Here is a 144,179-nt window from a genome sequence, read left to right as displayed (position 1 = left end):
CTTCACTTACTGCTCGTGCAGTGCTTGGAAAACAGTAAGAGGTAAATAACTGCTGCACTTTCCTGGGCATGCATGGGCTTTCTCAATCACCAGAATATCAGAGCTTTTCCTAACCCCCTGTACACTTTCAGTTCCCTAGATATTACCATTAAATTTTTGGCTGTGGTTTTGTTTGTTCACAGTTTATCTAAAACTAGTATTGTAACTTTAGGTAACTTCTATGTTAAACAATTGGAGCTAATTGTCTTCAATGCTGGAGGATATTGTTTTTCCTCCTAAGCTGAGCTCTGAGTCAGGTCAAACAGCCATAATGTCCTTGGGATGAGGCTTGTCCTGGGAACTCCATGCTGGGTCAAATAATAACAATAGACTGGAGAAGAGACTTCCAGTGAGTTCCCAAAAGGTATGTGTTGTCTGATGACTAAGAGGTTACAGTTTGGAATAGTCTTAAAATGCCACAAATCCCATAATTCTTATTGATGGTATTTTTTCTTGAATACACATTTTTGTTTGCTTAAATATTTTTTTTATTTTTTTTTAAATTCCAGAGTTCAATGTTTGTGAGATATATCTTGAAAAGATGCTGTACTCATAGATGGAAATCACAAATTTTTAGTTTCAAATGTATTTTCAGTCAACATTCTAGTCATTTATTTAAAAAAAAACTGACAAAATAGCTAGACTGGTGTGGCTCAGTAGTTGAACCTTGACCCATGCACCATGAGGTCTCTGATTCAATTCTGGGTCAGGGCACATGCCCAGTGGGGGGTATGCAGGAGACAGCCAATCTATGTTCTGTCTCATTTATGTTTCTATCTCTCTGTCTCTTTTCCTCTCTCTCTAAAATCAATAAAGAAAAGAAATTTATATATATATATATATATATATATATATATATATATATATATACATATACACACAAAATAATTCTAGAATTTATCTGGAAGTAAACCAAACTGCAACTTGAGACATTTAGACTGAAGGATAGATTTTTTTTTTTCTGTTTTTGCCACTGTATAACTGTTTCTAAACCATATCACTGTTTTTAAGTCATGCAAAACTTAAAATCTTATGATACTGAAACAGGAATATGTTTTCATGAATAGTCCCAATTTAAATTGAGCTCCACTTTGGTTAAAATAATCTAAATTACCCATATTTATAATAGATGATGTTTTCACTTTCTAATGTTTTATTTTTAAGATTCCTGAGATAAACAAATTAGAGATGGAAATATTTCACTAATGTACATTAGTAACTTTCCAATACCTTTTATCACTTAGTCACACATTGATACAAAGATTGCCTTGGCATGCAATATAAAAACAATGTTTTGGAATTAAATCTGACACCTCCTTCATTTATTACTTTCTTCACTGAATAAATATTGTTGTTACATTCCCAGTAATATATTGCATACTAAGGACACGGGATTGATCAAGATGAACAGGACTCCTACCCTCATGGAATTATTTTATTAGAAGGAAGACATAGATTAAACAAACTAAACATTCTGAGTGTAACACGGGGACAATCAGAATTGCCAACATCAATAGAACACTGAAAATATAACCTTGTTTGCTCTTAGAACTGAAGAAATATCTTCTGTAAGCATCACCGTATTTCCAGAGCAAAACAGGACTGAATATGTTATAAGGCTTAACTCTGTGCAGGGGGAGAATTTGTCACTTCCAGTTCCCTAACTTCCATGGTTCACTTAAAAGTTTGACCTCAGAAGACTTCTTTAGAAATGAGAGAAATAATTTTGATGAAAATCTAAAGAGACACTCTGTAAGTGATCTAATTCACATAAAGTCGCTTTATAAATATCAATATGGACAAAGATATTATCTTGAAAAAAAGTAAATAGCCTTGCATTTTCCTGAGAAAGATGAAGATGAACAGGGCTAACTTAATTATCCAAGTATTCCATACAGACTCCGGAGCTGGCAGATTGTCACAAGATGAAGCAGTGGAAAGTTATATACCCTCTATTTCTGTATACACAATGAACTGTTTCAAGAAATTTTGGTGTGTTATTAACTTACAGGACAAGAACTCAAAGAAAAAAAAGGTAAAATTTTCTTGAATTATATAGCACACTGGGAGGATTCTAGAAAAACACACACATATCATCTATCTGTCTACACATACACATACATATAAACATAAGATATATATATATGTATATAGATATATACACATATATATACACACATATATTTATGTTTGTGTGTGTATATCTATATACATATATATATCTTATGTTTATATGTATGTGTATGTGTAGACGGATAGATAACAGATACCTCTTTAATATACAAAAATAGATATAGGCACACACATCATGTTTTGGGGGCTTGTTTTTGCTGTCACCTTCCCAATAGATTATTGAGACTATCATTGTTTGTTTAAAATGCTATTGATTCTTTTAGGAGTTAGAAAATGATGGTCATTTGAGTGAGTTCTGTGCTATGGTATATGAACTCAGCAAAGCATATACATATAACTTTTTAAAATTTGGTTTTAGAACAAAATGGTAGGTGGAACTAGATCCATGTTGTACCGTGATCATGTAAATAACCTATTAAATGCATGCAACTCTTTTCTATGGCTCAATACGTGCAAATTTCTGACATCTAATGTATAGATAGAGTGACTTTGCCTTCCTTTTTTTTTCATATCTTAAGAAAATTTCTTGCTCCTCTATTGTGTTTATTGGACTGATTTATGCTTTGTTTTTTTTCATTTTTTTATTAATTTATTTTTGTTACAGATGTTTGTCCTTTTTTTCCCTCCCCATCCCCCCACCCTGTCCCCAGCTTTGTTGCACGTGTCCATTGGTTATGCGTACATGCATATAAGTTCAGTGGTTTATCTCTTCCCTCCCCCCACCATCCCCTCTTGTGAGGGTTGTCAGCTGTACCCTACTTCCACATCTCTGGGTCTACCCTATTCCTCAGACTGTTATTTTTTTTTAAGTAATGATATACTAGTAGTTATTTTTTGTGTGTGTGCATTATATTACATATACCTTCTCAGACTATTTTGGAGGATAAAATGTGGATAACATTTTTTATACAGAAATTAATAAAATATTTAGATTTATTTAATATGATGAAATGAATACAGCGGGTCCTCAGATCATGTTGTTTTGTTCAGTCATTTCATTATAACATTGATGACATGACATAGGAACTTAACTCTATTTTTGTATAAATTTGCCTATAGTACAATTGGTTTTGTTACACACTGTTTTGCTTAAAGTCACGGAACCTATCGAGGATGTTAAATGAGGTCTTAGTGCACATTAAAATCTATCTGGGTGGGGTATTCAGTATCTTTTCCATTTTTATAGCATGCCTGTACCAGGATGCAGTGAACATCCAGGATTCTAGATACTGTCCAGACTTGCTCAGCTACTTATTTGATGTTCCACACTGTTATTAGACAGCTTTATGGCTCAAAATCAGTAAAACTGGCATAAAGAAATAGCTACTTTCTAAAGTAGTTAATAAGAGTTAAGTGAATTGATACCTATCAGGCATTACAGTGTCTGTTACATGGTATGTAATCGATACCTGTTAGCTGGTATTATATTTCAAATAGCAGAGTGCCCCTTTTTCTATTAAATACACTATTTTTTTTTATTTGTTTTGTTTTTAATTTAAGTAGTTCTTTCACAAAAAAGTTTTGAGTTGATATTTCTAGTTTGGAAGGGATACATTTTTAAAAATGTACTTTCCACCCTGGATGGTGTAACTCAGTTGGTTGGCGCATGTCCGGTACATGGAAAAGTGGTGGATTCGATTCCAGGTCAGGGCACATGCCCAGGTTAGGTTTGATCCCTGGTTGAGGTGCATACCAGCAGCAACCAATGAATGTTTCTCTCATATCAATGTTTCCCTCTCTCTGTCTCTCCCTCTCTCTCCTTTCCTCTCTCTAAAAATCAATAAAAAAGCATATCCTCTGGTGAGGGAAAAAGGTTAAAAATGTACTTTCCAGGCATAGATAAATAACGGTGTCAAAGGGAGATACAATTAATCATATTCCTTAATTGCCTTTTTGGATAAACCTCTGGTACAACCCCAAACTCAATGCAATATTACCATTTTCATTTTCTCTTAGAATAAACTTTCCTTTATCCAGTTACTGCTTTCAATGTAGTTTCAGTCTCCAGCATTTTCTAGTTTCAATCAAAGAGGAATCGAAGAGTTGGCTTAGGGCTTGGAAGCTCTAATCCTATTTTACACATTTATCTGCTGAGAGCAATTCCTTCTGTCCTACCTGTTTCCTTCTGGTCAATAGGTTTGGTGTTACCTTAACCTTTAGTTAATATTCTTATTTAAACCCTTCTTCTATTTCTTATAATTTCCTGGAAAATTTATTTGTCTTCTGCAAGAAATCCATAGTTCTCTCTCTGAAAACATGTTTGTAAAAGTTTGGAAAAATGTAATACACAGTCCCATAAATCATATTTACACAATTTTTACCTTTTTATTATTTCTAGGACACACTTTTGGTTTGTTAATATGGAAATTCTCTTTCTTTCTTTCTTTCTTTCTTTCTTTCTTTCTTTCTTTCTTTCTTTCTTTCTTTCTTTCTTTCTTTCTTTCTTTCTTTCTTTCTACAACATCTATGTTTTATATGTGCCTTTACTTTGCAGTTTCCCTGTCAGGTTTAGTAGGTAAATGTGTTAACTAAATTTGTTGAATTACATTTTATTATTATACTAAAAGCAGAAAACATTAATATTTCAGAATTTTCATGTACATAGTACAGCACATTTTGAAACAAATATACAATATGACCACTGTTACACTTTAAAAATATTCTCTTGTGTTCCAAACACTTTAGATAAATTTTTACTATGAAAACACATTTTTTTTTTTTTTAATAAAAACAAAATAGCTGTCTGGTATGTCTCAGTGGACTGAACGTTGTTCCATGGCCTGAGAGGTCCCAGTTCAATTCCGGTTCATGCACATACCCCATTTGCAGGCTCAATCCCCAGGAGTAGCCCATCAATGTTTCTCTCTCACATGGATGTTTCTATCCCTCTCTCCCTTCCTCTCTCTCTAAAAAAAATCAATAAAAACATATTTTAAATAAATAAATAAAAACAAAATATAAAAATGTAGTTAGTTGCAAATAATTCAAATCGAAAGTGTATAATAACTACTGTTAACTCTGATAATATTGTTTTACATATGAAGTATTTTGATATATTTTAAACACCATTTATTATATGTCACACATAATAAATGTGGCAATATGTTAATATTATATAGATATTATTTTTAACATGTATATTCTATGATATATGCTGCTGTGAAGTTCCTTACACAATGAACAATATATATTCACTATTTCCATATTGTAAAATGTTCTTTGAGAAAATGATTTTATCATATTTTTGTTTTATATGTGGCTTAACCTTTTATCTATTGTGGGATATTTGAGTTGCTTGTGATATGACACTATTACAATGAGTGACATTGCAATGCATATTTTTACCCATAACTTTTCTAAAAGTAAACCTAGAGATCTAGACCATTGCATTAAATGGTAACATAATATAATTTTGAAGTGATAGCTATTTATTTGGATGTAGCACTATAGCTCATGCCTGAATGAAACTTAACTAACACACGCATTTTCTCAATAAAATATATTATAGCCCTCTTGCACTTAGAAACAAAGCACAGTGATTTAGCACAATATTGGGGAGCCATTTGAAGCAGCAAAATCACCAGCAAAATGCACAAAAATGTGACACTAAATATACTGAAAAAAGGATACTTTTTACAGCATGAGAGCTTAGACAAGAAGGCAGAGCATCATCTTGTCTGCCTCAGCTGGGAACCTGAGTAACAGGAAACTCGATTATTTTTGCTACTTAGTACATGTCTGAATAACTGTGAAAATGCATGAATATTTGAATCAATACATTCTAACTAGTAAGCAAATGGCAAATATGGAACCCATAAATAATGTGGATTGACTTGTAGATATCTTCCAGGAGAGAGTCAAGGGACGTGGAGAGATAGAGAACTTAATATCTAAATGTGGCATATCTACACCATGTTCAGAAAGAGTATAATCATCCTTACAGCAGAAAATATGGTCAAACGTTGTCCCAGAGGCAGAAGCTAAAAAATGCGCCAATATTTACCATTAGATCCCCTTTCTGACTTCCTCAAACAGGTAGACACTCCCAAAGTTTAGTTTTGTGTTTTTTATTGTCTTCACTACTGCTATTCCTATCCTCACCTTATCCTCACACATACTATGCACTAGAGTGTCTCCTCTCCTGCTTCTTGAAGTTCATGTGGCAAAGCTCAAGAAAACTTTGCCTACAGGTTCAGTACTCAGATTGAACCATGAATCTAGCCAATACCAACCCCTTTCTCTGCAAAACTTGTACATACTTGGAGTAAAAGCCCACTCACAACAAGCGTGCATGTATGGAAAAAGGCAACTAACCCCATTTTGCTGCACCTGATAACATCCACATTCTGATTAGGATCTTACTGAAATCTCTTGAATATAAATTCCTTGGAGGGAGTACTTTCAGGATATGAAGATGTTTAAGGCATCACACGTGTATGGACTGGACAAATTAGCTTCCAGAAAGTTGGCATAAGTGTACATTTCCACTGGCAGTCTCTGAGAATACCATTTTATTTCCTTGTATTCTCATTAAACCTTTTATTTTTAACTTTGCCATTTTGGTATATAACACTTGTTAAAATTCAATATTTCTTATAAAAGTGAAGTTGCATTTATTTTAAATTAGTTATTACATTTTAAAATCTTTTTTTTCCTGTGAGTTATTTCTTCTTTTCTTTTTTTTTTCTATTAGAATATGTAACTTATTTATAGATTTTTATGATCACATTGTTTATTGAGACTATTAAATTTGGTTTTCTTGTTTATGCCTCAGCCTGAATTGTACCTTCTCTAAATAGTTAATGAGTTGAAAATCATCCAATGTATGAATAAAGACAAACATGTAATTGATATAATACATCATCTCCAAATAAGAAACCATTTTAAATATAATTACATGTGTTCATCCCTCCCCAACCATACCCCAATTCTCTCCTCAAAAAAAAAAAAAAAGCCTTTAAATCAAACATTTATTATAGCATCAAGCAGAACACTATCCTGGTATTTACATAAAGTATAAAACATTGCTTATATGAAAATTAGAAAAGATATGGGAATCGAATTAAAGATTGATTTATTTCTTCCAGTGCTTTCAACATCTTTTGATTTCATTGGGGGTAGAAATTTGTTCTCAGACTGATTCCTGCAAGCTTTCCCTGCCACATCGCTACTAAGAAGATTTACCATTTAAAGACTCATCTTCACCCAATCTCTAAACCATATTAAACTGTTGCATTTGTAAACTTAACAGAGTCCCAAAATGAATTACTCTCCATTTACTGTGAGTGTGCTTACTGACCCATGCTCTGGCATTCCCTCAGCAGATCAGACTACTCTTCCCAAAGCCCTGCCGTGAACACCTCTTGGTACTTTGTTGTGTAGAAGTCCTATTGGTATTAAGATGATCCTATTTTGCTATTCCTGTCCTACCCGTGAAGATCATCTTCGGTCATGGTCTTCAAAACATTATTTTTTATTAACTGAAACCCAAACTAGCTCTTTTTCATTGAAATGATTTCACACATTTTTTTTAGCTTACTTGTAAAAATATTTTAAATATTCAAAATAGTGTTTCCAATATACTACCCAATTTACTTCTTGGCTTCATTATTATAGGAATTACTATTGTATTTGATATTTTATTCCTCTTATCTATTATCACTTTGAGAATATTGCTAATTAACATTTATCATTATGTATCAAATATCATTATAAATATAGGTACCTAGAGACTATTTTTGCTTACACTTCTGCATAGTTTGCTCTGAACTACCTTCTCATAAATGTTTTATAGCAAACATCAATGGAAGACATAACATTCAAATCTGGAGCAGATTTGCCTAATAACCAGGAAAATAAGATAGATCCCTCTATGACAATTTGGTCACGTTTGCTAGTAGTCCACATATAAGATTAGGATTTGCTAATCCAAGTTTTCTTTTCTATAATACAGTCTACTGAATGTGTAGGGCAATTTCACATAACAATGAGAACTGGGGGTTCAAGGAACCGGCAAAATGATGTTACTGTGGTTATCGCTGTTGCGGTTAGTAATAAACAGTCCCTTGTCTCTCCAAGATTCTCATGTCTTCTGCCAACATATATGAAACTGAAAAGATATTTGTTATCTTGCAAGTATTGTAAAATCTCAGGCTTTTCACAGTTACCCAAAACAAGTTGTATATAGGATTGCCAGATTCTTCAAAATAATGATACTCTAGCCCTGGCCGGTTTGGCTGAGCAATTAGAGCTTCCGCCTGCTAAGGGCATGTTCCTCAGTTGCAGTTTGTCCCCGGCCCTGGTTGGGTTGTGTGGGTGGCAATCACTCGATGTGTCCCTTTCACGTTGATGTTTCTCTCTCTCTCTTCCTCTCTCTCCCTCCCTCTCTACCTGAACAAAAAATGAAAAAATGTCCTCTGGTGAGGATAAAAAAATAAAATAAAAATGAAAAATAATGATACTCTATATTTGTAGCTTGTTTTTGTATAGATAATTTCATTTAATGTTCACAACTCTGAAATATAAAACATTAGAAGTATTAACTAGCTAATAGAGGGACTTAGTTAACCTCACTGAAATTTAATTTCTTTGTAGAAATGATGAGATTCCTACCTCATGAGATCTTTGGTCCTTGGGCTGATGCTCTAACCACTAAGCAAAACCAACCAGGGCTACCTCATGAGATCTATATGCAAATTTAAATAATTGACGAATATAAAGTGCTTAATGGAATAGCTGCAATAGGGCTGTTCCCGCATGTGTCTGTAAAATCTCATTGCCCTTCCATTGATTCTGAGATCAACTAAATAAGATCTATTTCTTATTAAAGTAGTTTTCCTTGGTGGGGTTCTATATTGTGCCTTCATTTCTCAAACAATTTATATATGCTATTGATGTATAACTTATAACTCAATAGTATGCTTTACATGTAGCTTTTAAAGACTCTCTGTAGATGGTAAGCGCTTTCTGAGCAGTCTGAAACACATGCATTCTATTTATCTAGCAGAATATCTAATAGAATCCAGTCCATGCTGAAGATTAACATCTAATAAGATAACTTTAAAAGCTTAATGTATTCTAAAACCAGGACATATTGGGTCAATAAATAAATAATTGTGGACTTACTTATTTTAGGATGATTGATAGCTCAATTTCTTAAATTGATTTTAGAGGGAGGAAGGGAGAGAAAACATCGATATGAGAGAGAAACTTTGATTGGATTGCCTTCCCTATCTGTCCTGACCAGGGATAGAACCAACAACCTTGGTATGTTCCCTAAACAGGAATCAAACCTGTAACTCTTTGGTTCATGGGAAAACCCTCCAACCGAGTCACACTACCAGGGTCATACGCAATTTTTGTAATTGTTTTGTGTTGTCTCATTTCATCATTTTAGGGGAAAAACTGAATATTTATATCTAGAAATGTACAATGAATGTTAACTTAAATTAGGAAGAATTTCCCAAAATAGTTGTTTTTGTGATATATATGGTAGGAAAAAAGTCCTCATACCTGGGCAGCTTTCCAGTGGCACATGATTGTCTTTCAGAAATATGATACCATAGAACAGTAAATTAGTATCTATGAGCCCAAAGAGTTTTTTATGTTATAATATAAATACTATGAATAGTAATTATAAGTATTGCAATATTCCTGCAAACTGCTGAAATCTTTATCAAATTTGATTTATGTTTCCATTTACTTGTCTGAATCCTACAGTTTTATTTAAGATAATTTTGTTTACAACTGGCCAAAATATTCAAAGTAATTTTATAACTCAAGAACACATGTGTATTTACACAATATGCAAATGCAGGTAATTTAGTTATTCTGAATTGTGTAAATTTCCAGACTATGCCAAATAATATTAACCATAAAATAGAGAACTACTAATTGTATTGTCTTTATGCCCAAAATGTAAAATATAGGTACACTTACACAAGGGTAAAACACATAGTTTAATGAACCTGCCAGCAGAAAGATGTGAAATTTGTCTATCAAAAATAAGTAGGTGTCTAAAAAGTGTAACAGACTTTAATCATTTAAGACTTTTTTTGGGTAGAATTGTCTTGAAACTAAATTGATATAAAATTAATCTTTTGTTTAAGAAGACATATCAAATATTTTTGAAGAAAGGGTATCTTCCTTTTTTGAAATGATAAAAGCTATCAAAATCAGAATGAAGTTCATAATATAATTGGAATAAAGAATATTAAGTAATAATTTTCATAACATACACCAAGTTAATAAAATTTTTTCCAACTTTTTCAAAAATTGCAAAACAGTTTAGATGTTCAATTTAACATTATGTACTGTGTAAACAAACTAAAATGTTAGAAATAAATGATAAACTAACACTATTATGAAATGATCATTTTATCTGTAATAGAATAAACTATTGGTATCTATAAAATTATAGAGAAAATTTGACTTGTATTTGTCTGCTTGATTCCATTTTTCATAATTTGCACATAGTAATATTTGGAAAGAAAAATTTAATCCATATAATACTTAAATAGCACAAATCGTCATGGAATTATTATTTTGCATAAATATCTAATATTAATTTTCAGGATAATTACTATGCAAATATGTGGCACCTTTTAACTGATAGTTCTGATGTGTCACTACCAGACAATAAATGTTTCTTTATGGCTTGTTTCTTATTTAACAAAGAAAATTTACATTTTTAAAGAAAACAAATCACAATTAATTGTAAAATGTGCAACAGATGGTGGGACTTATAATCATTCTATCAGACTAATAGTATACTCTCTGCAGTTTGGAATTTGCTTTTCCCAAAAGATGATGCTGGGTTGAAGCCATATTGACAGCTGGTACATTCCTAATGTAGTTAGCTTGATATACCTCATCTATTAAATCCTGTACATTTTCCAAAATAACAGATGACAAGTGCAATTGACCACCTGGGAAAAGGCAATTTCAATAGAAAGGGAAAATTGATCTTCTCTTTTGGTGATTTTAGAGTTGGTTGCTGCTTTTTTCTGTTTTTGGTAAAATTTTAACCACCAGCATATTACTTGCTTTCCAGAAAGACACATTTTTGAACAAGATAATCATTAACAGTGATCTATGGACAGTTATTAGGTGTTTTACTTATCATAATTTTCAAAATAGAAACATGTTTTGTAGCATGTAAGTTCAAATGGGCATTTACAATATGTTTTGCAAATGGTACATTGAAATATCAATTAGATAATAATTTATAATATAAAAATGTCTCAAACAATTGCATGGCATATCATCACTTGTATAAATTTGATTAATTATTGCAGAAAGTAAGCTATTTTTTGTAATAAAACATATGTCTGATGCTTTCAGATTGAATAAAACGTATTCTAAAGTTTCTTTGGCTTTAGTAAGACAGAGCTAATAGAAACTTAAGAAAATACAATAAAATAATAGGCTATAATGATACATACAGCATATATTATTAAACTATGACTTTAACGTGGTCTTATCACTGAGGATTGCATATTTCTTTGATAAGAACTCTGTTACTATACAACTATTTATAGGAATCTCACATATTGGGGAATTTGTAAAATGTCAGCGCTTAGCACAACATTATTAGATAAGAAAATAGTTTTGTTTCTAACATGGCAATATTATTCTTTCTCAAATTTTTCAAAAGTAAGAAAAATGCATTTTAATCTTAAATAAATTTAAGTTTTAACAATACAAATACATTCAAACAATAGGATACTTTAAACAATAATCATTAACATTTGATATATGCTAAAAGCAATTCATTTTAAAATATGTAAAATAAAAGATTTTGAGAGGGATGAAACATTTGCTTAACTAAACAATAATATTGTTATGGGAATATTTAAATATGAGACTAATCATACATTTCTTTTTGAGATTTATGTCAGTTATAATTTATCAGCATTTAGTACTTAAATCATAATAAATATTAAAGGAAAAGGCAATAAAAACTTCTTTAAACCATCTGATAGATGCTTATAGTCAGCAGAACAATCAATTTATTCATGTAGAAATATATTTACTGTCCAAGTTTTTAAATCAATTGTATATATGAATAAAAATGTGACTATAACCCCAGATATAGTGTACAATCTTTAATCCTTCCAATGAGGCACTTTCTTTAATGTTTACATTTTATTTAATTGTAATATCAAGTTTATTTTATGCTGTTTTAAACCTAATTTTTATTTTAAGTTTAAACTATTTCAAGCTTAAGCGTAAAATAATTTTTCTCATCTCTATAATGAAATTTATTTTAATGAAAATAGTATCATATAAATAATGCATAATCATCATTATATATTATAATTTAATATATAATTTGGAATATAACTAAATGAATTTATATAAAATTTACAACTATTACCTGTGCATTGAAACTCAGTGTACATCACAATATAATGTGTAAAGTAGTATCTGTGAAATTGTAAAATGATGAAAGTAAAATAATTGCAATACGTACACAATGAATAATAAAATAGTAAACAAATAGAAAAAATGCATTGTACTGCATCTAAGAATACTTGCAGTTATCTTAAGCGAATTATTGTGAAATTTTCATAAACTTGTTATTCCACCTAAACTTCTATAGGAATGAGAAAGTAGGACTTTGAAATGAAATAATATCATTTCAGGTAGTGGGTGAGAGATATCACTGTTATTGACAAATGGCTGTGTTTACACTTAGAATTTGAATATTGTGTCACTTGAATGTCTGGACTATTTGTAGCATTCTGATATGGAGATGTATGACTACTAAAGCCTATGTTCCTCACTAATTATAACAAATACCCATGCATTATACAAAAATAATAACTACTAAAGAATTTTGAAGATAAAACAGTTCAGTTGTAGAATGGAGTGAAAACATGGAGAAATGACCTATAAGGCATGTGTTTCTCACTTGTTTGCTCTCTTCTCTGGAGGGTTTGCCCTGAGCTGTGGGAAAGAGCCTGTGGCAAAACAACAGAAATCCATATGTCTGGCTAGAGGAACCAGGAAGAAAGGTGCTAATGGGCAGGTAAAGGGGGACAGGGGAAGACACAAATAGGAAAGAGTGCATGTGCCGGACCCAATACAGGTCAGTAAAGGCAGTGCAACCTGAGCTGATACTTAAACTGTCCCATGGGCTGAGAGGTCCTGGTTCCATTCCGGGTCAGGGCACATGCCGGGGTGGTGGGCTCCATCCCCAGTAGGGGGCGTGCAGGAAGCCGCCGATTGATCTCTCTCTCTCACATGGATGTTTCTATCTCTCCCTTCCTCTCTCTCTAAAAAATCAATAAAATTAAAAAAAGAAAAAAGAAAAACATATTTAAAGTGTCCCAAGTATCAGATGGCCTCTGAGTGGCAAACAAGGGTAACTGATAAAAGAGAATAAATGTGGCCATACCCCGAACTGAATTATAACACTGTGTACATTCACATGTAAATACTCACACACAAACACACTTGTAGAATAATGGAGTTATGGAAAGCGCTATACCCAAAGTCCTAATAAATATCATATACAAGGAGAAGCTAAAGTGAAACCTGGTGTAGGATTTCAGGAAAACTAAGAGGAGACTTGTTCTAAAATCAATACTCTGTTTTTTCTCATGATGTATCTTAGCTGTGGAATGGGAAACAAAAAGCATTATTCCAATTTCAAATTCTGTTTGCTTATTTGTCTTGCATTTAGTTGTGTAGTTTACATTTTCCTCGTCACTGCTGGATTTCAGATATGCTATAAGAAGTATAATATTGTCTAACACCCTACTAATATTTAAGGTAAAGCTTTTCTTTCACATGCTTTCCAAAGAGACTATATATTCGTGACCCTAACTACTTATATATTTTTATATACAGTATAGACAGATCTATGCAAATGTAAAACCTTCCAGATATATTACTCTCTTTTATATAAATGTATTCCACAAGGGCTCTCTGAGTGTTCCCACTGAAAATAAATAAATAAATCTGCTACCTTCACCATAGGAATAGAGCATGTTAAATTTTTGCATAAAGTGATATTTCCCTGTCTGAGTTTTGGTCTGAAAGAAACTTTTTCTATCATAAGAACTTTACTTGAAGTTTACTTTATGCCTCCCTGAGTCTCCCTGAGTCTCATGTTCCTGGAGTCCTGTATTTGAGGTAACTCTGCCAACCAATGTCTTTGGTGGAATTTCACCTCTGAAAGTGTTTAATTATCATTTGCAATTAAATGAAAAACATATACATGGTTAATAAATTAAATAATATCCACTAGTGGGATCCAACAATTAATTTACATTTTCTTGGCAATTAGTTTTTAGGTATTGTTATTTTGAATTTTCTGAGTTTGGGATGTTCAGAATTGTTAAAGATACGAGAAATAATTCAATCTTGTGAAGAAATTAAAAGCTCTGCAATTCCTTCATCTGCTGCCTATATTATAATAACTTAATGTTAATAACACCATTCTCAGAATTCAGTAAGGTTGTTTCTAAATATTCTTTCTCCCTTCCCCACAAAGAACGAAACTATATAGTCATTTTAGACACAAAATGCACTCATATAATCTGGATTCAATCTATTTTATCATTTGCTTCTTATTTGCATAGATATTATAGTTATAATTTTATTATTTTATTTTGTTGTTCCCACATAGTCATTGTTTTATTCTCTTTGACATTTTATCATATTCATTAGCCAAAAACTTATCATTTGAAAATAAAACAAAATATAGCATGGCACAGATCTTATAACAGTTTCCACAATATTACTTTATTCTTTTACTGTATTCATTCATTTGTTTTAGGTTTTGAATTATTTTTAGAGTAATTAAATATACAAATGAGCTTCCAAACATTATTTAAGTATTTGTCAATAATATTTTGTGCTTGTTGCCAAATTAGAAAAGCCACTAAAGTATATTTGGGCAAGCCAGAAATATAATAATAAATAAAAACTGAGGTCCACAGGTATTATCCATCATTTAAACTATTTTATTTAATACACTCTAAAGATTTAAATCAAACCATTTTTATGAAAAATAATTATTGGAAACATTAATTACATGAGTGATTTTCATGTGATTCTAGAACTTGGACCTCTAGTCCTCTAATGACTGGAAATGCGGCACTCGTTAGTATATTAAAAGTTTGTTTTTAATTCTCTACTTACAGGTTTATATAGAGAGAATAGTATCTTCCATTATTTACTGGTGCACAAATTGAGTAAACCCAAGTTCAATTGCCCTACCTAAGATCATTGTGAGACCCATTGACATAAACAGTTCAAGAATTATTTTATTCAATTTCATTTATTTTTTGACAAGTGTAAGCAGCTTTTAATTTACTAAACATTCCTCCTGAGATGCACAAGTGGTTTTATTTTATTTTTACATCACTATTTATCCTCATTATGCCCTCTTCCTCCCCCACCCACCCCCGGCAATCACCACACTGTTGTCCATGTCCATGAGTTCTCTCTCTTTTTTTTCTTTTTTGCTCAATCCCTCCTCCACCTGCCTGCTCTCTCTGCGTCTGTCTCTATGTTGCTTGTTAGTTCAGTTTGTTCATTAAACTCCACATATGAATAGAATCATATATTACTTGTCTTTCTCTGACTGGCTCATTTCACATAGCATACAAAATGAAATACTACCCTGCTGTAAAAAGGAAGGAAATGTTACCCTTTGTGACAGCATGGATGAACCTGAAGAATGATTTAAAATCACATGCCTGTGCTTTTCCATGGTATTCTGAATTTTTAGTGAGGTATCTATGTATGGGATTTTTCAATCATCATTTCTTGTTACTTTCTCAAAAATAAGAACTTGAGTTTGAAAACTCAAAAAGCTCTCCTCAGATCTGGCACAATTTCCTGTATTATTTTTCTAATAAAAGATGGGAAGATAAGGACCAGCAGGAATGGGACTTGGGTCGGGAAGTGGGAGAAAGAAGGTTCCTTCTATTGGTGGATAAAGCATGCCATGGGAAAGATACATAGATCTCTTCTTCTTTCATGGATGTTGCTATGGCTATTTTAGCAAACAGACTGTAGTGTTCTAGTTTACAACGGTGAGTCTTCAATATTATCTTACCTTATCCATAATGCGATCAAGAGCTAACTTACATTTGAACTCCATACCAGATGCTATCGATATGAAACAATACAAAACACAGTTCCTACCCTCAAAGTATTTGTAGCTTAGTTGTGAAAATCATGCTTTGCAAAATACAATTCAAGATAATATATGTTGTGTACTAAGAGATTGATAGAAGGTTTGGAAAAAAGGGAACATTAGAAATAAAATGTGATGTGTATAGAGGGATTTATAAATATATCATTTGGTTAGAATTAAAGATTCACATAAGGATAACAGAAGCTCTGTTCTGCAGTCAGTGACAATCCACTTAAGGTCTTGTGTGCTCTACAAGCCATGATGGGGTAAATATATCAACAGATTTATAGAGACAAAGCCGATTCAGCAATGCCCATCTACAACTATGTCAACATTACAGGAAAAAAAAAAAAGGATTTAAAAAGTATTTCTAGTATAATGCAGTGAAAAAATAATTCCTAACTACACAATAATTTGTTTACATACAATCAATAATTCCACACTTTAATGGTTGCAACTTGCATAGAGATTTACCAGTATTATATGCTTTACTTGGTATTTTGTTAAAGTTCTATAATTGATTGTTCATTTCAAACTATCTAATCTTCTTTCACACTAAAAAAATGGAAATAGAAAACAATTAAGGCACATTTGCAAGTTCCAAGATGATAGACAGCTAAAAGCTATAAAGATAGACCTCCACCCTTGTCATTCATTGGTGATGTTAGCCTTTATCAGAAGTATTAGGCTTTTCTGGAGCACGTGATAATATAATTTTTTTCTCTTCTTTCATGGATTTGAAAAGAGTGTTCCATGTAATATAGTCATAAATAATGATGTTTTAGTATGTAATTTTGTAGCTATATTCAGGGCCCTAATTTTGCTCACAGTCAATGAAATGGCATGTTATCTGAGTGGTTAAAAAAAAAAGCAATACATAAAATTAAAAGACACATTAAACAGAAACAAGACAATTTCACCATTTTCCTGATTATTGTGTAATATCCAAGTTGAATATCCTGGTAGACGAACATATAGTAGTTGACTTTAAATGCTACAAAAGAGCCCTGGCTGCTTTGGCTCAGCGGTTAGAGCGTCGGCCTGTGGACCAAAGAGGCCTGGGTTCGGTTCCCGCTAAGGGCACGTACCTTGGTTGCAGTTTGTCCCCGGCCCTGGTTGGTCGTGTGGGTGGCAGCCACTCGATGTGTCCCTTTCACGTCGATGTTTCTCTCTCTCTCTTCATCTCTCTCCCTCTCACTCTACCTGAACAAAAAAAAAAATGGAAAAATGCCCTCGGATGAGAAAATAAATAAATAAATAAATAAATAAATAAATAAATAAATGCTACAAAAGAAAAAAATTAAAAGACTAATAGAAATAACTAAATATAAGATCATAAATATAAGATCATAGTTTTGCTAGTGAAACATCAAGTTACTGTTAGGGATATGAAGACTCTAATGTTAACGTGGAAGAGGTTTGAATGCATTTTAAAAATTAAATATTACATTCCACTCCAAAGAAAATAAAAAAAAATAAATTTCAGTTGGTTGCATAGATATATGGGGTTGTTTGTTTGTTTGTTTTTGTTTTTTACAGAAAATTTGTCTTTGCAAAGATCTCAGACAATGAAGACAACCTCACAAGTATATACAAAAATAGATGTTTTGACAGTTGTTAGCTACATGTGCAGTGGCTTCTGGAAGAGGAATATTTAGCTCTGCCTTACTATTTTACAGTATAGACAAAGTAAAGTAAAATATAGCTGATAAAAATAGAGAATAGGGTTACTACTAAACATACAAGAGATGTTATCACACAGTATACATTTTTTATTATATATAACAGAATAGGATTTTATTTTTCATGTTTGAATTCATTAACTATTATTCATTTTCTTTAAGGGATTAATGTAAAATAATAAAAATTGTAATAACTGCATATAACTTTTATTATTATAACAAATGAATATATGAAAAATATACTTTAGGTAAAAACAAATAAATAAGACAATAGTTGAAGTTTATATTTAAATACCTATTTAATATTTATCTCAGTTATAGAGTAGGGAATCTTTTTTTTTTTTTTTTATCCTCACCCGAGGACATTTTTCCACTTTTTGTTCATATAGAGTAGGAGGGAGAGAGAGGAAAAGAGAGAGAGAGAGAGAAACATTGATATGAAAGGGACACATTGAGTGGCTGCACCCGCACAACCAACCAGGGCCGGGGACAAACTGCAACTGAGGTACATGCCCTTAGCGGGAACCAAACCGGGTCTCTCTGGACCGCAGGCCGACGCTTTAACCACTGAGCCAAACTGGCCAGAGATAGAGTAAGAAATCTTTACTAGCATCAGTTTATGCTAAAATAACTAAAGTTATTTTACATAAAATTAAATAAGTTAAATAATTTATTATGTGTAAGATGAACACAAGTCCAGATCCTTGAATCAATAGTTTTATATTTTCAATAGAGCTCCTAAAATCTTCCCAGACTTCATGGTTCCCGACATAATTATTTCCTTTCCAGACCACAATTATAGAATCCTATTACTAAATATCAACATTTCTGACAAATTCTTTACTTTTATAATTTAAAAGAATTTAAATACAAGAAGATGCACAAAAAAATATACAGACAAAACATCCCCAGCATCCAGGGATGATGGTGCCCCTTCCCAGACATGTCTCCACTTCACCAGAACATAGTGCAGAAGTCCAGGAAAGCTTTAGGAAAATCATCGTGATTCCGAGTAAACAACCACCAACAAACCTGAGGTTGAGTATTAATGGAAAGAAAAATTGTTCCACCTGAATTAAATGTTTATTTTTAGAGATAATAATGGGAAAATAAGCAGAGTTGGATTAGATTTAGATAACTCAAAAATTCATGCAGAAGTATTCAGTTTTTATGCAATTGAACTCAAGTATGTTGTGATCCTTCAAGCAATAACATCCTTGAAAAGTTTTATTCTCTAATCATATTAAAACATGTATAATTGCCAATTACTTTAAAGTCAATCTTCTTAAATATCAACCATTCTACCTTTTATCAAGTGTAGGAGTAACATATGTACTAGGAAGGTATACAAAAGATGTTGAATCTCAAAATATAACCTTACTAAATTACTAGACAAATATTATTTCAAACCATATTGTGTATCAATGTAGTAAAGCAAGGGACAGCTTCATCTAATATAGATATGGTCAGTATTAGACCTTGAGTTTGCTTCAGGTATCTGAAGCAAATCTTTTGTTGTTGTTGCTGTTGCTGTTGTTTTTGTTGCCGCTGTTCTGTTTGTGGGTACTGACTTTTGTTTGTTTTAAAAAAATTTTTTTCGGTAGAAAGTGAAATTGCAAAACGAGGCTGTGAAGGCAAGAAGAAGGGGTAGATGGGCAGAGCTCTGCAGAGTGCAGGACTGTCTTCTAGAGCACAGGCATGTATCCAAGGAGATACAGGTGTCATGGGTCATAAAAGAGCAGTATGCATTAAAAAAGTGGTAGCTAAAAAGCTATATGGGAGAGTGAGTCATCATAATACAAATCTTGCCCTTTCATTCTCAACTTCGTGTCTTGATATGTACGAAATCTTTTTCACTGCTTATTATTTTATGCCTATGCATATAGAAGAGCTGAAAAAATCATAGAGTAATCATAAATGCATAGTATTTTAACCACTCAAGTTCTTTGATTTCTCTATTGTATCCGTGCATATGTTTTTAAAATCATCATTAGATCTTACAGTACAGCCATTGTATTAAAGATTGAGGATAAACCTTTCTTTATATATCCTTTTTTCTAATTAATTATTTTATTTCTTTTTATTACACATGCCCCTCTTTTTTCTCCCACTGACACCTCCTCTCCACTTCTGCCCCACCCTCTGCCTTAATTGCATTGTTGTCTGTGTCCATTGGTTATACATATATGCATATACATTTTTGGGGTTATTTCTTCCCAGTCCCCCAACCTCCTTCTCTCTGAAGTTTGTCAGTCTATTCCCTACTTTCTTGTCTCTGGATCTATTTTGTTCATCAGCTTATTTTGTTCATTATATTCCACAAATAAGTGAGATCATGTAATACTTGTCTTTCTCTGGCTGGCTTAAAAAAGAACAAGTCAGGAATTAAAAAAAAAAATGTATGTACTGAAATGAAGAATGCATTATAGGACATCAATGGTAAAGTAGATGAAGCAGAGAATCAAATCAGAAATTTAGAAGATAAGAAATCAAAAATCACCCAATCAGAACAGCAAGAGAAAAAATAATCCAAAAAAATGAGGACAGCATAAGGAACCTCTGGGACAACTTCAAACATACCAACATTTGTATCATGGGGCTGTCAGAAGAGATGAGAGAAAGCAAGAAATTGAAAACCTATGTGAATAAATAATGATGGAAAACTTCCTTAACCTGGTGATGGAAATAAACGTACAAGTCCAGGAAGTACAGGGAGTCCCAAACAAGATGAACTCAAAGAGGCTTGTACCACAAAATATCATAATTGAAATGCAAAAGTTTTAAGACAAGGAGGGAATCTTAAAAGCAGCAAGAGAAAAGCAGTTAGTTACCAACAAGGGACCTCCCATGAGACTGTCAGCTGATTTATCAACAGAAACTTTGCAGGCCAGAAGAGATTGGCAAGAAATATTCAAAGTGATAAAAAGTAAGGTCCTACAGCCAAGATTATTCTATCCAGCAAAGCTATCTTTTAGACTCAAAAGCAGATAGATACAAAGCTTCCTAGATAAGAAAATGCTATAGGAGTTCACCACCAATAAAACAGTATTACAGGAAATATTAAAGGGTCTTCTTTAAGATGCAAGAGGGTTTGTGGGGTTGGGTGAAAAAGCTGAAGGAACTAAGAAGTACAAACTAGTAGTGACAATACAGTCATGGGGATGTAAAGTACAGCACAGGCGATATAGTCAATGATATTGAATAACTAAGTATGGTGTCAGAGGAGTACTAGATTTATCATGGTGGTTACTTTGTAAGTTATATAAACATCTAATCATGGGATAGTATGCCTGAAACTAATATAGTATTGTATGTCAACTATAATTGAAAAATAAATTATTTAAAGTAAAAAAAAGATAAGAAAAAGAAAAAAAAACGCCTGGCTGGTATGACTCAGTGGTTGAGCATTGACCCATGCACCAAGAGGTTACCAGTTCGATTAACGGTCAGGGCACCTGCCCAGGTTGTGGGCCTGATCTCCAGTGGGGGGCATGCAGGAGGCGGCCAATCGATGTTCTCTCTCATTGATGTTTCTATCTCTCTCTCCCTAAAAATCAATAAAGAAAAAAAAATTAAAAACAAAAAAAACCTGTTAGAATCAAATGTGAATGCTAAAAAAAAAACAGTAATAGAACTGAATAAAATACCTTTGATGGGCTAATTTATAGACTATACAGAGTCAAGGAAATAATTAATAAACATAAAAATAAGTCAGTAGTGATTACACAAATAGAGTGCAGAAAGAAAGGGGAAAAAAAAAAAAAAACGAATAAAGGAAGAAAGAAAGAAAAACACATACAACAGCTGTGACCAATATCAAACCATGCCAGGCTACATAACTGGAATCCCAGAAGAGAAAGAATAAATGGAGAAAAGACATAGTTGAAAAAATGATAGCTGAGAAATAATAAAAATTAATGACAGGCAGAATACCACAGATCCAAGAATCTCAAAGAAACAAAGCATAATAAACACCAAATCCCAAGACCAACAAAGAAAAGAAAACCATATACATTGACACACATCATATTCCAACTACCAAAAACCAAAATCAAAGAGAAAACCTTGAAGGCAACCAAAAGAAAAAGAAAAATCTGCAGAGGAATAAAGATAGGAATTAGAGTATACTTCTCATCTGAAATTCTGCATTCTAGAAGACAATGGAGTGTCATATTTTAAAGTGTTGAAAAATATCTCCAAATAGAATTCTATATTAAGCAAAAAAAAATATTTTTAATAAGTGAAGGTGAAATAAAGATTTTTCTCAGAACTTGTAGTCATTCCAACCAGACTTAGACTACAGGGAATGCTTAAAGACATTTTTAGAATAATTTTTACATAGATCAGACATTTGTATGTTTGCAAAGAAATGAATAGTGACAAAAATAGAAAAAAAAAATTTAAATTAAATGTTTTTCTTATTTTGATTGCTGTTGTGGATTTGCAAAAAAATCCTAACTCAACTCTTGTAGCAGGATAATAATCAAATTAACAAACAAATTAATAGAAGAAATGTCCAAAATTTATCACACAAGTGTACATTTGGGATCCATATAAATGTGACTTAAAGAGGCATTGAGCTGTTGAGATATATATGCCATATTAGCTAAAGGAGAAGGGGAAAAGGGGTCTAGGATTCTAAAGGTAAAAGAGGCAGTTCACAGGAAACACATGTCAAACAAATTTCTTCTAGGCAAACCCTCTGCTAGATTTATTCCTGTCCATGTCCTATATGCCAAGGTGAATTTGCTAAGGTGATTGATTATACTAAGATTTCCTTCCTGAAGCAGGCTTTTCTATATGAATTCTTTTAGGAAGGAAGGAGGAAGGTCACATTTTTTTCCCTGAGTCTTTTGTTTTTTAATAACCAGCTTAAAAACAAAATCCCCAAAACAACACTTTGGGGTGACCAATTTTGGTCCCTCTCACTGTGAGGTAGGTGTAACTGAGTAAATAAATGATCATAACTATGCATCAAGTGTGTATATGCATATGTTAAATAAAATGTGACAATAATGGCACAGGGATGGGAAAGACAACTTAGAAATATGGGGGGGGGGCAAAAGTGGCTTTAATTTAAATGTTGAGTTATTTCCCTTACTTTTATTATATTTTCTTTCTTCCTCCACTTTCTCTCTTATCTTCACATCTCCTTTGTATATCCAGTGCTGACATGGACCTGTTACTCATCTGTAGCATATATTATCGGCATCCATTCTAACTGATTATTACACCACATATACCAGTTGGTAAATAATTTTTACATTCTTCCTTTGAATATCCAAACCCTTTCACTAGACACTCACTACGTGTAGGTTTGCTCAGGCAACTGGAAAATCAGCATATTCTGACAGAACACATCCCAGTTCTCCCAATAATCTCACTTGCCCTGCATTCTCAAACAATAGCACCACAAAAGTCCACTCTTACCAACTCTTTTACCACCAAACAATATTGTACAGTGGTATAGGGGTGGGCACAAGTAGGTTTACAGTTGTTAGTATGTGAAACACAGAGTTTATTCTTGTATTATTATTTATTAATTATTGTATTATTTTCTATACAACCAACGGTAAACCTACTTTTGTCCCCCCTTATATTTTTATAAGGTCTTTACACATGAAGCAGTATAAATAAACTTTCGTGTCTGAAACAGAATTTTAATTCATGTAAAATGTGAACTTGTGAAGATGGAAAATGTAATTGTGAAAAATATATGTACTTATATAACCTCAGTTTACAAGGCAATCTGGATTCTTAAATTTAGGGAAAACTAAGTTACTCCCACATTATGTTACAATGTTGGATTTCTTATTATTGCGTTTATAATCTGCCTTCTATAATTACATATTTAGGAAGCAAATATTCACTAAGAAAAATATAATAAGATAAACATAGGACATATCAACTTCAAAATTTAATGATTGCGTTGTGCTAAGGATTTACATTTTTTGAATAAATAAGTATAGAGATGTTAGCTTTTTTGCCTTGTTTTATTAATCACATAAATAGAAGAAAACACACATTAAAATGAATATTGCCAACAAGGTTAAACAAAAAGGAGTTTATTATTATCTTGCTCCCCTTCACAATTTGCCTTCTGATGCATTCAAATGGGCTAGTCCCCTATAACTCTTTCTTAAAGCGTATGCGTTTGCATGGTCACAAAGTGAATAGAGTGTATTCATGCATGTATGTATGAGTTTGAGGATGGAATTAAACACAGCTTCACCCTTGCAATGAATACAATCTTTGCTCCTTGCAAAAAAAGGACCATTATAGTTCTCTTTAGGCTCTACTTACTCTCAATCTATAACTTTGTCTATTTTTATTCACTGTATCTTTTTCCCTGATATTCCTAAAAAATTACCATAATCCTGTCTGTGTGCTGATTATAGTTAAAATATGTTAGCCTCATTGATATTTCTATACAGAATTTAATGTCTTAATGCAATGGAATGAACACATTTTGAGGTTGCAGTTTCAAATGTATTACTACCAATTTTATATTTTTGATAATGTTATACTTGTGAACATTAATTTCTAAATATTAAAAGATTAGCCCTGGCCGGTTTGGCTCAGCGATGAGAGCGATGGCCTGTGGACCAATGAGTCCCGGGTTGGATTCTGGTCAAGGGTATGTGCCTCAGTTGCAATTCGTTCCCGGCCCCGGTAGAGGTCTTGCCGGAGGCAACAAGTTGATATGACCCTTTCATGTGGATGTCTCTCTCTCTCTCTCTCTCTTCTTCTCTCTCCTCCCACTCTATCTGAACAAAAATGGAGGAATGTCCTCAGGTGAGAATAAAAATAAATAAATAATAACAAATAAATAAATATTAAATGATTATATTCTCTTGTGCAATTAAAATAGTATTTTGTGTCCCTTTAGGACAAATGTTTTCAAATGGCAGCACTGCCTGGCTATACGGATTAATTGAGAATTTTAGATTAATTATTTAAAAGCATAAGCACTTACAATATAAATCTATTTGCAATTATACATAGTAATTTATGTGACCAATAACATGGCTTAACTTAGATAAAATTCCAAAGAATTGTGTTTTATCATCTGAGGGCTGTCATTAATTTTTCATAATTTTTGAATTTAGAATGAGCCTAAAATAGCATGAACTTATTAAAGACTCATTATTTTTAAGAAGAGCTGAATGAATTAAGTTAGTTTCCATAGACTTACTATCAAACTTTCTTTACTAATATTTATAGGCAGTCTTTAAATAGACATGTAGAATTTCTGAAACAAAAGCTAATTTATTTTTCAACTTTTTCAGGATCTTCTAAGTGAGAATTGCCAAAGTGAGGGAAGGGCATCAACTTTTGAGCCTGAGTCAGGAGATTTAGGTGGTTACAAATCGTGGAAACCAATTTGATTGATGTGTAACTATCAACATTCTCGTGTTTGTGTCAAGTGTACAAATTTATGATTGAGAGGCAAATCATCTTCTAATTGTAGTTTTAGACCAAAATCGCAAAGTTCAGGAACTATAAATGAGACTTTAAATGATCCCCTCTAAAAACTATAAGTGTTATTGTGGGCTCTCAATTTCAACAATGATTACTCTTAATACTATATGACAAAAAATGTTTCAGTACCCATCTGAGATCTAAGTCACTCTAATTTAGCTCATTATGTCAAATATCTTTCAAAGTATGTGTTACCAATTACAGCGAGGGATTTCATAAATACACAGAGAAGCAAGGACCCTTATCATCTTCTGAGGAGATTCTCAGTTGATGCTACTCACTCAAAATAACCTACAAGACAGTGAACCAGAACAGCATTTAGTTTGCCACCGATATGGGCCTATATGGGTCATATCTGTGGGGATTACTAATTAACTCAGAGAATCATCTCTAAAACAGAAAGATGAAAAAAAATTCCCAGTAATATGGCAAAAAATCTCTGTCGAAACTTCTAACTTTATATGAGGGAAGATTTTCAATTTCCTCTTTGATGGACTGAGTGAGAACCACATGTAAGAGGCTTCAAACCTGGGCATATTCCATTAGATCCCTTCTGACCGTAAGAATACACCGTAAGAATATTTATATTCTTTAAAGGGGAAATGGCATCTTAATTTTTTTTTGCCGCAATGGTAAATGGGATTGTTTGCTTAGTTTCTCTTTCTGTGAGTTCATCATTGGTGTATAACAATGCCATCGATTTCTTGACGTTAATTTTGTATCCTGCTACTTTGCCAAATTCATTTATTAAGTCTAGTAAGCTTTTGGTGGAGTCTTTGGGCTTTTCTATGTACAGTATCATGCCATCTGCAAATAATGACAATTTTACTTCCTCCTTTCCAATTTGGATCCCTTTTATTTTTTCTTCCTGTCTGATTGCTGTGGCTAAGACTTCCAGTACTATGTTAAATAGGAGTGGCGAAAGTGGGCATCCTTGCCTTGTTCCTGTTCTTAAGGGAAATGCTTTTAGTTTTTGCCCATTGAGTATGATGTTGGCTGTAGGTCTTTCAGAAAGATCTCTTATCCTTTGAGACTACATGTAGGGACCTGGAAAGTATCATCCTAGGTGAAACAAGCCAAACAGAGAAAGACAAATTTCATATGATCTCGCTGATTTGTGGAATATAATGAACATAACAGTTTGAGGACAATCCCCTAAGGAGTGGGGAGGTGGGAGAGGGATGAACCACAGAACTTATATGCATGTATGTATGAACAGTGGACATGGACAACAATCTGGGGAAGGGGCAGGGATGGAAGGGGGAGGGGGGAATCAGTGGGGGAAAAAAGGAGAATCATCTGTAACAAAAATTAATCAATAAAATAAAATAAAAAATAAAGGGGAAATGGCTAAAGCTTCGCAGAATATTTACCTGTCCTTAGCTGGTAATAATCTAGACTCTGACCCATACAACCTTATTTAGCAGAAAAAGGAGAATAAAAAGAACATTTAAGTCATAATTTATTAACAAAAACCATACATTGCTTCTACTTAGTGTCAGATTCCCATTTTCCAAATAAACTAATGATTTTTTATCTTGTTAATTAAGGAAATTTTGCATTTTTATTCTCATTAACATTGTGAATTATACCACTTAATAAACAAACTAAAACATTTCACTGCTTATTATCAAAAGCCTCATCCTCTCAGCTATTGCTTGTCCTGTGTATTTTCCTTTTCTGTCTTTCTTTGTTTTTTGTTTTTTTTTTTGTCTTTTTGTCTTTTTGGTAAGTGTGTTTGTGCATATCCTCATCTCACCTTTTAGATTTGATAAATTTGCATCATTTTTCTCTTTCATAAGATTTGTATCAGCCTGTTGAACACTGTACGATACTATTTGATTTAACATTGAAAATGCAGGCCGGACACATTTTAACAAGTCTGCTGAGGTCTATTTTTATTCCACTTATTTGTTTCTACTATATGACAGTTTGGAACTAACTAGAGACCAGGAGAAAATCACCACATCAGTCTTCGAAGAAAAAGAAACAAGAGTGGGAAGGGGAAGAGAGGAAGAAAGAAGGAGAAGAAAATGTCCCAAAATTACTAACCTTGGTGTATCAGAGTCACCATAGGCTAAAATAATCCCCAGATTAACCAAATACACCAAACTCTAATCATATTTAAGAGACTAAGTCAATAATTTGCTCTAATTTACTCAGTAGTTCTTTCTTTCTTTCTTTTTTTAAGAATATAAAACCTGTCTGACTGGTGTGGCTCAGTGGATTGATCATGGTCTCATGGACTCAGAGGTCCCGGTGGTTCAAATCCTGGTGAGGGCACATGCCTGGGTTGCGGGCTCGATCCCCAGTAAAGGGGCATTCAGGAGGCGGCCGATGGATGTTTCTCTCTCACATCCATGTTTCTATTTCTCTCTAAAAATATCAATAAAAATATATTTTAAAAAAAGAATATAAAACCTACTGATTCTAGACCATTTAATATTTCATAATGTAAAATTTTAAAAAATAGTTTGGAATTCTTTACCAGGGAGAACCCCATAAAATAATCCCTTATGTTTGATATTAATGTGTAATAACATCATTTTTTCTTACTTTAATCGTTTCTAGGAAGTAAGTACAATAGAACATTTATAATAAAGTTGGTTAAATGAAAGTGTTAACACTTGCAAGTCTGTCCATTAAATTTGTTCAAACTGATTCGACTCTTCGTTGTTTAACTGTTCAAAAGAACTATCCTCTGCAGCTCTTCTCAACTCCTCAACAAATAAAATAAATAGAAAAACCTTGGGCTTCGACTATTTAAAAATTCTTGTAGGAAAGAAGTATCATATGAAACATATAGAAATATTTCTCCACTGCCTACTTTATTTTTTATCATCATGGTGATTACCTCCTGGTACATTATATTTCTATTTTTGTTATAGTTTATCTATTCAAATGCAATAGAAGGTACATGAGAGCAGAGTACTTTGTTTATTTTGCTCACTGTTGTATACTTTGAATGAGAACAGAGGCTGGCCCATAAAAATTTTTTTAAATAATTTTTAACTGAATTTATGAAAGAGAGACATAATAGAGCCTAACTAGACCATGAAAGCTGACAACAAGAAGAAACATAGTTTAGGGATTGACCACAATATTACATAAAAAATATTCTCATAAATTTCAGTTCAGGAATTTTCCAGTTTCTTTATAGAGACCCCTAAAGTGAAATGAGAGAATGCCATTCTCAGTCTAGGGGTCTTGCAAAGGAAATTAGTGAATATGTAGGGTTTCTTGGCAAACCTGGTCAATTACAGCTACCACTGATTATTAACCTTAGCCTTTTTCCTCCTCGGTGGGCTCTCCACCCCCGTATTTCCCATTAACAGACCATTCATCAGTTGGGCACACATTAAAAGCAATTATCACATACTATTCTCTTATTGCTGAGTCCTTATCTACGTCCTTCATGGACAGTGTATTTAAAGAAGCTCATTGATTTTTCCCACCACAGGAATTATGTGTTTATACTCTACTCCATTTTTATAATCTAGATCAATATATCTTGACCATGATAAAATATTAATAACCATAGACTCATAAACTCCAAATGACAAATGGCTTCATTACAACCAATAGTGGCAATTCTATGGAACATATGAGACAATTACCTAAATTCTGTCCAGAAATAAAATATATAATAGAAACAAACTCTGACACCTTGCTTTCTAATATTTCTTCTAAATATTAATATTGTTTGCTATCAGAGATCGCAAATTTTAAACAATGAATCTCTTATATCCATTAAGTCATCTACTATTATAATCCAAACTCAAGACAAATAAAAGTGGTTTCAAAATTGATACCATTTTCATAAATATGAACCTGATAAACTTCATGTATGCATTTGATTAGGTAGGTAAATTTTTTTTAGATATTTACTTCCAAATTGACACTTTTTTTCCTCACCTGAGGACATTTTTGCATTTATCTTCAGATAGAGCGAGAGAGAGAGAGGAAGAGAGAGAAACATCAATGTAAACATCAATGTGAGAGAGACACACCAACTGGTTGCCACCCACATGACCCCAACCAAGGCCGGGGACAAACTGCAACCGAGGTATGTGCCTTTAGCGGAACCGAACCCGGGCCTCTCTGTTCCGTGGGCTGACACTCTAACTGCTGAGCCCAACTGGCCAGGGCCAAATTTACACATTTTCGACTGCTGAAATGCTCCCATAAATTTATTATTAATTTTTGATAAAGACCAAAATGTTTAACTTGGCTCATAAGTCCCTACATAGTCTTTACTGACATTTGCATCTCATCTCACATCTGTATCCTTCTTGCTTCTTATGTTCTAACTATTTACAGTAATAGTGCTCAACTCATAATCCCTGATAATACATGATCTTTGGATTTGATATTCTTTTTGCCAAGAATAGTCTTCCCATTTGTTTTCTATTTCACTTATCCTTTCCGGTTTAAAATACTCAAGCTAGGATGTCTGCCCTTTAAAGTAGTTATTAAGGCTATGTATATGTATGTAATTTTGTTTAAATGTAAAATGTGTTTATCACAAATGAATTTGCTAATTGATATTTTATTGAGTATTCTATATTTGCAAGCAGAATTTTAGGTGTGAAGATACAATGATGACCCAAAAAGCCTGATACCTCTACTCATAATGGTAGTAAGATTAATAAAGATTTTTCCAAAGTTTATAAAATCTGAATTGGAAAAATTACAGATTGCTTCTCTGTGAAACACAGCTATGCTATGGTTGACTATATAAAGAAAATTTTCCATAATTGAAGTAATTAGTTAATACATTTATAAATTTACAAATGTTTGAATGATGTACCATAGGTTAAGCATGGAAATGGGAGTGTGATCCTGTGGAAAAATTTGGGGATTAGAAGTTAAGATATACAGTTTTAGTTGTATTTCTAGTATATTTTAAGTACGCATCTTTGTTAAAGTCAATTAATCATTGTGTGCCTCGTAAAAGGGGGATTATTATGCTCACCTGACAAGATAATTTTCAGTTATTTTACAAACGTGTATTCAACATCTGCTATGTTCAAACACCATCCTTGAAAGTGAAAAAAAAAATGTTTTCTCTCAAGAAATTTTCATTATTCTGATGAGTGGCAAAATTGGAAGATATACCAAAGTAATGCCCAAATGGTAAAATATTATATAAATAGTAGCTATAGTTTCTTAAGTATCATTAACATACAGTGAATTTTTGCTCACTCTAATTTTGTGATTCATATTTATGTACTACATACACACTGTTGTCATGATGACATTGAACATTTTGTCCCTGTTATTTATTAAATGTACAGCTCATACCTAACATATTCTGGGAACTATGCTAAGTGCTTTGCCTATAGTCCTTCATTTAATTTTTATAATAAAATAACCGGATAACTAGTATTTTTAACTTCATTTCACATATAAGGAAATTAAAGCAATTAGCAATGAAGTTGTTTTTCCAAGAAAATTCAACAAAGAATTGGTAGAAATTTTATTATTCATACAAATTAATCCAGTTCTTGCCCTCTTAACCTATATATAAGATATTCTTATAATGCTTCTCAATGTTGATATGTATTATTAACACTATGTAATAGTATTGATAATTATATTACTCACAATTATTTATATTTATAAAAGGAGCCAGTAATCTTTCAGCAAACAACTACATACAATCTTTGTCACATATTGTTCTTTGCTTTGTTGTGTTTGTTTTGCAATGCTATAAACATAAACATTGCTTTCTGCTGAGGGATACACAAAATCAGCTCAGGCAGTTCATGGATCATAGTTTAAAGACCATAATTAATGGTAATGAAAACAAGTCTTATTTTTATTGGAAGTTTACTGCTGGTTTTACAATACCTTCCCAATGTGTAAAAATTAATTATGCGATACATTAAAAATAATCGATTAACTACTCTTCTCCTTTTAGAAATATTTTGACTTTGGGTAGTAAGCACACAATGCTATATACTGATGATGTATAATAGAATTATACACTCAAAACCTGTACAATTTTATTAACAAATGACACCCTAGTAAATTTAATTTAAAGTATTATTGTTAATTATTAATCACTGAATAAATAAAAAACATAACTTTTAGAATATTTAAGACTAACCTTTCTAAATTTTAGTATTTTTTGTATATAAAATAACCTTCCCAAGTTTTTTTTTAAAACTTTGAATTTTTGCCTATTTTGTAAATAAATAAAAAAAGTGAAAACATTAACTAGAATTAGATTTGTATTTGAAGTAGACAAAATAATAATTATATTGTTTTGGTTTTTCTTTTCTTACTGAATACACAGTAATTCTCAACACTTGAAAAAGAATAAAAATGATGCCTATTTAGAAATTTATTGTACCTAGATTATGTGTTCTCTATATTAAATGATGAATGATGATGATCATGATGTTGATAATAATAATAATAATAATAATAATAATAATAATAATAGCTTTTGCCTAGGATGTAAAAAGTTGGAAAGAACATCACCCAGACTAACAATGAGAAAAGTTTATATAAACAACAAAAGCACAGCTTTCTTAAACCCATCAGAGAGCTGAGGTTGCGGAGTAACAAGCATCCTAAAAAGCAGAGTCAGTGCCCGACCTCCGGAGGTGAGAAGGCACAGGTGCATTGACACACTTCTGCAGAACTTGGAAGAAAGCTCCACTGTTACACAAGTAAGTAGACATCATAATATTTTAACAGTTTAATAAAGCAAAAGGTGCGCTAGTGTGAAAGTACTCTGGGGCCATGGTTGGGGGTTGACACAGCAGAGTTCACACTCTCTAGTAGGCTCCTTTCCACAACCTCCACCAGATCCTGAGAAAAAACATCAGGGATATTCTTATTGGGGGATTGAGGCATGGTGGTGGTTACTGAAGCAAAGAATATGAGTTCCTGCTTTGATATCCAAATTGTTCCCTCAAAGGAGCTCAAGCCTTTCTTCACTGGGAAAAGGGCAGCAAACCCTGTCGCCCAGTATTGCCAGGACTCAGGTAGAGACCCCATGTTACTGGGCGAAAGAAGAAAAAAAATCTACTAAAGTTGGCATGGGGGAGAAAACAGTACTGGGCCCTTAGATTCTAAGCTGATTATTAGAGTTCCCCTCCCTTTGCAAGAGGGCAGGACAATCTCTTTTGCATAAGAACCACAACAGTTAGAGGCAGGAAATATCTTCCATTCTGAAAAGGGATAGCATCACTGAGAAATCCCCATCATTAAAACTGAGAAACTGCTCTTAGATAGGTAAGACCAGAATGAGAAAGAATGCTCTTTCACAGAAAATAAGTCCCTAAATAGCACATGAGTCAGGGAGTCAATATAGAAATTAGAAAATATTTTGAAATGATTAAAAATAAAATTGCAACATATCCAAATTTGTGAACCACAACATAAGCTTAAAGAAAAATGTGTAACATTGAATGTTTATACTTGAAAAGGAGATTGCAGATCAATAATATAGCTACCATCTTAAGAAACTAGAAAAAGAAGAGCAAATTGCCCTGGCCAGTTTGGCTCAGCGGTTAGAGCGTCGGCCTGCGGTCCGGAGAGACCCGGGTTCGGTTCCCGCTAAGAGCACGTACTTCGGTTGCAGTTTGTCCCCGGCCCTGGTTGGTCGTGTGGGTGGCAGCCACTGGATGTGTCCCTTCATGTCGATGTTTCTCTCTCTCTCTCCCTTCCTCTCTCTCCCTCCCACTCTATCTGTACAAAAAATGGAAAAATATCCTCGGGTGAGGATAAAAAAAAAAAGAAAAAGAAAAAGAAGAGCAAATTAAACTCAAAACAAGCAAAAGGAAATAAATAAAACATAAGAACAGAAGTCAATGACATTAAAAGCAGTAAAAAACAACAGAGAAAATCAATGCAATCAAAATCTCATTCTTTGAAACCAGTAATAATTTTAATAAACATATAACAAGATTGATCAAAGAGAGAAAATGGAAATCACCAATATCAACAATAAAAAGGGGACATCACTACAGATATTATGAACATGAAAAGGAGAAAATATGCCCAACTCTAGGTCAATAAATTAGAAAATTTCAATGAAATGGACACATTATTTGAAAACAACAAAGTAGCAATATTCACACAGAAAGTAATAATATTAATAGTCCTATATTTATTTTAAAAATTGAATTCTCAGTTAAACATATTCCCACAAAGAAAACTTCATAGCCAAATGGCTTCAGTAGTGAATTCGGTCAAGTATTTAAGAAAGAAATCATACCAATGCTATATACATTCTTCCAGAAAGTAGAAGAGAAGAAACTACTCACTTTATGAGGATGGCAGTATACTGATGCCAAAATCAGAGAGAGAAATAAAAACTACACACCAGTATTTTTACTAAAAATTAGTATGCGTTTTGTTTGACTCTATTTCTTTTTGGCCCTACGTTTTTTGTTTTTTTATTACTTATTTATCCTTACTATTTCCAAAAAATATAGAGTATGTTTGTAGTTAGACCAGCCTGTTCTCCTATTTTTATTGATACAATCCCATTATGAAATCTAGTAAGTGTTCAATAAATATTAATGAATGTTCAATAAATAAATCTTGTTTTTAATTCTTATGCAACTTTCGTTTCTTTGCTTGTTTTTTGTTTCAAAATGTCCAAATCGTCTTGAAGATATCTTGATAACTATTTTATTAGTAACAAAATATGGATGGTCCTTTATTTAAAATGCATTTTCCTAAAGCTTTATTTAGATTACACGTAATTATAAATACAAATCAGGTTGATCTTTACATATCCTCTTCTAATCATAAAATAAATTAACAATAAACAAGACACCGGGGCTCTTTCTTTCTATACATAAATAAAATACTGAGGAGATAGAGGCAGTGAAGGATGGGACCACGCAAAGGGAAGGATGAGACCCGTGGGCAGTTTGAGATGACTTGGAGTTCAGCGCACAGGCAGGCAACCCAGTCACAGCGTATCTGAAGGTTTATTTGCACTCTACATATCTCAAAATGAAAACTAAAATCAACCTGTTAAATTTTTGTCTTCAAGGCTAGACACTCCCAGCCTCTACTTAAAAAAATCCAAATTAGAAGCTCCTGGAAGGAACACAGCTCAATTATATATTGCTTACTCTTGGTCTATGAATCCATTCTTTGATTTTGCGAGTCAACAACCCGATCACCGCAGCTTGGTTTCAATGACACGGTATATATCACATTTACTACATTTCATATACACACACCATTATTTCTTGAAATACAAAGTAATTGTTCTTTCAGAGACTAAATTGTGCCAACTAACTCTATAATTTTCCATTTAGAACTTGTACTGTTGATTTTTTTCCCAGTAGATTTTGTTCATCTATAAGTGTTAGTCATGTTTTAGAATTATAAAGTTCTATTTTTTTTTAACCTTTTAAGGTATTTCAGTAGTAGGAAAAGGTTCAGAGGAGACAGATGACTTTCAAGATGAGTATTTAAGTCCCTGCCTTGACATGTCACTGTTTTAGTCCCATTGAGATGTCTGAAAGTAAACGAAAATAAAATAAAATTTGTACAAGCACTGAAAATCCAAAGGGTAGCATCATCAACTTGGAAAGTTGAGGGACTTGCTGAAATGTATAGGGCAGATAAGTTTAAAGAAAATTCCCTTATAGTGACAAATGAAAATAATTTCGGTCTTAGTAATGCTTTATTCTGAGAAATCAACAGAAATCCTCTAAATTTTCAAGAGCACAGGTTTCTAGAAGGCTGGACACTGAAGAAGCTATGGGAAGCAAATAACATGATTTTGAGTATCCTAGAGGTGCATTGTGTATAGCTGCCAGGATCAGCCTTGACTTTCTTCTGAAAGAGCATAAATTAAATCACATGGCATGCCACAAAAGATTCCTTTGTTAGAACACACAAAGAAGAGACGCAGTCTACCTTCTAGCTTCTTGCTGCCAAAATAATAAGAAAACTATTTTATATAACTCTAAACATATTGACTTGCTCAGCATCTCTCCTACATCCCGTAGATAAGAGTATGATTTGTTCCTTGTTTGCATCACACAATAGACAAAAATTGAGGGCGAGGAAATTCAAAGCCACATATAATGTAGGGAGCAGCACCAGCCAGGAGTCCCAGTGATTAGTTAAAATGAAAAAAAAGAAAGTTGGCAAAATAAACCAAATTACTTTTTCTTTCCAAAAGGTCTTGGCCAAATCCCCAATTCAACTGCTATTGTTTTTATGATATGAATGTCCTTCAACTATGTATTTCTTTTTCAAAGTTATTTTGGTTAGTTTCTTTGTATTTCTAATTAATTTCTACATCAGTTTATAAAGTTATCTAAAAAGTTTGCTGGACTTTGATAACAAGCCTTGGATCCACATATCAATTTTGGGGAATTTAAACATATTTAGTATTCTGATCCATGCTCTTTAATTTCAGCAATGCCTTGGAGTTTGTAGTATATTGGTCTTGAACAACTTTAGTAAAATTTATTCCTAAGTACTTAATAGTTTTATGGTATTTTAAGTGGTAATTTTTAAAATTTTAAGTTCAAATTGTTAATTACTTCTAAAAGTATGCAGAAATATAATTGAAATAAATATTAACTCCTATTTTACTTTTTAAAATAAACCAGTACTTTTACAGATTCATTAGCTGCAAAATATTAAGTTTTGCAATCAATCAATTTCTGCTTTTATTTATATTCTTTTTTTTTTCTTTTAATTTAAATTGTCTCCTAAGGATATTTTTCTATTTATCTTCAGATAGAGTGAGGGGGGGAGAGAGAGAGAGAGAGGGAGGAATGGACTGGCTGGCTCCTGCACAACCAGACCAGGGCCAGAGACCGAACTGCAACTGAGGTATGTGCCCTTGACCGGAATCAAACCTGAGACTCTGGTCCGTGGGCTGACGCTCTAACTGCTGAACCAAATCAGCCAGGGCTATATTCTATATTTAGTTTTCTACTTTTAGTGGCATTCTGATTTATAGGCTTTTAAAATAATTTTCATTTTTATTTACTAATATAAAGAAATATAAATATTTAGTGTATGAGTTTTTCTGTAATCACTGAATATTCTAAATCCTAAAGATATATTTGTAAAATTTTTTATCAAATATTCTGTAATTTATTTATCAAACAATTCATTTATCAAATAATTTATTTATCAAATATTCTGTAATATCCTCTTGAAGTTTTAAAAAATGTTCTGTTTAACTTAAATAAGATATTTTATATGTTTTATTTCTGGCTTAGTATTTTATAAGATTTTATTTTAGCAGAAGTATTTTAATTTAGAGGGTGTAGGATTTTATCTACTTTTAGAATATATTAGTTTTTTTATGATCTAATGTACATTATAATTTTTAATGGTTCCATAGACATTTGAAATAGTTGTACTATCTGTTTCAGTGACAAAATGTTTGCTATGTACATAAATTCTATTGAACTTTTAAATTATATTTTTGGCTAATTTTATTTTTTTCATATTGTTGACCAATATTTGAAAGGAGTGAATGGGTTTAATTTTTCTTCGAAATAACTCTACTTTCTTGCTTTATACATTCTGATAATCATGCTATTCTATGCACAAAGAATCATAACAAATACATGTCCATTGTTGATGCCAACTTGTATCATTTTAAAACACTCTTTCTCTTGTTTAAGGACATAAGAAACTTAATAAAAACCCATCTAATAAGAAGTTAGGAACAATAATCTCTTTGTGTTCCTGCTTTAAAATTTCTATTATTCAGCTCAAACAAGGCAGTTGGATTCCTTTAGTCAGTAAGCCTGGGCTACTAAAGTTTATAATTTCCAGAACCATGTGCCTGTGGGATATGAAAAATTAAAGATAACATTTTGGGAGGCTTTCAAAAATAGTGGTTTTGAAAATTAAAATCAGTAGATACAACAGTTTTAACGTTGCCAGGACTCAAGTGTATTCTCTAGAGTCCAGCTATAACAGAGTTGATGGGCCAGCACAATTCCAAAAATTCAAAATATACTTGGGATTAAACAATCTGGCTGCACAGAGCTGTACTATATCCAACTGATGCTAAACCGACAAGCTAAAGCTTGTTTAAACTGGTCGGTAACTTTTCCTTCTCCTATGATGAGGCACTTTTCCATGTAAGTACAACCCTTGTGGTTACCTGTTGTCTTCACAGGACCTGCTCCCCACATTTACCTTTGGGAATAGATCTTCCATACTAGCTAGACATGATTATTTCTTACTTTTTCTTTAACAGTTCATCTGAAGTCATTCTCCTCCAGGAAGGACCTACGCTTCAGTTTTTCATCTGCCTTTCATTGTCTTGGCAGGCAGTAGACTCCATACAATGCTTAGTCTATTGGTGCCTCAGCATTTGCTAACTACAGCAGATAGGCAGCCAAAAGGTAAGCCTTATTTTCCCCCAAATTATAAAAAGAAATGCATGACATAAGTATTAAAACCAAAATGACACCAAGAAGAAATGTATTGAGAGTGTTAGCTAAATCTTTTTAAACTGAATTTTTAAAACAAAGTGGATCACTTATTGGCAAGGACAATTTGGAAAAAAAAAAAAAAAAAAGGGCAAAACAAAACAAAAAGCAAGTCAGTAAAGATAAGTCAAGGATGGAATTTGAAAATATGTTTTGGAAAACCAGGATCAGTCTTGTTGTTTTCATATATAATACATTTAATGTCATTTCTATGTGATTAGAATGGATGGCTGATATTATATACATACCAGCGTTTGAAATATGTCAATCTTATATGTGTTCCAATTATCACTAAAAGCATGCCCTATCAGAAACACTTTTGAAAGGTTTGCAATAGTAATAAATTATTTGTTGTACCATCTAATATTTTTATGACTACCTGTAAAGACACATTATTTCAAATATGTATCTACTTTTTTCCAAGCCCCACACTTCATGATTATTCTGTCATTTTAAAATTACTTTGATAGCAGTTTTGGGAAGTCTATTTTTTTCTTTTTTTTAATACTTTGCCACAAAATACTGAGATTTCCAAATACTAATCTACTTATTTCTTGAAATGCCATATCATATTTATTACTGTTCCATAAGTGATTTTGATTTAAATTTAATCTAGTAATAATTGTCAGATACAACCAGAAAAATATTCAATAACAGCATTGTCATAATTATTCTTAGTATTTATTGGGTGCTTAAGAGTATCTAGATTTTAAATAATAAATAAATACTTTTAAACTAATCAATTCTCTAGTAAACTCTCCATTTTGAATACTACAAAATTGTAATGAATAATATAACTTTGACATCTAGTAACAAAGTTATTGATTGCTTTGATTATTTATGACTCTATAGTATACAAAACATTTTATCAATATACAAAAATGACTCTTGTGGCACAGGCCTGGAACTGCGGAGTTAAAATTATAATGAAGCTATTGGATTGAATGGCACCTGAAAGAGGAGTCAATGACTTTTTTACAAAAAAAGGAAAGATATTATTGATCTATAAAAAAATTGCTGATTTTTTTCTGTTACTGATCTTGCAAAATGGCAATTTTATGGGGTTCAAATGTATAACTTTATGAGCAAATTAACACAGGTTGAGTTGAGTTATGGGAGCTGGCTCCTTGGTATTGGCTAGGTTCAGATGTGTCAGAGTGGATGTGAATTGCAGGGCCTCCCACTCAGAGGCAGACAGACCCACAAAATACAGTGCAAGTCAGAGCTGTATCTTAACTGACTTGTCCTGAGTGGAGCGATTCTTTGCCAACTGTCCAATTATTCCAATAGGTAACTTGATTGTTTTCATCTAAACATGAAACCAACTCAAAGGATAATTATTATTGCTTCATCTGGCCTGCACTGGCTTCTTACTGTTCCTCTTTAGGTTTTATTCTGAAATACTGTTTTGGACCTGACAAAGGACTGGTATTTAGATGGAGGGAGAAGGAAAAGAGCATTTATTCTACCAAAGTGAACGTTAAGCTCTAAGGGCAGCTCCTCAAGTGAACTAAACGTTTTCTCTCAGAAGAATCTTAAAAGAATTTTTTGTCCTGTGTCTTGAGATACATTAAGCACTAAGCATGCTGACTGATATTGTGCTAATTTTAAGTGCTCCGTGTGTTAGAATCTTTATATTTGTTTTAAGGATTCTATTTATGCTAAAATTTATTGTATGCATGTTGGACTTCAACCCTTTTCTTCAGACATTGTTTTATTCTTTAATGTATGTTATAAGCTTCCCACATTTACATTACAGCAGGTGTTACCAGAATAAAGTACCAAATGTAGTATTCCTAAAGTTATAAAATGGACACTAAGAAACTTTGTACTTCAGAAAGGTGTCTTTTAAATGTAAGTGTTTATCATGGATGATTTTAACAAAAATTTTTATCAACTTGTAAAACAGAGCCATTCGCCATGATCTTGATGCCATAAGAATAAACTAAACCAAATTGAATCCAGAGTTCTGTGTTACACCATTTCCGTCCTTTTTGCATTATTCATTATAGCCTTAAGACTGAGTGGATAGTCAAGTATTAATAACATCATATTTGTATAACCAACTAGGAGGTACTGCGGTCGCCTCACAGATATGGAATTGATAACCCCCAAGATTTGTTTTGGACATTCAGATTGATGTCATCAAATATGCACCAAGAGCATATCAAATGTTTTAGTATTCATTTAATCACGCTTTTGTGGATAGCCTTCCAACAGGTTCAAAGATGGCTTTAATGAACAGAAAAAGAAAAATAGTAAAAATAAATATAAACAGAGCCATTTAAAAGTGGCGTTGAAGCCCTGGCTGATTTGGCTCAGAGGTTAGAGCGTCAGCCCGCAGACCAGAGTCCCGGATTCGGTTTCTGCTAAGGGCACATACCTAGGTTGCAGTTTGCCCCTGGCCCTGGTGGGGGTTGTTTAGGTGGTAGCCACTTGTGTCTCTCTCACATCGATGTTTCTCTCTCTCTCTTCCCCCCTCAGTCCCTCCCTCTCTATCCGAAGATAAATGCAAAAATGTCCCCGAGTGAGGATTAAAAAAAAAAAATTAAAGTGGATTTGGAGCTGCCATCCCAGAGGAACTGCCTTGCAGTTCTTGTTCCTCAAACCTGTAGAATGACTAAAGAACAGTGTAGAAAGATAACAAGAAAGCAGATATTATATCTATCTGACTGATGACTCCTGGACTGAAAATTAAAATTCATTAGAATTAGAGTCAAGGTGTTAGCTTATCTACATCGGTAGAAATTCCTCCATCTACTGATGTGATTGTTCCCTTCCTTTCCCATAAAGACCCTTTACCTTCGCCTTCTACCTGGAGCATGACTTGGGTTTCTGCCTGGCTCAGTGCTTCCAGAACGGCAGTTCTTTTGGATCTTGTTGCTTCTCACTTGGGCCTTTTTTTTTTTTTAGGTTAACACATGTGGGAGTTGTATCATTCTAAAGGACATAACATTTCTCCTTATGGAAACATAAAAATGTGGTTTTGTTTTATTTTGTTTTGTTTTTGCCTGTTTCCTATCATTTTGATACTCAATATAATTTTCCCCAAAGAAGTTCTCTTCCATTTTATAATTGACCTGGAATTCCAATTTCTCCAAATAAATTCATGTAGAATAAACTCAAAATATGCAAAAACAAAAGGAAACAAAACAAAAACTAAGGAAAGAAAAAAAAACAATTTTAATTTTATCTTTGAAACTACGAGTTTCTCATTTATTACAGTAGACTATTAAAGCGATTGATTATAGGAAAATAAATTATACGAGCTCTAGCCAGATAGCTCAGTTGTTTGGAGCTATGCACCAAAGGGCTGCAGGTTCAGCTCCAGATCAGCGCACATACCTAGGTTGGGGTTCCATCCCAGTGAGAGTGCATATGGGAAGCAACCCTTATGTTTCTCTCTCACATCAATGTCTGTCTCTCTGTTTCTGTCTCTCTCTCTCAAATCAGTAAACATATCCTTGGGTGAAGATTAAAAAAAAAAAAGAAAATAAATTATTAGAAAAATAAATTATAGTTTTTTTTATATATTTTCTTCTAATATATATTATTTTTTCCAATTATTAGTTAAAATGGTTATTTCTATTAAAAAATACTGATGTTTCACTTTATTATCTGTTCTTTGTAATAAAATCTACTTATATATTGATGTTACATTTGATATAAAGAAATATAATCTTTACACCTAGAATCAGTAATCATCTAAATGAAACTTAAAAAATATATCTGAAGTATAAAAATAATAACAACTTTGTTAATGAAAATCATTAATACGCTTTGTTTCCTGCAGTTTATATAAAATTGAAATTCTTTTGTTGCTCAAAATTCTATTAATTTTTCAATTTTTCTTATCCATTCTGCATTCTAAACCTCTGTAAATGTGATTATTTATATAATGGGTTCTCTTTTATAGCACCTGCTATTTTTGTTGATGTAAGTTATTTAATTTAACAAACATAGTACAGTAAAACCCATTTTGCTTGGTTTTTCACCCCTTTTGAATAGTAATTGTAAAATACCTCAGTAAAAGTAAAATTATTAAGGCCTGTGGGATTCTTCTTTCCAAAGCTGGATTTGAGACAAGCAATAATCTACATTATTATATTTATCTATGAGTGGTAGTTAATAAAACATTTACAGTATAAAATTAGGAATATGTTTCAGTAAAATATATTCTAGGAGACAGGAGAAAGAGTTCTCTTGTTAAATTAAGATCCTCTATGACAAGGATATATTTGAATTTTTTCACTTTATTCAATTCTTGCTTTGTCAGTAATTTTTTATAAGATTTCCCTGAAATTCAATTTCTTCATTTCCATGAGTGACATATGTGTCATGTATGTCTATGATTTTGCAATCTAACTGAAAATGAGGAATTACATTTGAATGTGAAAGAAAAATGAAAAGACAATGTTAACTACATTTTCTTTTAGTTTGTCAGGTATTCTGGGCTTAGTTAAGGCTTGGGTAGCATATCAGGTATACATATGCATGTTCTTAACCTTGACTGTATCACACAGATATTATTAAATGTACTTCTAGTAAAACTACTATATCTTTTTATCTCCCCTCCTTACCTTTTCCCCTCTTATACCCCAGCATTTAACTGAATTGATATCCTACCTTAAGATATCAGTCTTTATTTACCTCTTTCTTAAAAAATCATCCAGCTATTTTCATTTGTAATTCTCCTTGACTTTTATAGCATTCATACTCAAGGCTACTTTGCTCTCTCATTCTAACAAATATTCTTCTCCCTTCATATATTCAGTTATGTACTTTTTGTTTTTCAGTTTTGAATGAGCAGAACTCCTTATCTACTTTGGGGTTATGTCATCTTCACCACCCTCCCAGACTCAGTTTTGGCCAACTGCTCTTCTGTAACTGCTTGCTTTCCTCGCTGATCTCGGCTTGTCACAGGACTACAGTAAATTCCTCTGCTCCATTGTCTCTTATGTGAAAAAAATCACTACGAGAAACAAAAGTCCATCTCTAACTATCTGCAAGACACAAAACTTTAAAGAAATACGTTGAAAGTTAAACTCATCATTTTTACTCTAAATAAACCCAGATGCAAAATCTTAATCATCACTGTCACTGATTGCCTGCATAAAAACAAAACAAAATAAAGACATATCTTAATTGTCTCTTTCGGTTCATTTCTTGGCCACTGACTACTCAGACTCTATATTTCCTAGGTTTGATTCTTCTCCCACCTCTGTAACTACCAAGATAATCTTCCTGAGCTATAGCTCTAATCTCAACATTTTCTCATCTCTCAGCTTTTCACCTTGCATTGAAGAACTTCTTGATCCCACTTCGTAACGTTCTTTTCATGCTCTTCTATTCTGGTACATATGCCTACATTATAGCCAAATTAAAGTTTTTTGTTTTTTTTTATACATGCCTTTAAGTTTCTCATGAGGTGATGAGGTATTCTTTATAATTTCTTTTCCTTTATAATTTTTCAAAAATTATTGGCATTTAATAATCTGAAATTTAGGTTCTAAATCAATGAATTCTTCCTCATAATATTTTCCAGATGGAAGCAATATTTCTCGATTTTATTTTAGCATTTATTTACTTACCTATTTTAAAGGCATTTTTCTTACATTATTTAACAATTATTTATGCATATGAGTTCTCTTCTACTCAATTATAAATTATTGAAGTCACTTTTTGGTAACCAATTCATGATTTTACCTTCCACTGTCTATCGGGCATAGAATGGTTTCAATACACATTTTTGATTGATTGAATTAATTAAGGATAGGAAATAATTTATAATTGTACTTTGCATTTAATTTTTGCATTTATCTTATTGTCTGGCAGTGTGAAATTTATTTACAATGTTCTCACTGAATGTTTACAGTAATTAATAAAATATTTATTTTACCTGTGAAATTTGACAGTAAAGACAAACTTAATTTGGATTGTTCTCATTTCAGTGCTAATAATATGGCGCATAATTTCGAATCTCTCTTATTGAGAACTAATTTTATACTTTAAAAAAATAAAATTACTAATTTGTAAGCATATAAATGGATCTGTTGAATGACAAAAACAGCATTTGAGAATCATAGTTGTTATCTTCAAGAGAATGTGCTAACATAAACAAAACTATTTTACTTGTATTCTTTGTTACTCTTCAGAATAATCTTCTAAATTAATGATTCTCAATTGCACATACACTCTTTAAACCATTAAATGTTATAAGAAATTTCTCCTTAAGTAAGTATAGCCCAAAGGGCTTAAACCTTTCAATCATTATAAAATTCAATATTGTTAAACCTGATTAACTATGAGCAGAAACAAAATAAAGGTAGTCTCAGTACATAAATAGATCATCACATAAATATATTTTCCTGTATGCATTGTAAATAATGTCTTTAAGAACACTAGGCAAATAAAATATTGTATTTTCATTTCTTCTAGATGCCATTCATAAAATGAAGATAATTTTATACTACACAATTTTATTTTAGTTTGATGTTATATTTTTATGACTTGAATTAGAAAAAATATCTTATTCATGTAGAGTTCATCTGCAGACTACCTTTCTAAAACTGGGTGAAGTTCTGGTGAGTTTTCTAGTACACTGTTTTCTTTGGATTTTTAAATTACCACTATTAATCATATAAGAAAGTAGGAAAAACAGACACTATCATTTTTTTTATGTGAAAAGTGGAGCTCACAAATAATTTTTGTGATCTAAAGTATTCTCCTTCTTAACTTTCCAATGTCTGGAATCTGGATATAGAAAAATAAGTTAGGGTAGTACTCCTTCCTTCATGTTTTATGGAGATTATTTCCACTATTCTTTGTTTGTTTGTTTGTTTATTGATTTTAGAGAGAGAGAAAGGGAGAGGGAGACAGTGACAGAAACATCAATGAGAGAGAACATCGATTGGCCACCTCCTACATGCCCCCCACTGGGGATTTGGCCCACAACCTGGGCATGTGCCCAGACCGGGAATCGAACCAGTGACCTCTTGGTTTATGGGTCCAAGCTCAGACACTGAACCACTCCTGCCAGGCTATTTATACTATTCTTTGTATGCATATATGGAAGGGTAGTCACAGAGGAGACCTCTGAGAGGAAAATCCCTGTTAAAGTCAATGTGTTTTCACGGAAGAGACCAGTATGACCTGTTCCAAATGTCTTCTTAAGGCCACTAACCACTTGCCTGGTTACTGTACTGTAATGTTCTCTGTGCGTCCCCACCCCCTTTCCACATATCTCTTCAAAGGAAGACCTTTGTAAAAAAGTCATGCATAAATATTCCCAAAACTATACATAATCCAAGAGACAGGTAGGTATTTGTTTGTTTGTTTATTTTAAACTTACTCTTCTTATTTTTAACCTTGCTGAATCTGGTTTTGGGTACAAGTGGGTAAAAGTAAGCTAACTGAATATATTGGTGGGAGTATTCTGGCATCCCTAACATTTCTTTTAATATTCTCATTCTGAGAAGGTGAGCCAGGTGCAGACAGCCCCTTTAGCTGGCAGTGTAGAGACCCCATTCCTGGTTTTGTAATCCCCTTACATCCACCAACCAACTAAACTACAGCGGAACTAGAAGTCCCCCGAATACCCAGTGGCTTATCGTGTATAAAAGGCAGCTGACACCTGGGCGCTGGGCTCAGCCTTCGGAGGTGACTACTCTGGGCCAGCACTGGTGTGCATTAACAGTCCTTTCCTAATCCTCCGAGTGCGTGCAGTCTCTCTTCCTGTCGACCAAATTTCTGCCACAACAATTCCATAGGAAATTCTTCTTCAGTCTTCTTTTATTCATCCTTTCATGTTCTTTAGTCCCTACATATCATTTATCAGCTCTGTGGCCTCAGGTATCCACTAGGTGATAATAGGGTCTTCTTTCCTTTACTCCACCTCACATGTGGCAGATGGTGGCCTCATGGAAAAGTACACAATGTGGAGGCATGAATGCAAAGTTGTGTCTAGCGTTGAAAATATCCCTCATTATTCTCCTAAACCAACTTAACTCAAATAAATCCAGCTGTAAAAATTACAGATCTTATGAATATCACCAAAGAATACACATTGCTCTTTTTTTTTATTAACTTATTATCAGAGAGGTCTCAAATATAGATTTAAATGTTGGCCTCTAGAGTTTTTATCATAAACGATGCTCACATTAGTCCAAAAAAATGGCTTTGTAGAGACTAAGGTCTCAATGATAATTGACATTGTCCTCAAATATATTCTCTTGATAATTTAATCTATTCTATAAGCAGCATTTTAATGCTGAGACTTGAAAGATAAATAAAAGTTATTCTTTCAGGGAAGGTGCTATAAAATGTTCAAGGATTACTAAAAGCCTTTACTAAAAACTCTTGACTAGTTCAAGGCAAAATCTGCTTCCCCTAGACCCGTGGTTCTCAACCTTCCTAATGCTGCAACCCTTTAATACAGTTCCTCATGTTGTGGTGACCCCACAACCATAAAATTATTTTTCTTGCTACTTCATAACTGTAATTTTGCCTCTGTTATGAATCACAATCAAAAATATCTGTTTTTCGGTGGTCTTAGGCGACCCCTGTGAAAGTGTTGTTCGACCCCCAAAGGAGTCGCGACCCACAGGTTGAGAGCCACTGCCCTAGACTAATACAAAATCCCTCCTTCCCCTTAGCCCTTCACTTATCATTCAGACTTGTACAGTGAAGCGCTCTTTAAAAATGTAAATTAGATCCTTTTATTATCCTGCTTAAACCCTTCAATGAATTTTCATTGCTCTTAAAATGAAATCCATATTTTCTTCCATGATATATAAGACTAGTTAACCTCATACTGCCTAGTTTTTAAACATCACTCCTTACTATTGCCACTCTGACTCGGTCTAGTCCTGTCCCATTGACATCCTTTTTCAATTCCTTAATAAAGCCTTTTGTAGTCTCCAAGAGTTTTTATATCAGTTCTTTCTTCACATAGCTCTTCACATACTGGACTCATTTAAACCATTCTGCTCATATTAGAATCGTTTTATTTTTAATCTCAAAATTAAATCCACTTAAGTGAACACACACACACATGGTATTAGTCATTTCTCATTACCTAATACTCAAAAGGAAGAGTCCTGTTTGATCTACTTGTTTATTCACCACACAAATTTCAAGGGTTCTTTTTTCTCTCAGTTCACTTTTTGTTTATGTTTAATCTGTGGTAGGCAGGTACACAGGCATGAGCAGAGCAAGGAGGATGGACCAGGTACAGAAGGTCACCAGAGAAGAAAGCCTCGTGCTTAGCAAGGGCCAAAGTTGGAAAACAAGGATCTTATCCACAGGGTAACCTTTCCTCCCCTAGCATATCGCTGGTCACGTAGTTTGGACCCCCTGACTTTTCCTCCCTGAAGATAATGTCTAGGCCTCGGTTATATTTCAGCTCCAGGTTCAGAAAAGCAGCAAAACCAGATAAGTGACACCATGGCTGCTTCAGCACCAGCTGCATTAACCAATGAGCCCCTGCTCTGACACCACCAATCAATGAAGAACACGACCCTCAAAAAGCACACCTGAGCCCCCCTTAAGATTCTACACTTGCATGAAAGATAAATACCCTCAACCTCAACTGAAAGGACCTAGCTCTCCCTCTCCTTCCGGGGAGCATATCTATGCCATTCCATTTCTCCTCTGCCTCCCCCTCTCCTTCCTCCACAGGCACACATCTCCTAAACTCTAAGGGGCCCCAGGAGATTTGCAACCAGGGGAGCAATGGGCAGCAGCAGCAGCAGCAGCTCATCTTGGGCCAACCCCCTGAAATTGCCCTCAAGGCCCCCTTTTCTCTGACTTCCCAGTGAGCCAAAGCAGCCCAGCCTAGGCTCTCTGGTGTCTTCTTCTATACGCTTCCTAGTTTCACTGTCCTAAGTGTGTTTTTGCTGCAGCCAATAAATTATTGTTTGCTTTTCTACACTTTGGCTCTTGATTAAAATCTTTCCTTCAGGAAGACAAGAACTGAGGTCTTATCATCTCACCAGTAATATGTTCATCCTAAGTCAGTGTGTATGGATACCACCCGATGGTTTTCAGCAACTCTGAGGCCTTTATGCTTTGAGAGATATATCCAGGTGAAAAAAAGTCCTACGATGCAATCAGTTTTGGTGAAAATATATGGAAATAACTTTCCCTAAAACCCTGAGAAAACTTCTTATTATTTCTCACCCTCACCCAATCACTGTCTCAAAGGGAATGGAACAGATGAGGAGCTTAATATAATGAGAGTATATTCCCAGGGTTTGGAGATGAGGAAGTTCTAACACTTCAAAAGCACACATGGTGGGGGGAGGTACAGTCATCTGACTGAGAACCATGAATAGGAGCACGATGCTGAAAATAGAAAACATTGACTCTCTTTTTTACTCACTTTCTGTTTTACTGCTGTTAATTATCTGTCTCCCTCAGAGAAGGAAGGGCTGTATATACCTTCTTTAACCCTTGTATACTCCAGCAGCGAGGGTGTTTACCAAAGGTTTTGTTGACTAAATTAATAAATGAAGGGAGTAGGACATAGCACATGGAGAACTACAAGAAGGAAATAAGATAGAGCCAAAACATGAGCATGTGGTGATCATGGACACTGCACGCTATGATATTTATATCATAACAATGAAGGATACAAACACTTAGTGGCTAAAGAAACACATGTATTGATGTTCATGTTCCATATACAATGTGGATGTTCACAGCTCAGCACACTGTCCTGATCCAAAGCCCAGGTTAATGGTGACTTGTCTCAATCCATATTTCGACCACTACTTCATCACAACCAAGGAGTCTTGCACGGGCTGATGGAGTTTCTATAAATAAATTATTTGTGTCATATTTGCTCATACTTCATTAGTCAAAACAAGTCACATCTAGCTTTGAATTGTAAACAGGGAAGTATTTTCAATTATACGCTTGGAATATTAGGGATAAACTCTTTTACCAAATATTGCACATTTACAGGTCTTTGTTCTAATATAAGGGGTATAAGAAATTGTGATAATATAAGGGGTATAAGAAATTGTGGGTAAGAGAAATTGTGATAAAAAGAATGGATAGAGTATATGTTCATAACTATCTCAACCCAGATTTAAATTTTCCACAACAGACTATTTATTGATTAATCTCATTTATGATGGTATATTAAATATTATTATACATTTAAATTAGCTGAATCATTCTAAGAAAGGACTAATGATATGCCAGCTAAATATATTGTAGGAAATGAAATGTTCTCCAATTATAAGTTTCACTTAAAACATATTATTCTAAAATATCAAATAAAGGATTTTTGAGCCAAAACTTTAATTCATATTTTTGGAACATCAAAAACAATAACCTGTGTTTACACTATATTTCTTTCTGAAAGAAAATCAGGCAAGCAAATAATCAAACAAAAGCAACCAAAAATCTTAGTTCCGTCAGGAATGAATGGGCCAGAGGAAGAGATTTATAAGTGTTCAGGGAAAACTTTGTTCTCACTTACAATGTTTCTTTTTATGTGGAGGCTTAGCATTAGCATGATACTCCTCTCCTAATCTGTCCCACCATTCACTCCCATGCTGAATGGAAGGGTGATGTCTTTTATTGGTAAATTTCAATAGGAAATAGAAATGTGTACCTCAGCTCTTTCCTTCTCTTGTTGTTCAGTATTTGTCTTCCTGGATAGAGGGCCCCCCAGAGACTGCTCTTCCATGTCATAAGTAATGCAGGTGCTGGCCCTCAGTTTGGGAGCCTCGTGGCTGCCTGGCATGACATGTGAGTGGGTCAATAATCTTTCAAATTCTTTTTCTTCAGTGTTAGGAGTCAGTGCTGCAGCATGCCCAAGCCTCGTTGTGTTTTATCAACTATCTCAATAATGAAAGTGATACACAGATCTGCATGTGTCTTATCCCTTATGTCTGTTTCTCAGCTGATTCAGAACTTGGGCAGGAAAAACAGAAGTTCCATTTTTTGTGTGTATCCCAAACACCAATAAAATATAAGCAAATACAATGAGATGGGAACTTAGAGAAATGTGACTTTTGAAATGGGACCTAAAAAATAAAATAATATGTAATAGGGAGGGCGTAGTTAGAATTCCTCTTCCAGTGTAAAAGTGTTAAACCCAAATTGTTTTGTTTTGTTTTGTTTTGTTTTTCTATAAAATGAAAACTTAAATAAGGTAAATAGATAAGAGAATTCAAATTCCAAGTATAAAGTGAGTTGCTGCTACTGTTGTGTTGTGTACCTACGGAATTCCCAGCCATTCTTCAAGACAAATCACAGTTCACCTTCTATGTAACTTCTGATCAATCATATTGCTTGGGTTCAATTTCTACAGAAATTTTTATTTGCTCTTACTGAAAATCATTGTTTTTTTTTATTTTTATAGTTTTTCTATCTTTGTTTTGAGTCCTTTAAATATGTTTTCATGTCATTCTTCAGTTGATGAAGACTTATGTCAGCAGAATTAAACTTTTATATGCAAACTTTACCACAGATTATACATCTTTGCATCCACTAGTTCCTTGTCCAGCTTTCTTAAAGCTAAAATACACTTAATTGGTTATTGTTGGTTTTATTTTTTACCATATAGCATAGTGGGAATCCAATTATAATGAAAAAAGGGGGGGGCAAACAATGGCTAAATTTCAGCTTTTTGTTAGTTAAATAAGCTAATCACAAATATACATGCAGCACGCAGTGAGGAATGCATATTCATGGAAGAGGAGCAGGATCAATAAGAAAGTTTAGTGGATATCATTTGCATAAGAGGCAGTAGGTGCTCATTCAATTAGCCAAATATAGACATTTATCCAGATCCTACCCTGTGACAGGCCTGTGTTTCATGCTGGGGACACATCCCTAAATAAGCCCTCCATGCTGCCTGTCGTCATAAACTCAGAGTCTAATAAGAAAAAGATAAGTAGAAAAAAATAATGACAATATTTTGGCTGTTGTAATAATCTTTTACTGAACATTATGTAGTCTTTATGCAAACAGTCCACAGCTTAAACACAAAAGTCCCACAAACATTTTTTTTTTTTCAGAGCGGAAAATGCTGAGAATGAGGTTTATTAGGTCAGTGTGTGGAGGTGGCCGTGGGTGGATATGTATGGGGCAATCTGGGAGCCTGAAAATCCACCGACTTTCCCAAATCCCAAACTAAATGTATACCTTAAATACCCCGAATAGTGAAAACACAGCCTTGTCCCGCAGAAACGTAATGTCAGCACAAATTTTCTCTGTTACTGAGGCATGGCCAAGCAAAACAAAAATGCATCTTACCATCCAGGGGTTGAACTGGATCCACACTGCTAACGGGAAGAATCTCTGGCCTGCAGGGCCAAGCCTTCTACTCTGGCCGCTGTGGCCCCCGAAGGCCCCAACAGGAAGATCAGAATGCAGCAGACAGCATTTTGGAGTGTAGCGAACCAAACAGACCTAAAATGTGTTTTCTCCAAGAAATTATTTTTTAAGTAGTTTTATTGTGTCTTCATAGAAGTCAATTGAATTGACTAATCTTCAAAGAGATTTAAAAAAATCAAGAAGGAAACATTAATAAACAAGCGTTGCTTATTAATTACATTACAGAAAATTTAACCATATCTAGGGATCATCTTAAAAGGTGGCTAATAAATATTAAAGTGGGTCAGAGGACAGGAAAAAGTGTAGATACATAATGTGATATGTATGGGGATGGCTTAGGATTTGGATAATATGAGTTTACAATACAAGCTGGTTGACCCAGTTGGTGAAGTTATGAGCCATGAATCTTAAAGTGTTTTTGTTGTTGTTGTTGTTGTTGTTGTTGTTGTTGTTTTGATTATATGTCACTGTGTAAGACCTAAAAAGAAATTTCTAACAAAAATAAATTTACTTTTTGTTTTACATACCTCTATTGAATATCATTTTATATATCTTTCCTTGCATATGTGTAGAGAGAAGAATAATATTGATGGAAAATATACTTAACAAAAAAAGGATCATTCAACCCATGTTCAAATCTTCTGACATCTGGATATGACCATTTGAAGTATCTTTCAAAGATCTCTCTCTCTCTCTCTCTCTCTCTCTCTCTTTATATGTTCTTGGAAACTTCTGCTTACTTATGAGGCAAATTGTATTCTTACATTTGCATCAACTTGCTAATACATTCAAATGGTTACTATTTTTAGAAGTTTTATTTACCAGAAGAATGACTTTCCACTTTTGTCATGCTTCAGAGTGTAATAAAATCATCTTACATATTAATGTTAATACAGCAAAATTTCAAACTGAGATTCTGCTAATATTTTAATCTAATGTAAGACTTAAAAACGGTTTCAGTGCTCCACAAGTCATCGTGATGTAAGACGAAATTGACTGAATTGATCTATTGTCTGTTACTCTGTGAGGTAGACATTGGGTGAATGGAACACCCCTTTTATGAGTCCAGCTTTGCTATTGAACAGTGACCATATCAGTTATTAGCAGCACCTGTTGTCTGCCTGGCGTTCTTAGAGGCAGCATAAATCTTTTAGCCAAATGACATCCTCCCTATGAGAGTGCAGGAAATGCAATACTGGGTTACTTTCTGATTCTTCTAATCCTAATTCTTGACACAGATTCCTAGGACTCTTTTATGGGAAGATATGATTGTACTACATGACATCAAGTAGTATCAATTTAAGTTACATTGACTACATTTCAATTTTTTTTTTTTTATCCTCACCCGAGGACATTTTTCCGTTTTTCGTTCAGGTAGAGTGGGAGGGAGAGAGAGGGAGAGAGAGAAACATCGATGTGAAGGGACACATCAAGTGGCTGCCACCTGCACGACCAACCAGGGCCGGGGACAAACTGCAACCGTGGTACATTCCCTTAGCGGGAACCGAACCCAGGTCTCTCTGGACTGCAGGCCGACGCTCCAACTGCTGAGCCAAAGCTGGCAAGGCTATCTCAATTTTTTATTAGCAACTTGCTATAAAAACTTTATATGAATTTACCTAATCATTTCACATTGATTTATATCTTAGTTATGTAGCACACCTTAGCGTAATATAGCAAATATCAAATGATGATAGTGTCATTTGATACTTAAATAAAATTAAATTAATCCCTGTGTATTATCCAGGTCTCTCGAAGAATAGAGCCAATTAGGTGTGTGTTTCTGTGTGTGTGTATACATAGAAATAATAGAAGATGATAGATAGATAGATAGATAGATAGATAGATAGATAGATAGATAGATGATAGATAGATAGGTAGATAGATTATGAGGTATGGAGGCTGGCAAGTTTAAAATACTCAGTGTGGCTCATCAGGGAAAGACTCAGGAAAGCCGATGTTCCAGGTACAGTCAGAATCTGACTGTTGGCTGGATAATTTCCTGGTGCACAGGGAGGCTAATTTTTTGTTCTATTCAGGCCTTCAGCAGATTGGATAAGGGCCACTCACATTATGAAGGGCGATCCACTTTACTCAAAGTACACCCATTTCAGTGTTAATCTCATCCAGATACACCCTCTGAGTAGATACATAAAATTAATCATCACACCCTGTTAGCTACATTTCTGCCTTGTACTTATAGCAGTTTCTGAACACTCTCATGTTTAGACTACAATTTCTATCTGATGTTCACCCTGTCAGATTCCCAACAGTTAATTTCTCTGAGTATGACATGTAGCAGATGTCATGTTTTGTTTTAAATAATAAAAAAGCAGGTAAGAAATAAAACAGAAATAATTAACTTAATCTCAACTTTCTCCTCCTATTTATAAAATGTCAAAAAACTGAATGTAGTCTATTCAACATATGCAAACTTGCTTTAGGATTTATTGCCCTATATTGGCTTTCACTCAGTGATTTCAGGATATTTGATTGGATGTGCCTCCTTTCCAGGACAATGTTTATGTTTCTGGAAGTTTGTATATCATTGTGACATCAAGGAACGTATCTGGTCATCCGTGGTGCCTGCCCATTCAGGATCTGGCTGATTCTAGCCATGTGTTTGGTTCAGAGTGGCTTTCTTTTTTCTGTACCAGCATCTGCTAAGATGGCTCTGGTCCCATCTGGTCTCCAGGGGCAGAATGCATGCACCTAAGGACCCCTCAAAATCTGTAAGCTCTCCCTTTGACTAAACCATTCATGGTTCCACGTGACACCAGAATATTTAGCTCTTTTCCTCATTCATCTATAGGACAAGAGATTTACTAGGTCTGCCCCAGGTCCCTTTTTCTCTTGTTCTACACGAAACCATATTATTTCATTGTTGTCACACTAAAGTTATGCTAGAGAATTCTGCCAACTTCTCACTTTCGAGAGCATTAATAGGGAGTCAGAAACAAAATGCTCTCTACTCTTAGGTTTCACCAAACTTCCCTAGAGTTTGTGTGATCTCCTTGCCCCAATGACAACAAGGCTTCAAGGAGACTAGACAAAGACACTCTTTCTTAAGCACTAATAGCATCTGCAACTATTCTGTATGCTTCCAATTCTCTTCCTTCTCCTCCACAGTCTTAGAAATTGTATTAATCCTTAGATAAGAGAAACAATAATGCCACCAACAAGAATTTTTATAAATTAAAGTTCTAAAATATATTTTGACCTTTTGATATAGAATAGCTAGGGTTTGGAAATGCAAAAGTCTTTCCCACAAATAATTATCAAAACCATTAAAATACTGCAGGAAGTTTATAAAGACAGTTTTTTACCATTTTTTCTCATGTGTCTGTGGCAGTAAAGCCTGATTGTCTTCACTGATGCTTGATATGAGAGTAATAGAAAAAAAATTAATAAGAAAGAAAATCACATCTATTTACAATTGCAGCTAAAGCTGGTGGATAAAACAACACGTGTTTATCTCTATTTTCAAATCCTACTTTTACAATTATAATAGAAAACAATAACAGAATACAAAAGACAAGGATAATGAGAGTTTAGAGGTGACTACAGCAGATGAGAAATGTCAAACTATTTGTTTACAATGATCTGCAGATGGATGAGTGATAATTGACTTTGGATTAAAGCTTCTTCTTCTTCTCTCTCTCTTTTTTTTTTCCAAAGAAGAACCCACAGCAAAGAAAGTCAACAATATGTGAAATTGTTTCTGCCACAAAATCTTGGAAAATCTTATGAAATTTAGATAATAATACCTTTGAAAGTGTTTCATTGAATGAGTCTGAAAAGAGAATTGGTCGAAAAATTATTTAAGTTATATCTGGATCCCAAGTATGTTATCTCCAACCCAAACAGCTTTAACGGTTACCAACTCCACAGTGAGAGAAGACAAAGGTTATTGTTAGTGGAACTTGAACAAAAGAGGCCCTGAACTTGAGGGAAACATGTCTACGTGAGAGAGAAAAGAAAAATTGTAATTCTGCATATCGAATGGTAAGAACTCAGCATCTTTTCTTGTTTGGCTTTCAGAATGCTGGCTGTCAGAATCAAACCTTCTAGTGATAAACAAATTTCTTGAGAATAAACTTGGTATTTTAGAATCCTTTAACAAAAATGATCAATTCCCCTGGATCACCTTAATATTAGACACTTTGTTCACAAACCCTATGCAAGCACACAAAGACTTTCTTTAGTACTACATCTACTCAAGGATAACCGAGCATTTTAAAAGATCCTACAAAAAATAAGGGAAAATACACATAAACTAATATACAGCCAATAAGTTTTAAAAAATACAAAAAAAAATGCTCGAGAGAGAATGGAACATATTTATACAATACAGTTAATAATATCCTGAAATATAAGAAATTATTATACTCATTAAACAAGAGTAGGGGGTCTAGAAAAATAAAATGCAAAGATAACAGAATAAAAAGCCTTTAAATATCATATATATGTATACATATGTAAAATACTAAAAGTACATATAATATTGTGTTAAAATATAAAAAAGAATAAAAGTTTAATTGATGGTAAAGTTGGAACCATCTCCTAAAAAGAAAAAAAAAAAAAGGAAAAAGTAAAGTAGTATAGAAGCAATCAATTAGAATATCTGCTAGCAGATAAAATTTTAAAATAATACATTTTCCACAAAATAAACAGGGGATATTATCTAGCCAATAAAAAAAGCAAGTAATGCCAATGCCCACTGAGTACACCACAAAATAAATAAGAAAAGAAAAAAAAACCGCCAAAGCATACCATTGTGACATTTCAGAACACTGGGCATAAAAGACAATGAAAGATTGTCATTTTAGATTTCCAAATTACCTAAAAAAACAAAACAAAAAAAAAAAGAAAGAAAAAAAGTATATTTGTTGTTCACAACAAATAATCATTTGTTCTCTGTCACTGATATTCTTGAATGTGTCAGGAGTCTTTTTTTTTAATTAATTAATTTCTTTATTTTTGTTACAGATGTTTCTCCTTTTTCCCCCCACTAATACCCCACTCCGCCTCCTCCCTGCCCTGTCCCCAGCTTTGTTGTCCATGTCCATTGGTCATACATACATGCATACAAGTTCTGTGGTTTATCTCTTCCCTCCACCCCCTCTTCTGGGGATTGTCAGTCTGTACCCCACTTTCACGTCTCTGGGACTACCCTGTTCCTCAGACTGTTATGTTCACTATATTCCATAAATAAGTGAGATCATGTGATATTTGACTTTCTATGCTTAGCTTTTTTTGATTAGGATAATACTCTCCAGGTCCCTCCATGTCATCTCAAAGGATAAGAGATCTTTCTTTCTTACAGCCGCATAGTACTCCATTGTGTATATGAGCCACAGCTTTTTTATCCATTTGCCTACTCATGGACATTTGGGCTGTTTCCAGATCTTACCTATTGTAAATAGTGCTGCTATGAACATGGGGGTACATATATTCTTTCTGATTGGTGTTTCAGGCTTCTTAGGGTATATTCCTGGAAGTGGGATCACTGGGTCAAATGGCAGTTCAATTTTTAATTTTTTGAGGTAACACCATATTGTTTTCCATAGTGGCTGCACCAGTCTGCATTCCCACCAGCAGTGTACTAGATTCCCCTTTTCTCCACACCCTCGCCAACATTGTTGTTTGATGATTTGTTGATGGCGGCCATTCTGACAGGTGTGAGGTGATACCTCATTTTTATTTTAATTTGCATCTCTCTGATGATTAGTGATGTTGAGCATTTTTTCATATGTCTCTTAGCCATTTGTATGTCCTGTTTGGAGAGGTGTCTATTTTGTTCCTCTGCCCATTTTTTAATCGTTTTGTCTTTCGTTTGTTGAGCTGTATGAGCACTCTATATATATTGGAAATTAACCCATTATCTGATGTATCATTGTCAATTATGCGCTCTCATAGAGTGGGTTGCTGTTCCATTTTGGTGGTTGTTTCTTTTGCTGTGCAGAAGCTTTTGAGTTTGATGTAGTTCCATGTGTTCATGTTCTCCTTTGTTTCTGTTGCGTTAGTTGATGTATCAGTGAAAATTTTGCTGCGTATAATGTCTGAAATTTTGTTGCCTACAGTTTTTTCTAGGATTTCTATGGATTCATGAGTCACATTTAAGTCTTTTATCCATTTTGAATTTATTCTTGTGTAAGTTGATGGTCTAGTTTCATTTTTTTTGCATGTAGCTGTCCAATTTTCCCAACACCATTTATTAAAGAGGCTGTTTTTACTCCACTGTATGCTCTTGCCCCCTTTGTCAAATATTAATTGAGAAAAGTGTCTGGGGTCAATTTCTGGGTTCTCTATTCTGTTACACTGGTCTATATGCCTGTTCTTGTGCCAGTACCAGACTGTTTTGATTATAGTGGCTTTGTAGTATAACCTGAAATCTGGTAATGTGATCCCTCCAACTTTGTTCTTCTTTTCCAAGATTGTTGTGGATATTTGGTGTCTTTTTTGGTTCCATATGAACTTTTGAAGTATTTGTTCTAGTTCTGTGAAGTATGTCATTGGTATTTTGACGGGGATTGCATAGATTGTTTGGGGTAGTATGGACATTTTAATGATGTTAATTCTCCCAATCCATGAACAAGGTATATGCTTCCACTTTTTTATATCTTCCTCTATTTCTTTTTTCAATGACCTGTAGTTTTTTGGGAATAGGTTCTTTATTTCTTTGGTTAAGTTTATTCCTATGTATCTTATTTTTTTTTACCACAGAGGTAAATGGGATTGTTTTTTTTAGTTTCTCTTTCTATGACTTCATCAATGGAGAATACGAATGCTGTGGATTTCTTGACATTAATTTTGTATCCTGCTACTTTGCCAAATTCATATATTAAGTCTAGTAAATTTTTGATGGAGTCTTTGGGGTTTTCTTCGTATAGTATCATGTCATCTGCGAATAATGACAGTTTCACTTCCTCCTTTCCCATTTGTATCCCTTTTATGTTTTCTTCCTCTCTGATTGCTGTGTCTAAGACTTCTAGTACTATGTTAAATAAGAGTTGCAAAAGTGGGCATCCTTGTCTTGTTCCTGTTCTTAAGGGAAATGCTTTTAGTTTTTGCCCATTGAGTATGATGTTGGCTGTAGGTCTCTCACATATGGCCTTTATTATGTTGAGATATAATCCCTCTACTCCCTAATTGCTGAGTGTTTTTATCTGAAATGGGTGCTGGATTTTGTCAAATGCTTTTTCAGCATCTATGGATATGATCATATGATTTTTATCTTTCCTTTTGTTTATGTGGTGTATCTCATTTAGTGATTTGCCAATATTGTACCAGTCTTGCATCCCTGGAATGAATCCCCCTTGGTCATGGTGAATAATTTTTTTTGATGTATTGCTGGATTCGATTTGCTAGCATTTTGTTCAGGATTTTGGCATCTATGTTCATCAGCGATATTGGCATGTAGTTTTCTCTCTTTGTAGTGTCTTTTTTGGTTTTGGAATTAGAATTATGCTGGCCTCATAAAACAAGTTTGGAAGTCTTCCTTCTTCTTGAATTTTTTGAAATAGTTTGAGGAGAACAGGTATTAGTTCTTCTTTGAATGTTCAATAAAATTCCCCCGTGAAGCCGTCTTGGCCTGGGCTTTTGTTTGCTGAGAGAGTCTTGATTACTTCTTCAATTTCTTTTGTTGTTATTGATCTGTTCAAGTTTTCTATCTCTTCCTGGTTCAGTTTTGGGAGACTATGTGTTTCTAGAAACTTGTCTATTTTGCTTAGATTGTCGAATTTGTTGCTGTATAATTGTTCATAATATCTGTTAACTATCCTTTGTCAGTTATTATTTCTCCTCTTTCATTTCTGATTTTGTGTATTTGGGTTCTCTCTCTTTGTTTCTTGGTGAGTCTAGCTAAGGGTCCATCAATCTTGTTTATCTTTTCAAAGAACCAGCTCTTTGTTTCATTGATCCTTTGAATTGTTTTTGGTCTCCATGTCATTTATTTCTGCTCTAATCTTTACTATTTTTTGTCAGGAGTCTTAATAGATCTCTACTAGAAACCAATCAGGCATGCAGTAGACATTAATATGGTTATTGTTAATTTGGTTATTGTTTAAATATAATGCTATACTAGCTATGCCTATCTCATTCTACACTTTCTTCCTGAACTTTCTTATCGATTCTCATAGTGTCGAATGCAGTTTTGTTTTACACAGCTATATTTATCTGAATTTCACATTACAGTTTATTTATAAATATTATTGAATATCTCATCAAGATGAACACACTGGTACTGCCGACCCACTATGGTTAATGTAGTTTGTGACTTTTTCGGCAATTGCTAATATGACTGAGGGGAAGAAACTGTAGTTGCTTCACCAATGTTATTCTCTCCTTCATATTTAGTAACAAAATGCTCATATATGTGGTAATGTCTCCAGTGAAAAAAATATTTCCCTGACTCCACTGGAGTTAGAGAGGATTACGAAACTAGTTTTTGCTCAGTAAAATAGAAACTGATTTTTTCTTTTTAGTTGGATTTCTTAAAATTGACACAGACAACTGGGAAAAATTTTATTTGTATTCTTCTTCCTTCCGCTTATTGCTTCAAACATGTGTGTGATATACTTATTAAAGAATACAACATGGAGGGACCTTGAGAGTATTATGCTAAGCAAATTAAGCCAATCAGAGAAAGACAAAAACCACATGATCTCACTTATTTGTGGAATATAATGAACAAGGTGGGCTGATAAATGAAATAGATCCAGAGACATAAAAAGGAGTATGGTTCAGACTGGCAAGTCTCAGAGAAGAGGGGTGGGGGGGGATGGATGAGATGAACCAAAGAACTTATATGCATAACCAATGGACATAGTCAACAATGCTAGGGGCTGGGGGGACAGGATGGGAAGGAGGTTGTCTAGGGGAAAAAAAGGAGAAACATCTGTAGCAAAAGCAAATTAATAAAAATTGGAGAAAATAAAGAAGAAATACATCTCACAAGGAAGACTTCAGCCCAGAATATTTCACAGCAGAATTCAACATACCATTTAAGAATTAATAACATCATTCTACCAAATTCTTTAAAATGTAGAAGCATGGATACTTCTCACCTAATATTGTTAAGCCAGTGTTAGATTAATAAAAAAAGCATAAGTACAGAAATGTATCAGTGTATGAGTTAGTATGCATACTTTTGTTTTCTAGCTCTATCCCCTGAGAGCCCAGCAAGAATGGACACCAGAGTCGCAAGGAGCACGAGGCATGTAGTGATCCCACACCTTGGATTCTAAATGTCCTTATCCATAAAGAAACCATGGCTTCTCTGAGAACTGGTTAATCCCAAGGCTGGGTTAGAGAAAATACGAAATAAGTAGGGAACATCTACACGTTCCGAAAGTAAAGAATTTCTCAAAACTATATACATGTTCTTTTGGGGTTCCTTGACACAATTTCTAATATGTAGAGGGGGGACTTCACCATAGTTCCCTTCTATGCTCCGACACCAGGTGGGTGTCCTACAGTTCAATGAAATTCTGACTATCCTATCAACCCAGAGAGGCTGTCCATCCCATGCCCTCAACTTCAGATGCCAGTCACAAGCCCAGACCATTACCCATGCTTCTGACAGACCATTTATAAATTAAAAGTTCCAATGACACTCCCTCCCCAAACCCCCACAACTGAATCTACCAATCCCAAATCTACGTTATCACCTGCACTTCTAATCCTATAACTATGAATCAGACATCCCCTGCCCCTCTCCTTATGTTCCCTTAATTTACTAGAGCAGCTTGCAAAACTCAGAGAAATATTTCACTTGTTAGGTAACTGGTTTATTGTAAAAGGAACAGCCAGATAGAAGAGATGTGCGGCAAGGTATGGGGGAAGGGTGTGAAGGTTCCATGCACTTTCCAGGTGCTTCACTCCCCCAATCTCCACGTGTTCACCAATCTGGAAATGTCAAATCTGGTCCATGGGAATTTTATGGAGGTTTTATTACATAAGCATGATGGATTAAATTATTGGCCACTGACAATTGAACTCAACTTCCAGGCTCTCTCCCCAACCCACAGATGGGGAAGGGTGACTGTAAGTTCCAACTCTCTTATCACATGGTTGGTTCTCCTAGCAAGCAGCCCTTCATTCTTAGGTTACCTAAGTCCTTTCTAAAAGTCACCTCATTAACATAAAGACCTCTTAATTGCTCTCATCACCAGAAATGCAAGTGTTTTTGGAACTGTAAACTAGGAACAAATATATATGAAAGAACAAATATATATATATATACATATATATATATATATATATCTATATATATATATATATATATATATATATATATATACACATTTCTTATAAATCACAACATTGCAGAAGCTTATTAAATGAGAGTAGTAGCCAACCTGCTGAAAGTGATTCTAGTTGCTAAAGTTGGAATAAGTTTAGCAGCTAATAAAATAATAACAGCATTTCATTAGCACCTATAAAATAAGTACCATGAATTCATACTGTTAGTATAGAGAACTAGATATTAATAAAATAAGGAATCAAAGGGAATCGAACATTTTTGACCATAGTGGGCTGGGGAGCTGAATCAGACACTGAGCCTGCTTGCTTCACTAGAAACCTACCTGGGAAACCACTGGTCTGTTCCCTGCAGATTAGGGTGGGAGGAAGGATAGAATGATTAAAGGGGAGGTAAGCACATGTGAAGTAGGAGCAAAAATGGTGACCATCAATGCCTGTCAGTCTAGCCTGGGAAAAGGATCAAATTGGATAAGGGACACAGAACCCTGAGAGAGCTAGGAAACAGATTAGTTCAGGGGTGGAACCATCAGAATCCACAAGAGCTTAGGAAGTTGATTGGTTATTTTGCAGAAGTACCTAGTCTGTCCCAAATTGGAGATAATATAATAATATAATCAGCCTAACAAAGAAGCTCTCTCTCTTTTTTCTTGTTCTCTCTCCATAGCAACTTTGTGGTCCTAGCAGCCACTTGCAACCCAGCAGCTATGCAGCCCAAGTGTGGGCCTGGCATAGTGCCAGCCTGGAACAGACTAAGCTAACCAGGTGAGGAGAGGCTGAACTGGACTGAATCAACCACACAGAACTTTTGGACATTGGCCTTTGTACTGGGTTTGATGAGGAAAAGGCTGAAATTTTTTCAAGGTGGGATGGATAGAGATGAGAGATTGGGAACCTAGAGAAAGCCTTCTATTTACACCCAAAATATATCTTACTACACCACAGTCTCCTGTACCTGGGTGTCTGGAATGCTTTCTTTGCAATCCCATGACAGAACATGATTTCCACTGGCAAGAATGCTAATATAAACAAACAAACAAACACACATACTGGGAGAAAGATCATCTCTCCTTTACACAAGAATTCCAGTTAGTGAATGGAAGAGTGGAAAGAACAGAAAATCATCATTAGAACACCACAATAATAATTGTGGCATCAAGGGTCAACAGTGGTGATACAATTAGTGAACATAAGATTGAGGAGAATAAAATGTTTCATAGATTCAAAATATGTCTCACAAGTTAATGTTTTAATTGCTCAAAGAAAACACCATAACCTTATGATAGAGAAGTCTGGCAGACCAGGCCTTACCAAGTTATCAGGGTCACATCAAAAGTTAAGGAACATCCACAACATTTGCCCCATGACAGAATGACTAAGAAGGCTCACTTCTTTGGTATTTTGGCCAAAAATACATAGCCTCAGTCTGATCATAAGAAAACATCAAACAAATCCAACCTGAGGGACATTTTACAGAATAACTGACCTGTGCTTTGCACAAGTGTCAACGTCATAAAAGACAAGGAGAGAATGAAGAACTGTCATAGATTAAAGAAAGTCCAGGACACATGACAAGTAAATCTAATACAACATTCTAGACTGGATCCTGAAACAGAAAAATGAAGAGTGAAAAAAACTCATGAACCTTGAATAAATTCTACAGCTTAGTTAATAATATTGTAACCATGTTTATTTTTACACGGACAAGATGTGAAATTAGAGGAAACTGAGTGAAAGGTGTACAGTGTAGCACTGCATTGTAACTGAACCACAGACTGCTCTGGTGGAGAAAGACTCATTTATTTTCTGTCTGTACTTTTTCTTTACATATTAAAATTATAAACTCTGTCCCAAAGCAAACTGAAAGTTAAGGTCAAAGGTGATGGAGGAGAATGAGGTACCCCTGAGAGTATATGTTAAAAACAAAACAAAACAAACAAACAAAAAAACCCACGATGAAATAAAGAATCAGGCCTGGCCAGTGTGGCTCAGTGGATTGAGTGTTGTCCTATGGACTGAGTTTCTGGTTCATTTCCTTGTCAGAGCACATGCTCAGGTTGCAGGCTCGATCCCCAGTAGGGCTCATGCAAGAGGCAGCCAATTGATGTATTTCTTTCACATCAATGTTTCCATTTCTCTTTCCCTTCCTCTTTCTCTAAAAAAAATCAATAATAATAATTTAAAAAAAAGAATTGGATATTTTCTAGTTTCCATCAAATAGTGTATCATTTTTAATTCAATTAATAAAGTTAGGATTGCTATAAAATTATTGACATTTCTACAGAAAACATAACTTTGCTGTTATAAGTCTAAACACATATGTAACAAGATCTTCTTTATATTATTATGCACAGTAGTATCTTTCATGGAAATAATTTCAACAGTTTTGATGGTACAGGTCTCTTAGGAACATAGTTGTCAAGTTATAGTAAAATAGGAAGCACAGAACTCAGGGCTACAAAGATGAATAAGGAAAGTCACACATCTAATGGGAGCTTTAGAACTTAAACAGAAAATGTGCAACGTAACATGCGATGTATAAAAAGAGAGGTTTTAAAAATAATGAGGAATGTCAGAGAGTGGCTTATTAACTCTTGTTTGGGAGTTAGTGAATAATTCACAAATGACTGCCATTAAACTGGAGTTTGAATGACTAAAAATAATTAGCTAGAATTTTTGTTTCTTGTAATAGGGCTCTTTGAGCATGTGGATTACCTTCCTTGCAAAAAAATTGGCAAAAGGTCTTGTTTTGGAGGTGAGGGCTTTGGGGAATAATTCTTCTTAATTTCACCAGTGAATTGGAGGAAATAAAGTATCTCTCTTACCAAAAGCTAAGGAAAGAAGCCAGAAAGGTGTAAAAGCAATGAAGACAGCTTCCAGGCTGATGGCATCTATTTGTTTTGGTGACCTTGAACTTTTGGTTTTCATTAACCTCACAGCACCTAAGAACAGAATAGAAAATTCAGAGCATTAACCAAAAGTGAAGACTAATGGTAGATCTTCATCACCTCAAGATGAAAGTGTCGAGGATGAACCAAATGTAAACCTGGTCACCTTCAATCAACCAGGAAACACAAGAAAAAGTGCCTTTCTTCCATCTTCATGCTGAGCAGAAAAAATACATACACACATACACAGGAATGTGTTTCTTCACTAGAAAAGAAGAGTGTTTAAAAACATTGACTTTGCAAAGAACATGGATGCACATATACATAACCCACTCACACAGACAATAGTATGGGAAAGCCCAGGGGTTGGGCAGGGGTTGGGTGGAGGGGGGGCAAAAGGGGAGAAAAAGAGAAACATCTGTAATACTGTCAACAACTATTTTTAAAAATTAAAACATTGTTTGTTTCCTCTTCCCTGGGGCTGATTATGACCTCCATTACATTAGAATATAGAGAAATAAAGGCCCAGATAAAACAGATACTCTCATGCACGTGGCCATCATGAGCTCAGAAACGAAGACAAGTATCATATGATCTCACTTATCTGTGGAATATAACAAACATAACAGTCTGAGGAATGGGGTAGTCCCAGAGACGTGGAAGTGGGGTATAGACTGACAATCCCCAGAAAAGGAGGTGGTGAGGGAGAGATAAACCAGAGAACTTGTATGCATGTGTGCATGAACAATGGACAAGGACAATAAAGCTGGGAACAGGACGGGGAGAAAGGGGGAGGGAGAAATCAGTGGGGGGAAAAGGAGAAACATCTGTAACAAAAATAAATTAATTAAATTTTTAAAAAGACAGTAAAAAAATTAAACTGCTCTATTTGGTCAAACAAAAAACAAACAAACCATTGTCAAGTGTTTGAGAGCTTAACATTCTCTTTTTCCTAATTACCCAGATACGCGAGAATAGCAGAACAGGTTTCAGATAGTCATCAGATTGTTTAAAAGAGAAGAAAGAGAGATATGTATGGGGTTGTGTTCAGTTATTTCACAGATAATTAATTTTTCTTGATCACATACTATAGATCTAGTATTGCATTAGTTACTCTTTGTCACTGATGAATAATAACACAATGACTTGATTTATATTAAAATAAATATAAACTGATACTATTTTATTTTGTAGAGTCAGTAAAGCTTAGCAGGGACACTAATGCAATAGGCCTGTCTCAACTCTCATTGCTTCTAAGTTCAACAATAAATATTTCTTCATTAATCATTTTTTAAATCGACTTACTCAGTAATTTACTTTATATCCATAATTTAATGCACAGACATTTTACAAATATTTATAGAAATTACTTGCAACATAATATTAAAAGAGTATAAGACCAGAAAATATGATTTTAGACATATTGACAGACTGTAAAATAGGGACAAACATAATTAAGCCAGAAGGCATTAGATAATTGCTATTCTTGGGCAATAATTTTTTTATGCTAAGCTTCTTGGTGTTTAGTGCTTTTATATAAAAAAAATTGTTTTCTTTATTGATTTTAGAGAGTGAGGAAGGGAGAGAGAAAGAGAGAAGCATCAATGAGAGAGAACATCAACTGGCCACCTCCTGCATGCCTCCCACTGGGGATCAGGCCCACAACCTGGGTATGTGCCTTGACTGGGAATCGAACAGGCGACCTCTTGGTGCCTGGGGTGATGTTCAGTCCACTGAGCCACACTGACCAGGTGGTGTTTAGAGCTTTAAAAAAAAACATACGACAGGGAAAAATGTTGATGTAACTTTTTGGTTCAGTGTCCTCATTTAAACAAAGTACTTGTGTATTCCAGAAGGTAAACTCCTTGGCCCATTGCCCTCTGTAGATGCATTTTCTTCATGAGCTCATTCCATCTATATCAAATAATACCCTCTCCTCTGAATTTTGGACTTGGCTCTCAATTCTTCCTATATACTTCTACAGTGTCTCTCAGAAGAACCCACATTTTAAAATGTCCAAAATAAAAACATTTTTCTGACTTTCCCCCAGTGTTATTTTTCTTTAATGTATGTTAGCACTACATCATTCTTACTGTAAATCTTAGGAGAATGAATATATTCCCTACTTTTCACTTATGTCACGTTAAACCAAACATCGAGTACTGTTTATTTTGCCTTCTAATTACCTTTTAAATAAGCATACTCTTCTTCATCCCAAGTGCCTGTTCTCTAGTTGTAAACATCATCACTCCCTGCCTCCATTCTTGGATTGCATACAATTCTTCTAATAGCCACAGAGGTGATCTATGGAAAATACTTTGTAAGTCTCTTCTCTGTCCAAAACTCTCTAATGGACCACAACATTTACTGGATAAAGCTACTTAACAGGGTATGCAACATCAACCACGCCTGATGCTGGAATAAATCTTCAGACCTAATATTCTCCCACTCCTTTCAAACTAGAAGGAAGCAAAATTAATTTTACAGTGTCTCACACATAATAAGATGCAGTTTTTACATGGATACATCTGATTTCGATTTTCCCTCTATTCAAAATTTTCTCTCCCTTCCTCTCATGACCCTTCTATCTCTACCAAGGGAAACCGTCCTTATCCTACAGGTCTCTATACCAGTAATTACTTTTCCATGAATCAATTTATAATCTTTCAGGCTTAGTGAGCATCTCTCTATTGCCAAATGCATTTCTCTTCAATTACCCTTTACTTTGTAAGCATATAATTATTTGTCTGTCTTACCGAATAGAATGTGAACTATTATGGATAGTATTTTAGTCATATTCTTCATTATATCCTTTTTATCTTCAGCCATCAGCACATTTTAAACATGGACACCAAAAAAATATGTATTTTGAATGAATGAATGAGAGGTAGTATCCTTGTGAACTTATCTCAGTATGACTAACTGTCTGCCTTTGACTTAGAGTTTATTGCTTATTTGAAATGCTGTATAACTTGTAAAATATATCCTTCTCTTATGTTTTTATTTTGCATAGATCATTTCTAAAAATAGCATATCTTTATCTCACTCATGCTGTGCATTTTACTAATGTATGTGGTTTAAATAAATTATGAGCACCAAAAATAGCATAAACATATTCTTCTTTCAAGTTTATATTTGTAAGCATTGAGAGCTTGATCCAATTTTATTCTTTTATTTTTTCTTTAATGTAACATATCAAATATGCACATCCCTATGAATACTCTACTCTTCACAGTGATAAGAAGCTAGAGGCAGGTTAAGCAGTAAGGAATGGGACCAAGGGAAGGGAAGGCTGAGACATGGGGTAAGTTTGAAATGACTTAGAGCTCAGCACACAGGCAGAACCCAGTACACCGCATATAACAAGGTTGATTCAGATTCTATATATCTCAAAATTAAAATTAAAATCGACCTGGCAATGTTTGCCTCCCAGACCAGAAACTCCCAGCCCCCATGTACAAGTAAAAACCCTTGGAAGGAACACAGGTTAAATATATAACAAGAAGAACAAAAACTCAGAAAGGTTGGTTTTAAGCAAGGTAACAGGATTGCTAAAGATTAGACTTATGGGGAGAAACCAAAAGCAAGGATAAGGTTGCTCCAAAGCTATTTCCCTCCTCCTCACTAATAGCCTGGGAGAAGTTGAAATGATCATAAAAAGGGAAGCCACTAAGGCTGACCTAGGGCTGAACCCAGTCAGGTGGGAAACACAAACTTTAAAATGTTTAGATCTTGCAAAGGCAGAATTCCTTGAAAGGACTAATCAGAGGCTAGCAAAGTATTTATCTACCTCAGGACACTTGGGTCCCCTCTCTGCTAAGGGGAGTCTATTTTTCAAATAAACTTTCCTATCGCTTACTCTTGGTCTGTGAACTCATTCTTTGATTTCACAAGACAATGACCCCGGTCACCGTTGCTTGGTTTCAATGGCACTTGTGAGGGTTTGGAAATTTTTGAGATTCTCTATGAGAACCTACTAATGAGGGACATATAATGAATCCATATTCCCAATGGAAAGAGATTTGATGAATTTCCTAAACAAGGTGGTATAAGCCACTGCATGTGATCAGGTGAGGGACTGGTGCCATGGAGAAAATTCTGGCCATGAATTTCTCAGCAGCTCTAAGAAGGCCAGGGGTCCTCTACCTATGCTACTCTGGAGGCAAAATTTAAAGCTAAAAACCAGAGAAATAGACACACATTTATTTTTTCTTTGAAATGATGTTAAACTTACAGAAATTTAAAAAATAATACAGAGAGTTCCTGTGTAGTCACCCTTTTTATCCAAGGTTTTGCCTTTCCATGGTTTTAGTAACCTGTGGTCTTAAAATATGAAATTAAAAATTCCCAAAGTAAGCAATTTATATTTTGAATTGCACACCATTAGTGGTGTGATGAAATGTCATATCATCCACTTTGTGCCACCCTGTTCGGCCCATCCTGGGATGTGACTCATCCCTTGTACGGCATATCCATGCTGAGATCTTATTAGGAATTACATCAGAAGACAAAGCAGTGTGATTTATAAAATTTAATCACTGCCCTGGCCAGATTGGCTCAGCGGTTGGAGCGTTAGCCTGTGGACCAATGAGTCGCGAATTTGATTCTGGTCAAGGGCACGTACCTCGGTTGCGGTTCGTCCCCCACCCTGGTTGGGGTCATGTGGGAGGCAACCAGTCTATGTGTCCCTCTCATGTCAATGTTTCTCTCTCTCTCTCTCCCTCCCTACCACTCTATCTGAAGATAAATAGAAAAATATCCTCAGGTGAAGATTAAAAATAATAAATAAATAAAAATAAAATTTAATCACAAACATATATGCACTATAGTTATATCTTAAATATACATACATATTTTTAAAAACATCATTTTTTATCATTTGGTTAATTTTTAAAAGATCTTTTTTTTTTTCCTTTTTTTTTTTTTATTAATTCATTTTTGTTACAGATGTTTCTCCTTTTTCCCCCAGATTCCCCACTTCCCGTCCCTCCCTGCCCTGTCCCCAGTCCGTTGTCCTTGCCCACTGTTCATGCATACATGCATATAAGTTCTGTGGTTTATTGCTCCCCCACCATCCCCTCTTCTGGGGATTGTCAGTCTGCACCCCGCCTCCATGTCTCTGGGACTACTCCACTCCTCAGACTGTTATGTTCATTATATTCTACAAATAAGTGAGATCATATGATACTTGTCCTTCTCTGCTTGGCTTGCCTTACTCAGGATGATACTCTCCAGGTCCCTCCATGTAGTCTCAAAGAACAAGAGATCTTTCTTTCTTACAGCTGCGTAATACTCCATTGTGTATATGTACCACAGCTTTTTTTATCAATTCGTCTACTGATGGACACTTGGGCTGTTTCCAGATCTTAGTTAATTTTTTAAAGATCTTAAAGAGAGTAAAACTTCATGAGGAAAAATAATTATTGCCAAGCACAAGTCAGCACATAGATATTACTTGAATGGATATTTTTTTCTAACAATGCATATTTTAGTATTGACAATTTAATATACACAATATAGATTTTAACATAAAAAATGTTCTTCAGTGATGAAACTTCATTTATTCTGAATATCTTTGCATTTTATTTTTCTTTGAGCTCCTATAAATATGTATCATTACTGATATGAGTATCATATATTTTCACTTCTTTTAGAATGAAATTTCTTAGTTAATATGTCCTTCATAATTTCAAATATTCATGACATGTAAAGGAGTGGGGTTTTTTTACATGTAAATGTCTAAATTTTAAATTTGTTAGTGGTTGTAACCCTTAATAGAATATGTAGCCTTCCTTGGTCCTTCTCATTTTAACAAAAAATTAGTATTTAACATTATATTATATTATTATATTGTATTGTATTGTATTGTATTATATTATATTATATTATATTATATTATATTATATTATATTATTAGTATTACTCCATCTTAAATCAATGATTCATTTTTTCCTAACAAACAACCATTGAGTGTCTACCAAGTGACAGATACCAGGCACACTATGAGCAAAGAATAATATGTTAGATAAAGCCTTTTATCTCAGTTAGTCATAGTCTGGTTAGAAAAAATAATAATTCCTAGGTTTCTCCATGACTGTATGTAATGAGCCTCACTAAACTGCAATGGTTATATAGCATGAGCAAACAATACATTTTGTTGGGGTAGGCTACTGAAATATATAACCTAGTCTATTATATACTATAGTAGCTTTTCAATTTTCTTCTAACTTTACCACTATTATTCAAAATCTCTCATTTTAAATTGTATATACAGTTGACTCTTAAAGAAGAAAGAGGATAGGGGCACCAAACCCCGCAACAGTCAAAAGCTGCATTTAGCTTTTGACTCCCTAAAAACTTAAGTTATTTCTCAATATCAAGAACCTTCATCCACGGATGCTCAAGTCCCCTATATAAAATGGCACAAATAATGCATGGAGTCTACCTTTGCATCCTTGGATGGCCAGTCCAAGATGGAAAACAGTATAGGTGTTTATTGAAGAACATCTGCATATACGTGGACCCATGAAGTTCAAACCCATGTTATTCAAGGGTCAACTGTGTCTTCATCCCATCAATGCCTGGGTCTGTAGATGAAATGAGTTTCTTATTAGAGTATAAGTGATTTGGGTCATCCATGGAAAGCATTATAAATGAAAATAATTTAGCTTACATCTATAATATTATAAGTATTTAAATGTTCAAAATGATGGTGGAATTATGGGATAAATGGAAAGGTGGATGGTGATAGATAGGGTGGCATAGCTATGAACTGAAGGGAACTATATTCATCTTAGATTATTGTATAGAAACATTTACATTAGCTTCTGTAACATTGAAAGGAATTATACAGATACTCTTTCATACACGTTTTCTTCTTCTCATTTTAGATTGAACACATTAACTGAAAATTATTTTAACACCTTCTTCTAAAATTTATCAGTCTAGCACAATTTCTAGCAGTCATCAAGACAAACCAGTAAAACTAATTTAAAAAATCACTAGTCAGATAAAGGCTTACAAAGCATAAACTCTCAAAACAAGGATAACTCATGCATTAATGAGGTTTCTACTATTAGCAAGTGAGGAAAGTCCAACTTTCAGTAAGCTATTTATTTACTTATAAAACTGGACGCTATAGACATGGAGCTTAATTCAGAAATCATCAAATAATCTAATAATTAATTTACTACTATTTATTTTTTAATCTCAATCATCTATTCTTTTATTGGCTAGAATTTCTACCACTAATAGACTTCTGATGTGAGGTGAAAACAAAATATTCTGAAATATACACTGATCATGAAATCTGGTATCAAATTTTTACAGTAGAGGAAATATTCTAATATAGTTTTTTTTTTTTTTTTTTTTTTTTTTATCCTCACCCGAGGACATTTTCCCATTTTTTTGTTCAGGTAGAGTGGGAGGGAGAGAGAGGAACAGAGAGAGAGAGAGAGAGAGAGAAACATCGATGTGAAAGGAACACATCGAGTGGCTGCCACCCGCACGACCGACCAGGGCCGGGGACAAACTGCAACCGAGGTACATGCCCTTAGAGGGAACCGAACCCGGGTCTCTCAGGACTGCAGGCCGACGCTCTAACCGCTGAGCCAAACCGGCCAGGGCTTTAATTTTTTTTTATCCTCATCCGAGGACATTTTTCCATTTTTTGTACAGATAGAGTGGGAGGGAGAGAGAGGAAGAGAGAGAGAGAGAAACATCAATGTGAAAGGAACACATCGAGTGGCTGCCACCCGCACGACCAACCAGGGCCGGGGACAAACCGCAACCGAGATAGGTGCCCTTAGCGGGAACCGAACCCGGGTCTCTCCAGACCGCAGGCGGACTCTATAACCGCTGAGCCAAACTGGCCAGGGCTCTAATATAGATTTAAACATACAAAATATAGTTGTTAAATGCAGCATTCTAGGAGCTCTTGAAAATTATTTTATTAATTTTATCAATGCTTTTCTAATACCTCTAAACATTGAATATTTTTATTAATATTACAGACAAAAGTCATGTACAAACTCTGGTAGATGTATTTCTAGTATCTGCTTTCTCCTAAAATGTAGTAAAATTTTTCACATATGTGCAATAACAATTTATTTTTATATAGTTGTATAGTGTTATTATTACTGTTGATATTTTTAAAGCTAATATTTACATTGTACTTACTATGTGCCAGCTACTGTGCAAAGCACTTTATAGCCACCATCAGTTCTTTTATTCCTCATAATAACACTTTGAGAGAGGCATTATTATTCCCATTTTACCCATGAGGAAAACAAGACTTGTGGAGTTTAAATAATTTGCTTAAGTTATACACAGCTGGGAAAGGTAGCTGCTGTATTTTGAGAACTGCGACTTCGTTCTAATATACTACACCCATATGCACACACACACACCACTCACACACACACACACTTTTTTCATTTTATTGCACAAAAAATTCCTTTAAAAAACTCCAGCATTTAACAAGTTGGTTTAATGAACCGAGCTGTTTTTATATGTCTTACAGAAATGGAGGGTGGGATGTGGATCAATATTAATGTACCTAGCTCAGCTCATTCATAGAATTAAGTTAATCTGTGAATGGAATGTATTAGGTTAAGAGTCAGTATAATTTAGATCTTAAAGTTTTCTATATAAATTGGTTGATCATTGGAGGTATAAAGAAAAAAAATGTCAAAATTATTTTTTTGTCAACTGACATGGTGTCCTAGTACACAGAAATCAAAATGTGATGATGAAAATGTTCTGCACTGTCCAATATCATAACCAGTTTCCACTTCAGCCTATTAAGCATTTGCAATGTGATTAGAGGGACTATGGAACTAAATTTAAAATATTTGGTTAAGTTTGATTAATTTAATTTTAAATATTATAACAACATGAGGCCCGTATATGTGATAGTATATCTCTCAGTGCTTCTATCCAGTCCAAATCATGGTTTCTGAACTACACCTTCTAAATTTCTTAATAATCTATGTACATCAATTATTTGCAAGACATGTCAACAAGTATGTTCAAAAGGCATCTCCGCTTAATCAACCCAAATTCTTGTTTTTTATTGAAAATCAGTGGCTTCTGTTGTATTTTCTGTCTTCACCAGAGCACAGTTCAGTGTAAGGCCTTCAGCTTGGGATGAAAACCCTGGAGTCAATGTCTCTTTTTTCTGTACCCCATAACCTATCAATAAAAAATACATGCATCAGTACGTCTAAAAATTTATAAATTTTTCAGCAAATCTAGAACTTTTCCCAAGTTAGAAACACCTTCATTCCTTTTCTTTCAAATTAAAGATTTAAAAAGTTTTATGAGTAAGTCAAAACTATCAATCTGACTTGCCTCTTACACAACCTGAAAATATAAATATGTATGTGTATATGTATTTAATTATTTAGAGTATTTATTCTGGTTTTAAAGTGTCATTTTGTTTTTTTGTTTTGTATGAAATTTATTATAGTAATGGTTTAATATATAAATGTGAAACAATTCTTTATTCTCATATTCAACTATTTATTGAATGAGTTCTTACACAAATAAAATATATATACATATATATGTATGTATGTGTGTATATGTGTGTCTATGTGTATATATACATATATATATACCTACTGTGGAAGTTCTCTAGAAATATGCTTAAGTTTAAATGTTATAAAAAATTATGTATCAGCTTTCTGAACCTTAATCTTGTCATTTTTGGGCTTGCTTATTCCAATCTTTCAAAAATTAACTTTACGCTCTTTTCTTCCTCCTCTCATGTCCCTCCCCTTTGGCAACCATCAGCTTGTTTTCTCTATCTATGGGTTGTTTCTGTTTTGGTTTCTTTGTTTGTTTGTTTTCTTTAGATCCCACATAGAAATTAAATTTTTATTTGTCTTTCTCTGACTTATTTCACGTAACATAATGCACTCTAGGTTCATCCATGTTATCACAAGATTTCATTTCTTTTTTGTCACTGAGTAATATTCCATTGTATATATGCAATACATCTTCTTTATTCATTCATATGTCAGTGGACACTTAGGTTGCTTCCATATTGTGGCTATTGCAAGTAATGCTGCAATAAATGTAAGGATGAATACATCTTTTTGAATTAGTGTTTGTATTCTCTTTAGATAAATATCCAGAAGTAGAATTGTTGAATCACATGATAATTCTATTTTTCATTTTTTGGGAACCTCCATACTATTTTCCATAATGGCTGCACTAAATTGCAATCCCACCCATAGTGTATGAGGGTACCTATTTCTCCATGTTCTCAGTAGTATTTGTTGATACACTGATGATAAACATTCTGACAGATGTGAGATGACATCTCATTGTCATTTCAATGTGCTTTATCCTGATGATTAAAGATGTTGAACATCTTTATGTATGTCTGTAGGCCATCTGCATATCTTTGTTTGAGAAATGTTTATTCAGGTCTTCTGTCTGTTTTTTAATTGGATTGATTATTTCCAATGAAAGAAATTCAGTCTTGCCTGTGCTGTAGTGTTTATGTTCTATCTGATCTCCTTCTTTTCTATCTGACCGGTAAGACTGGTTGCTCTTACCAACCTCTGCGTATGTTCTCAGATCAGATCTTTGCCCCAGCTTTACAAGCTGACTATAAATATTGAGAATGAGCCAAAAAGGCATTTCGGCGGTGTTTTTTGCACTTGTCAATTTTTCCTGGAATTATCTTCTTTTGGACATCCTTCTATAGACCTCTTGACTTCATTTAGTTTTCTATGAAGTACTACCTTATTAGAGAATCCTTCCTGAACAAACTTTTTGAAATAGTACCTCTCCACCCCATATCTGAGTTTATATATAGAGAGAGACCCTCGCTCTAGAATCTGTGCATAGTGTCCGCTGCTACATTCGCAGCGCATACAGATGTATTGAACCTAGAATTACCCAATACTTATTTATTAAATGAAAAATGTTTGTCTTAGCTTTAAATAGCACCACATAAACAAACGATATACATAACATTTATTTTACTCAAGACATCTAAAGATTTGCCTTGACTATCAAATATGAGAACTGGGATTAAAAAAATAAAATCCTCAGGTTAATATCTTAAAAAAAAATAATAATAACCTGAGACCTTCATGTGCAAGTCAATGACTGAAATATCAGACAAGAATAATGCTTCTGTCCTGGCCTGGGTGGCTCAGTTGGTTGGAGCATTGCCCTGTGTACCAGAAGGTAGCGGGTTTGATTTCCCATCAGGGCACATACCCAGTTTGGGGTTTGATACTTGGTTGGGGCACCTGCAGGAGGCAACTGGCCTATGTTTTTCTCTCACATTGGTCTCTCTGTCTCTCTCCCTTCTTCTCTCTAAAATCCATTAAAAATTTAAAGAGTAATGCTTCAAATTTTAAAAAATGAAAGAAAAAACCGAGAAGTAGTTAGACCCATTTCAAAATATCTAGGGATTTTATTTTTTACTTCTTTATATAAATTGGCATTTTATTAAATTAAACCATTCTATAACAAACACATTAAAATGTATCCCTTATACCAAAGCTGGCAAGGACATAGAGCACCAGGAACATGCATTCATTGTTAGTGGGAATGCAAAAATGGTACAGCCGCTTTGAAAAACATTTGGTGGTTTCTTACAAAACTAAACATACTCTTAACATATGATCAAGCAATCTCATCTTTGGTATTTACCAAAATGTGTTGAACATTTACATCTACACAGAAACCTGTACACAAATGTTTGTAGCAGCTTTATTCATAATTGCCCAAATATGGAAGAAACAAGATGTCCTTTGGCAGGTAAATAGATAAATAAACTGTGGTAATCCACACAGTGGAATATTATGGAGCATGAAAAGAAGTGACTACCAAACCACAGAAAGACATAGAGGAGTCCTGTGTGCATATTGCTAAGAGAAAGAAGCCAATCTGCAAAGGCTACATATGCATTCTGGAAATGATAAACCATGTAGACAGAAAAAAGTGGTTCACAAGGGTTTGGAGGGAGAAAGAAGAATGAATAAGAGGAGAACAGAGAATGTTTAGGACAGTGACAGTATTAAGTGTTATGATACAGGCAGGGGTGGATAACCTTTATTCTGCCAAGGACCATTTGGATATTTATAGCATCATTCGCACGCCATACAAAATTATCAACTTAAAAATTACCTGCTATATTTGGTCAGGCTAATTTAGTTCACACCCCTGAGTGAACAGTGTAGAGAGTGAACCGTAATGTAAACTATGGACTTCAGTTAATAATAATACATGTATAGTGGTTCACTGATCATAAAAGAGGTACTACAGAAATTAATTCACAATATAAAAAATAGAGAAAATTGGGTATAGTGAGGGATATGTGGGAACTCGCTGTACTGTTATACTTAGTTTTCTTCTCAAAATCTAAAACTGCTATATAAAATAAAGTATATTGCCCTGGCCGGTTTGGCTCAGCGGTTAGAGCGTCGGCCTGCGGTACAGAGAGACCCGGGTTCGGTTCCCGCTAAGGGCATGTACCTCGGTTGCAGTTTGTCCCCGGCCCTGGTTGGTCGTGCGGGTGGCAGCCACTCGATGTGTCCCTTCACATCGATGTTTCTCTCTCTCTCTCTCCCTCCCGCTCTATCTGAACAAAAAAATGGAAAAATGTCCTTGGGTGAGGATAAAAAATAAAAAATAAATAAAATAAAGTATATTAATTTAAAAAAATTCTCTGGGTGACTTTTTTACAGAAAGGTAGTGGTATGAAAAATAACTTTCTAACTCTTTATTTTAAACATCACTAGTGTCAAGAAAACATTTTCTCCAGTGTTCACAATTTTCTCCAGTGTTCATAATTTTCTCCAGGGTTCACAATTTTCTCCAGTGTTAATAATCAATCAGTCTAATTCCACATACAGTAGGATTGACAATTGTTTAAGCAGAACCTTTACAAGTTGCTATAGAATTACATTTAATTTTTATGCCATGGATACGTGAATATATATTTCAATCAGCCAGATAGGTATTTCACAGCAGGTTGTATATGCAATGTAACCGGTCCCATAAAAATGGTAGAGAATGACACTCATTTTTATATCCTTATTGATAACTTACTTTGATTAGAAATAATTAAGAACTTTTAAATGTGAAACACTCAGAAGACAACATTAAGTGATTAAGTTTATCTTCTCTGCACAGTCACATTCATACTTAAAATTCTTGATTAATTGGTTTGAGTTGCTGGGACCAGAATTCATATGCATAATCTATTTGCTTAAAAATTATAGATAAAGTTTTACTATTATCTTATAATTGTCAGGGCACTTTGTGTGTTAAAACTATTAGGTCAATGGCTAATTGAAACTCAGTATAATTGTATTTCCATATACTTTATATATGAGATTAATACATTTTTAACTGCTTTCCTCTATTTTAGGTAATGCATTAGTAACTTTTTATAGACCAATATTTGCTAAATCATTAGGTAGAGAGGACTACATTTTGAATTTTAAGTTTCTATGAAAAGTGTATAAATAAGGATGCTCACAATTTTTTTATATATTCAGTTACACATAGTTATGGTACAAATAGCTAGCTACTAATGACTTCACATTAAAAGAAAAAAGATACATTTATAAAGAAAATATATTTTTAAATAATTTCTATGTGAACGAAGAAAGTGTGTGGAAAAGCAATACAAGGCTAGGATTCTATATGTATTACTGATTCGGACAGAATTAAGAAAGGCAGAGAGTGTTTGATACATTCGAGATAATGTGGTTTCCAAAGCATTCATTCTAGCAACAATTTTTCCTTCCAGTCAAATAGATTTTGTTGTGTATAAAACAGACACATACATACACATCAATTACTACAGAGTGATCAAGCACAATGTAGTTTTTGCCAAGTGCATTAAGGGAGACAGTGAGGCGCTTTGGTGGCTCTTACAGGCAGGTGTTCAATGAAAGGAACAAATAGATGTACTGGTGCGCGCCGGCTCTCATTTCAGCCGAGCGCCGTGCTCCTCATGTCCACATTTCGCACAACCTACGTCAGTTGTTTTTGGTAGCCAAGCAAAGTTTGGGGATTTACTGCACTAAACAAAACCAACAAGAAAATCCTCTCCCAAAACAAAGAGGTAGTTTAAGCCAATGAATCATTTAATTCGATTAGTGCCATTTCTCACAGAAATCTGTTTTCCTCTGTATACTAGTTTTATGGGAGTCATTAAAAACGTAAGGTCAAAGAATCAAAAAATATTTTTGCTTCTGATTTTATTTCACTCTGCAATAAAATGTAGAAAACTAAAATATGTGATGTGGAAACAGACCCACTGTATAAAGGAAATGAAAACAATGTTTACGTACTGTACTGTGCTCTTTGTGTATATTACCTTGTCTAAAATTTACAAAGATTTTTATATGATAAAGGACAGAAACTTAAGTTTCAACAATAATACCAGTCATAAATCCGTTTGACTTATGTACCTGATAAGTTCAGAAGAGTAATGGATACATAGGTGGGTACAAGTGTACACTGATGATCTCAGGGATATGTGCTATTTTAAACATTTCTCTGGTACTCTTTTGCTGAGTCAGGCTTTGATCGGATAGTGGGAACAATGGTTATGAGCAACTCCAGGAATTTATTGTCCTTGAAAACAAGTATATCTTTAAAAGCAGAGAAGCAGTATGCAACTTTCCTAGGTATGTCCAAGAAAGAGTATTAATGAACTAATATTTCTCCCATTTCCAGCTCGACTAAGAAGAGGTTGAGAAAAGGCTTACATAAAATAGAAAATCTCAAAATAAGAAATAGAGATACACACAGAAATGCTAAGCAAAATAATACTGTATCTTCTACAACAGTATTGTAAATTTGAATAGGCCAGTGTACTGCGTTGAATGGAAGCCCCCAAAGATATGTCCATACTCTAACCCCCCAGAATCTGTGAATGTTATCAAATTTGGTGAAAGGGTTTTTGCAGATGTAATTAGGTGAAAGATCTTGAGACAAGATCGTTTTTGATTATCTGGTAAAATCCAATGATACTAAATCCAATAATGTAATGCTAATACTGTTGCTAAATCTAATAAGTGTTCTTATAAGGCACAGAAGAGGAAGAGACACAGAGGAAGAGAAATAAGCCCTGTGATGATCAAGGCAGAGATTGGATTTATACAGCCACTGCCAAGGGATGCTAGGAGTCACCAGAAGCTAGAACAGGTAAGGAGGGATTCTCTCCCAAAGCCTTCAAAGAGATCAAGGCCCGGCCAACACCTTGATTTAGGATTTGTTGTCTCCAGAATTGTGAGAAAATTAATTTCTGTGTTTAACCTAACAAGTTTGTGGCCTTTTGTTACAGCACCCATGAGAAACTCATCTAGTCAGGGAGAAAATTGAGCTCAAAGCTCAAAGCAATTTGGCTTTGTTTATATAACCAATAAATAGCAGAGTGGAATTCAAAACCGTCCCCTTTTTCCAAAGTCCAAATCCCTTGCCCATTCTTCCGTTTGCACAGCACTGATCATTTACAGACTGAACCACAATTATAATTTCAGATACAGATTTATTCAAGAAGAGCTTTCTCATTCCTGTTCAGTTTAATCTCTCTCTCTCTCTCTCTCTCTCTCTCTCTCTCTCTCATATTATAGTAATAGCAGTAATCTCATTGCAATCAAACTCTGCTTCTACAGACCACCCTTAAAAAACAGTTTTGTTTCTCTAAATATCAGCTTCAATTAATACTCATCTGGGCTGTATGCACTTGATTCATTAAACTTTCCATTTTTAATCCTTTGGTTTTCTTAGTACTTGAATATCTATCTATCTATCTATCTATCTATCTATCTATTATCTATCTATCTATCTGTCTATCTCTCTACATCTACATACAAATCTGTATCTATCTATATCTGTACGCATATCCATATTTATATCTATATCAACTACATATACATTTATATCTATATCTACATTGTATATCTATATCTAATCTATCTTTATCATCTATATCTATCTACATCTATCTAGCTATCCCATTTGCACTATATATAACTGTTGGAAAATATCAAGACATGTTATCAGCAGTTGATACACAAGCTAGACCCCAGCAACTCTGCACTCCTCACCCTCTCCCCTGTCCTTTGAATGTGCCTTCCACTGCTCCTCCCTGCTAGCAAAGCTGCTCCAAGGATATAGTGTTAAGATAGAATATGGTGTTGAGATTATCTGGACTGAACCCAGCTAAGTTCTTTATGTAAACTATGTGTTGTTTTTAATCTTTACCCAAGGATATGTTTTTTAAATTAACTTTTAGAGAGAGAAAAAGAAAAGAGAAAAACATCAGTGTGAGAGAAAAACGTTGATCATTTGCCTCCTGTAAGCACCTGGACAGGGTATCAAACCTACAACCTAGGTATGTGCCCTGATCAGGAATTGAACCTACAATCTTTTTGGTGTATGGATGACACTCCAACCAACTAAGCCCCTCAGCCAAGGCCTCTATATAAATTTCTAAGAGTTTGGTATTTGGATGAGAAAAACTACACATCTTGTAGTTGCTCAAAACACATTTCTTAAATAAGTTCTATAGCTCATTAAAATTGCTACCTACACATCTAGAGTGGTCTACCTCTTTCTTCCATCTCCCATTGCCTCCTTTGAGTACAAAATCAATTTTAAATTACACCTCAGAAGCTCCCAAGGAAGGTGTGAGCCTACAATAGCCTAGAGTCCTTCCAATATACGTGGGTTATTTATCTCCAAGTAACACTGTACCCTCATACATTTGTGTTTTTATACTTTTTCTTTCTTCTGTTTAGAATGTTCTTTTCTGATTTCTGGTTACCAAATTTTAACCAGGGTTTTGTTTTTGTATTCATAAAAACCCTGCTTAGGTCAGTCTAAAACTTTCAAAAGAGAGAGAGCTATCTTCTCTCATTTGCCACAGATAGTCTTTTATATATAATATAGCATTATAATCTCTTACCTTGTATTGTAATTACTGAATATTAGTTTTAAGTTTGTAGGAAAATTTGAAATTATTTAGTAGACCCAAAGTTTAAAGAATAACTCCTTAACACTGAACTGGAGATATACTTGTGAGAGGCAAAGGGAGCAGAATCGTCCATAGAGTTTTCACATGATAAACAGTGTTCTTTAGGACACACTGTGCGTCCCTGACTGGCCTTCACAGAAATATCTTACTTAGAAAGTAAGATGATCAAGTTTAGACAAACCGTGTGACCTTCCCTTAATTCTGTTTATATTATAATGCGGTAGTAATATCTGAGGATGAGATCAGAAACACTTTGTCAATGCAGGAGAGTGGGATAGAAAGGATAGGTAAAAATAAACATTGTAGATATCATTTAAATTAAGATAACTACACAGATTTCTAAGGGACATTACAAAAGTCTATGTCATTCCCGGCTGGTGTGGCTCAGTGGTTGAGAGTCTACCCATGCACCCAGAGATCACCGGTTCAATTCCTAGTCAGGGCACAACCCAGGTTGTGGGCCCAATCCCCAGTGGGGGGCATGGAGGAGGCGACCAATCAATGTTCTCTCTCATTGATGTTTCTACCTCTCTCTCCCTCTCCCTTCTTCTCTCCTTAAAAATAAAGACAAAAAAATAAAAGTAGGTTTTAAAAGAGATATATATCTGGGAAATGACTTTAATTGTTTACATTTTGAGGCAATATAGAGAATATATTGTTAAGAAACAGTTGGCTATATAAATATGATTCTTTAAGAGTCTCATGCTCTACCAACTGAGCTAGCTTGGTGCTACAAATCTGACTCTTTAAATAGTCAGGTTAAGAACTATCTACAAATAGGTGATAAGGAAAGACATGGATGTAAATAGATTTACTTTGAGATTTTTTTTTTGAAACTATATCCTAAAAATTGTGCCTTGAGAACCTTCAGTATTGGTGGACAAATAAAGAGCAATGAGTCTGCAGTAAGAAAAGGAGTAAAATTTAAGAAAAAGTAGAGGACAGAGAGGTCAATGATGTCAAACACAATTTAGATGGAAACAAAAAAAATCTGGATTTACCAATGAAAAGGGGATTATTGGCCAAAAACAAATGGCTGCTCTGAGGGAAACCTAGTTATCTTCACAATTTCGGACATATTTGCCATGAAATTGGATTCGGGATCCTGAGTCATATGTGCATTGTGTATGATTCTTCAATTCTGCACTTTCAGCTCTAATCTATACTCAAATATCTAGTCTTTTTCCCATAGGGAAACAATGATCTTCTTCATTTATGTTACTGAATTAAATTCTAAATAAGGATTGAGCAGAAATAAACAAAGACAAAAATCCAAAGGAAAGCTCATAGACAGACATCAGTTTGGTGATTCCCAGAGGGAAGGGGTTGAGGGGAGGTAGAAGAGGGTACGGGGGATAAATGGTGACCGAGGAGATTAGATAGACTGTGGATAGTGAACACACAGTACAATAGACAGATAATGTATATAGAATTGTACACTTGAAACCTATTTAATTAGTCAATGTAACCCCAATAAATTCAATAAAAAATACTTTTAAAAATTCTAAGTAAGTGAGAATATAAGTGCTTCTTTCACCACCAATTCTTCTGAAACCTGCTCTCTCCATCAAACTCAATCATAATTTGATCACCAGATCCCCTGCCTCAACTGTTCTTGAATTTAAAGCTGGTGTTAGCCGTAGGACTGTCTGTAAAACAACTGAAGTGTGAACTCAAAATCAGTATAATTCTCTACCATTTAACTTGGGGTAATGAATTCACAATACAAATGCCACAGATGCTGTCATGGTGATCATGCTTTCGGATGTAGTCAGGTGTTCTCCTACAGGACCAGTGATGGAGGCTTCTGTGGTTTCCAATGCTGACAGTCACTTCATTTCCACTGATTTTTTTGCCTGCAAAACCTTATTCTACATGTTATTCAAAATCATCTTCCATATACACAATTATTTTTCACATATCATTCTCTACATTTTAGTTTTGTGGCTCTAGCTCCAAAAATGTTTGTTTTTCATCGAAAAAGCTTAGTCTCCAAAGGGACTATATAGATGGTCACTTTGAAAAAGGGCCTTAGTAAGTAAATAGAATAATATACAGGTCCACAGAGACTTGCAGTCTTCAAGTTCACATCTTTAGTTTAGCAACTCCATTCTGCTTTGCACACACGTACCTCTTTGTCTAGAATACTCAAATCTGCATCTTGCTTTTCCTGAAGGGTCCTGGTTCCAATCCTGTACCATTTTCTGAAATTTATTTGGCTGTCAGCTGCAACTCCAAGACTATCTTAATCAACTTTAAAAGGAAGTTTGATTCCCTTAAAACATAATTCCAGCAAATAAGCAGTTATGCTGATTTGTACTCATGTATTTAGAGAATATTAATTCACCTGTGCTTTCAAACTAGGGTTTACAGTCTTAGAAGATAGATCAAAAACTGCAAATTAAAAAAAAAAAAAAAAATATGTAATCACCTTGGTGTGATCCTAATGTTATGTTCTGATCACGATAGTGAAAACTGCACTCACAGAAGCCTTTTAGTAGACATGTTTAAAGCCACAGTGGTTTTAACCCCAGGTCCAAGGTGAATTGCATGAAGAGGCTGACCTTAAGAAGAGTTGAATTATGATTCTCCTTTTCTGTTGTCCCCTACAGAACAAAAGTCTTTACTAATAATATTTTGCATCAAAACATTTTTAAAAAGAACTAGTATTTAAAATAAAGTTTTCTGAATGTAACCTTTATTATGAATATTTAGATTTAGGAGTTTACTGGTGAATATAATTAGGCCTCCCTTTTGGAGAGTTTTCCATGCAGAGAATATCTCTCTCTGCCATTTTTAGGAATAAAATTCTCTGTTTTGTGTCCTAAATTAACAATATTTATAATTCCTAAATTAACTATATGTATATATTCATATCAAAGCATGCGTGTTCAAGCATAAGAGGCTTGATTTTCCCAATTCAAGTTCATGCAGTACTTACCCTTTTATTCTCTTTGTGCTTCACAGGGAAGAGAAATCTCCTTGCCCCTCACTTACTTGCTCCTGAACATACCTGTGGCTCTCCGAATGTTTCAGTTTCATTATTATATAGAATACAAAGTAACAGCTGAAAAGATAGGTCAGGTTTGGGACTGGGATTACTCATGGAAAAATTCCCTTAAAATTGAAAAGACCCCTGTATGTATGCACTGCAAGTTTATGCCATTTCGTGAAATAGTCTCAATATTTTAACAGACAATGGCAGTTCAGAAGAAATTACATTTTCTAAAAAAGAGAAAAAAAAATATCTGTGCATCATTCCAAAGGCATGGTCATACTCGGTGAGGCCCTCTTCCTGGTTCACAGTGATTCTTGCTGTTGCACTAATGGTGGGAGGAATGAGGGGTCTCTGTGGGGCTGCTTCTGAGAAAACGAAACCCATTTATGAGAGCTCAGTCTTCATGACCTAAGTACTTCTCATAGACCCCCTCCTAATACCATCACATGAGTTATTAAGATCTTATCCTATGAATTTTGAGAAGACAAAAGGATTCAGATTATATAGTAAGATGTAATTTATATGAGCATTTCATATAAACCTGTCATTAAACCAAGGGCAAACTGCTATAGTGGCAAAACTCTTTTAATGAATATACCAACAGATAGTTCCACTTACAACTTATTTCTCTCACAGTTATTTCTAGAATTCTGTGTAATTCCAAGTATGGGTGATATAACTTCAAAATGCAAAGTACATCTTTTGTAGTAATGAAAACTATTTATAATCTATGTTATTTGTTTGTAGCTCTATATCTAGTTTAAGGGGGAAAAGTCAGTGTACAAGGTATTGTTCTCAATAGCCCAATGTAGTAAACTTTTGTGTAACAACATTTTTTTCTAAAAATAGGTTTCAATAATGTGAGGAGTATTAGGAGAGCAATCAGTAAACTTTAAAAGCGTTCCTTTTCTCTATTTAATTGTGAAAAAATTTGAGAGAAAATTAATCTATCTTGGTAAAAATATGGTACTTAATGAGACACAAAATAATGTTTTAAAAAGATATCAATGCATGAAAACATTTTATCTGCATGGATTCTAATTTATTAGTGACAACTTGGTATTTTAAGCATTAATATTCAGTGAATGTAGATGTTTACATGTTCATGAATTTTCCCTTTGAAAATATTTTTTGCTAAAAACAAACCTATGTAAGTTTTGAATTAAGAAATAGAAATATTTAAATCACCATGGGTCATATTCCCTATAGCTAAAACATTCTAATATTTTTTAAAAAGTCCACTGTGCCCTGCTGGTGTGGCTCAGTGGACTGAGTATCATCCCATAGACCAAGACCTCCTTGTTCGGTTCCCAGTCAGGGCACATGCCCAGTAGGGGGTGTGCAGGAGGCAGCCAATGGATGTTTCTCTCTCACATGGATGTTTCTATTTCTCTCTCCCTTCCTCTCTCTCTAAAAATAATCAATAAAACATATATTTTTTAAAAAGTCCATTGTAATGTTGTGGTTTGCAGAAAAAATCAAATCAGAAAATTAATATATCTTTAGCAAACATAATGTAATTTTAGAGAACACTTATAGGCTAAATTAATCTAAAATTACTGCATTAAAACATTGCATATCCTTTTTAAGCAATTTTATTGACATTTGTTTATAATTATCAATGACTTTTTTCTGTTTCTTCGATGAGAATGAGATATTTTAACAAAATTAAAGTATTTTTATTTCCAAGAAGATAAAGTAAAACTAATATAAATGATAAATGACCTAGATTCAACATTTATCAAAACAAACAAATAAACAAACAAAAAGGTTTATGGACTATGAAAGCACTTGACTCCACAATATATTTTGAATAGCCCAAATGAGGGCTAAATTTGTTTTACATGAGAAGTCTATCATTCACACTTACTGAGTGTTACTACATACCTGGTTTCTTTAAGTGCTTTATATACCCTGGCACATTCTCTGAGGTAGATACAATTATAACCTCATTTCCATAGACTAGGAAACTGAGGAAGGAAGAAACTGAGTAACTTGTCAAAGAACACAGCCATTAAATGTTGAAACTAGAATTTGAATGGAAGAATCTGGATCCCAGGTCTGGGTTTTTCCCCATTATGGTATCCTGTCTGCAAAGAGTTCAGCTCTCGAGGTATTAGTAGGAAGCTTTCAGATTGACAAACAACCTCATCTCTTTTCCTAGAATGATATGACTTAAGAGAAGTGTTTATGTCACATTTTTCCAAAATTCTCCAACACATATTTTATTTTTTTTCTATCAACTTCTATCAACCTTTGCCTTCTCACTTTATATTTTTTAAGGGGGTTATAATTTAGTCTTTGTCTTAATCTTTTTTGTTTTTGTTTTTTCCCAGAAATTTAACTCCAAATGTCCCAGACATTCTCTTTACCACAGAGAAAACAAAAAGTCCTGGAGACCTTTTAACTTTTTTTTTTTTTTTCATTTTAACTATCATTGATCCAATATACTGGGAGCAAGAAGACAAGTGAGAATTTATGTTATCATTGTAATCATTTGTCACCTTGGGAAATATCTGAAAAAGCAGTTATAGGTGTCATGAAGAGCTGTTACTTCTGAAAGGATCGAATTGTGCCAAATATTTTAGAAGTAGATTCACAGCTCAATAAAGATGAAGGTAGTCTGTGTCAGACACTTTGAATGATGTTTTACCACATCTGAGAGGCTGGAATTTTGGACATATATTTAAATAATTTAATCAAGGTTGCACCTTCTGTGAGTGAATTTAATAATTACTCAAAATAATTTTAAGTATAATTTTAAGGGTAGAGAGGCTGACTTATTCAAAATTACTTCCAATGCAGAAATATATATATTCTTCCCATAACATGTTCAATACCTTTAATAAGTTAAGACATGATAAATTTAGAGGTAAATCTGAAGAAGGACGATATTCCACACATTAAACTGCCAAGTTGGACAGTGGCTGAACACAGGGCAGCTGTAGCCATAATTTAAAGGTGACCACTCAGAATGTATTCCTCTTGAGCAGGAATTGAACACCTACCAGGCAACAAGTAGTGATGCAACCCAGTTATCTTAATTTCAAGGACAGAGGAGACTCCAGTTGACTTTGGAATTCTATTTATTTTTTCTTCACCTACTGGATAAAAAGACTGAATTAATGCATGTAAGACTAATTAAACTTGACAATGTTTTTTTTTTTTTTTTTGCTTCAGCATCTATACTGTAGTCTATTAAATAAGATTAAAAGATAGAATAATCGGCTTTATTCTGTGTCTCATTCTCATCTCAAAGCTTTTTGTTCTCACTCATATGTCGTAATTGGTGATCTAGAATATTGCAAGTATAAATCCAGTTCTACATATACCACTAAATATATCTACTTTCTTCTGGATAATTCTTCCCCAAGGATGGGCAGATTTCCCAATCATTATTTAAGACAAAAAAAAAAAAAATGATAGTACTTCCTCTTAAAACTTTTCTTTATTTTCTAAAGTTTTCCACCAACCTAGTTATTTTAAATAGAAAAAAATGAGACTAACCTTTCCTATTATGCCCTTTGGCTTACCTACATTCACTAACTTTTTTAACTATCTTAATGTATTTCACATAAAGAGAACTCTTACCATCTTTTCTGTAATTTACATTGTCTTTCCAACATCAATACTTCATCACACCATTCTATCTCACAGAAGAAAAGTTATCAACTTAAAATATTACCATACTTCTGCTTTTTAAAAATAATTCTGACCTAATATAGTTACAGATGTTTATATACAGAAATATTCATAGGTATGTGTATACTTTCATACTTCATTTTATTGTGCTTTGGAGATACTGTGTTTCTAATAAATTGAGGGTCTGTGGCAACCCTGCATTGAGCAAGTCTATAGACGTCATCATCCCAACAGTATTTGCTCACCTAAGGTCCCTATGTTATGGTTTGGTAAGTCTCACAATAGTTCAAACATTTTCATTACTATTATATTTATTATGATGATCTGTGATCAGTGATCTTTGATGTTATTATTGTAATTGTTTTGGGAGTGACAAAAAGCATGTCCATATAAGATGGAAAACTTAATAAATGTGTGTGTTCTTATGTGTTCTGGTTGCTCCACTCATTGTCTCTCTCTCTCTCTCTCTCTCTCTCTCTCTCTCTCTCTCTCTCTCTCTCTCTCTCTCTCTCATCTCGGCTTCCTTATCCCCTGAGACACAACGATATTGAAATTCAGCTAATTATTGCACTAATTCCACAGTGCCTCTAAGTATTCAAATGGGGGGGGGCACACATCTCTCATTTTAACCCAAAAACTAGAAATGGTTAAGTTTAGAGAGAAAAGTATGCAGAAAGCTGAGATAGGCTGAAAGTGAGGCCTCTTTACCAAACAACTAAGCTGAGAGTGCAAAGGAAAAGTTCTTGAAGAGATGAAAAGTGTTACCCCAGTCCACACACGAAAAATAAGAAGGCTAAATAGCCTTACTGCTGAAATGAAGAAAGTTTTAGTGGTCTGGACAGACCGAACCAGCCACAACATTCCCTTAAACCAAAGCCTAATTCAGAGCAAGGCCCTCACTCTAATTCAACCTATGAAGCTAAGAGGTTGAAGAGGCTGCGAAATAAAAGTTTGAAGCTAGAAGTTGGTTAACAATGTCAAAGCAAATAAACCATCTTCATAACATAAAAGTGCAGATGAAGCAGTGAGTGCTGACGTAGAAGCTGCATGAAGTCATCCAGAAGATCTAGCTAAGATAACTAATAACATTTGCTACAGTCAATGACAGATTTTTCAGGCACCAAAAACGGAGTCATATTGGAAGAAGATGCCATCTAAAACATTCTATCCAGAAGGAGAAGTCAATGCCTGGCTTCGAAGTTTCAAAGAACAAGCTAATTCTTTCTTTAGGAGCTAATGCAGCAGTAGAGCTGGTGACTTTAAGTGGAAGCTAGTGCTCCTTACCCCTGCTGCAGATCCTGAGGTCCCTAAGAATAATACTAAATCTTCTCTGCCTGTGCTCTGTCAGTGGAACAATAAAGCCTGGATGACAACACATCTGTTTACAACATGGTTTACTCACTCTTTTAAGCCCATTGTTGAGAAACTGCTAAGAAAATATATATATATTCCTTTCAAAATATTACTGCTCATTAATAACACACCTGGTCAGTCAAGGGTTCTGATGGAGGTGTACAATGAAATTGATATTTTCATGCGTACTAAGACTATATCCTTTTAGCAGCCCATAGATCAATGTGTAATTTCGACTTGTAATTCATATCATTTAGGAAATAGATTTCGTAAGCCTGCAACTGTCTTAGATAGTGATTCCTCTAGTGAATCTGAGCAAAGTCAATTGAAAACCTTCTAAAAAGGATTCACCACTTTGCATATCATGAAAGATATTGATGACTCATTAAAAGAGGTGAAAACATCAACACTTACAAGAGTTTGGAAGAAGTTAATTCCAGCTCTTATGGATGACTTTGAGGGGTTCAAGTCTTCAGTGGTGAAAGTACTACAGACGTGGAAATAGCAAGAGAACTAGAATTAGAAGCGGAGCCTGCGGATGCGGCTGAATGACTGCAATCTCAGGATAAAACTTTAACAAATATGGAGTCACTTCTATGGATAAACCAAGAAATTGATTTCTTGAGATAAATCTATTCCTGGTGAAGATGTCAAGAAGACTGTTGAAATGACAACAACAAAATTAGAGTATTGGATAAACTTAGTTGATAAAGTATTAGCAGGGTTTGGGATGATAGACTCCAATTTAGAAAAATTTTCTACTGTAGATGAACTGCTGTCTTTACTCCACTGTATGCTCTTGCCCACTTTGTCAAATATTAATTGAGCATACTGTCTTGGTTCCATTTCAGGGTTCTGTATTCTGTTCCACTGATCTATCTGCCTGTTCTTGTGCCAGTATCAGGCTGTTTTAATTACCGTGGCTTTGGAGTATAACCTGAAATCTGGTAATGTGATCTTTTTCAAGATTGGTGTGGCTATTCAGGGTCAATTTGGTTCCATATGAACTTTTGAAGTATTTGTTCTAGTTCTGTGAAGTATGTCATTGGTATTTTGATAGGGATTGCATAGAATCTATAGATTATTTGGGGTATATGGATATTTTAATGATGTTAATTCTTTCGATCCATGAACAAGGTATATACTTCCACTGTTTTTTATATCTTCATTTATTTCTTTTTTCAATGACCTGTAGTTTTCTGCAAATAGGTCCTTTATTTCTTTGCTAAGTTTATTTCTAGGTATCTTAATTTTTTGCTGTGATGGTAAATAGGATTTTTTTTTTAGTTTCTCTTTCTGTGACTTCATCATTGGTGTATAAGAATGCTGTCAATTTCTTGATGTTAATTTTGTATCCTGCTACTTTGCCAAATTCATTTATTAAGTCTAGTAAATTTTTGACGGTGTCTTTGGGTTTTCTACGTACAGTATCATGTCATCTGCAAATAATGACAGTTTCACTCCCTGCTTTCCAATTTGGATCCCTTTTATTTTTTCTTCCTGTCTGATTCTGTGGCTAAGACTTCCAGTACTATGTTAAATAAGAGTGGCGAAAGTGGGCATCCTTGTCTTGTTCCTGTTCTTAAGGGAAATGCTTTTAGTTTTTGCCCATTGAGTATGATGTTGGCTGTAGGTCTTTCATATATGGCCTTTATTATGTCGAGATATGATCCCTCTACTCAAAGATTGCTGAGTGTTCTTTATCAGAAATGGGTGCTGGATTTTGTCAAATGCTTTTTTAGCTTTAATTGATATGATCATATGATTTTTATCTTTCCTTCTTGTTTATGTGGTGTATCACATTTATTGATTTGCCAATATTGTACCAGCCTTGCATGCCTAGGATGAATCCCACTTGGTCATAGTAAGTAATTTTTTAGATGTTGCTGGATTCGATTTGCTAGTATTTTGTTCAGGATTTTGGCATTTATGGTCATCAGGGATATTGGCCTGTAGTTTTCTTTCTTTGTAGTGTCTTTTTTGGTTTTGGAATTAGTATTATGCTGGCCTCATAAAACAAGTTTGGAAGTTTTCCTTCTTCTTGAATATTTTGAAATAGTTTGAGGAGAATGGATATTAGTTCTTCTTTGAATGTTCAGTAAATTTCCCCCGTTAAGCCTCCCGGGCCTGGCTTTTGTTTGCTGGGAGAGTCTTGATTATATGTTCAATTTCTTTTGTTATTATTTGTCTGTTCAAGTTTTCTATCTCTTCCCGGTTCAGTTTTGGGAGACTATGTGTTTCTAGAAATTTGTCTATTTTGCTTAGATTGTCAAATTTGTTGCCGTATAATTGTTCATAATATTTTTTAACAATCCTTTGTATTTCTGTGGTGTCGTTGATTATTATTTCTTCTCTTTCATTTCTGATTTTGTGTATTTGGGTTCTCTCTCTTTGTTTCTTGGTGAGTCTAGCTAAGGGCCCATCAATCTTGTTTATCTTTTCAAAGAACCGGCTCTTTGTTTCATTGATCCTTTGAATTGTTTTTTTGGTCTCCATATTATTTATTTCTGCTCTGATCTTTACTATTTCCTTCCTTCTACTTGCACTGGGGTTTTCTTTTTGTTTGCTTTCTAATTCTTTAACTTGTGAGGTTAGATAGTCTAGTAGAATTTTTTTCTTGTTTCTTGAGGTAGGCCTATAAGTGCTATGAACTTCTTTTCAGAACTGCTTTTGCTGCATCTCATAGATTTTGTATTGTTGTGTATTCATTTTCATTGGTTTCCAGGGAGTTTTTAATTTCTTCCTTGATCTCCATAGTAACCCATTTATTGTTCAATAACATGCTATTTAGCCGCCATATTTTCAAATGTTTTTGCATGTTCTTGTTGCAATTGATTTCTAGTTTCATGTCATTGTGATCTGAGAAGATGCTTGATATGATTTTATTCTTCTTGAACATGTAGAGAATTCGTTTGTGCCCTAACATGTGGTCTATCTTTGAGAATGTTCCATTTGTACTTGAGAAGAATGTGAATTCTGCAGTTTTGGGGTGTAATTCTCTGTAGATATCTATTAAATTCATTTGATCTAGCGCTTCATTTAGAGTCTATGTTTCCTTGCTAATTTTTTGTCAAGAGGATCTATCCATTGATGTCAGTGGGGTGTTAAAGACACCTGATATGATTGTATTGCTGTTGATTTCTCCTTTGAAATCCTTCAGAAGATTTTTAATATATGTTGGTACTCCTAAATTGGGTGCATATATGTTTACCAAGGTTATATCTTCCTGTTGGATAGATCCTTTCAATATTATGTAGTGGCCTTCTTTGTCTCTGGTTATGGTCTTCATTTTGAAATCTGCTTTATCAGATATGAGTATTGCTACCCCAGCTTTTTTTTTTTTTTTTCCTTTCCATTTGCTTGAAAGATTTTTTTCCATCCCTTCACTTTCAACTTACACGAGTCTTTTGTTATGAGGTGGGTGTCTTGTAAACAACCTATATGAGAGTCATGCTTTCTTATCCAGTCAGCTACTCTGTGTCTTTTTATCAGAACATTCAAACCATTCACATTTAAGGTGATAATTGATATGTACTTATTTATTGCCATTTTTGTTTTGTATGGTTATATTTTTCTTTCTATTTCTTCTACTAATTACAGCAGTCCTTTTAGCATTTCTTGCAGTGCTGGTTTGGGGTTAATATATTCCCTTAGCCATTTTTTTTGTCTGGAAGCTCTTTATTTGACCTTCTATTTAGAATGATAGCCTTGGTGGATAGAGTAGTCTTTGATTCAAATCCTTGTTTTTCATGACCTTGGTTACTTCACGCCACTCCCTTCTGGCCTGTAGTGTTTCTGTTGAGAAGTCAGCTGAGAGCCTTATGGGATTTCCTTTGTAGGTAACTTGTTTTTTTTTTTTACCTCTTGCTGCCTTTAGAATTGTCTCTTTGTCTTTAATTTTTGGCATTTTAATTACTATGTGTCTTGGTGTTGGCCTGTTTTGGTTCTTTTTACTTGGGGCTCTCTGTGCTTTTTGAACTTGAATGCCTTCTTCCTTTACCATGTTAGGAAAGTTTTCTGTCACTATTTTGTCAAATATATTCTCTAACCCTTGCTCATTTTCTTCCTCTTCTGGGACTCCTATGATGCAAATGTTATTATGTTTCCAGTTGTCCCACAGTTCTTTTAAGCTGTCTTCCTGTTTTTTAATTGTTTTTTTCCTTTTGGTTTTCTGATTGGTTGATTTTTTCCACCCTGTCTTCTAATTCACTGATCAAGTCCTCAGCTTCCTCTACTCTGGTGGTTAGTCCTTCCAAAATGTTCTTAATTTCTGCTATGTCATTCTTTATTTTCACTTGGTTGGTTTTCAATGCTTCTATATCTTTACTCATGGTGGTGATGTTCTTACTCGCTGTTGAGTTTCCTCAAGATCATGGCTCTGAACTCTACCTCTGATAATTTGCTTAGCTGCATTTCATTTATGTCATCTTTGATAGCGTTCTCTTGTTCTTTCATTCGAGATTTGTTTCTTTGTTTCAGCATTTTGGCTATCTCAGTGGGTTTTCGAGCCTGCCAAATTTTTCCTGTGGGTGTTGGTGTTCTACTGTTTGTGGCTCCCTCAACTGCGTTTGGATGAGCCTGGGCAGGCCCACGTTAAAGACCACTGTCAAGTCTTACTTTCCTGGGTAGATTTGCAAATCCAGGAAAGGTTCAGTATCTCTAGCTTTTTTCTGAGGGCTAGTTGTCTCAGTTAATCAGTGCCTTAGCATGTAGCCCTGGTGTTCTGCATAAGAGTATTTCCAGAAGGTGGGATAGATGCTGATTGTTAATGAGCCTCAGTTTGCATTTCTTTGCCTCACATGGGAAAGGCTGAATAGTTGAGAGGGGGGAGCTGCTGCTTTTCTCCATAGCTCTGGGAAGGAGCATACTGGCCACCGTCCTTTGTGGCCACAACTCAGCAAAAACTCTTAGTTTCCTCCAAATTCCGGTTGTCCTCACAGAGTTCCAGCCCAATCTGCCCTCCCTTGGCAGTAGCCCCCAGGTGAATGGCTGTGGCTATTTTAGTGCTCTTTCCTGGCTATCTGTGCTGTGGAGCAGGCCTTAGTCTTTATTCCCCAAGGGCGCTGCTCACAGCTAAGACTGCCGCTGACTGTGGGCTCCTAGCCCACCATCCTCTCGTGCATTTGCAGATCCTACCTGTGTCCCTGGTTATATGGTCATGTCCTGCTGCTTTTCTGTTATTGTTTTTTTCCCCAGGGATTTGTCTTTATTTTAGTTGTAATTCCCGTTTGGTACTGGGAGATCCTTTGTGTAGGTTCTATTCACTCTGCCTCCATTTTTACATCCTCCATCCCTATCTTGTGTGCAGCTTGATAGCACAGGCCTTTCTGGTGCCCCCGTAATCTGTAGATCCTGCGGGTAACTGGATTGCACAGTCCCTTTGAGGACTAGGTTCTATGCCTTTGTTATGGGCTGCTGGGTTGCATAGGCCTTACTGGTGCTTCAGCACCCTGCAGGTCCCACGGGTAACTGGAGGACACAGTCCCTGCTGGGTCACACAAGCCTCTCTGGTGCTTCAGCACTCTGCAGGTCCTGCAAGTAGTTAGCTCCCACAGTCCCTGCTGGGTTAGACAGGCCTCTCTGGTGCTTCAGCACTCTGCAGGTCCATCCGATAACTGGATCACACAGTCCGTGCTGGGTTGCACAGGCCTCAGTGATGCCCCTGTACCCTGCAGTTCCTGGGGGTGGGCAGCTGGATCATACCAGTCTCTCTAGGGCTCAGGCTTCCCACTGCACTTATGAGCTGCTGGACCACACAGGCCTCTGTGGAGCCCCAGGACCTGCTGCTGGTAGCTGGGGAGTGCTTCTGCCCCATGGGGCTCAACTCCTGCTCTGCTTTTGTTGTAGTTTTTTGGGGATGGGTCTCAGCTGCTGGTCTGTGCTTCTTTTGCCTGGGGATAGATGTCTGCTCCCCAGCCTCTTTTGCTGGGTGTATATCTCTACTCTGATCAGGCTGCTACTGTGGGGGATGGTGCTGGGCTCCTGGCTGTCCATGGCTTCTGTGACTGGCACCTTGGGAGCTCCACTACTGTGCACTGGTCTGTGTAGACACAGAGTGTTTAACATTTTTCAGCAATAAAATATTTTTTTAAATGAAGCTATGTACATCTTTTGGACTTACTGCTATTATTGCACACTTAGTAGACCATAGTATAGTGTAAAGGTAACTTTTATATGCATTGGAAAACCAAACAATTCATGTGACTTACTTAATTACAATATTTGCTTTATGCTTTATTAAGATTGTCTGGAACTGAACCTGCATTATCTCTGAGGTATGTATGTATAAGAAGTAGTACACAAATGCGTACACACACACACCACTTGCACACATCCACATATTCTTGCTCTGTAAGCAGAGATGGCCTAGAAATAACTACACCTCTATAGCAAAAAGCATACCTTACCCCTGATCTCAGTTTCTAATACTGTTCTCTCAGAAAATGAGTCATAAATTCCAGAAGAAATGGCTAATTTTTTTTACTGGGGCCTGGAGTATCTTGTATTGTCAGAAGGTAAAAATGTGTGTGAAAGAAACAAATAAAAAGTAAGATGATGGGGCTATGTCAAAGTGACATAAAATCAAATGAAAGTGCTCTCAACAGCCAATGCTGAAACAGTTTGAGAAATGAAATAAATATGTATGAGTTTATAATTATATAATTAAATGGTTGACTATATAGATCAATGAATGAAATGGACAAATCTCCCATGTAGAAGGATTCTAATATATGAAGACATTCCATCTTCAAAGTGGTGGTGCATAACCCCACTGTCTTAGTGTGGCTATATATACTGACTTCCTTTCAAAGAAGATAGTGTATAAAGAGGGACAATTATAACGTTAAGTAGAGAAACCTGAAAAGCACCACATCAATCTGATAATAACCATGAACATCAGTGATGAGTTAGGAAGATAGCATATACACTGATACAATGTGACACTTTACTGCTGTGGTCTTCCTTCTCAAAATTTATAACTGTGATCTAACATGAGAAAATCTCCAGAAAAATTCTAAGTGAGTGGTATTTTATAAAACACCTCACCGCAATTGCTCAAATTCTCAAGGTCATAAAAACAAGAAAAGTTTGGAAAACTCTCACAGCCAAGAAGAACCTGAGGATATATAGAAACTAAGTGTAATGTATTATCCTAGATGAGGGGACAAACATTAGGTAAAAACTAAGAAAATCTGGATAAAGTACATGCTAAAGTTAATAAGAAGGTTTTGATATTGGTTCATTAATTTTAACAAATGTACTATACTATTTAAAACATTTTTGTTTTATTATTGATTTTTACAGAGAGAAGAAGGAAGAGAGAGAGACAGATAGAAACATAGACGAGACAGAACATTGATTGGCCGCCTCCTACATGCTCCCCACTGGGGATTGAGCCCAAAACCTGGACATGTGCCCTGGCCAGGAATCGAACCAGCGACCTCTTGGTGCATGGGTCAATGTTCAACCACTGAGCCACACTGGCCGGGCAAATGTACTATGCTATTAAGATGATGATATAGTTTATATTGAAACTCCCTGTAATATTTTGCAATTTTTTAGATGAAATTGATTGATTCCTGAAAAATAAAACTACAAAAATCACTCAAAAAGAAATAGATATCACAAATAGTCAAATACAGGATTAAATTAAATTAAAAACCTTCCAAAGAAAGAAAGAAACAAAAACTCCATCTCCTGGTGATTTAACTGCAAATTCTGGCAGACATGTAAGAAAGAAACAATCATAATTCTACACAATTCCCAATATACAAAATAATGGTTATGTGTACAGTTCCACTAGTTCTAAACTTGATCCAAAAATGGTTTTAACTTTATTGCATGATATTCCTGAGTCCCAATTCAGTACAAACATTTGCCCAAGACATTTTATGTTCCCTGGAATTTATATTAGTTTCAGAATTTAATAATCCCTGAATTTGGATATTTTGCTCTTTCTGATTTACAGTTATCTCAGAAACATAAAGAACTAGTAACAATAATTATGTGTAATCTTTTAGCAGTCTTTAAGGGTACACAAATGTGTCTGTGATACAAATGTGGGTGGGAGGCCACGACTATTATGGTAGTAATTAAACTCAAATTTTTTTTTTTCTCAAAGGCATGAATACTTTGTGTTTTTCTCAATTAATACAAGTTTTGTGATAACTCTTTGAATGAGTTGCCTGTTGATTTTCTTATGCACTCCATGATTAATTACCATATCCCAAGTTCACAGACTGTATATTGCTTGCTTAAATCTGATTAGCATGTTCATTCCACTTATGTAAACCGTATACACATTTGTATTAGTCAAATAAAGCAAGTGGACTCAAGTGTCTCAGCCTCTTCCTGTTTCTGCTGCTATCAGACTCTATGAAGACAAGCCTTGTCTCCTATATTTCCCAACTTGAAAAGAAAAAATATGCAAACATAATTTTTTTGAAGATTCTGGCATTTGTCTGCCAATTTACTCTGTGAATCATGAAGAAAAGAGTGTTTTGGGGGTCCCATGGAGTGTGCAGATGTAATTCAGAGTTCTAGTTGCCTAGTTAAATCACCAGGTATTTAGTAATTGGTGTATGGTGGCAGCTATATTCACAAGAGGATTAATCTCAGTAAGTACAAGACGTCAGATAATTACAGGATGTAGTTGAGTTTAATTTATATTCTCTCTAAAAACCATGTGCTTCTATTTTTATTATTTTTATTTTAATTCCAGAATGTGAATGGGTATTTTATTGGCTCTTATTGCAACTCAATACAATAACCAATTTCAAGTGTCTGACATTTTTAAATTTTCTACTGCCTATATTCCATGATCGATTTTTCTACATTAGTGTCTGTTTCATTTGCAAGCAATAGAAACAAATTGTAGATTTAAAAAATAATAATAATAATAATGGTAATTACATACTAAAAGTTTACTAAGAAATTCACAAAACTAAAGGAAGATCCAAACATTATCATTTCAGGCAAACTAATTAAAGTAGATTCTGGATTTCCATAATCAGAAAATGTCTCTTTACGGGCGTCATCTGGTCCACTCAATGTCTTTAGGTGTTCTCTGACTTATACCGAAATGCCTATATCATTTATTTATTCCCACTTGTAATCATGCATCATTGTATCTATTAGGTAGGACCATATAGAATCATGTGGGATTAGCCTAAGACAAAATGGTTGCATTTGATCAGCTGGACATCCTAGACACCTACAGGTCCATCAAGCGCACTGACCTTCTTGGCATTTCTGTTTCAAATGCAGCCACGTAGAAATGTTGAAACCTGGCAGACACCCTATGCCAGCCTATATTCCAACTGAGTCCATGTATCTAGGCATAACCCTTCACAGTGCAGCTCCATTCTCCCCACACCACAGTGGACTTGCCAGTGAAATGGACTGCCAAACATTTTCTGGTATGCTCTCACAATTTCTCTCCTGATGACCCTACAGTCATGATTTGTAATAATTTCACCTAAATCTAATCCCCTTGGAAAACTCCTTTACCAGTTCTTTCAAGTGGTATAAGGCTTTGATTACTTCCTATATCATATGCTTTAATTTATATTTCCCCTTTCTTAAGCATGCTTCCATAATAGTAAAACTTTCTACTTGACTATACAGGTTAAAAAATAATTCCCATCAAAGTTAATGATAAGATCTTGTCAGCTAATTCAATTAAGTAAAATAAAAAAATATTATTTTGAGATGTTCTACAGTCACCATGGGCTTCTTTGGCTAGTTATTGTATATTGCTCTCCCTATGATTAAATTCACAATCACATTGGTGCCCCCATAGTCTGTCTCGTCCCAGAACTCTGGATGTGAAGTAAGGCACAGCATATTCTTCATCTGTTGGAAACACAATGTATCTGGAGCTCATCATACCTCACAGATCTCACTTGTAAAAGAGAAAAGTATTATCCCTTCTGAGTGGCATTTCATTTTTATGCTCTCTGATAGTATTCCTCTATGGTCTGGGGAACTTTGATCAGGAACACAATAAACTTTTATACAAGTTTTCTTAGAGATATTACTAAATATATCAGGATATTGGTTCTTAAAACACACACACACACACACACACATATGTTTCTATTGATTTTAGAGAGAGAGGGAGAGAGATGCAGAAACATTGATGAGAGAGAAACATGCACCCGCTGCCTCCTGCACGTCCCCCTGGAGATCGAGCCACAATGCAACCCTGGACATGTGCTCTGACTGGGAATTAAACCAGGACCTCTCCATCCATGGTACAATGCTCAATCCACTCAGCCATACTGGGTGGGCTGTAGGGCTGTTTTTGATTAGCAGAATGTTTGCCCCTGTGAATCAAACAATGAAAGAGGTATATGTACTACAAGGATAAATTGAACTCAAATTCGAAAGTTCACTTTCTATTTTTTTTTAGCTTCCCAAAAGGTATATATTTTTATTGTCTAAAACAGCCAATCACATGTTTCTGTTTAATATAATTTTAACAAAATCATAGATACTCCTATAATCACATGTAAAATGCATGTCAAAAATACAATGCCAGCAACTTAGAGGGGCCCAATATTTGCATAAAACATTATATTATGAAATTTCCAAGGAAAATTAAAGTTCTTCAATTAAATCCCCTTGAAAGTCAAATTCTAAAGACCGAAGGAATTACAGACAAAACATAAGTATTTTGATCTTGGAAGTTAAAATTCCAAAAGCATTAAAATAAGAACCCCCCACCCCCAATTCTACTCATTCTCAACTGGAGGACTTTTCTCTTTCAGGGTTGAAATTTCTTCAACTTTTCCTTTTAGCTGCATAAATGTATCCTTCAGGACCTCAGAAGGTGCTTAGTTCAATATCATGCCTCCAATGTGCTTCATTTTAAATTTGTATTAAAGTTTACTGGGAATCACAATAGAAGCCCACAACTATTGCTCTTAGAGAGGAAGTTAATGCATAGTCTTTTAGAAGTTATTCCAGTTTAATTTATTTTCCTATCATACAATATTCAGTGTTGCCCAAGATGAAGGCAGAGATGTAATGGTATCTGAGGATAGGAAGACCAGTGGTGAACCCACTTTATAATAGACAGAAGGCAGTCATATTAGTCATTGTCCACACTTAATGTTTTAAAAAAAATAATTTCAACTGGGAGAAATATTCCAACAAAAATTAATTTTAGCTCTCTGTACTGATTGCATCTCAGAGAAATGCTTCTATGTACAGGGTGTTCCTTTTCACAAAGTGGAGTTTGAAACACTGTATTCTTTCAGAACAAAAGCATTTGTAACAGACATCACCAGTCACAAGTTACTAAAAGTTCTTTCCTTCCTATCTTTTCCTACGCTCTTAATCTTCATTTACATTATATACTTTCCAACTAAAGAGAGGGAAAATGTTAGAGAATGGCTTCTCTCTTCTGTAGGTCAAATATTTGTCCATGGATTACCTACACCCTTGATCAGAGGCCAGTTGGAGGCAATAGGCCAGAATCACTTGGATGAAACAAGGCCCTCTAAGTTGTGCCCAGTGAGGTCAGTTGATCCCATAAGGAGTTACTTGTTACCTGGTTACCATAGAACACATTAGGAAGAAAAAAATATGTATCTATCTATCTAAATTTATCTCTTACATATATCTCCAGAAACTAGTTAACCTGCCACCTGAATGCAGCAATGAAACAAGTATTGTTTTCCTCCAAGATAGATACAAGAGACTAGCAAAATATACTTTTATGAGACACTCCTTTATCTTATATTTGAAAAAAAAGTAAGATTAAAATGCTTGATTTCACAGTTCATTGAATAAATTTGAAAGCAAAAAAGTTCTGAACTAAAGAACTCACACATGCCTATACATTTTTACTTTATTACAACCATGAAACAAACAAAAATCTTTTTTTTTTTATTTACTTAACATTGCATGGGAAAAAACAGAGCCTTGATGAGGTTAAATTATACAAGGTCACACAGCAAGGAATTGATTGTAGGTTATTTGCCTCCAGAGTGTGACTCTTAAACCAATATGCCACCCAAACTCATGAATAAAAGTATTTCCTTGAGAAAAGATAAAATAAATTGGGACATTTGGACTGTGGTATATATTATGACTCATGTGTCTCTAAAATCTCCAAGTTGTGACATATCTTTGACAGACCCTAGCATCAATTGTGAAAAATGACTTATACCATACTAAACATCTGCATTAATAAAGGGAAAAGAAAACATATATTTTATTGACATTTTCAAAATGGTACTGTTTTAAAAACTCTTGCAAATTGTTAGGCCAGAAATCGATGATCTATTAAGAGCGCTATCGCAGGCGCTGTTACAGGCTTTTAAAAAAACACCAACACTATTGTTAGTAGATAAATTATGCAAGCTTGGTCCTGTACATCTGTTGATTTGCCAGATAGCTAATTAAAATGCATTAAAGCCATTATGCTGTTTAAAGGCACATTTTGTGATTTTGTGAAATGTCATTTTTCTAGTTCAAACCATACTTGTTTTGAACGGCTGCACAGAAATCACTAAGGGCACAGATTTTGCATATAAATGCAGTTCTAAAACAGGGGCATGTGTTTCTTTTTATCTCAGTTTGAATAACATATAATTTATTTTGAGTGACATGATAGTGGACCAAAAAAATGGCTTACCTAATACATTGATTTTTATTTTTTACTAGGAATATATATACATATATATATATATATATATACACACACATATATATATGTATGTGTGTGTGTGTGTGTGTGTATAAATAAACAATGATGGTCAATTTGACAAAAGTTTTCATAATAATAAAAAGTTTTCATAATAATATTGTGGCCTAATATTTATTGTCTTGACATACACCTAGAAATTTTAATTTCTCAATATATATTTTAAATAATTTAATGTTCAGAACAACCATTGCCTTTGTATAGCATTGTCCTCATTTTGCAGATGAGGTAGAACTGGGCAAATATCACAACGGTAGTGGGTGAAGACACCAGATGACTCCTACGCGGCCTGCCTCCAGAGCCCGTGCCCGTTGTCATTTGCTGCCTCTCGGTTTTGTCACTAAGAATAAACTTTATTTTCTCAGGAAACAATACAACATGAAATAGATTTTGCATCCTCACAGTAAAATCTCTAACACTATTTAAGCTTCTTAAGACATTTGAGGGGATTGCTTATTCTCATCCTACTGCACTAAAGAGAGTTCTATCATAACCTGGAAAAAAAAAAAAAACAACTATGCAGCTTGCTTTTCTTTTTTTTTAACCTTAACCTTAAGTATAACACTCTCTTAATGATAATCCTAATCATTCTTTTAACCCAAACCTGAAACAACCTTTAAACCCTAAATATAACCCTGATTTAAATACTAACCATAACCCTAATCCTGAACTCAAAACAAATCTCACACTAAATCTTATCCTAAGTCTAAACCTATACCTAAAATCGACCCTAACCCTAAGTCTGACTCCAATACTAACCTTAATCCTATTTCTAACTTCAAATCTAATCTTTATATTAACTGTAAGCCTAACCCTAATCCTCCCTTCAACCCAAAAACTAACCCAGACCCTAAAACATTCATGCAAATGCTAACCTGATCCATACTAGCCTTAACAGATCACTTTTTTAATCTGAGGCCCAGCAATGCTGTGAATCAAGAAAGGAATATTTGGTTAGGCTCACAGCCATGGTCACTTAAAAAATCCAGATTGGCCCTGGCCGGTTTGGCTCAGCGGTTAGAGCGTCGACCTGCGGTCCTGAGAGACCCGGGTTTGGTTCCCGCTAAGGGCACGTACCTCAGTTGCAGTTTGTCCCCGGCCCTGGTTGGTCGTGCGGGTGGCAGCCACTCGATGTGTTCCTTTCGCATCGATGTTTCTCTCTCTCTCTCTGTTCCTCTCTCTCCCTCCCACTCTACCTGAACAAAAAGTGGAAAAATGTCCTCGAGTGAGGATAAAAAAATTAAAAAAAATAAAAAAAATAAAAAAAAATCCAGATTGTTTTTACATATCACCATGTTATAGACGGCAAAAAATTGTTAGATTTTAGCAATATTAAAGAGGCTTAAAATTATGCAAAGTTAATTCAAATTTTAAAATATCCCTTCTTTTCTACCACTGTTACTTACTTTTTCAAAAGAAGAGGCCTCTTTTTTTAAGTTGAAACACAATACTGTCTTAATTTGCTCAGAATATATATATATATATATATATATATATATATATATATCTCAAAGTTTTAAGTTAATCAACTCAACCATATACATTTGAAAATAAATGATTTACCACAATATTATTTTAATAGGAATTTTACAGTCCACAATCTACCACTGTCGACTGTGAGGTAACTGAACTTCGTTAATTTTACAGGTTATACTCTGACAAATATAAATGTGATTAAATAGAAGAAAGCAATTGCTTTTCTTTTCTTTTCTATTGTTGTTGTTGTTGACAATGAGGTAAGAAAACGGGAGCAAGGTGTATGTTTCCAACATCAGACAGATATTACCTCTCTCCTTAATCCTCTGGAAGGGGAATTTGTATCTACCTTTCTGCCCACATATTTGTAAACACATGTAAAGTTTTGGGCACTGTTCTTATTCTTTAAAAACCTACCTAATCTGTTTTACTCTAGAGCAAAGTCCTCAAATCTAAAACCTCGGAGAAAATAACAATACATTGTTAATGTATGCACATTAGCACGCATGTGTGCACACACACATGGTTTTCCTATGAGGAACTGACAAGACAAGAAAAACAAACAGAAACATGGTTTGATTTATAATTGGTTCTTTCCACTCTTTGACACAAGGTAAAACTTTACTGCGGCAGCACTGGGTCTCACATCACCACAGTCTTGAAGAACAGCAGGGAGACACAAAACCCTAATAAACAGATATCTTAGCAGAGAATCTACCTGTCAACTTTGCCTAGAAAGAGAGATCACTAGAAGAATTTATTCATAAACAGTTGCTAGCAGTTTGATTTTATGCCGAGACACTTGGAAAGAACAGATGGGAAGATTACTAATAAGGAGTGCAGAAAAATGATGTGAATAGGCTCCAATGAATGGGCCAGTGAGTGTGCACCGAATTGGGGTTTTTGAGAATGCTCACCCAAGTAGCAAAAAACACTTTCAAGAATCAGATGGTCAAGAACACCTTTTCTGTTAATAACGTCCACCAGATCTTTCCTCAGCCACCCTGGTGGACTCCAGAAAGATGACGTTTATGTGTGAGCTGGAACATATGGGCTTTACCTCATCAAAACTAATCTTACTGCTATTGGTAACCATTCTACCTGCCAACAGCAGAGACCAGAGTGAAAGACCCAAAGTGAAACCATCCCCAGAGGGACCGGCCAGCTACCTAGAAGCAGACTGATGGCATTGGAGATGCCATCCTATGTCCTCACAGAAAATTATAACTAATTTACATGTGGATTTACTTTTCTGCGAGTAATTATTGTGCCCGCACAACCATCTATAGAATTACTAAATACCACATTCACCATCCATACATCCCAAACAGTATTATTTGTGGCTGTGTAACACATTTTGCAACAAATGGCGGAAATTAGAACTTACAACCATGAGATTCACTGGCCCATCCATATACAGTGTCATCAAGAAGGCATGGGCCAAATTGATCGGTGAAATGGCCTAATGAAGATTCAGTTGTAGCACTGGCTAGTGGAAGTGGCGGGCTGTTTAGCAAGATGTGAAATATGCTCTAATACAACTGATCTGTGGTGCAGTTTCTCCATTAGCCAGTGCCCATGGATCAAGGAAATCAGAGATTAAATAGAAAGTGGCTCCTCTCTCCATTATTTCTAAGACATTGTATGTATATGTATGTATGTATATTGCTTCCTGTTACTAAAAGCTTGCACTATAGAAGTTTTTGTTTGTTTGCTTGTTTTTTTACCTTTACATCTCAATTTACTATATAGAAATAATTTGCATTTCATATTCAGTTAAATTCTGTACCGAGATGACAATATTGTAAATTTAAAAATGATTGTTACATTAATTCAGTACATTTTAGCATACAAATTAAAATACATAAGATCAAACTTCAGATTTATGGCAAATGGTCTTCAAATACAATACAGACATTTCTTAGTTACCATATCAATCACATGTGATTCCGCAACTCTGAGCTGTTATACGTAGAATGGCTCTCCTGTAGAAGTCTTAATTCTAAAAAGAAGCATGCCTTCTCCAGAGCAGACACTCATCTTTCTATTGAACTGAAGTTATGGCTTTTACTATCTAAATTTGGATCTTCTTCCACTAATACAACAAGGTAACTCCACAAGGCAATTCTATTATCAATATAACTCCACAAGGTAATTCTATTATCAATAGTAAGTTGGGTTGATGTTAAAGAGTAGGGAGGCATATATTAAGAAACTAATGAACTGTGTGTGGAGGGGAGGGTTATTCTTACTATGCCCAGTAGTAAAAGTTAATGGAAAACAAATACAGCCCAATTTAGGCAGGATTAATGAGAACTCTGAACCTTTAGAAATGAGTGTTTAGATCAACAGGTAAATCATTATTTTTATGTGACATAGTTGCTGAGATGTTAACTCAGAATAAAGTGAACCTCAGGTGGGTAATGAAAAGAGGCGATAATAAACACCAAAAATTGCTTCATGACTGTATTGTGGTGACTCAGAGGACAGTCTGTGCCAGGCAGGGTGGCAGTGTACACGTTGAGAAGTGTTAACACACTATCACAAAACTACAGTGATCCGGAGACAATGAGACAGGATGCAATGAGTCAACTCCTCAGGACACTGATGACCCTGACTTGGAACATTAACAGTGAAGTCGACTTCTTTGTCGACACAGACAATAACTCCAATCCCACCTTTCTCCTCACATCCATGATCAACAATTCTTGCAAAATCTGAATCTCATATGAAGATTAGGGAAATTACAGTACATAGAAAAGACCTCAAGAGTCGATGATACAAATGTTCCAAATCCAAGATGCAGGATTAGAACAATGATCAAAGCAAAATAATTGCATCGTTGGCGACACACACACTGTATAGTTATTAAAACTTAAATGGTGTGACATCCTACAAGTGGAGACTAGAAAGAAAAGAAAAGTTGATATAGAGTGTTGATCTTTCTAAGAGAAATGGACAAATGATTATTTTTTTTGTTGTTGAATTCAAAGGCAAATCTGTGTGCCTAGTTTGTGGTGATGCGTTAACAGTAATGAAAAAAGCCAATCTGGAGCGTTATTACAACTCAAAACATGCTAAACTCCATGAATCAGGAGGCCAAATGAGTCTGGATAAAATCAATGCTCTTCAGCTGAGTTTGGAATCACAACAAACCACTTCACTAGGCCTCATTGTGACAGAGACAATGTTATCCAGGCGAGTTATGTAGTGAGAAAACTAATCTCAAAGAAGCTGAGGCCTCATGTAGAGGGAGAGTCTGTGGCAGAGTGCATGGTGGCTGCTGCTGAGTTGTTAGCACCAGACAAAGCAAAATTGTTTCAGAGTGTTAATTTGTCACAGAGAATCGTCTCAGGTTGGAATACTGATTTAGCACAAGATATTGAAAATCACTGAAGGATCCTGCAGGAGATTTCCAGTTTTTCTCTCTGGCTTGAGATAATAGACATAAAAAATTACTGCCAAACAGGCCTTTTTCATTCCGGGCATAACTGCAGAGTTTGACAAATGAGAGGAAATGCTGTCTCTGGAAGCCATGCATGGCACTACAAGAGGTGAGAACTTGTTTGAGAGACTATTTTTATCAATGAACCAACTTGAGCCAACATTTGAAAAGTAAGTGGCCTGCTCAGCTGGTGGGACTCAGTGGTTGAGTGTTGACCCAGGCACCAAGAGGTCACCAGTTCGATTCCTGGTCAGGGCACATGCCCAGGTTGTGGGCCCGATCCCCAATGGGGGGCATGCAGGAGGAAGCCAATCGATGTTCCCTGTCATTGATGTTTCTATCTCTCTCTCCTTCTTCCTTCCTCTCTCTCTAAAATCAATAAAATAAAAAATAAAAATAAAAATGAAAAGATGTGGCCTTACTACAAATAGTGCTCCAGCCATGGTTGGCTGGCAAAAAGGGTTAATTGCATTTTTCAAGAAAGAACTCAATTGCCTGTCTTGATCCAAGTGAATTAATTATATGTCACTGCAAAATACACCAAGAAAGTCTCTGTGCAGTCGTTGTGGCTCAACATTGTACTGTCAACAGCAGTGTCATGCATAAAATTTGTCAAAAGCAGAGGATTCAACACCCACCAGTTTAAGGAGTTACTGAATGATCTCGACTCTGAGTATGGTGATTTTGTTTATTACTGTGAATTGTGGTGGCTGAGTCACAGAAGCATGCTTCTGAGGTTTTAGGAACTGTGGGATATAATGAAGCAGTTCATGAGGATGAAGGGTAAACCTGTCAGGAAACTCAATGATAGCAAGTGGAGGAGTGATTTAGCATGCATGGTGGACATTACCAAGTACCTCTCAGTGCTGAGCATCAAGTTGCAGGGCTCCAACCAGCTTCTTAGCTCCCTGCTTTCAAACATGAAATCATTTGAAGCTAAATTAAGGCTGTGGAAAATGCAACTTGAAAGGAATAACATGGTGTATTTCCCCACTGTGGAAGTACAAAAGCCTTCTACTACATTGGAATATGCTAGTGAGTATGCAAAACTAATGGAGGCATTTAATGAAAGATTCAAGGATGTTAAAAGTAATCAAATGGAACTGAACATCTTTGCTACACCATTCAATGTGGAACCAGCCAATGTGCCTGATAACCTACAACATGAAATCATTCAGCTACAAAGTGATGATGAGCTGAAAGCTAGATACAACAACCTCCCACTGCATGAGTTCTATAAATGTTACATGAGCACTGATGCATTTCCCACCTTGAGGAGACATGCATTGAAATATGCATCTGTGTTCAGAATAACTTATTGCCGCAAGCAGTTCTTTTCAAAACTTACCATCTCAAAGGGTTGACTGTGCTCCAGATTGACGGACACAAACCTGGAAAAGCACATGTGAGTAGCAGCATCATCAATACCAGCTGATATTACATACCTCACCAAAGAGAAACAGTTTCAGACATCACATTAGGAGTGATTTAATTAAATGTTTGACCAATTATAGCAGGGTAATTTTTAAGTTGATAATTTTGTATGGCCCATGAAGGATGTTATAAATATCCAAAATGGCCATTGACCGAAAAAAGTCCACCCCCCCTTGTTCTAGATGGTAAACATTAATTATATATATGATTTGCAAATATTTTTCTCATTCTGTAGCTCTTTCTCTTTTCTCGGTTATGTCAATTGATATCCAAAAGTTTTTATCTTGTTGAAGTCCAATTTATTTATTTATTTTTGGTCCTCATACTTTTGGTGTCTGAGAATCCTTTGCTAAAATGACATCATCAAGTAGAACACTCTATATATTAGAGAGAGAGGTCACTTCTACTTTTAACTGAATGTTTTAGGAGACCACTGTTACATGTATGGCCCCCACATGAACTCTTTGAATATAAAAGTAAAGTCATATGTTATACTTGGATGTTCATTCATGTTTGTGTTCTTATCACCTAACACTTTGATGAAAAACTTTCTTAATAAATTTTGAATAAACCATAACAATATAATTATTTGTCTCATACCTTATTTATTAATGAAATATTGAGAAAAATAAGCAAACTTTAGTATATTATTTACAAATTAATAGGACTCCAAATGCTTTCATCATAATTAAAAAATTCTTACCCATCATTCTTTTTAAGACACAAAATAAAACTAATTCAACTTATGTTCTTTTTTTTTTTAATCCTCATCCGAGGACATTTTTCCATTTTTTGCACAGACAGAGTGGGAGGGAGAGAGAGGAAGAGAGAGAGAGGGAAACATCGATGTGAAAGGGACACATCGAGTGGCTGCCACCCGCACGACCAACCAGGGCCGGGGACAAACTGCAACCGAGGTACATGCCCTTAGCGGGAACCGAACCCGGGTCTCTCCGGACAGCAGGTGGACACTCTAACCGCTGAGCCAAACTGGCCAGGGCTCAACTTATGTTCTTTAACAATAGATGTACTACTGATTTATATGAAAAAAAATCTTTTGGTATATGTGAAGGAAACAGTCTTTAAAATAAAATAAAAATAAATTTAAGATGTTGATTCTTTTCAAAAAACAATTTAATCACAAGCTGTGCAACTTTTTAGAATTTCTGATTGCTGTAGCTGGTGTAGATAGATTTGAGCACATTGAAAGCAGAGTTTCAAACAATGGCACAGTATAGAATTTTTTTCTCAATTTTTGCTTCTGTATTCCTTTGTGTATGTTTCTTTATTAGTTAGTGACTTCAACATGGTAGATCTTGGCAACTCAAATTTACATTCTTTTGAGGTCGCCAGTCTGGCACTTGCAGAGATGGGGGAAAGCACAGATGACAGGGTATTATGGCCATATGAAAAAGGAGGTTTATAAATATGCAACCTCTCTGTCTGAAAGAGCAGCTCAGGAAGGAAAGGCTGAAGTGAGCAGACACTCCTTCCAGTGCTCTGTGCCTGTGGGACAACCCAGGCTATAGAAGGCCCTGGTTCTGAGGCTGGAGCAAGTGTTTCAGGAGCCTCTACACTCTTAGTACTTGCTTTCTCAGGCCCCGTGAAGGGCAAATGCTCTTGTGTTTGCACCAAAGGCATCCTTAAACACCACATTTTCACAATGCCGGTGGGGGAGGGCACGTGCCGTGGACAGCATCAGTTCCTCGGTTTCAGTGTGGAAAAATCCAGGTGGAACAGACAGCAATATCATCATAGACAACTCCGATATATACCAGGAAAGAGTTGGGTGTTTCAAGTAAAGTTTGTTTGTTTTCTATTAACCGCTCATGAGAAAGAAATAAAAACAACACCACCTGGAAGTGGCGTTATGTATGTGAGTAGCAGAAGTGAAATGATATAAAAATTGTTAAGACATGATTCTATATATGGGGAGATTGACATTTTAGTTAGCCCAGTTAAATTGGTCTACACATGAAGAAGGATAAATTTTGAATCTCAGAAAGAAAAATAAAATTAGCTTCTGCCATTATTGAAAAAAAAAAATTAAAGAAAACAAAAATTAATGATAGGGAATTTATTTAGTTGTGTAATAGCACATATGTGAACACACTATTTTCTTCTTTTTTTAAAGTATGTTTTTATTGATTTTTTTTAGAGAGAGGAAGAGAGAGAAACATTGATGTGAGATTGATCGTTGCCTCCTGCAGGCCCCTCACGAGGGATCGAGCCTGCAACTCAGGCATGTGCCCTGATCAGGAATTGAAAAGGGATCTCTCAGTCTATGGGACAATCCACTGAACCACACCAGCCAGACACACCCTATCTTCATTACCTCACAAAATGTCCCAATAAAGTTAGTATGAATGGTTAAACTCTCTAGAGTGAACTTAATTTTGGAAAAGTAGCAATAAATTATTTTCTAAGCTATTTATGAAAAATTAAGGAATTACTTAATAGAGTACTGTCATATTTGCATATATTTTGGCTCTCTTGAAGAAATAGGATGGACTCCACCTCCAGTTTGGTTTGGACGTTGAAGATATCACACACACACAACTTTACATAATTAGCATTTCTAGGGGAGCAGGGCATATCTCCCAAGCTGATCTGAAACTATCCTGAGAAACTGCAAAGTGACAACTGTTTTGCAGTTTTGATGGTGATTAGGTCATGGGACAAGAGTTAAGGTTTGCATAAGTAGGAAGAGCCTTGTATAGTTTAAATCTTCTGGAGACACCAACAGAGACTTTCATATCTTTCTCATCACCAGCTCAGATCTGGGACAGAAAGGGGGAAAGGGAAAATGGGGCTTAAGAACTGCACGCCATCAAACATCAAAGTCAGAGTCACATTCTTTACTGAATTGTTATTCTACAAACAGGGGATACTAAGAATAATAAAAAATTATTGTTTTATATGTACAAGATATTAACTTTAGAAGTAAGAATTATAAGAATGTCTAGGCTGACTACTGAAAACAATAATTAAAATATAATTTTTCTATGAAATATAAATTATCCAAGTAAATTTAAGAGCAGAAAATATATATAACCAACGAAAGCTAAATTAAAAAAAAAATCTACTCTAAAATAATATTCTGGAAAATTTCTACTACATATCAAACAAATATCATGACTGTGCTACTTTTTCCTAAATCACTATAAAAGCATTCTAATTTTTTAAAATACATAGTACATAAACAGAAATAATCATCATCAAATTAGAATTACTTTGATGAAATAAGAATGATTAAATATTTGGGAATTTTTTAAATTTCTTGAAGAAAAAGAGAGGAGGTCAAGGAGGAAGAAAAGGATGAATTGTAAAGGAATTGCTAAGTATGGTCTGAAGTACTTTTATGTGTTATCTCATTTGATTTTTACAACATTCATATGAGAAAATGCTATTATTATTATTCTCATTTCACAGGTAAATAAACATCCTATTTTACACAGCTAAAGAGCAGAGCCAATACAAAAACATATTTCTCTGTGATAAAAAAAAAAATGCACTGATAAGGATTTGTATAATCATTTATCATTGGGGAAAAAAAGTAGACCTTAAATGATTTCATCAAATATAACATTGTATAAAGAAAATTTTCTATGTATATACCTAATCATTGTAATTAGTCATTTATATCAACTTATATTTACATTTATATTTAGATATGTAAGTGTAAAATTAAAATATAATTATATATCAAAATATTAATGGTGTTTATGTTAAGGCATTGGAATTATTTAAATCGTTAAATTTATTTTGTTGTAGATGTTATAGAGAGAGAGAGGGAGGGAGAGGAAGACAGAGCGAACCATCGATGAGAGAGAACATTGATTGGCCGCCTCCTTCATGCCCCCCATTGGGGATCGGGCCCACAACCTGGGCATGTGCCCTGACCGGAAATGGAACCGGCAACCTCTTGGTGCATGGGTCGATGCTCAACCACTAAGCCACACCAGCCACACAATCATTTTTTGTATTAAAACTACAACTTTTATTTTCACTCACCTACATTTACTAATAGTTTGTAATGAACCATAAATTAATGTTTTGTAATAAAACAAAATTAATAAAAAGTCAAAAAGTGAAAAAAAGTTAAGAAAAGATACGTACTTGAGTACTTATTAAACTAAACTTTTAATTGTTAAATTACTGAGAAATAAATGCATGCAAATATAAAACTTAACTGACATATATCCATAATTTTGCAAATGAAATAGGCATTTGTAGTTTTGTATTGAACATTTCCTCCATTTTGCAATAGTCCCTTAAATTGTATGAAGAATAACGAGTATGAAAGTAATTAGAGGTAACTCTAGAATACCTCATTAAATTTAAAATAGGGATTTTTTAATTCTAGGATCTTAGTACTCTACCTTTAGAGCAATTAAAGTAGTAGTTACTTGTAGACATTTTACTACAATATCTCCTTTCACTAATAAAACAGGTCATTCCTCATCATTATTATTTTTATCCTTGCTAACAATCTCAAAATATGTTAAGGCATTGACTTAATTAACTGAATCTTCATTTTTAGCGCCTCAGCAGTTTCTGTGTGACAAAAATGATAGGAAATATTTGATGTGTTCTTCTTACATTTATTCTAATTAAAATTCACTTGCTTCTTTAAAAGAAAGTGTGTTTAATCCCTTCTACACCCTCTAGTAGAACAGTATTCTTTTACTGCACAAGCACAGGTTTTAATGAGTTATCGCAATTTGAAAGGGCTATTCATGTGCAATTTTAGTATAATCAAATATGTCATGAGCTTCAGATTAACCGCTAACCATTAGAAATGTCAGTACAAAATAATTGTATCAAATTGATTTGGACTTCCCCTGAAATTTTAAATGCCACTGTACTTAAATTTTGTGATATTTTGCCAAGAGCCTTTTTATAATAATCCATTATCATTAATGACAGATTAGCTGAATAAACGCTTCAGATTTGTCAAAGATTTTAGGAAAAATAGTTTATAATAAGATAAAAAATGCATATTATATTTTTGATGAGTTAAAAAATTTAAAATCTCTATCCTGCCTACGTGTGTTTCTCAGAACATGTTTGTACTCTGCATTTGTTCTTGGTAATAAGGAGAAAAAAATTAATAGACATGCACTTTTACTATCATTGTTTATTAAGCGAACAGAAGTCAAATTTTCAAGGGTAATACAAGTTTTGAGCAGAACATTAGATAAAAATTTATGCTGCTGTATTTTTCTAATTTATCTTTCTAAAATTGCAAAGCTTTTTCAGATTAGGTATTTTATTTTATCTTGGATATACTTCCAGTGATGAACTGTCATGACAGAGTAGGAAATGCAGGTTGGAATCAGAGAGCTCTTCATTTTTACTGATAATAGAGCAGTAAAGGGAAGTAGTATTTCTCATTGAATAGGGAAATAAGAAAGGAAAGAATTATCTCTCTGAAAAGTTATTTAAATTTTATTTTGAGTGCCCTGGCTGTTGTGGCTCAGTTGGTTGAGTGTCATCTTATGCACGAGAGGTCACCAGCTGGATTCCTGGTCACATGCCCAGGAACATGCCAGAGTTTTAGGGCTTCATTCCCAGTGGGGGGCATGCAGGAGGTCGCCAACTGAAGTATCTCTCTCATAGATGTTTCCTTATTTCTCTCTCTCGTTCTCTTTCTTTCCCTCTTCCTCTAAAAATCAATTTTAAACAATTTAAATTTTGTTTTGAGTATGGAATTAAATTCATTATGCATTATTGTCTTGGAGATACACCATATTTTTTCTAGTTGGTCTAAGATATGAATATTCAAGATTTCAGTGCAAAATTTATCAAATAAATGCATTTTAATTGTCAATTATTTTTGTGTTCACAAATTTTCTGCTGCTGCTTCATTATTTGATGGTGTTTGGGGTTTATTTTCTCATTGACACAACGGTTTGAATTTCTTCCAAAGGGTCATCTTTCTAAGTACCGATGTGTGCCATAGACAGAACCACTGAGTAGGGCTAATGTAGTGTTGGTCTCCCATCCACCTGTCATCCTATCATCAGAACAGAACTGAAATCCTCATGAGTACAATTCTTCAGTTTTAAAGCATCCAGACTTACATCTGATTGGCTTATTTAATATGAAAAAAAGTTCGATGGATTAGAACTTAAAGTATTGTTGGCTCAACTGATTTTCCTGAGAGACAAAATTTAGTAATAGTAGATATAAAATATACATATATATATTTTAAAATACATATACCCAAGTTTCCATGGTTTCTATACAGCCATTTCTTATTCACTATATTTTATTTTATATTTTTATGTTTTACATCTTATTCAGTCTTTTTTTTTTTTTTTAATTTTTCAGTAGACATTCAATATTATATCAGTTTCCGTATACAGCATTGTGGTTAAACTTTTACATAATTTGCAAAGTGATCCTTTTGATACGTCTCATACCCATATGACAGCATACATGGTTACTAGAATTTTATTGACTAGATTTCCTATGCTCACCTTACATTCCTGTGACTATTTTTTAACTACCAATTTGTACTCTCAATCCCTTCACCATTTTACCTTCCTCCCCAATGCCTCTCTCACCGGGCAACTACCTTTTTCCTTTGGCAATAAAATTCTTCCCTTGGTCTTATTTTTATGTATTTATTTTTGAAATGTATTCATTATATAGAGAGACATAGGAAAGGAGGGAAGAGAAAACAAAAACAACAACATTGATTTGTTGCTCCACCTATTTCTGTGTTTATTGGTTGTTTCCTGTATGTGCCCTGACCGGGACAGAACCACAAACTTGGTGTATCAGGATGAGACTCCAACCAACAAAGCAACCCAGCCAGGGCTTGAGCTTATTACTATTATTATTATTATTTTACTTTTATATTTTGAATTGTACATAAACTATTAAATCTTTTCTACTTTTTCTAGAAGTATCTATCTATTTATCTAAATGCTCAGGACTAATTGGGTTCCAGCACTTGAACTTTATCTAATATGAGGCTTTAGAAAAAGGGGAAGTAAGTAAAACAAAGACCAAAGGTAAAGTAGAAAATTAGTATTTGTGAGCATCTCAACATGTGATTATATACAATTGTGAATGTAATATGTTTTGGTTGATTGGTATTTTTATTGATTATAAAAAATATTTGAAGGATGAATTAATAACTGTTTATAAATACAAAGGACAATATATTTAATTTTTGCTTTAGAGCTATTTATTTTATTCTATGTTGTGCTATGCTATGATACTATTTCATGGTATGTTATTACCATGTAGTGCAATTGGCAAGCATTAACACACACACACACGCAAACATATCATCATACTCTTCCTTTTTGTATGTTATTGGCCTTTAATTTTTTAATATATAAGATTGTAATATTTTATTAGAATATAGAACCTCCTATCACAGGTCACTGAATTGTTGCAAGGAATTTCCATTAAATAGTTGGTATATGAAACTCTGAGATTTTTATAGATATACACTTATTTAGAATTTTAGGTAAACTTGCTTTTTGTTCTAAATTTAATTACAGCTATGGTAATATAAGTTGACACCAATTTTGATGTTTAGGTCTTATGGAACTGAATATCAAATATCTAAGTTTTGGGGAGCAAAATTATATTTATTAGGAAAAGTCAGCCAATATTGGATCCCGAGTCTTAAAAGCAAGTGACACATTCTTGATATTTTAGTCAGAAAATATGTAAAAGAAATGTCAAAAACTAAGAACTAAAATGTGTATGTGCATATTAGAAATTATCAACCATCAAGGGAAGGGACATTATGTTCTAAGCTCATGCAAAGATTTTCAAAATTTTCCTCAGTATATTTAAAATTGAAGATATCAGTGACTATGCTCATAAAAGTACTTAAAGTTACCTAAAAATGACAATATATTAATCTTAGTATATGTATTAATACAGCTATGATACTAGAATACATTGTATTTCAAATTATTTTTTGTTATTATTTTGAATGCATTTCTTCTAGAGTTTTAAAATTCTTAGTTCACTAAAAAAATAAGTTTTGCACTCAATATTTGTGTTTTTAAAAATATAATGAATGATACATGTGTTGGTTCATTCCAAAAGCAAAAGCATATTCTAATATAAACGTCTCATTGACACCTAACCAAGCAGCTCCTTCTTTTTCCTATCCAGTGATGAATCATGCATGAAGTAAAAACACTCAACTTTCTCAGCTTCTTTAGAACATCAGAACATTGTTTTCCTCTGAGGTTAACTGTCTGATAAATATGAAAATAAAATTATATTAAAAATAAATGAAAATTTATGTTTTTAGTTATTATCAATGCCTAGATTTTTAATATAATTTTTCCCATAGGTATTTGATATTATTGTTGAATGAATGAATAATTTAATGACTACTAGACCATTGAACATAAGTGGCAAAAATGATTCTCATGTCCATCAAAATTATTTATTTTACTTATATAAAATTGACTTTGATACTGTAAAGCTATGTTGACATTTCATATATTACCACGAGAAAGACTCCAAACAGATTTTTTTGGGGGTGGGGTTAGCAGGGGTGTGAGACATCTTTATTTCATCTACATTTTCCAGATACACAAGGGAATACCGATTGTGGAGTCTATGTTAAGAGGGCTATTTTTGAGTTATTTGGGAATATCAGTTCAATCATTATATGTTTAAAATATTTGATATTGGTAAAATGTGGGACAATTAGAAATAAAAATTTTGACATACTATATTTTTAATTAGTACTAATGGTATACCTTCACCTAACTCTAAGCAAAATAATTAAAATAATGATTCCAGTCAAGGCCACGGTACCTCGGTTGTGATTAGTCCCTGGTTCTGATCAGGGTTGTGAGGGAGGCAACCAGTCGATGTGTCTCTCTCATATTGATGTTTCTCTTTCTTTCTCCTTCTTGCTCCCTTCCTCCCACACTATCTGAAGATAAATAGAAAAATTTCCTTGAGTAAAGATTAAAAAAAATAATAATAAAAATAAAGCTTAAGTGAATAGATAGGCAGATACAAGAAATTAATTAAATGAGAAGATAGATAAAAGTAGCATAAAGAGTAAATATTTTGGTGCTGATAAGGTTTTATTTGTGCTGTTTCTTTGATACATGAATTGCAAATAATAAAAATGATTTTAAAATGTGTTATATACTATATCAATTATTTCTTTCATTTTTTTTACAAGTAGGGTTATAATTTTAAAAATTTTCTTCTATAGTATTATATGTCAACTAGATATATACTTAATTAAATATATAATATAAATTAATTTGGAATTAGTAATATGAATAGTTTGTATGAATATCAATATACTGTTTGAGATTTATTACTGTGGTTTTAAAAAATGTTATCATTAGGAGAAACTGGTTAAAATACACATATGAACTCTTGTGTATCATTCAACTTCACAGAACATACAATTATCTCAATAAAATTTTAATTGAAAAAGACATTCTGGTATAATTTCTTAGAATAATACTTTAATTTTTATTTATTGGTGTATTTAACAATTATTTTGTACAGAAAATGCAACTATAACAAACAATTTCTGTGACAAATTCATATTGTCTTATTCAGAATTTAAGATAATTACACTTAGCTTATGGAAATGTTTGGAACAAAGGTCAAAGAAGAAAAAAATTATTCCTGAAAATCCCCAATGGAAATTATGCTTGTTTAGAACAAATTCTTTTGGGTTGTCTGATCTTCATCTTTCATTACCCTTTAACTACTTCACAACTATGTAACTTGAGATGGTTTAGAACAAAATAACAAATACATATAGGCATCCAAATGAATTTTGACCAATGGAAGGATAATGTTGGAGGAATCATGCTACCTGTTATCAAAATATGTTATAAGGCCATAGTTATCAAAACAGCATGGTACTGGCATAAAACCAGACATATAGATCAATGGAATGAAATAGAGAGCCCAGAAATAAACCCACACTTTTATGGTCTACTAATATTTGACAAAGGAAGCAAATATATACAATGAGCTTAAGATAGTCTATTCAATTAAATGTGTCGGGAAAATTGAACAATTATGTGATATAAAAATAAAACTAGAGCTCTGCTGGTGTGGCTTAGTACATTGAGCATTGCCCCATGGACTGAGAGGTCCCGATTCAATTCCTGGTCAGGGCACATGCCCAGGAATCAGGTTCGATCCCTAGTGGGGGGACATGCAGGAGGCAGCCAATCAATCAAAACATCTCTTTCACATTGATGTTTTTATTTTTTTCTCTTTTCCTTTCTCTCTAAAAATATCAATAAAAACATATTTTAAAAAATAATCTAGATCACCTTCTCTACCTTAGATAAGAAGAAACTCAAAATGGATTAAAGACTTGAATGTTAGACTTGAAATTATAAATAACTCAGAAGAAAACATAGGCAGTAAAATTCCAGGCATTTTTCATAGCAATATATTTTCTGATATATCTCCTTGAGCAAATGATAAATAAATAAACAAATGAGACTACAACAAAGTAAACTGTTTTTGCACAACAAAGGAAACTATCAACACAACAAAAAAACAATCCACTGAATGGGAGAATATATTCACCAATGATACATCTGACAAGGGGTTCCTATTCAAAATGTATAAAAAACTTATAAAAGTCAACACCAATAAAACAAGCAATCTAATTAAAAAATGGACGAAGGTCCTCAATTGACACATCAAAGAGGACATACAAATGGCCGATAGACATATGAAAAGATGCTCAGTGTCACTAATCATCAGAGAAATAAAAATTAAAACCACAATGAGGTATTACATTATACCAGTCAGAATGACTATCCTCAATAAATCAGCAAACAGTAAGTGTTGGAGTGGATGTAGAAAAAAGGTAACTCTTATCCACTGTTGGTGGGAATGCTGATTGGCACAGCTTATGACCCAGCAATTCTACTGCTGGGAATTTGTCCAAAGAAATAGAAATACTAATTCTAAAGAATATATACACCCCTATGTTAATTGCAGTGTTATTTACAATAGCCCAGATTTGGTAGTGGCCTAAGTATTCATCAGTAGATGAGTGGATAAAAAATGCTGTGGTATATTTACACAATGAAATACTACTCAGCTATTAAAAAAAAAAAAAAAAAAGCAAAACAGAAAATTTTACTTTTTGTGACAGCCTGGATGGACCTGGAGAGTATTATGCTAAGTGAAATAAGCCAGTCAGAGAAAGACAAACACTAAATGATTTAACTAATATGTGGAATCTGATAAACAACATAGTCTAACAAGCAGAATAGAAATAGACTCATAGCTGTCCAAGGGGAGGGAGTAGGGAGGCTGGGTAACAAATGTGAAGGGATTAAGCCAAAAAAACAACAACACAAAAAACCTCAGAGACAGACAACAGTATGATCATTAACAGGAAGAAATGGGGGTGGGAGGAGGCAGGTAAAGGGGGCATAAATGGTCATGACAAAAGACTTTACTTGGGGTGGGGAACACATAATACAATATACAGCTGATGTATTACAGAATTGTACACTTTAAACCTATATAATTTTATTAATCAGTATAGCCCCAATAAATTCAATAAAAAATTATATATCTCATTTATTTATTTATTTTAATCCTCACCTGAGGGTATTTTTCCATTTATCTTCAGATACAGTGGGAAGGAGGGAGAGAGAGAACCATCACTGTGTCTGAGACACATCAACTGATTGTCTCCCGCATGACCCTGACCAGGGCCAGGACCGAACTGCAACCGAGGTACATGCCCTTGACTGGAATTAAGCCCATGACTCTTTGGTTCACGGGCTGATGCTCTAATCACTAAGCCAAACTGGCCAGGGCGAGATTTCGTAATTCATAAATACACCTTTTTGAAAGGTTTTCCTCTTGCCTTAGATGACTTCTGTATCCCAACATGCCACTTTGACACTTTCCTTGTGTACATATATCTTTAAAGAGAGTCAAGTGTCCATCAGGTCATAATCAAAGACTCCTAAACATAACACATGTTGCCGCCCACATTCTTCCCAAAAGAGACTGTCTTGGCATTGATTAAAGAGATCAATGATTGGTATCTCTACTCCCTCTTTTGTCCAACATATGGTTCATAATTTTTTTTATGGACCTGGACTAGCAGCATTTTATTTGATTATTCTGTGTAAGTGGTTTATGAAAAATTGAGTGAAAATTATTTTCTCTTCATTATTCTTGCTAACTGCCATGCTGATAGTGGTAGGAGGCATTATAGGAACATGTATTCAAATAAGCATTTGCAATCAAATACAAGTTTTGTCATGTCAAGATACATTCTTATTTTATTTCAAACTACCTAGGACATCATAACAAAAACCTTTTCTCTTATCACAAAGATTTTTTTAATGTCACAACTGAGATCTGTAGGATATGGAAAGGTAAGTAGTCTTTTGTTATACTTCTATTTTTCTCTCATAACTGTCTGTGTTTTTAATTTTCTCTAATGTCAGTGGAACAAACCAAAGCAAAAAATAGAACATTATAAGTGCCTTTCTAAATAATATTTTAATTTTATATTCATGAACTTTGGCATGAAGCCTACATCAATTAAATAGCATTTATAATTCAGAGAAACCTAATTTGTAAAGAAAATAGAAAGAAAAATAATTTAGAAAAAAAATTACAAAAGAAAGTAGTATAACCAAATGCTTCTAGTTTTTTTTGTTTTCTTTTAATTTGTTACTTTGAGCTTACCATTGACTATTCTGTTAATATCCGGAAAATAAATTGATTGAACTTTGTTATTATCAACTGAGACTGTTATTGACAAAACTATTTACAGGGAATTCCTTATTATACAAAAGATTGTTACTTATTAAAGAAAGTCCAAATATATCAAGAAAATATGACCTCTTTCAAACCAAGGTCAGAGCAGAACAATCTCAGAGCAATGTTGAAGAAGTAGCTAAAGATTTAGATTTTATTGATATGATGCTAATCATTTCACTATTTGACTAGAAATATAATTATATAACCCATGTTTAATGCAATGAAGAATATTTTAACATTTTAACTTCATATGCATGACCTTTTTTATGCTTCTTTGCAGGTGTCATTTGTAGTTGAATTCTGGAAATGTCAGAGAATTTCTCATAGTAAAACTGTATACGAATTCCCACTATCCTCTGGATATTCTTGTTATTGCCACTCATGTTGTTTGCTTTATCAATGGTTTGGTGACTTGGGTGGACTATTTCAGTGAAGTCTATTTCCACTCAAGTGTTCAGCCTCTTCTGGCACCTTACGATATTAGCACAATCAACATGGGATGGCAGTATTTTTAGCACTTAGATCTCAGCCCTCAATAATTGCCAGCTGAATGCTCTTTTCGATTACTGCCTTTGACAACATCTTGAGACATAAATTGTTCCAGAATCTTACCCAAATAACCTTTTTATGGGTAGTTTTTGAGGCCAGTCTTTGAGCCCAATTCTTATTGTCCTAGGTACTTATTTTTCTGATTTTCTGTGCTAAAAGTCTAGGTTGGTCTGCTATGCTGTGACTTTCTTGCCATTGTGGAGCTCCTGATCGCCTCTTAATTGCTTAAAACCAAAACCTCCATTGCTTTTAAAAGTGTCCTAATACTTTAGTTTCCTTGAGCTCTGTTCCAAAAAAAAAGGCATTTCACTTAGGGAAAGCTACGGATCTCTCTGTTGTTGAGACCAATATCTCCCTGGGAGCAAAACATTTGCACCACTGGTTCTGAGCTGGAGGTAGGGTAATGGCCCACTTCTGTCAAATGACACCATGCTTGACAAAGTAGGGCACTGAGCTGTGATGGCAGTCCCCAGTTTGTTCAGCTTGTCTCTCCTGTTGTAGAACCTCCACCCTAGAAACATACTAGGGCAAGGGCAAGTCGGGACCAGTATTCTCAGTCTTTTACTTGGGGTAGAGGTTCTATGCCACGATAGGGGAGAAGCAGAGAAAAGGAGCCACAAATCTCACAGCTGCTTTTGGTAGTGACAGAGCTTATACAACACTGAGCTGGGGTGGCTGATATAAACTTGAAGTCTGACTCTGTCAGGAAGATTCCAGAGGTCTGGACTGGTAGTTGGTTCATATTCTTGCCTGCAACTGACAGGAACGCTCCTCAATTCTGCTTGCTTCTTTGAATTCAAGAGAATTCTGTCTCCCTGCACTGGGTGAAGGAGAGCTGTTTGTGTTTCAAATGACACAGGCTCTCACTGTTCCCATCATGTGGAAAAGAATGTTTCCCCATTTGGTGTTTGTCTTTTGGGCAATTTCTAGCATTTGAAATGTCTTCAATATATATTTTTAAACAATTTTCACCAGATGCATTTTTTTGTTGTTGGGGAAAGGGTCTTCAGAGATCTTCATGCTGCTACTCTGAAAGTGTGCACCCTGTAGTAAATATTCTATTATATGAATATAGCTTCTGTTATTTATTTATTTTCTGTTGATGGGTATTCATGGGTTTGAGAAACATTCTCTTTTACTGGCACATACATTCTTCTGCACATGTGAAAGCAAAAGTATCCCTAAGATATAAGCCTAGAGATGGATTTCCTCTGGTGTATTGCCCATTTTTATCTTATTAGTTTTCTTTTTTTTTTTTATCATCCTCACCCGAGGACATTTTTCCATTTTTTGTTCAGATAGAGCAGGAGGGAGAGAGAGGAAGAGAGAGAGAGAGAAACATTGATGTGAAAGGGCCACATCGAGTGGCTGCCACCCGCACGACCAACCAGGGCCGGGGACAAACTGCAACCGAGGTACGTGCCCTTAGCGGAAACCGAACCCGGGTCCTGCCAGACCGCAGGCCGATGCTCTAACCGCTGAGCCAAACCGGCCAGGGCTTATTAGTTTTCATTTTTAACTCAAAATTATATTAGCAATTTTATAATTTCCAATTACTCTCTAAAATGAATTACAATCTGTGTTATCACTACTAACCTATCAGAATTCTTTGCAGGAGAAGGTATGAGGTGAGCCTCACATTTGTCTTTATCTTTGCCCTTGCATCATTGACCGACTTGTTGCAGAGGAATTGAGGTTGAACAAAGCAGCCTGAGGCTTACATGAGCCTCACTGATCTAAGGTGGCCAAAGTTGTAATTCAGGGTTCCCAAGGTCCCTGGGTATTGAGAATCCAAGCTATAGAGTAGTTATTTTCAACCTGTGGGTCTTAGGTGTCCCTTTCACAGGGATCACCTAAGATCACTGGAAAACACATATTTCCAGTGGTCTTAGGAACCGAGACAATGTTCCTCTGCAGGTGGGTCCACCCACATGCAGATACACCCACATACAGATACATAAACATACGAATACCCGGCGTGATGACATCATCACACCAACCCCATCACATACACCCTGTACAAATACAGGTGTATGTGACAGGGTTGGTGCCATAATGTATTTATGCGGACAAGTCACACATGTGTAGAGAGCAGTCACTGTGTAGAAAGCAGCTACTCTGTTAAAAGCAGTTACTGTGTTGAAAGCAGCAGTATTGAAGGTGAAACAACACTTCATGAATTATAATTACTGGGTAAATGTAAAATCATGTACTGTAAAATCAACTACTGCAAAATATATATATATATATATATATATATATATATATATATATATCTGTACCATGTGAACTTAATCTGGATGTTGATTGGTCTTTTTATATTCAGCAGTGGTTGCTGTGAATACTGCCCCCTTCTGATAGTAACAGGTATGTACTAAAAACAACACACAGAATGATAAATCATAGGAAACTTTAAGGCAACTGTATTGACTAAACTATGCCATGTATCATCTTTTGTATTATTAAAGCTATTATTATATATTATTTTCATCAGCAAACCATCTCATGACAATAAATCATGTAGAGAAGAACGTTAAGAAAAGAAAATATAGTGAGGATTATTTACAGTATGGTCTTACCTCAATAATTACAGCAGGAATTGAGAAACTGCAATGTGTTACTTGTGAAGTTCTATCAGCCAAATCTGTGAAGCCAAGCAAACTAAAACGTCATTTTTATAGCAAGCATCTGAGCTTTGCTGGCAAGGATACCACCTATTTTAAAAGCAAAAGACTTGACTCTGGTGTCAAGTACCATCAACAAAACGTAACAGCCATTGAAGCTGTATATTTGGTGGCACTCAGAATCACCAGAATTATAAAACCTCACACCATTGCTAAGGATTTATGGTTGCCAGCAGCCAAAGACATTGTTAGAGTTATAATCGGAGACAGGTTTGTTAAGAAATTGAGTGCAATTTCCTTATCTAATGACACTGTCCACAGAAGAATAGATTACATGTCTGCTGATATTCTTGATTGGGTAACACAGAAAATTAAATCTGCTACACATCCAATATTTAGCATCCAGTTTGATGAATCTACAGATGTTGCAAACTGTTCACAATTACAGGTTTTTGTGAGGTATATTAATGATGGTGACTTTGAAGGTGAGTTTCTATTTGCAAACATCTTGAAATGACAACTACTGCATGTGATGTATTTGACACAGTTGGTTCATTTCTAAAAGACATATCTCTTGGGAAAAGGTTTGTGGTGTTTGCACAGATGATGCTCCAGCTATGCTAAAATGTCAAACTGGATTTCAATGTTTGGTACTAAATGAGTCATCAAAAGTCGTCGGAAGTCACTGTATAATTCACTGGCAAATATTAGCAATGAAAATGCTGCCACAAGAGTTACAAGAAGTAATGAAAAGCATCATAAGTTCTGTCAATTTTGTAAAGATGAGCATTTTAAACAGTCGACTGTTTTCACAACTGTGCAACGAGTTGGATGCGCTGAACAATGCCCTGCTATTTCACACTGAAGTGAAATGGTTGTCAATAGGAAAAGTTTTAAAATGTGTTTTTGAGCTTCATGATGAACTCAAAATGTTTTTTAATCAGAAAGCAAGACCGCAGTTTTTTCAGTGATAAAAGTAAACTGAAGAAAATAGCTTACTTGGTTGACATTTTTGCCATCTTGAATGAGTTAAATTTATCACTGCAAGGACCAAATGCAACATGCCTCAATTTGTCTGAAAAAATCCAATCATTCACAATGAAACTTCAGCTTTGGCAAAAAAATCTGGATGAAAATAAAATTCACATGTTGCCTATCTTATCTGCTTTCTTTGAGGAACATGACATTGAACCAGACGAAAGGATCGTGATGATAATTTCTGGAAAGAACATTTGCACATGCTTGCAGACAAAATTTCATCGTACTTTCCAAATTTACCACCCCATTTGCACTTGCCAGAAGCCCATTCACAGTCAAAGTTGAAGATGTTCCTGAGACAGCACAAGAGTTCAATGACCTTATTGACAACGATGCAATGAGAACTGATTTCTCTACAATGCCAGTTACAAAATTCTAGATCAAGTGTTTGCGGTCATATCCTGTCTGAGACTGTGTTGCACCTTCTTCCATTTCCAACAACATATTTTTATGAACAAGGTTTTGCAGCTTATTGGTTATCAAGTCCAAATATAGAAGTAGACTTGGTGTGGAAGATGATCTTTGTTGTGCTCTTGCAAAGACTGCCCCGAGAATTTCTGATCTGGTGAGAAAGAAGCAATCTCAACCTTCATACTGACATTGGCTTTTTACGCAAACTGTCACAAAATGTAGCAATGTAGTTTACTGTTGTTATATTAAGATGTTACCCATGCTACATCATGCTTCAAGACAAAATTTCATTTATTTGTAATTAGAAATAAATATTTCACAATATATAATTACATATTGTTTTTGTGATTAGTAACTATGCTTTAATTCTTTTCAATTTGTAACAATGAAAATACATCCCGCATATCAGATATTTACATTACGATTCATAACAGTAGCAAAGTTACACTTATGAAGTAGCAATAAAAATAATTTTATGGTTGGGGGTTACCACAACATGCAGAATTGTATTAAAGGGTGGTGGCATTAGGAAGGTTGTGAACCACTGCTATAGAGGAAGGAATACTAGATTCTAAAATAGTTATGTGCTCTTCTCCTTGAGAAATTTGCTAAATCCTAAACTATACATTCATGGGAAACGTGTTTGAGAAACAAGTCAAAATTAGGTGCAGGGAGGCTTAATCAATAATCAAAGACTTTAGGATTTTTTAGACTTACAGAGTCAGGTATTGAATTTCAAGTTTCAATGGCAAGATGAAGGGACACTGATAAATACCCATGCTTTTACTGAGGATTATGGCATAAGGGCAAAGTAGAAAGAGCTGGTTCCTACAAAATGTGAACCCTTGCCTAGACTGGATCCAGGTGATCTGCTTGTGTTCAAAGAGTCTAAATAAATAAATCATCTCTGGAAGAAGAAACATCACCAATTCCTCTTAATTTTTAATACTTAATACCAGCATTCTCTCAAAAGTTATCCAGCATTCCAGTAATCAGGAACAAATGACTAACAACCAAGAGAAAAAAAAAAGAAACACAATAGATACAAATTTATAATTTATCCAGAAAACAAATTAAAATAACTCTGATCAAATTGTTCCAGAATATAGAGGGATAAAAGAGAATTTTACCAGATAATTCAAATTTATTAAAGACAACAAAGTACAGCTCTAGAAATAAAAAATTTCAATCATTAAAATAAAAATGTAGTAGATATGGTTCATAGTACATTAAAGCACAAGAAAAAAAATAAATAAATAAAATTTCAAGAGGATTTCTCAAAACTGATGAGGTACATAAAGCCGGATGTTACAAAATATACATGCAATACATGCAACCAAAACACAACACATAAAAAGAACATGTCGCATATAATAAAAAAAATTTTGAGCCCTGGCCAGTTTGGCTCAGCAGTTAGAGTGTTGGCCCACGGACCAGAGAGATCCGGGTCCGTTTCACGCTAAGGGCACGTACCTCTGTTGCAGTTTGTCCCCGGCCCCGGTTGAGGTTGTGTGGATGGCAGCCACTCGATGTGTCTTTCTCACATCGATATTTCTCTCTCTCTTCCTCCCTCTCTCCCTTCCGCTATATCTGAAGATAAATGCAAAAATGTCCTCAGGTGAGGATAAAAAAATGTTGTTGTTTTTTTTAACAAAATACAGTGAAAATATATTAAAAGCAGTTGGTTCTGGTGGATCTACAGCTTACCTTCAAAGAAGCAAGCAAAACAAGGGCAATGAATTGCTCTTAGTAAAGAATGAAAGAAGAATATCAAAGAAATAATTCTTCAGAAGACTAAGAACAACTGTCAATCTGGAATTTTTAATTTAGTAAAAAATTTTCAAAGCAGTGTCTATATAAAAATATTTGTGACCAAAAAAATTAAAATATTTCCCAGCAAAACTGCACTAATAATGAAACTAAATACAAACCAACAAAGAAAAAAAAACCAACCAAGTTTTTTTTAGGAAACAGAAAATGACGTAAGATGGAATCATAAAAATATAGAAGAGAATGAGAGAAATGTAAATATAATACAGTGACAAGTGGGACAGAATGAAAAGTTCAGAAATAAATCCACATTTTTATAGTCACACAATTAATGAAAACATTATGCTCTAAACTGCCCTAGGTCTATTGAATATCTGTAGTTATAAAAATTATAAGAAATCGTTTTCCACACCTCATACAAAATTTAAAAAATACAAATATATATGTGAAAAGTAAAACAATAAAGCTTCTAGACTCCATATAAGACTAGATTCATGAACTCTGTGTTGGCTAAATGTTTTAAACACTATTACAAAGCAACAACCTTAAAAGAAAAAAAAAGTACCTAAAGGGAACTTAATTAAATTAAGTCCAAAGGAAGTACCGAGAAAGAGAAACAAATAAGTCATAGAATCATTGCAATTCTATTTAGTTTCAAGTCTTTTATGACTAAGATTTAAAATTGTACACCTTGGCCCTGACGGTGTTGCTCAGTGGTTAAGCATCGACCCATCCACCAAGAGGTCTCCAGTTTGATTCCTGGTCAGAACACAAGCTAGGGTTGTTGACTCATTACCCAGCAGGGGGAACACAGGAGGCAGACAATTGATGATGTTTCCTTCTCATCAATGTTTCTCTCTCTCTCTCCTTCTCCATTCCTGTCTCTCTAAAATCAATAAAAACATTTTAAAAAAATGTGTACACCTTAAATAAGATTTCTAAGCTATTTTTTTTTTTTTTTTTATCCTCACCCGAGGACATTTTTCCATTTTTTGTTCAGGTAGAGTGGGAGGGAGAGAGAGGAACAGAGAGAGAGAGAGAAACATCGACGTGAAAGGGACACATCGAGTGGCTGCCACCCGCACAACCGACCAGGGCCGGGGACAAACTGCAACCGAGATACGCGCCCTTAGCGGGAACCGAACCCGGGTCTCTCAGGACCGCAGTCCGATGCTCTAACCGCTGAGCCAAACCGGCCAGGGCTCTAAGCTATTTTTATTACATCAGCACAAATGCGTATTTTCATTTTGTCCTAAGCTGGCTCCTACATACTTTACATTTCTACCAAGTGAAGAAAAGACCAATGTGATCTATTTCTATCCCAGACTTTATCATGGAAGACTAAGGTAAATTATACTTTATTCAGTGGTGACCATTGACTCTGTGATTGTATCTTCAGCTCTAAATAGTACATATATTCACTGAACCAATTTATTATTATTGTTTTTTCCTTGATTTTAGAGAGAAGAAAAGGGAGAGAGAGAGAGAGATAGAAACATCGATGAGAGAGAACATCGATTGGCCACCTCCTGCATGCCCCCCACTGGGGACTGGGCCCACAACCTGGTGTATGGGTCAACACTCAACCACTAAGCCACACCAGCCGGGTTGAACCAACTTATTTTAAACTCAGAACTCATTTATTTGTGTCTTGTCTCTCTTCTCTGTAGGACAGAGAATGCCAGGAATGGTTCACAAAATTGGCAGGTACCACAGATATAGAGAGTTTGGCAACACATGAGAAATGTGCAATGTTCCAGAAAAGTGAGAAAACCCTTATAGACAATAGAACCATTTTTTTAAATAAAATTTTCTTAGGATCGACAAAAAATAAATGCAAACTTTACACATGTTTAATAACTGGTAAAATATAATTACATTTTTACTAAAATCAGCAATATGACAGTTACTACCATCATAATTATTGGGCTATGGATGTATATAAAGGAAAGTGCACAGAGTACTGCAGAAATGTAAGCTTAAATGAAATACACAACAGGAAGGTTTTATAACTTTGTAAAGGAATTCTATGAACAATTGTATGCCAATAATTTAGATGACTTCCACAACTGATGTCAAATGCTAAATATCTGGCTGGGCTGGGTGTTTCTAACTTTAGATGACTATTTCCAAAAAGCACACTAACCTCTTAAGGTTTTCAGTTCAGCTAAGGGCAAGGCTAGTGAACCTCAGAGATTCTATGATACCCTTAGAAGCATGTTCTCCTCTTTTAGTCCCAGGTTAATACAGTTAAAAATTAGACCCCAAATTTAATACTATGGCTGCAGAATCACAATGTAATTTGAATTCATCTTCTAACCAGGTTCCTTAACTGAGTTATGACATAAATTTGGAAGCAATGCATCCCAGACTATGGAAACAAACAAATCTTAGATCTCTACCAGCACTTTCTCCCATGATTGACAACAGTAAAATTAATAGAAAGCTACTGCGACTCAATAAAACTCTAATCTTCAGGAATAAGGGAATGATTTATTCTACAGATTGGGTGGTCTTCTGCTCGGGAACTCCTTAGGCTAAAAGCATGGAGATGGTCCAGCGAGTGTGGCTCAGTGGTTGAGCGTTGACTCAGGTACCAAGAGGTTACCGGTTTGATTCCTGGTCAGGGCACATGCTCAGGTTGTGGTACTGATCCTCAGTGGGGGGCATACAGGAGGCGACCAATCGATGTTCTCTCTCATCAATGTTTCTACCTCTCTCTCCTTCTCACTTCTTCTCTCTCTAAAAATCAATAAAAGAAAAAAAATAATAAAACATAAAAGCATGGAGTTGGATAGGTCTATGATCTATTTTGAGACTCAGGGACCCCTTCTAGCTCACTGATTGCCAGGACTTAGTTTCTTGCAGCTGTATGACTGAGGCTTCGCCTGCCACTTCACGTCATGTGATTCTCCCCGCACCAGGGCCGTTTGATTCGTCAAGGGAAACCAGGAAGACATTGCTGTGGCTGTGAATTGTTACGACTACTTCTGCTTCTGATTTTACGTAGAACTTATTGTAAAGGGCTCAGGCCATTAGCTTAGGTTCATCCAAGATAATTTCCCTTTTGATAACTTAAAGTCAGCTGATTAGGAAATAAAATTATATGTGCAAAATCACTTAAACTTTGCCATATAACAAACGTTACCATAAAAATAGTCCGTGGTATTTGCATGTCCCACTAACACTCAAGGGGTGAGGATTATACAGTTTTGTACACCAAGGAGGGGAAATTTTGTGAACTATCTTAAAATTACAGGTGCCAAAGTGAGGCATTTTGTCATTTTCAGATACTTCTCTGTTATTATTCTCATGTCCTCAGAGCATTTCCCTTGTCATAATGTCATTCAAGTGGGATTAATGCACACGTTAAGAGAATTAATAAATGTTGCAATTTCACAAAAGCACTGCCAAATTATGTCATGTCAAAATAAGTGATGCCTTTAAAAAGTCATGTTGTAAATCTGATAGCAAGGAAAAAGTTTTAAACATGAAACTGAGTGATAAAATATGAAACCAAAACATTGACTTGTTCATGAGCACTTTAAATTCTCTACTTATATTCAGAGTTCTCTGCTTCATTAGTGTGAGTGTTTAAGTAATTGTGGTCTATTTTTAAAAACACTCTCTTGAGCCCTGGCCGATTTTGCTCAGCGGTTAGAGCATCGGCCTGTGGTCCAGAGAGACCCGGGTTCCATTCCCGCTAAGGGCACGTACTTCGGTTGCAGTTTGTTCCTGGCCCTGGTTGGTGGTGCGGGTGGCAACCACTCCATGTGTCCCTTTCACATCAATGTTTCTCTTTCTTTCTCTCTTCCTCTTTCTCCCTCCAACTCTATCTGAACAAAAAATGGAAAAATGTCCTCAGGTGAGGATAAAAAAACAACAACACTATTTTGAGAGAGAAGAGCCCAACACCAGGTGGGTGGGTAGGATTTACACTGTAAGCCTGTGGGTAGCATCTCATGTGCTTGGAATAAAGCAGGAACAAGGATCCAAGAATCTAAATATATCCTGGGCACCCCACCATCCTCAGGCCCATTGAGGATGCAGCCTCAGCAGAAGCACAGAATCTACAGCAATAAATAGCAGTAGGAGCTGGAGAGGCTTTGAAAAGAGCAAGTACTAAGTACAGGTGTAGTTTAAGAACCACTGGACTAAACACTTAAGACATCAGCCAACTACAGAAACAATTCCTGTGACTGTACTCCAGCCTTGGAGTGTGGGGTAGGGATAGGTTTTCATAGCCCTCTCTTCCAAACCTTTGGGGGGGAGGGTGGATTCTAGCCTCTTTGGATTTCCAGCCACACCCAGACCTGGGATCCACTATACAGGGCGCCCAGCAAGTAGCTCAGCAGTCCAGTCCCTGGTGGCCACATCTCAGGATCCCCAAATTCAGTGTCATCATTCCAAAGCTTCACAGGGAGATTTTCACCAGGAGACCCCTTAGGGGAGCCCTCTGTCTCCCTCACAATGTTTGAGTACCAACAGGGGGATGTCTTTGTGGACAGGAATGACTTCAGATGCAGGATTTACTTTACTTAATTTTTAGAGAAGTCTGTGTCTTCACCACCCTGCAGATCTCCCAGGGAGCACAGAGCCCTACCTCCTCTGAGAGACAGGCATTGTTTCTCATAGTACTTGGATACGATGAAAATAATTTAATCACTACAATAAAACGAATATTATTAAAACCAAAAATATTGCAAAAGACACATAAAGGAACCTATAAAAATTAGGAAAACATACAATGAATGCAAGCAGATGAATAAGATTTGAGAATAGCCATACTAGACATATAAATACATCAAATAGGCTTCCTTATCTCTTAAAAGATTTTCAAATTGGCTCCCGGAGGAAAACTGAGTTTCAGGATAATTACAAGAGGCAGGATTTCAAAAGTAGTGAGGGAAAGGTTCAAATAACAAGATTGGGAATGGTGCCCCAGGCAACTTAAAAAAAATAATAACCACACGGTGGCTTAGAGGTCCTTCTGGGGCGTGGCTGACTGTGGGCTAACATGCTCTCCCCTTTGGGTGGTTTCTCATCTCCACCAGGCTGTCTTGGGTTTGTTTACCCAGCAGAGACAGGGGTCTGCAAAAGGTAGCAATGGACAATGTTTCTTTAGGCTAGACTTAAACATAGTATATAGTCACTTCTTCCTTATTTTATTTGCTAAATCAAGTTATAAGACCAGCCCAGATTCAGGGCATGCAGATATAAACTCCACCTTTTAATGAGATGCTGGCAAATCACCTTGCAAGGGCATGGATACATGTACAGAGGGTTGGGCCATTATTGCAATTAACCTACAACAGTCCTCTGGATGTGCACATGTATTTATTCACCCTCACATGTGAATACAGATCTCTAACTCCCCATACATCTCCATTGAATTATGATATAATAAAAATATAGTATTTTAAATCCTACACAAGCGCTAGGTTCAATTCTTCTTCATCTGTTAACTATGAAATAAAAAGACAAATATCTGTGCCCTACCTTATCCTCTCAACAAATAATGTGAAATAGTCACTTCACTCATATTTTAAAAGACGAAAAATTGGGGATAAACTAGCAAGTCCATAGCAATTCTATATTATGTCAGGTAAAACATTACCAGATCACCCCCACTTAAGTCAGGGAATGCTCTTTGCTTAGTCTTGGTTCTGGTCCCTGAGAGTAGCTTCCCAGTCGATTGCTCTGGGTTCTTTGCTTTGCAATTTTGACCCCACCTTTTGCGATATTCTTTCTTTCCCATTAAACTCTTAGGCTACTTCTGAAGAAATGCTCTCTGTTGGCAGCTGAGTCGATTTCTGACCCAGCCTTGTGCATATAGAAAATCAATGACATTAGGAGTTTTACAAGTTCAGCCCTGCCTGAGTCCAGGCTGGAAACACCGTTGTCTGTACTAATCACTTAAAAAATTTATGAGTACTTTAGGTAACAAATTTGAACAATTGATTTTTTTTTCTTTTAAATAAGCTTTATTATTTATTTATTTTAGGTTCACAGCAAGATTGAACAGAAAGAACAGAGGTTTTCTACATACCCCACCTCCACTTATGCCTATCCCCATTACCCTCCCCATTATCAACATCCCCAGCAGAGTGCTGCAATTGTTACAACAGAAAGACCTATGTTGACACAACATTGTCAGTCAAAGTCCAGAGTTTACATTGGGGTTACTCTTGGTGTTGTACATTTATGGGTTTGGACAAATGTATGATAACATATATTCATCATTATGCTATCATGCAGAATTGTTTTACTGCTTAAAAAATCCTCTGTGCTCTGCCTGTTCATACCTTCCTCCCTTCTCCTCCCCAGCAATCCTTAATCATTTCATTGTCTCCATAGTTTGGCCTTTTTTAGAATGTCATATAGTTAGAATCACACAGAATGTAGTCTTTTGAGATTCATTTTCCTCACATATTACATGCATTTAAGTTTTCTCTATATCTTTTCTTGGCTTGTCTTTTGAGAGCAGAATAATATTCCATTGTCTGAATGTACCAGTTTACTTATTAATTCCTCTACTGAAGGGCATCTTGGTTGTTCTCAAGGTTTGACAGTTATGAGTAAAACTGCTATAAACATCTGTGTGCAGACTTTTGTGTGGATATACCTTTTTAACTCCTTTGGGTAAAAACCAAGGAGCGAAAGTGCCAGACTAAAGAGGATGAATACATTTCACTGTATAAGAAACTCTCCAGCTGCCTTCCACAGTGGCTGCACCATCGTGCATTCCCACCAGAAATGAATGAGAGTTCCTCTTGGTCCACATCCTTAACAGTATTTGGTGTTGTCAGTATTCCAAATTTTGGCCATTCTAAGGGCTGTATAGTGATAGCTCATATTTGTTTTTAATTGTATATTCCTGATGATATATGTTGCAGAACATCTTTTTATGGACTTAATTTCCATCTGTATATCTTCTTAGGTAAAGTATTTGCTAATGTTTTTGGGCCAATTTTTAAATTAATTTGTTTATTTTCTTACTATTGCATTTTGAGTGTTCTTTGGATATTTTGGATAGCTGTTCTTTAGCTGATGTGTCTTTTGAAAATGTTTTCTTCCAGTCTGTGACTTGTCCTCTCATTCTCTGCACAGTGTGTTTTGCAGAGAAGAAAATTTTAAATGTATTAAGTCCAGTATATAATTTTTTTCTTTCATGAATTATCTCTTTTGTTTTGTATGTAAAAAGTCATTAGTAAACCCATGATCATCTAGATTTTCTTCTTTGTTATCTTCTAGGGGTTTTCTACTTTTGCACTGTACATATATTAAGTCTGTAACCCAATTTGAGTCAGTTTTTGTGAAGGCTGTAAGGTCTATATCTAGATTTATTTGCCAATTATTTTTAGGTAGATAGAGTTTCTTTTTAATTATTTATACTTCACTAGTAGGCTTCTCTGGAAACTTATCCTTCTATAAACCTTGTGGTTTAGCTGGTAAGGTCTACACGGCACTGCCTTAATTCTTTTGGGGGACCTATCAAAAGGGTTTACAGCTATACCATCAATTGGATCTATTACTTCAGGATAATATTATATTTATAGTGTTTGCACAATGTGAGATTGGACATGAGAAGCAGTTTTATTTTCCAGCTCAACAAGTTCTGGCTCCACTATATTCCTTTTATATTCTACTAGCTAATTACTTAGTTTTATTTTATTTTTTTTAATTCTTTCTTGCAACCCCATATTGTACGCAACTATCAGCAACCAGTGACTAGCTACATATAATATTCTGCTTGAAGATGATCTTGCTAAATTTCAAAAGTTTATAAGGAACATTTTCTAGTTTCCACATTATTGTAAGTAACAATTTCCAGTAAAATATTATAAGATTGTACAGCATAGGTTATCATTTTTTCAATCATTGCCTGCCACCTAGTTCTAAGGCTACTAGGACATATTTCAGATTTGCTAGGACAACACCCCACATCTAGATACAATTAATTATCTCTATGAATAACCATTTGCCATGTAATGAACAAGCACAATGACTTATGACAACAGTTATTTATTCAGCCTACAAGTTTTCAGGTCAACAGTTTGTGCTGGTATCAGCTAGATGGCTTTTCTAACGTTTTCTGGCTTTTCTTTTATATTTGAGGTGAGCTGCAGATTATCTAGGAGGTGCTGCTTTTGAAGGCCTGCTTTGCTCTCAGGTGGTGCTCTCTCCAGGTTGCCAATTTGGGCTTAGTTACATGGTGAAGGAAGAGTCCAACAAAGGATGGAAACACACAAGAGCTCTTGGAGTGCAGGTTTAGATCAGGCACACAGCCATTTCAGTCATATTCTGCTGGCTATATCAAGTCACAAAACAAGCCTAAATCCAGGGAGTGTAGAAGAACTGACTCTAGATGGGAGGAGAAGTGAGTTTACACCGAGGGCAGAACAACAAGATTAGCAAGAGAATCAGGTCCACTATTTTGCAATCATTGTACCAAACACACGAATGATAGTATTTAGCACATCCAAGTTAATTTAATGTAGTTCATGCTGACAAAAATTAGTGAGAATTTAGAAGAACTCCATAAGAAAATCAATTAATGGACCTAATGAATATGCTCTCAAGGGAACATAGAACATTTACTAAAATTGAACTATACATTCTGCTATACACTAAACATAAATAATTCCATGTAAGAAAAAAAATTAAAACTCAGATCACATTACCATTTCACAAGATATAAATAACAGAATAGCTTTCCACACCAAAATTAAAAATATTTCCATTGAAACTTCTGGTGAAAGAGCAAATACAAGAAAAAAAAATCAACATTTCTCAAAATAGAAAAATAAAAATGGGATAGTTTTATGGTATATGTTAAAAATTGTAATACGAGGAAAACAGATTACCTCAAACAATAATAAAAACAAAACAACAAAAATATACAATCCTCTAGTCAATATCCAAGTAAACCATATGGGAGCAGAGGTAAGGAAGCACATACGGTAAGTCAAAATCAATGAGAAAAACAGAAAGCAGTAGAAATAATAAATGAATCAAAAATAATCAATAACATGATAATTTCTTGAAAAACTCAACAAAATAATCAAAATAGTAGAAAAAACAAACAGTAAATAAGAGATAATCACAGTAAAATATATAAAACTTTAAAAATGCCATGGAACTACTTTAAACTGCATGTAAAACATTTGAAAAACTGGAAAATTCAGATTAAGTCTTAGGAAAAAAGTTACAGAAGCCAATTGAGTTTAAAGATTATACTTAGCACCCTGGCCAGTTTTGCTCAGTGGTTGGAGCGTCGGCCTGAGGTCCTGAGAGACCTGGGTTCAGTTCCCGCTAAGGGCATGTACCTCGGTTGCAGTTTGTCCCCAGCCCTGCTTGGGTCGTGTGGATGGCAGCCACTCGATGTTTCCCTTTCACATCGATGTTTCTCTATCTCTCTCTTCCTCTCTCTCCCTCCCACTCTATCTGAACATCATCAACAACAACAACAACAAAAAAAAGGAAAAATGTCCTCAGGTGAGGATAAAAAAATAAAGATTATACTTAGCAATTTTTTAGGAAGATTATAGAAAATCATCCAAGTACTACCTCAAAAGAAAGTGCTAAGTCCAGATATTTTAGGCTAATTTTATAAAATTTTCAAAACCCAGAAAATTACACTTCATTATCAGACCCAATGAAGATTAAAAATAATAAAAACTTTCAAATTCTCTTCTGAAGCAATTATAAAACTCAAATCTAAAACTGATATTGTAGCCATAGATAGATAGATAACCATCTCTTAAAATATCCATGCAACTAAACTTATATAAAACATTAGTAAACAGAATAATTAACATCACATTAATTATAAATTTAGTGTCACTATACACACACATACACACATATACATATGCATACAACAAAGTGAGATTTATTTATTCCAAGAATATAAGGATTATTAAATATTAAGAAACAATTTGATATAATTCACTACATTAATAATCTAAACAGAAAAATCAAACAACCATCAAAACAGACTCTGAAAAGATGTTTGGTAATATTAGTTATAAACACCAATTCATACATATTTACATTTAGAAATTCTTGTAAATGCTGGGAAGAAGCAGAGTTCCACCCATTTAATCTGGGGAGTTGAGAGACCAGCAAAGGCTTTCCTAGGAATGTATACTTAAAGAAATATCTATACACAAAACAGGGATTAGATGTGTGTGGTTACAGGAACTGGCACTCCCTGTGGCAAGAATGCTATGTGTGGATGGCCCAGAAAGAAAACAAGAGCCTGGTATGTCAAATGAACTAAAAGAAGATCAGTATTGTGATGTGGGGAAAGGGACTGGAGAAAACTACTAAGAGCCATTAGGCAAGATTTGCAGCTCAGGAAAGACTGCATCAGCACATTGCTGAAGTCAATCCCTAAAGCCTTAAAAATGAATGTATTTCGCCCTGCCAGTGTGGCTGAGTGGTTGAACATCGACCCCTGCACCAAGAGGTCACCAGTTCAATTTCTGGTTGGTCAATGTACATGCCCAGGTTGTGGGCCAGATCCCCAGTGTGGCTGAGTGGTTGAACATCGACCCATGCACCAAGAGGTCACCAGTTCAATTTCTGGTTGGTCAATGAACATGCCCAGGTTGTGGGCCAGATCCCCAGTGGGGGTTATGCAGGCGGTGGCTAATCTATGTTCTCTCTCATTGATGTTTCTATCTCTCCTCCTCTTCTTTCTACTCTCTCTAAAATCAATAAAAAAAAAATTAAAAAATGCATGTATTTGACAAAAGACAATCCCTTCTTATGAGTTATCCTAAGAAAAGTACTAAAGATAAGCAATTAAGTAAAGTATATTCAATACGATATTATTTACATGTAATGCAAAATCTATAATAGATAATTAGTTAATTAAATTATGGTGTATACATAAATAAAATATTTTAAGTAATAAAATGTTCTGGAACAAATATTATTCATAAGGAAGGATGTTTATTATATATTCTTGAAGCTAGAAAATGTACTTTTCAATATTCCCCAAAGTGTCTGATATTAAGTATTTATTTTTCACTGATAATCAAAATGAGATATATGCACTTTAAATTCAAGCATAATTTCCTAATAAAATCATATATAAGAAAGAAAAAATTTAACATTTATTAATTGTGACAAATAATTTCAGAAAATATAAATTTTCTATTTGAGTAGTTTGCATATTTATTAAATTGGACTGACATTATTTTTAATAACATTAGAACATATATCAATTTTAAATAAGCTCAATCATTATTTTCAGAGTCACATATAATACGTTTTATAGTTTTCACGGAACATTTAAACTTCATGAAAATTGACACAATGCCCTCATTAGAATGCTAATTAGAAATTCATAACTAATTCCTTAAAAAATATAGCAACTTTTTTTAATTGACTTTTCAGAGAGAGGAAGGGAGAGAGAGAGAGAAATATTGATCAGTTGTGTCCTTCACACTCCCCACTGGGGATGTGTGATGGGAAATCCAACCAGGACCTCTCAGTCCATGGGACTGACTCTCAATCCACCGAGCGATACCTACCAGGCAAAAAAAAGCAACTTTTAACTGTAATCAAAATGGAAGTTGTGTCAGAAAATCATAAATGTCATTGTGTTCTTGTTTTTAAATTCAGTTTAAAAATTACTCAGATGGCCCTGGCCGGTTTGGCTCAGCGGTTGGAGTGTCGGTCTGCGGTACAGAGAGACCCGGGTTCGGTTCCCGCTAAGGGCACATACCTCGGTTGCAGTTTGTCCCCGGCCCTGGTTGGTCGTGCGGGTGGCAGCCACTCAATGTGTCCCTTCACATCGATGTTTCTCTCTCTCTCTCTTCCTCTCTCTCCCTCCCGCTCTATCTGAACAAAAAATGGAAAAATGTCCTCGGGTGAGGATTAAAAAAAAAAAAAAAAAATTACTCAGATGTATAACACTGTCAATTACAGTCAGCAAATTAAATAAACATTTTAGATAAAATGGTATTATATTTCATACTTCTCAATAACCGATGATAAATAATAAATTATCAAATAAAATAAAAATTATTATCAATTATAATGTAATTACAGGTAAACTATGAATTAATTCACTTTCAACTACAATAACAAATATATATATAATTAATTATTCACTGGGTAATTCAGACTAGGAGACATTTAACAACATTATAGAAAATAACAAATTGAAAGAGTTCTAAAAATAATTATTTTATTCTTTTTCTTTTATTAAAAAGTTATCTCTGAATTAAATAAATTATATATTTATCTCTGACATTAATAATGATGTTTCATAATTATTTCACCTATTCATTTTTTTTTCTAAGAGCTCCTACATCTGTTAAATCTAATTAAACTGCATCATAGAAAAATCAGTAATAAGCAGTATTTTTTAACAGGCATCTCTTTTTTTTTTTTTTAAAGTTTTTATTTATTTTTTTAGGAAGGACTTGAGGGAGATAGAAACAGAGATTGGCTGCCTCTTGCACACCCCCTACTGGAGATCAAGCATGTTCCCCAACCAGGAATCAAAGCGGAACCTCTCAGTCCATAGGATGACATTCAATCCCCTGAGCCACACAGGCCTGGACCAGACATCTCATTTTTTAAATTCTCATGAATCCATTTGGCGTTAATATAACAAATTATGAACAGGTCACTTTTATTATAATTTAAGGAAAAGCAATTTTAGAATATTATACTGTTTAAAGAAAAACCTTTAATTCTTGTTTTTGTTTTTCTGTTTTGTTTTGTTTTGTTTTTTTGGTATGTGCCCCTAGCGGAACCAAAACCAGGACTTTCTGGTCCACAGGCCAATGCTCCAACCACTGAGCCAAACCGGCCAGGGCAAATCTTTAATCCTTGTTAAAACCTAAGACCAGGATTTTTTTTTAAAAAAAGAACTTCATCAATTAACTATTTATGTTGTGTCAGTGAACAAACATCTGTTTTTCTTCCTCAGCTTTGGAAATAAAATATAGCATGGCAGTTAAAGATTTGAATACATATAATTTCAAATATTTACTAGCCTCCTTACAAAGAAATATAGTACAATCATCTTAGAACTCATTTATTCAAGTAATGAAAAAGAAACAATTATATGTGTTGAGATTTTAATTATTTAAATATAAGAACATCCCTTCCAGTAATGGAAAGTTAGTGTGTACCCAATAAAGGATAAGTATCTCTCTTATCATCAATTTAGATATTTAATTAGCATCTGAGATAAATGAAAATCCTTATATCTTAGTGACATATGTGAAAAGTGTTATGTGTATTGTCTTTAATAAGCATTACAGTTAATTAAGGTAAAGGGTTTTGAAAGTATAACTAACATAATTACAAGATAAAACTAAGCAATAACTTAGAGGTCATTTAATATCTATATCCTCTCTCATATTATAGATAAGCAAACTATTCTCAAAAATAATTTGCCAAATGTTGATAACTGACTAAAACTAAAGTACAGGTACACTCATTAATAATAATTTTTTCTTTCTTTATAACCAAGGGCATGGCTCACTTCACAGAAGATATTTTCCTATTTTACAAATTAAAAGAAAAAAAGACAATCTGTGATATTTAGATAGAACCTCTGGTTTTTGTACAAGATAAGAGCTATTTAATTGGGTCTTCAAGTACAAAGTATGATGTTTGAAGATCTAATACAAACTACTTCAATTATTAGCCATAGGATAAAATAACATTATCATCCAATGTGTTGCTATGAAAAATAATATAGAAGTATCCTCAAGGCTCACACAAAGAAATTAAAAGTGCTAGTAATCCTCCTTTACTATTCTCTTTTAAGTAAGCTCCTTGTTAACAAAATGATCTAGTTGGGTTAATATGTTCACTTTTGTCACGTTTATTGAAGTGACCATGGAATTAACACAACAGTATATACATATGCATTATGTTCTGTGAGAATATAAACCAGACACTTGACATCTTTCATCCCCGTTGTGAAATGATGCTATTTTCTTAATTTTAACTAAATGAAAGTAAATTTATTCTAAATGAAAGTAAAAGCAGAATGCTTTTAAATAACTGGTAATATAGCCTTTTAAATAAATATAGGCACTTGAAAGTATGTACGCTGAAATTATCTCATAAAGAATGCTTTTTCCCATTTTTATTCATAAATTTATAGTGAAAGAAATGTGAAATAACAAAATTGGTAAGTGGAAAATATCGTGTTGAAACAAAACGTCCAGTGCTGTCCTTTTATTTCACCCTTCTTGTCAAACTTTGCCAAGCTCATGCCTCAACTCCTTTTTTGGCTGTAACCATCAGTGGACTACAATCTGCAGATCTGGATGAGGATTCATGAGCTACTTAGAAAATTGCAAGGACTTAATTTGCAAAAGGTGGCATTTTGCCTTATTGTGGACTTGGATACATGATGAACAAATTGAGATTTCTGGTAAGCACCTTGAAATCTTTAGTTTTGTTGCTGCCAAAAGGGAGTTATTAAGCCTTCATTTATAAGCCTGGGAGCATGAAAATTTAACCTTAGTCAAGAAAAAATTGACAGATCTCTTTCCTGAGGTCCCAGGAGAAAAAATTTTGGCCTTCTAATAAGAATTATGACACAATAAAGTGTTATAAATAATCGCTCCCCTAATGAATCTCTGATATAAATGAAAACATATCTTGAAAAGGTTATATAATGTTCTACCCTGCCACAAAGAATAGTAGGTATATTGATTTTAAAATAGCATCTAGTCCCTGATGCAACCTTTTTCAAATTCATACTGAAATAACTATGGAACCACACACACACCCCAAAAAAACAAAGAAAATGAGAACCGAAGAATGAGAGCTTATTGCTAAAATTAGTGGTTGATTTTCCAGTACCCACAAAACTAAAATACATAAATTAAAAATACTTAGTTACAACTAATTAAATCTGCTATCCTAAATTTAAAAAATATACAGGAAATACTTTCTTCTCTACTGTTTACTTACTATGTCATAATTTTATTCTCCATTCTTCTTTTTAATGGGTGTTACTTACTGAAAACTATTTTTTCCTATTTAAATTAAATTAAATTTTATTTTACGATGATGAGAAAACAATATAAGATCTACTGTATTAACAGATTTTTAGGTATACAATATATTATTGTTGACTATAGATACAGTAGCTCGCTAGAGCTTACTCATTTTACTTAACTGAAACCATATGCCCATTTATTAATAATTTGTAGAGTAGCAGGTTGGTGCAGGGCTGAGGAATTACTGATTCTATGCTATCATAGAATAGGAATCAGAAAATAGGAGTGGCAACTGTAAAATTCATACCTATTGAAGACTGCAGGGTGTTGTTTAACTTTCTACTCCTCTGATTCTCTATACCAGACAATCCAGCAGTAATAATAATGGGTTTTCTCAAATTAAATGATGGTCTAATAGACTAGGGTAATAAACTTTCCAAGACTTTTCATTTAGACTCCTGAATATCTCTTTATTTTGTCCACTTCTTTCTATCAGCATCATGACTATTGTAAGATAAACAATATCTCTTCTTTATCATCACAAATCTAATTACTTCTTTTCCAAAAATCTTCCTCTTGCTAGTCTACTTGCCACACTGGAACAATGTGATCTTTCTAGAACTCATCTACAAATATGCCATGAGGGTAAAGGGATCAAATACATGGTGACAGAAGGAGACTTGACTTTGTGTTTAGCATACAATGCAATACACAGATGATGTGTTATAGAACTGTACACTTGAAACCTACATAATTTTATTAACCAATGTCACCTCAATAATTTTAATAAAATTTAAGTGAAAAGAACAAGTGCAAATTTTTTTTCAAATTATGATTCATCGTTTTTTGGATCATCCAACTCTCTTTTTATAAGTCACCTGTATTAGATGGACCATTTTTATTATTTTAGCTTAATTTTCAGTTCAAGCCAGAAAACACTCAGGTTGGTATAGTAAAACAGAATGATAACCCACCAAAGATATTCATTTTACATTCTAATTTAAAAACAAACAAACAAACAAACAAAAAAAACCTGTGGATGTTACTTTATAGGGAACGGGGACTCTATAGATGTGATTAAATTAAGGGCCTTAAAATGGGAAGACTATCCTGAATTATCTGGGTATATCCAGTTTAATTGCAAGGTTCTTTATAAGAGGGAGGCAATAAATTCAGATTCTGGGAAGGAAATACAATAACAGAAACACATATAATGGAAAGTGAGAGAGATTAGTTTTTAGACTTCTGATTTTCAGAACTGTAAGATAATAATCTTTTGTTGTTTTCAGCCACTATGATCATAATTTATAACAGCATCAATAGGAAACTAATAAAGTTGGCAAATTTAAAGAATCAAAAGAAGGAAGTGGATTAGATCTGTAAACAATAGAGAGTATGTGGCAGGAGATTAGATAGGTGGAACCATGAGACAGAAGAATTATGAATACTATGGAAAAAATAAGGATGATCTA

Source organism: Molossus molossus, unplaced genomic scaffold (assembly GCF_014108415.1).
Source record: "Molossus molossus isolate mMolMol1 unplaced genomic scaffold, mMolMol1.p scaffold_m16_p_8, whole genome shotgun sequence".
In the NCBI taxonomy this organism is placed as follows: domain Eukaryota; kingdom Metazoa; phylum Chordata; class Mammalia; order Chiroptera; family Molossidae; genus Molossus; species Molossus molossus.
This window is presented reverse-complemented; position numbering follows the sequence as displayed.